Source organism: Ictidomys tridecemlineatus, chromosome 10, assembly GCF_052094955.1.
Source record: "Ictidomys tridecemlineatus isolate mIctTri1 chromosome 10, mIctTri1.hap1, whole genome shotgun sequence".
Lineage (NCBI taxonomy): Eukaryota > Metazoa > Chordata > Mammalia > Rodentia > Sciuridae > Ictidomys > Ictidomys tridecemlineatus.
In genome coordinates this window covers 115264736-115404607 of record NC_135486.1, presented here as the reverse complement: position 1 = coordinate 115404607, position 139872 = coordinate 115264736, and the positions used below count along the sequence as shown (strand labels likewise).

Sequence of the window (139872 nt, the reverse complement as noted above, 5' to 3'; positions counted from 1 at the left end):
AAAATAACTGTTGCTGGGAGATCCAACATGGCGGTGGGCGCGGAGAGATCAAGTCTCTGACCTCTTCAGCTGTGCGGGCATAGGGAGCAGTAAACAGTCTAAATGTTGTTTGCTCAGGATCACTAGGCAATGCTGAGCTGACGTGGATCTGGGGCGAGCAGTCTGGACCTCTCAGAACACACACTGAGCTCGGATGGGCTGAATTCAAGCTCCCGTTCGCCTGCTTCCCGCAGACAAACAGCTGTGACTCAGCACTAATCCATCCCACTGAAACAACTGGTCGGCCCTTCTGATCCTACGGAGGTAAATGCCAACCGAGCCTTCATAGGCAGTGGCCACAGGATTGAAACGGGGCTTGGGAGAGACAGGACCCACCCGTTGCATTGGTCACCCAGCAAAGGGAAACGAACTTTTGCCATTTGCAAGAGATACCACCATGGCAGAGAACTGACGTCACCAGACTGTGGCAGAGGAGATACCTTCATTGAAACCAGCAGCTACAGGTGTGTAACCCCCTAGCCTTACCTCTCCACACATTGGGGAAACCTTAAGGGCCCCTCCCAGCTCTCCCGTAAGAGCCCCCCCACAGCTCTCCCGTGAGCACGATAGCCAGACCGAGGGAATCAGGAGTGGCTCGGGACCATGGCACGGCACGGAACTCCCGGCTACCACTCCCACCAGTGCTGAAAACTGAGGTCTCTTGAAACAGCTACCGGAGGCGTGGCTACCGGAGGGCAAGTAAAATTTGCTGAGGATTCTCAGCCCCAAACTCTACAAACTTAGGGTCTGAGGAATGGCAAACAGGGAGAGTGTGCCCAGGCATTCATGAAAACAGGGCTCCTGGGAGCAGTTGACCTGGCGTGTAGCCAGTATTGTGGTGAGCGTCACCTGTGAGAGGGGCCTGGCTAGAGGAAAAGTGGGGAAGTGACTAGACACAAGAGGAGGCCCTAGGCACTTAGGATTGGAGACTCGCCCAGTCTGGGAGGAGGAGCTGCTGCACAGTGATTGGTTCCCGTGTATTGACAGGAGAAGCTTGGCCTGGTGGGCACAGCACCACCTACTGGAAGAGAAGTTAATCAAACTCTAAGACTGCATTTATTAGTTTTTTTTTTTTTAATTTGGGTTTTTTTTTCATTTTCATTTTTCTTTCTTGTTGTTTTTTAAAATTTTTTTAAATTTTTTTTCTTCTAATTTTAATTTTTATTTTTTAAATTATTATTTTAAAAAAATTTTTTTCTTTTTTTATTTCCTATTTTTTTCTTCTTTTGTCTTTTCATTTCTTTTCAATTTTTTTATTCCCCCTTCCTTGAATTCTACCTGCTTACTCTCATTCTCTTTAGTGACTTCTTCTCTTCCCTTCTAATACCTTTCCTCCCAAGCATCACATAAATTTATAGGAGTAAACAGTAACTCAGCAGTCAAACAGAACAAGAAGTAACATGAGCAGAATGAAAAAGCAAGGAAGAAAGGGAGTACAAACAATGCAGGACAGCCTAAATATTCAGGAGGACCTAGAGTCATCAGAAAAATGGTCATATAAAGAACTCAAGGAACACCTTAGACAGATAGAATGGAACCTTAAAGAGGATATGAGACAGCAAATTCAAACAGTGAAAGAACACATTGAAAACGAATTACATAAACAGATAAAAGAAGAAGTTAAGCATCTTTCTCAGGAGATAGAGATTATAAAAAAATCAAACAATAATTCTAGAAATGAAGGAAACTATAAACCAAATTAAAAACTCAGATGAGAGTATCACTAACAGAGTGGAGCAAGTAGAAGCCAGAACATCAGATAATGAAGACAAAATATATCATCTTGAAAAGAGTCTGGCCAACTCAGAAAGGCAGGTAAAAAATCACAAGAAAAACATCCAAGAGATATGGGATAACATAAAAAAAACAAACTTAAGAGTCATCGGGATAGAGGAAGGTATAGAGATTCAAACCAAGGGAATGAGTAACCTGCTGAATGAAATAATTACAGAAAACTTTCCAGAAATAAAAAAGAAAACGGATATACAAATTGTAGATGCATACAGGACACCGAGCATACAAAATCACAGTAGACCAACGCCAAGACACATTGTTATGAAGATATCCAATATACAGAACAAAGAGAAAATATTAAAAGCTACAAGAGAAAGGAGGCAGATTACATTCAGGGGTAAACCAATAAGGTTAACAACGGATTTTTCATCACAGACGCTGAAAGCAAGAAGGTCCTGGAACAATATATTTCAAACACTGAAAGACAATGGATGCCAACCAAGAATTCTGTATCCAGCAAAATTAAGCTTCAGGTATGACAACGAAATAAAAATCTTTCATGATAAACAAAAGTTAAAAGAATTTACAGCCAGAAAACCAGCATTGCAAAGCATCTTGAGAAAAACACTACACGAGGAAGAAATGAAAAACAATAACCAAAACCATCAGTGGGAAGTGCCTCGGTAAAGACAGAGGGCAGGGGGAAAGATAATCATGGAGAAACAAACTAAATTTTAAAAAAAAGGATAAATAATCAAATATGGCTGGAAGTACAAACCATATATCAATAGTAACTCTAAATGTTAATGGCTTAAACTCTCCAATAAAGCGACATAGGCTGGTATCATGGATTAAAAAACCAAATCCAACAATATGCTGCCTCCAGGAGACACATCTGATTGGAAAAGACATACTGAAGTTGAAAGGATGGGAAAAAATATACCATGCACACGTAAGCAAGCAGGGGTGGCCATCCTCATATCGAATAAAATCGACTTCAAGACTAAGTTAATCAAAAGGGATAAGGAAGAATATTATATACTGTTAAAAGGAACCATTCACCAACAAGACATAATAATTATCAATATTTATGCACCAAATAATGGTGCTGCAACATTTATAAAACAAATTCTCCTCAAGTTCAAGAATAAAATAGACCACAACACAAAAATTATGGGCGACTTCAACACACCTCTCTCACCATTGGACAGATCCTCCAAACAAAAGTTGAATAAAGAAACTATAGAACTCAATACCACAATCAATAACCTAGACTTAACTGACATATATAGAATATATCAACCATCATCAAGTGGATATACTTTTTTCTCAGCAGCACATGGATACTTCTCAAAAACAGACCATATATTATGCCATAGGGCAACCCTCAGTAAATATAAAGGGGTGGAGATAATACCATGCATTTTATCTGATCATAATGGAATGAAACTGGAAATCAATGATAAAAGAAGGAAGGGAAAATCCTACATCACATGGAAAATGAACAATATGTTACTGAATGATCAATAGGTTACAGAAGACATAAAGGAGGAAATAAAAAAATTCTTAGAGATAAATGAAAATACAGACACAACATATCAGAATCTATGGGACACAATGAACTTGAGGTTCAAGTTTTAAGAGGGAAATTCATCGCCTGGAGGTCATTCCTCAAAAAAAGAAAAAACCAAAAAATAAATGAGCTCACACTTCATCTCAAAGCCCTAGAAAAGGAAGAGCAAATCAATAGCAAATGTAGCAGAAGGCAAGAAATAATTAAAATCAGAGCGGAAATCAATGAAATTGAAACAAAAAAAAACTATTGAAAAAGTTAACAAAACTAAAAGTTGGTTCTTCAAAAAAATAAATAAGATCGACAGACCTTTAGCCATGCTAACGAAGAGAAGAAGAGAGAGAACTCAAATTACTAACATACGGGATGAAAAAGGCAATATCACAACAGATGCTACAGAAATACAGAAGACAATTAGAAATTATTTTGAAAACCTATATTCCAATAAAATAGAAGATAGTGAAGACATCGATAAATTTCTTAAGTCATTTGATTTGCCCAGACTGAGTCAGGAGGATACACGCAATTTGAACAGACCAATATCAATGGATGAAATTCAAGAAGAAATCAAAAGACTACCAACCAAGAAAAGCCCAAGACTGGATGGGTATACAGCGGAGTTTTACAAAACCTTTAAAGAAGAATTAATACCAATACTTTTCAAGTTATTTCAGGAAATAGAAAAAGAGGGAGCTCTTCCAAATTCATTCTATGAGGCTAACATCACCCTGATTCCGAAACCAGACAAAGACATCTCAAAGAAAGAAAACTACAGACTAAGATTTCTAATGAACCTAGATGCAAAAATCCTCAATAAAATTTTGGCAAATCAAATACAAAAACACATCAAAAAAATTGTGCACCATGATCAAGTAGGATTCATCCCTGGGATGCAAGGATGGTTCAATATATGGAAATCAATAAATGTTATTCACCACATCAATAGACTTAAAGATAAGAACCATATGATCATCTCGATAGACACAGAAAAAGCATTCGCCAAAGTAGAGCATCCCTTTATGTTAAAAACATTAGAAAAACATGGGATAACAGGAACTTACCTCGACATTGTAAAAGCTATCTATGCTAAGCCTCAGGCTAGCATCATTCTGAATGGAGAAAAATTGAAGGCATTCCCTCTAAAATCTGGAACAAGACAGGGATGTCCTCTATCATCACTTCTATTCAATATAGTTCTCGAAACACTGGCCAGAGCAATTAGACAGACAAAAGAAATTAAAGGCATAAAAATAGGAAAAGAAGAACTTAAATTATCGCTATTTGCAGATGACATGATTCTATACCTAGAAGACCCAAAAGGATCTACAAAGAAACTACTAGAACTAATAAATGAATTCATCAAAGTGGCAGGATATAAAATCAACACGCATAAATCAAAGGCATTTCTGTATATCAGCGACAAAACTTCTGAAACGGAAATGAGGAAAAACACCCCATTCACAATATCCTCAAAAAAATAAAATACTTGGGAATCAACCTAACAACAGAGGTGAAAGATTTATACAATGAAAACTACAGAACCCTAAAGAGAGAAGTAGAAGAAGATCTTAGAAGATGGAAAAATATACCCTGTTCATGGATAGGCAGAACTAACATTATCAAAATGGCCATATTACCAAAAGTTCTCTATAGGTTTAATGCAATGCCAATCAAAATCCCAACGGCATTTCTTGTAGAAATAGATAAAGCAATCATGAAATTCATATGGAAAAATAAAAGATCCAGAATAGCAAAAGCAATTCTAAGCAGGAAGTGTGAATCAGGTGGTATAGCAATACCAGATTTCAAACTATATTACAGAGCAATAGTGACAAAAACAGCATGGTACTGGTACCAAAACAGGTGGGTGGACCAATGGTACAGAATAGAGGACACAGAGACTAATCCACAAAGTTACAACTATCTTATATTTGGTAAAGGGGCTAAAAGCATGTAATGGAGGAAGGATAGCATCTTCAACAAATGGTGTTGGGAAAACTGGAAATCCATATGCAACAAAATGAAACTGAATCCCTTTCTCTCGCCATGCACAAAAGTTAACTCAAAATGGATCAAGGAGCTTGATATCAAATCAGAGACTCTGCGTATGGTAGAAGAAAAAGTTGGCTCCGATCTACATATTGTGGGGTTGGGCTCCAAATTCCTTAATAGGACACCCATAGCACAAGAGTTAATAAGAATCAACAAATGGGACTTACTTAAACTAAAAAGTTTTTTCTCAGCAAGAGAAACAATAAGAGAGGTAAATAGGGAGCCTACATCATGGGAACAAATTTTTACTCCTCACACTTCAGATAGAGCCCTAATATCAAGAGTATACAAAGAACTCAAAAAATTAGACAATAAGATAACAAATAACCCAATCAACAAATGGGCCAAGGACTTGAACAGACACTTCTCAGAGGAGGATATACAATCAATTAACAAGTACATGAAAAAATGCTCATCATCTCTAGCAATCAGAGAAATGCAAATCAAAACCACCCTAAGATACCATCTCACTCCAGTAAGATTGGCAGCCACTATGAAGTCAAACAACAACAAGTGCTGGTGAGGATGTGGAAAAAAGGGTACACTTGTACATTGCTGGTGGGACTGCAAATTGGTGCGGCCAATTTGGAAAGCAGTATGGAGATTCCTGGGAAAGCTGGGAATGGAACCACCATTTGACCCAGCTATTGCCCTTCTCAGACTATTCCCTGAAGACCTTAAAAGAGTGTACTACAGGGATACTGCCACATTGATGTTCATAGCAGCACAATTCACAATAGCTAGACTGTGGAACCAACCCAGATGCCCTTCAATAGATGAATGGATAAAAAAAAAATGTGGCATTTATACACCATGGAGTATTACATAGCACTAAAAAATGACAAAATCATGGAATTTGCAGGGAAATGGATGGCACTAGAGCAGATTATGCTTAGTGAAGCTAGCCAATCCCTAAAAAACAAATACCAAATGTCTTCTTTGATATAATTAGAGCAACTATGAACAGAGCAGGGAGGAAGAGCAGGAAGAAAAGATTAACATTAAACAGAGACATGAGATGGGAGGGAAAGGGAGAGAAAAGGGAAATTGCATGGAAATAAAGGGAGACCCTCATTGTTATACAAAATTACATATAAGAGGTTGTGAGGGGAATCAGAAAATAAACAAGGAGAGAAATGAATTACAGTAGATGGGGTAGAGAGAGAAGATGAGAGGGAAGGGGAGGGGGGATAATAGAGGATAGGAAAGGTATCAGAATACAACAATTACTAATAGGGCATTATGTAAAATTTTGGATGTGTAACCGACGTGATTCTGCAATCTGCATTTGGGGTAAAAATTGGGAGTTCATAACCCACTTGAATCTAATGTATGAAATATGATATGTCAAGAGCTTTGTAATGTTGTGAACAACCAATTAAAAAAAAAAAGACAGGATCTCACCAAGTTGCCCAGGCTGGCCTTGAACTTGCCATCCTCCCACCTTAGCCTCCCAAGTCACTGGAATTATAGGTGTGCTGCACTATATCTGGGAAGAATCTGACTTTTATGATAATGAATAACCACTTGCATGTTTTCCTTTCAAAGAAAAAGGAACAGGACAACTTTATTCTAATGCCATAATAAAAGATGGGTTACTTTTCACCATCTATTTTGTTGCTAATAGACAGGAGTTTCATACCTGTTCTTCCAACAGTTCCTGTCATAGGATATGGATTTCTTGTAACCTATTCCAACACTCTTTGGTCCAACGGCACACTGCTGTCCAACGCTCACCAAGTTTCTAGGGGAGAAAGAAAACCAGCCTCAGTCAACACAGCCTGAAGAGAGAGCAATCATAATCCTTAGAAAGTTTAATTTCTTTTTTTAATTTTTTTATTTGTTTTAATTAGTTATGCGTGACAGTAGAATGTATTTATGCACTTTGATATACATATATGAGGTATAATATGTCATTTTTCTGATTGTACATATTGTAGAATCACATTGGTCATGCAGTTTATATATATATATATATATATATATATATTAATAATGTCTGTGTCATTCTACTATCCTTCCTATTCCCACATCCTCTCCCCTCCCCTCCCTTCACTCCCCTCTATCTAATCTAAGGTAACTCTATTCTTCCCTACTGCACCTCCCCCCTTATTGTGAATTAGCATCCACATATTAGAGAAAACATTTAGCTTTTGGTTTTGTGGGATTGGCGTATGTTGCTTAGCATGATATTCTCCAACTCCATCTGTTTATCTGCAAATGCCATAATTTTATTATTCTTTAAAGTTGAGTAATATTCCATTATACAACAAAAATTGTGCATATTAATTGAGGACCACATATTTTGAGGACCACATATTATACAATGTATGCACTGTATAATGTTTAAGCCTATCTATCTCATCCATGCATGTTTTATGAGGTACAATGGTATCTGCAATAAACAATCTTACTAATAAATTAATAAATAAATCATAAAATAAAATAACTGTTGCTTTTAAACCACAGATGTACAAACCTTAATTTCTCCCAGACTAGTTGCTCTAGAGAATAAAACTTAACAGACACAATGTAATTAATATTTTAAGAAATTTTTGTCATTTTAACATATAGATCAAATTTTGGTTTATATCAATACATTAATATTTGTTCTTACAGAACGACCTTGAACAGCTTTTTTTTTAATATTTATTTTTTAGTTTTAGGTGGATACAATATTTTATTTTGTTTTAATGTGGTGCTGAGGATCTAACCCAGTGCCTTATGCAAGCCAGACGAGCGTGCAACTAATTGAGCCATATCCCCAGCCCTGAACAGCTTTAACTGTTTATGTTATCTATATAAAACCAATTTAGTTATACATAAACCTTTTAATATTTATCCTTTATTTATAGATCTTTATATTATTTAATTATATCCTCTTATTGTTTACTTAGATATATTACAATTGCAAGCAGAAGGGAAGTGAGTCAAAATGACCCTAGTTGAGTACAAGTTAGAGAATGGTTACTAATGTCTGGAAAATCAATCTCTGATAAGATACATCGACCAAGAAAAATGGAAACCAAAGAGAACAATTTTACATTGTATAAGAATTACTATTTTATGTTGCCAAGTATGTTATGCTAGGTAACTATTATTGGGTACAGAGGCAGGGCTTTCTTATGGGAGGAGAATATCTTACATGATCTGGAGTCTCAGGGTAAAATGGAATCTGGTCATTGCCCATATAGCCTGGCCCATAACACAAGGAGAAGGGGAAGGTCACTGAGAATACCAGGCTCCGGGGAGGAAGCAGGATTTATGAAGAGTGAGGAAATCAGAGATCTGAGGGTTGGGTCCAGGCTGGCTCATAACTCAGGGAGTGGGTAGATATGGGGAGACAGTTGGCAGTGGACGGAATAAGAAGGCTAAGGGAAGGAGGCAGTTGAACTAACCTTTGCAACATGAGATGCTTCTTTTGAATAAAGATGGGGATGACTTGGATGCCAGTCTTATGAGAGACAGACAACATGATGCAGGTAGGGAGAAGCCCTGGGTCCTACCTGGCAGAGGGAACTGAGCTTTGGTGAATGGAAATCTCCTTCCAGTGAGAAAATGAGAGAAGTAGAAACCTCCGACAGATTCCTCTTTCTCTCCCCCGAGGTGTTCTATTTCAAGATGTCCTGGACTGACAACATCATCTTTTGGGCTCCAGGACCCCAGCCTGTCTCTAAATATGTCTCCAACTCTGTGGAATCACCCTCCCTCTTGGACTGTCTCCCCCAGGATCTCTCCAACCTGACCCACCTTCTATACTGGCCTCTGACTCCAGGAGATGGGGGGACTTTTTGGCCTCCACCAGCCCCAAGACCTCCATCTACCACCTGAGGGGTCCTGTTCAGGACACCTATGCCCTGGGAGGCTACCTGGAGGTTGTCCTTGTGGCCAGGGACCACCAAGGCAGGCCCAAGACCCATGGTGGAGATCTGTTTAAGGCACAATTACTGGGTCCAGAATTGAGAGCAGGGGTCCTCAGGGATGTCCAGGATCTGGAGAAGGGCACATGCCTATTGTCCTTCCCTCTGCTCTGGACTGGGAGGGCCCAGGTGCAAGTGCGGCTGATCCACTCCAGTGAGGCTGTTGGGGTTCTATGCAGAATCTGGGAAGAGAAGAGGGCCACCGTTAATTTTAAAGGGTATTTCCAGGGCAGTTCTGGTGCTAAAGAGACTGTGATTTGCAATGTTGACCCTCACTCAACTGGAGCCACAGGGCATACCTGCCAGTACAGGGATGTGGTTTCTGGTGAGCTCTGGTTCTGTGCTCAACCCCCTACTCTGCCCTGCAACCCTTTGGTGCTCACTCAAGTGGGAGTTACCTGAAGGTGACCACACCACGTGATGAGGCCCTGCTGGTAGGGTAAGAAACCCAGAATCTGGGATATGGATTCCAACTCTAAGCCTCATCTTTCCTTCCAAAGCTCACTCCTGTGATCCAGTGGCCCTCCACCACTTCCACCACTTGCACCCCTCAGCAATTATTTCTACTCAATTCCAATATGAGCTCCTTGGGCAACTACCAAGTGACAGACATTGCTAGACAGACATATAGTACATGGTCAGGCTATATCTTCAGAGAGGATTTTGATTGATCTTAGATTTGAAGTTCTATGAGGACTTCTCTAGATAAGAGGCAAAGTATTCAAGACAAAGCAAACATCTCAGGGCAAAAGTAGTTGAAGTGCTTCATTTATTTATCTGGGCTCCTGCTTTCACTTTTTATTTTTTTACCTGACAGTTCATTACTGCTTTGTTAGATCTTCAGGTATTTAGTAGATTTTTAAATTACTTTCAGCAAAATGTGTTGTGAATACTTAGGTCTGCCACTCTATTTCATGAGTTTGGGTGGCATCTTTAACATTGGATTCTTCACCTTCTTATAGTTTCTTTCCTTTTTTGTAGTTTCATGATTCAGAACACTTAACACCATCTATTTCAGTCTTCCTTTTATGGAGTAAAAATGATCAGGGATATAAATTTCCCTCTGAGTATGGCTTTAACTGTATTCTCCAAATTTTTACATGGAGGCTTCATTTTTATTTTGTTTTACATATTTTATAATTTCTACAGTTGCCACCTCTTAAATTCATGAATTATTTACAAATTACTTTTAAAGTTTTGTCTAATTTGTAAATGATTCACTTTTAAAGTTTTTACATAGCACACACCTGTAATCCCAGCGACTCCTGCTTTTTCTTTGGATGTCACACTTCACTGAAAGTAATTTACATTCTGTATTTTTCCAGAAAGAAATTCTGAATCTATTTGATTTAACTTGTTAAGTTTTAAATTCTCAACTTTTCTATCTTTACTAATGTTTTGTGTCTGCTTAATTGTTTCAGACATAAATCTATTATATTGTTTTTATAGACTTATAAATTATGATTTTCTCTCCCTCTCTCTTTTTTTGTGGTGCTGGGGATTGAACTCAGGTCCTCATGCATGGTAGGCAAGTGCTCTACCACTGAGCTATAATCCAGCCCAACGATATTTCTTTGTAACCCAGGAGTTTTCACTTCACACGTTTCCAGGTGATGCTGTTCTGGACATTCATCTCTGGGCTTGTTTTATGCTATTGGAAAATTATTCATTTTACTTTCATGCTCTTTCCCTTAAATCCTAATTTTTGTGATATGAATACTTCTATGACAGCTTTGGTTTCTTTGATATTTTTATGGTATACCTATCTTCATCTCTATGTTTCAAAATTTCAGAGTGAAATAGTCTTAGTCATGTCTCTCAATGTGATTTTCAGCATTTGCTTAGGCATAAATAGATCATGGAAGAGTCTAGATCCATGAACAAAACTAACTTTATCAGAACACAATAGGCTTTCAATTCAACAGAGAAATACTAACTGGTTAATAATTAGAAAATAATATGATTATATGTGAACCTCACACTATATGGAAATATAAATGGAGAAAAAAAAGACCTAATTGTGAAAAGCAGAAAACACCTGCTTTGATTTGGGATGAGGAAAATACTATCATAGAGTCACAAAGAAAAATATAGGCAAATTGCGCTACATATAAATCAAAACTTCTCCCTTACAAAAAGTATCATAATTTAAGTCAAGCTAAAATCTGGAAGGTGATATCTATAACACATTGAACTGACATAATAATATTAGTACTAGGAGTAAGTAAAGAAATATTACAAAACAATAAGAAATAGTATATAGCCCAATACAGCAATGAGGGAAATATGTAAGAAATCAAAGAAGAAAAAATCTAAATAGTGAATAAAAATGAGGGAAATTTAAGATGAAACCAAGATATAATATGTTTTTTGGGGGAAAATTTTAATTTTTTAATTTTGAGTCAGGGTCTCACTAAGTTGCTCAGGGTCTTACTAAATTTCTGAGGCTGGCTTTAAACTAGCAATCTTCCTGCCCCAGTCTCCCAAATTGCTGGGATTATAGGCATGCACCACCACACTTGGCTCCTGAACATAATATTTCTAATTTTTGTGTGGACAAATCCTTTTAATCTGAAAAAAAAAAGAGTGATGAGGATGGGTAGTGGTAGAAAATCTCATATCCATTGGTAGGGGTGTTAATACCATTACTTAACACTATTACTAAATCTTGAAAACATAATGAGTAATGATAGATATATTATATCTAAAGTTTTAAAACTTGCAAACAATTTCAATTAGTATTTTGGGTTCATAAACATGTATCAACTGTATCAAATGTGGATGAGAATATAAATGCTGAATTCATGATAGTGACTTGATCTTTTTGAGGAACAGTATGAAAGAGGGCAGGAGCATGGGGGTGTGCTTGAGGAACCTGTAATGATCAATCTATTAATTTTCAGCTACTGATTGTGAATAACTATAGACCTGCGAGAAGTTGCAAAAAGAATAAATTGAGTCATCTGAGCCTCTGGCCCAATTTCCCCCAAGGACAACATTTAATATATGAAGTACAAAATCAAAACAGAAAATCAGCATTGGTACAATTCTGTTAACCAGACCAAAAAATCAGTTTCTGTTTTCTGGTGCCTATAGTGTGTGTGTGTGTGTGTGTGTGTGTGTGTGTGTGTGTGTGTGTGTGTGTGAATTTGTTCTCCACAAATTCACCATACGTATAGATTGGTGTAACCACCATTATAATCTAGACACAGAAATGTTCTGCCACCAAAAGGAAACCCCTCTGCTCTCCCTTCTAGGCTCTCCCACTTCCCAGTGCCTGTTCTTATCACCTGGTAACTCTTTTCTGTTCTCTATCTCTACAGTTTTGTCATTTGTAGATGGTTCTATAAATGGAGTCAGACAGTAATGCAGTCATTTGAGATTTTTTTTTCCACAAAGCACAATGTTCTCTAGATCCATCTGTGCTGTTGCATCTATTGATAATTCACTCCTTTTTCTTGCCACTGATATTCCAGTGTGTACATTTGTTTAGCCTTCAATGGGCACTGAAGGACATTGGGGTGTTTCCAGATTTTAACTATCATGAATATGGATATTCATTTACAGGTTCTTTTGTAAAATTTAAAAAAAGTTTTTTTTCATATCTGTGGAACAAAATGCATGAGTGCAATTTCTTGGTTGTATAATTGGTAGATGTTTAATTTTACAAGAAACTGCCAAACTATTTGCCAGAGTGGCTATACCATTTTATATTCCCCCCCTGCACCATGTACAGGAGACCCAGTCTCTCTGTGTCCTCTCCTGCATTTAGCATTTACTATTTAAACATTTTAGCTATTGATCCATTTCTTTTTAAAGAAAAATTGGATTCATGTCTGGCAAAATATTAATATCTAACAGGTCTGGATGCTGAATACACAATAAAAAAATTAATGATGCATAGAAGAGGGGAAATAAGCCTGGCAGAGTTATAGCTACAGAAGGAGGTAATAATGGACTGCATGTGATGGTGCATACCTGTAATATCATTATCTTGGGAGGCTGAGGCAGGAGGATCCAAAGTTCAAAGCCATCCTCAGCAACTTAGCGAAGCACTGAACAACTCAGCAAGACTCTGTCTCAAAACGAAAAAAATAAAAAATAAAAAGGGCTGGGAATGTAGCTCAGTGGTTAAGCACCCCTGGGTTCAGTTCTTGGTACCCAAAAGAAAACAACAACAAAAAATAATGGAAGACCGGAAAGGTTTTAACTTTTTGTTTAAACAATTTAAAAAAAATCAAATTTAGTGAAGTTTCATTTACATGCAATGAAATAACCATGTTTCTAATGTGCAAGTCAATGTATTTTTTGATTGCCAAGACAGTCAAGCTAGAGAACATTTTCCCCTGAAGTTCTCTTGCACCCTTCACTGTCAATTTCTTTCCTCTACTAACCTCCAGTCCCAGGCAATCAAACAGCCTTCTGACAGTAAATATAGGTTTTGTCTTTTGTAGAATTACATAAAAACAGAATCACACAGTATACAGTCTCTTGTATCTGCCTTTGGGTCAGTGAATTGTTTCTGAAACTCATCTCTTCTGTTGTATATCAGTAGCTTTTCCTTTCTATTGCTGAAAGGCTTGTGTCTTATGGAGGTAGCACTATTTGTTCACCTGTCAATCAACATCTGAGTCATTTCCAGTTTGAGCCATTATAAAAAGACTGCTGTGAACATTGAGGTATGAGAGTTTTGTAGACAAACATTTTCATACTAGGTAAACAACTATGGATCCAGCTTTTAAATTTATAAACATTATTTTTTTAGAATAGTTTTAGATTCACAGAGAAACTGAGAAGATAACATGGAGTTCTGGTATTTCATTTCCTGCATAGTATCTCTTCTGATTCACATCTTACACGAATGTGGTACATCTGTTTCAATTCATGAACCTGTGGTGAGGCATTATTAACATTACAGTCCATTAGATTTTTAACTAATGTCTTTTATTTCTTATTGGAGATCCCATTCAAGTTCCCACATTACATTCAGGCTTATCTTGGTTTGTAACAGTCTTTCTGACTTTGTCTTTGATGACCTTGAGTTATCAATTATCTTATGGGATTCCCCTCTATGGAAATATATCTGATGTCTCTTGCTTATGATCAGACTAGGATTGTGTATCTTGGGGAGGAAGATTGTGGAAGTAGATTACATTTCCATCACATCACATCAGAAGTACACACTATAAATGTGATTTTTGCCCATTGCTGTTAACCTTGTTTGCCTGGCCAAGGGGATTTTTGTTAGGTTTTTGGGCTGTAAAGCTACCCACCCCACCCCACCTCCTTCTTTTTTACTGTAACTTTGGAAATCAGTAGGCATAACCCAATTCAAAGAGGTATGTCTCCAGTGTCTGAGTGTTCATGTAACAACAACAAAAAATTCCTCTGCTCCCTGTCCTTCCAGAACTTAGTGCCAGGAAGTGATTTTCCTCTCTGGCATTCTGTGTATTTCCATTTATAGGAATAGAGAATTCTGTGATCTGACTTGGTTGTCTTTCCTCACCTCGACTATTAGTAAGCCAAGAGTCCAATGAGTAGATGAAATGCAGAAAGTCCCTCCCCTGGACTCCCGAAAAGATTTTTCTCTTCCTTCCATCATTTTTTCTCTTTATTGTAATTGCCCCAAGTTATAAATGTGCTAATTATATTGGAATGTTCTAATTCCTCTTTGGAATTAGAGGGGAAATGACAAGTCAATCATCAAATCCCTGTAGCAACTCCAGATTTCACCAGGTAGCCCTTCCACAAAGCTCTCTCTCCCTGTTACTCCAGCAAGGTGACTGACAAGCTGCTGCCTCAGGCTGTTGCTCCAATTCTGATCAGACCAGCAACCACAGAAAACATCAGTCGGGGTGAGTGGGGCTGAATCATGCTGGGAGTGAAGGGTGATGATGGACCTATATGGGTTTTGTTCCTTGACCGAGAGGCTAGCCTCTCCCTTCCAGGGTGGTAGAGTACAGGGGTTAGCAGCACGGACTGTGACACCAGGCTTCTTGCATTCACATGCTATCCCTGCCAGTCACTGTTTTTCTGATTTCAAACCACTTCATTGAGGTGTGGATTGACATACTAAATGCTGTGTACAACCCAATGCGTTTAGCCATAAACACACCCCATGAAACCATCACCACAATCTGTGCCATGAACATACTCAACTTCTAGCAGTTATACGTTAAGATTGTGATGGGACTGATGAAGAGAAGATCAAGAGTAAATTAGACTTTAAAATCTTACTTTGTAACCGAGGACTTCAATTTTTGTTCTGCAGTTTTAGGAATATACAGAACACTGAGGATGTGTTTTCCTTCTATTGTTCTATATAGATTAGTATAATGGGGCAGGGAACTTCTCCTGAAAGAATGTTATTTTTTATTTAATTTATTTTTTAGAAGTAGTTGAACACAATATCTTTATTTTATTTATTTTTGTGTGGTGCTAAGGATTGAACCCAGGGCTTCACATGTGCTAGGTGAGTGTTCTACCACTGAGCCACAACCCCAGCCCCAAGAATGTTATGTTTTGTAGAAGAAAATGAGTGCCATTTCATGCCCTGTATATCTAGAGATGTTCTATAAGTAAAGGAAAATATATGCTTCAATACTCTACTGTAATTATGATATATTTTCTAAATTTTATTTATTTATTTATTTAGTACTGGGGATTGAACTCAGGGGCACTTAACCACTGAGCCACTTCCCCAGCCCTATTCTATATTTTATTTAGAGACAAGGTCTCACTGAGTTACACAGCGACTTGCTGTTGCTGAGTCTGGCTTTGAACTTGTGGTCTTCCTCTCTCAGGATCTTCCTCCTGAGCCGATGGGATTACAGGCATGTGCTACCAAGCCACGCATATTTTAATTAAATATTCTATACATGTTTTAAGAATATATTCATTACCTCCAAAAATTTCCTCCTGCCACTTGTGTTTATTATTACTGTTATGGTGTATATAACACTTGGCATAAGATTTTTCCCTCCCAGCAAATCTTCACTCTGCAATACAGTATTGTTCACTACAGACTCGGGGCTGTAGAGTAGATCTCTTGGACTTATTCATCCTGTAAAACTGAAACTCTGTCTCTTTTCCCTATCATCTTCCTGCTTTCTCTTCACCTATGCCCATGGCAACCATCTTTCTGCAGTCTGCCTCTTGAGTCCCATTAGTTAGATCCCTTGTGTCATTGAAGCCAGTGGTCTTTGACCTTCTTTGGTGCATTTCACTTAGTATGATGTCTCTGGAGATCAACTACTTTTTCACAAATGGCAGGGTTTCCTTCCTTTTCTTTTTGGTTTCTCATTTACCTAGCTATATCAAGGAATAATTGACAAATGAAATGCATGTTTTTAAAGCATACAATGTGATGATGTGGTATAGGTACACGTTATGAAACAACCACTCACATTTGAGTTAGTTGGCCCATCCATTGTCTCACATAGTTTACTTGGTTGTTTTATTTTTAGTATTTTTTTAGTGTGATAAGGACAACATAACACTTAATCTCTTAGCAAATATCAAGTGTATAATACGGTTAATTATGGATTATTGCCACCATGCTATACATTAGACCCCCCAGAACCTATTAATCTTATAAATGCAAGTTTGTATATTTTGGCCAAAATCTTCCATTTTCCCCTCTCCCCAAGTCCCTGGCAACCTTCATTCTACTCTATTTTTAAAACTTATTTTTAGGTTCCACATAGGTGAGATCATATGGTATTTGTCTTTCTCTGGCTTCTTTCTTTTTTGTGTGTGTCTGGGAGATACTGGGAATTCAGCCAAGGGGCATTTTCATTGAGCTATTATTTTTTTTCCAATTTCAAAAAAGGGTCTTGATAAATTTCTCAGGGCCTTGCTAAATTGATGAAGCTGGCCTCAAACTTGTAAGCCACCTATCTCATCTTCCCAAGTTGCTGGGTTTACAGATGTGCACCACCAGGCCCAACTGTCTGGCTTATCTCCCTTAGTATAATGCCTTTCAAGTTCATCCATGTTGTCCTAAACAGCAGAATGTCCTTTCTTAAGAATGGATAATATTACTCTGTGTGTATGTTCTGTTTTCTTTACCCATTGATCCATTACTAGACACTCAGTTATTTTCATATCTTGGATATTGTGAATAATGCTCAAATGAATGTGAAAGTATGGATAATCTTTTTGAGATCCTGATTTCACTTCCTTTTAGTATATACCTAGGAGTGGTATTGTTGCATCACATAGGAGTTCTGTTCATTATTTTTTGAACTGCCAATCATTATTCTTGATCAAAGACAAATTGCTTAACATTTCATGTCCCAGTGTTCCTACTCTCACCAAATATAAGAATGGTATGTCATAGGTTTTTTGTCAAAAAGTAATGAAAAAATACATGTAAAGCACACAGAAGAGTACCTGACATCTTCTAGATGTTAATGTTTGTTCTTTTTGTTTTTTATTCTGTTCTGCTTTTCTCCTTTGTGGTGAGCCGTTCCTGCGGACTGTGGTCGCCATTACATGATGGCGCTGGCTCCGCTGTGGTCTGTGAAGGACAACTCCTTATCAGAGAGAGTTGGCGTATTGTCAACTCCTTATCAGAGAAAGTTGGCGTGTCGTTCTCTAGCACCCTGTGAGAAGGGTCCACGTGGCAGCTTCGCATTGGGGTTCGCGGTGCTTTATTAAGGCTGGGAGGGGCATCTAATTATTATTCCGGGGATTAGAAGAATTATTAGAAGAATATCAAGGGCCTGAATAAACTGCTGAAAGAAGATTCCTGAGTCGCGTCTTCCTTGTGGGCAAGGGGGTCGTGACAAGTGGTGCCGAGACCCGGGAGAAAAAAGAAAAACCCAGGAACCAGAACTTTCAGCAGTCAGGGAAGCGCGCCGGTAAGTCCCAGGTAAGGTGGGACCCGCTGTTAAAAAGCAGAGGCTCCTCTATACATAAAGAGGGAGCGTTAAAAGGTACCTGCTCCTCTGTAAATAAAGAGAGGGTGTTACATCTCATAGCAATTGCACTCTGTATTTTCGTTTTGTTTTCTGTGTATTTTTGTTTTGTTTTTGTGTACTTTCACTTTCGATTTCTGTGTTTTCTTGTGTTGCGTCATGGGTGCCATGACTTCAAGTCCACTTCTTCTGGCCCTAGATGGCCTTTTACATTCCAAGGGACTGGAGGTGAAACGCAGTACCTTAGAGAAATTTTTACAGAGGGTAGATACAGCTGCACCGTGGTTTGCATTTTCAGGCAGCCTCACTACACCCAGCTGGGATAAATTAGGCAAAGACCTTGATTTTGCTCGTGAGCAAGGCATGCTAGAGGGCGGGGTGATACCCCTCTGGAAGATGGTCCATAGTTGCCTTACAGATGGCAGATGCCAAGAAGCGCTTGTTAAAGGGCAGGAAGTTTTAGAACAATTGCATGAAGAAAAATCAGAAACAACAGAGAGTGAAGTGTCTCAGGAAGAGGGGAGTGTGCGGGGCATGGAGAACGGGAGGAGACTGTATCCAGATCTCAGTGTGCTGCGCACGCCCCCATGCGAAAGTGGGTCAGAGGTAGAAGATAATGAAGAGGAGGAGCTGGAGACGCTGTCTCGGCAGCTAGGGAGTTTAGCTAAAGGAAACAGATAAGCAAGGGCTCAAGAAAGGACAGCCTCCCGATCCGCCTCCGTATGGCGGGGGTGTTTCGGGACAAAGTTTCCACGCCCACACATGGAGGGCTGTTAACGCTGAGAAGGGTCTTGCTTATCCAGTTTTTCAGGATGATAATAGGGGAAGATTTCATGAGCTTTTGGATTTCAAAATTGTAAAGACCCTGGCAGAGTCTGTGCGCACTTATGGGGTTGATGCCGCTTTTACACTAACTCAGGTAGAGAATCTGTCTAGATACTGCATGACTCCCTCTGATTGGGCTAGCCTCGTTCGGGCTTGCGTCTCCCCAGGCAAATATTTGGACTGGAGAGCATTTGTGCTAGAGGGCGCAGCAGAGCAGGCCGCCCAAAATCATGCAGCAGGACACCCCCATTGGGACAAAAAAAATGCTTTTGGGACAAGGGAGATTTGCTACTGTTTCTTTTCTATTCCTTTGCATCCTAAAGACTCACAGCGTTTTGCCTTCACCCTTCCCTCGTGTAATCACGAGGAACCAGATCAAAGGTTTGAGTGGGTTGTTTTACCACAGGGAATGTCTAACAGTCCCACGATTTGTCAGATGTATGTAGGGAAGGCACTCGCACCTCTCAGACAAAAATATCCTTCCATCAAGATTATTCATTATATGGATGATGTATTATTGGCAGCCAAATTAGAGCAGTCAGTTAATGAGGCCTATAAAGACCTGGTGAAGTTGTTAGCTCAATATGGATTACATATTGCACCTGAAAAGGTTCAAACAGGGGATTCTATTCAGTATTTGGGAGCGACGATTGGATATGACATATTAAAACCACAAAAAGTTACTATAAGAACTCAAGATCTCCAAACTCTAAATGATTTTCAAAAACTGTTGGGAGATATTAATTGGATAAGAGGTTATTTACATATTCCTAATATCGTGCTCCAGCCTTTGTATGCTATTCTTAAGGGTGATCCAGATCTTACTTCCCCTCGTACCCTCACTAAAGAGGCCAGAGCAGCCCTTATAAAAGTAGAAGAAGCTATACAACATGCTACTCTATGCAGGCTCCAGAGTGATAAACCTTTCCAGTTATGTGTGCTTGCCACTATGCGGCAGCCTACTGGAGTACTGTGGCAAGATGGGCCTTTACTATGGATCCACCCACATGTATCCCCAGGAAAATCTTTAGAATACTATCCTGATGCTGTTGCAGCGTTAGCACTTAGAGGGATTCAACAGAGCATTCAATTTTTCGGACAAGCACCTTCTTCTCTTATCATACCCTATTCTAAAGTTCAAATTAATGTTTTGTGTGCTACTCTAGACAACTGGGCCATTCTATGTTGCTCGTTTCAAGGGGATATTGATAATCATTACCCTTCTCATCCATTACTCCATTTTGTTAAAGAACATCCCATCATTTTCCCTAAAGTAACTTCACCCGCTCCAATTCCGGGGGCTGTTAACATTTTTACTGATGGCTCCAAGTCTGGAATGGGAGCTTATGTGATTAATGACTCTCCCCCTGTCCAGCATCAATTTGCTCCTGGAAATCCACAATGGGTAGAACTACAAATTGTCATTGAAGTTTTTAAACAGTGTTCTTTTCCTTTCAATCTCATTTCGGACTCCATTTATGTGGTGCAGGCGCTCAAAATTCTGGAGGCTATAGGAGCTATTAGTGACACCCATAATGTATCTGCTTACTTTAATCAGCTTCAACGGCTTATTCGTGGCCGTACTGCCCCTTTCTATCCAATGCACATTCGGGCTCACACCTCTCTTCCTGGCCCGTTATCACAGGGTAATGCCTGTGCTGACTCGGCAACTAGAAGCCAGTTGGTATGCTTGGCCTCCTCCTTAGAAGAAGCTAAATTGTTTCATCACAACTTTCATGTCAATGCTATGACACTGCGCAGACATTTTTCCATCTCAAGAGCGGATGCTCGTCAGATAGTATTACAATGTCCCTATTGTGTCACATTTCTTCATCCTCCTACTTATGGTGTAAACCCACGAGGATTGAAGCCATTGGTTGTCTGGCAAATGGACGTAACTCACGTGCCTGACTTTGGTAACCTCAAATATGTACATGTTTCTATTGACACATACTCTGGAATTATTCATGCTTCTGCTTTATCGGGAGAAAAGGCACGTAATGTCATTACTCATTGCTTAGAGGCATGGGCAACATGGGGTGCACCTGCATCCCTTAAGACTGATAATGGACCTGCTTATACTGGCAGACAGTTTACATCTTTTTGTTCTACTATGGGAGTACAACTTGCTCATGGGTTGCCTTACAATCCTCAAGGGCAAGGCATTGTTGAACGTGCCCACCGCACCTTAAAAGAAACCTTAGAAAAACAAAAAGGGGGAATAGGAGTTGACCACACTCCTAAAGAACGCCTGTCCTTAGCTCTTTTTACCATTAATTTTTTGAATTTGGATATTCATGGCCGCTCTGCGGCCGATACACATGTGTCCCCTCAGCCCTCTGTGACTGGCTATGTTAAGTGAAAAGATGTTCTTACGGGCCAATGGAACGGCCCTGACCCCGTGCTGACATGGGCACGAGGATCTGTATGTGTTTTTCCCCAGGATCGCACGGAGCCGCTGTGGATCCCTGAACGCCTGACAAGAAGAGTCTCGAGATCTACTAACCAGCAGCAGGAGGTGCCACAACAGTCCCATGATGAGGAGCTTCATTCTGATGAGTGCTCTGGCTCTGATGCTGGTGCCAACGGTACAGATGACACCAATGCAGTGGTGGGCAGTGGCACGGGCATGGCCAATGCCAATGCCAGTTCATAGTAATTCTAGTGTCCTCCCCACTCTTTTTTCTACCTCATGTGAGATGTCTGCTCCTTGTACCTCTCCTAGAGGGGACATGGAAAATATTTTTAATCAGTCTCAAGTTAATCTCACAGGAGTTTTTTGTTTCAGCCTTGGGAACACTAATTGTATTAGCCTTAAGACCAAAAATTTGACTAACTGGGAGGACCCATTGCGGTCCAGTCGAGTCTCAGGGAGTATTCTCAGTGCTGTATTGAGCCAAGTAGTTTCAGGGAAGCAATCAGGCTCAGGGACCCCCGCAACTAGCTCTGTTTTAAACATAACTACTTTAGCTATTATCTCCGAGGTACTAATCCCAATGCCTCCTTCTTCTAATAGTACTTGCAATGCCACTCATTTCAAGGCCTCTCCTTACTGTACCCCTAATTTTGGTTTTCCCCCAACATTTACGCCTTGTCAGGATCATTCTTGGGAGAAACATCAAGTTGCTAAAGGTTTCTCCTTTTCCCCCCCTCTTAAGAGATATGTTTATAACTTTAACAACAATGCCAACTCCTCTACAGGAACAGGTTGGTCCTGGTTTCAATGGCTCATTTCCAATGAGAAGGGGGCTTCAGCCGATATTTCTACATTGGCTCAATTAGTAGGAGCCAAAAGTTGGCTGGCTAATGTTTCTGGCACTACTAAGGAGAGTGAACGAGGTAATAGGCTTACATCTGTTTCGTTCAACTCTCTGTTACATTATGCCACATTGCCTCCTGCAATGGTCTGTATCCAATCCCCATTCTTGTTCCTTTTAGCTAATAACACCTCATCGGGATTGCTGGATTGTTCTAATATTACCTGTTTCTTATCTGAGTGTTGGAATGGTTCTTGGACTGTAGCAGTGATTATGAAAATTCCAACTTTTGTCCCAATCCCAGTCACTGCGGATCCAGATAACTTTCCTATTGTAGAGCTACTTAGAGTCCACAGAGATTTTGAAATCACAACAGCTATAGTGACAGCCGTGGCGGCATCTGCTGCTGCAGCAGTTACGGCCGGAGTAGCCATGGCCAGTCAAGTACAAACTGCTGCCACCATTAATCAAGTTGTTCAACAAACGTCCACTATACTTGAATCACAAAATGCGATTAATCAACATATTTTGTCAGGGATTTTAGCTGCCAACCAAAAAATAGATTTTCTTCAAGCTCAGGTAGAGGAATTGGCTGACCTCGTACTTTTGGGCTGCATTGACCAACGTGCACATTTATGTATAACCTCTGTCAGATTTAATGATTCCAGGAATGCTTCCCACATCATTGGTGGATATCTGGCCGGGAATTGGTCCATGGAAGCGGAAGACATGATCCAGTCTCACCTAACCCAGATAACTGTCTTGAATAGTACCCGTGTCAATCCCGTGACTCTGGGTCAATTCACCAATTGGATATCTTCTGCCTTTTCCTTTTTTAAGGAGTGGGTGGGAGTAGGCATTTTTGGTGCACTGTGTTGTTTTGGTATGTTCCTCTGTTTGTGGTTTCTCTGTCGCCTTAAAGCTCGTAGTGCTCAAGATAAGGCCATGATCATACAAGCTCTTGCAGCTTTAGAAACTGGTAACTCGCCACAGGTCTGGCTTGCGCATCTTAAGCAATAAACTTTTGACATGGTCATTGCACCCCAAGTTATTATAACATTGCACTGGGATTGACATGTCTTTCCTCGTTATTCTTCTAGTGTTGGAAAGCCCTTGCACTCTGCTGGTCTTACTACCATTGCACGCAGATGGGTTTCTACACTAGTGCCTTTGACATGGTCGTTGCACCCCAAGTTATTCTAACATTGCACTGGGTACGACATGTCCTTCTTTTGTCTTTCTTCTAGTGCTGGAAAGCCCTTGCACTCTGCAGGTCTTGTTGCCATTGCACGCAGAAGGGTTTCCACACTGGTCTTTATCTATCACTTTAAAGTCCGTGCCTTTCTTTCAGGGTGCTGCCAACTTGTTTGTAGTTGTACTTCTAGACAGCCACAGTTCAACCTCAGCTATTCCCTCTTACTCACCATCGTCACGATACAGGATGTGAGACAAGGCACTGCACTTGAGTGATCCATTGAAAAGAGGGACCTCAAGGGGAGCATGTCCTATTGCATGCGGGTTTGACGTGTCTCCGCCCCGCCCCACGAAAAAAGGCGTCGGCTGATATGGTGTCAGATCTGGGGAAGGCGCCCCCTAGGGCTGGACCATACTATGCAGCCACTTCTGCACAGTGGGATAGGACCTCTACTCTCGCCTGTATTGTCTTAGTGAAACAAAAAGGGGGAGCTGTGGTGAGCCGTTCCTGCGGACTGTGGTCGCCATTACATGATGGCGCTGGCTCCGCTGTGGTCTGTGAAGGACAACTCCTTATCAGAGAGAGTTGGCGTATTGTCAACTCCTTATCAGAGAAAGTTGGCGTGTCGTTCTCTAGCACCCTGTGAGAAGGGTCCACGTGGCAGCTTCGCATTGGGGTTCGCGGTGCTTTATTAAGGCTGGGAGGGGCATCTAATTATTATTCCGGGGATTAGAAGAATTATTAGAAGAATATCAAGGGCCTGAATAAACTGCTGAAAGAAGATTCCTGAGTCGCGTCTTCCTTGCGGGCAAGGGGGTCGTGACACTCCTTCCTATAGTGCTATCCCCACAGACCAAGTGCCTCCCTGGCCTTCTAGCCCCAAAGCCCTCTGGCTTCTACCGCCAAGATGTATGGCATTCCCTGTCCTGCTCTGGCCAGTCCTTCCCCACTGTTGACAGCAACCTGGGCTGTCTGGCTGGCTACATTGTGCACGTGATGGGGGACTACACATTTTGGCAGTGGTGGGAATATCTACATGACACGGTGCCCTATGAGTGACACATGGGGACTCATGAAGAAACAGGTGACCAGAGAGGGATTTGAAGGAAATTGCAGTGCTTGGTGGAGAGGTGGGCAGGATGCTGGGTGCTCCTGAAAGGCGAATGAATGAGGAGGGCAGAGTTATCACTGGGCTGCCTTCCTGGTTTAGGTACCATGGAGCTCCAATGAGAGCATCAACCTTTCAAATAACAGGGTGTAGTGATTCCAAGAGTCCTCATTTAATTTCTAAGTAAAATCCCCAGTGAGTCTCTCAAAGATTATTGAAGTGAGAAAAACACAAAGTTCACAAATTTGCTGGGAGGGGTAATGGGGTTTGAACTCAGGGGCACTCAACCACTGAGCCACATTGCCAGTCATATTTTCTATTTTATTGAGAGACAGGGTCTCACTGAATTCCTTAGCACCTTGCTTTTGCTGAGGCTGGCTTTGAACTTGAAAACCTCTTTCCTTAGCCCCACAAACCATTGGGATTACAGGCATGGACCCCATCCAGCCCGGCCACAAAGTTCAAAATTTTATCTCACTCACCACCCTATACCTCAATTTTTTTTCTTACTGTTCTTAGATTAGTTGCTGGTCTTGAGCAGTCACTTGTCACTTGGTAGAGATAGTGGTTCCCTTAGCACCTAAGGAGGCAGTCACTTCTGCTGAATGTGTGTAGCTTTCTTGTCCCCTCCAAAATTAGAGCAACCCAATCCCAAACCTTTCATTTTTCTAAATAGTCAAGATTAATGGAAAACAACATCACAGAACTTGTGAGTACATTCCTCTATTTTTCAAAAACAAAAGCAAATACTCAGCATCTTTAGCAGTGATTTTGAGTGAAATTCTGTTCCAAGCAACCAGTACCTACTTTAGATATAGTATAAATCTGAGATTCTCAGTGACCAAGGTTCTATTCCCAGCATATCTCTCTCTCTCTCTCTCTCTCTCTCTCTCTCTCTCTCTCTCTCTCTCTCTCTCTCTCTCTCACACACACACACACACACACACACACACACACGGTTTGATCTACAGTCCTTCAGATGTCTGAGAAATAGGAAGGTTTAATAGAAAAGCTTGCCAGAATGCCTGTGGTACTGGGACCACTGTTCAGTAGCTGTAATCCTTATAAATTGATATCAAAATTGTCATCAGGCTAATTGTAGCACTTGTTTAACATGGTTTTGAGGGAAGTCCACTTAATATTATAGCCAATCTCAGAAAGGAAGCTCAGGCACTTTCTTGGTATCCTGCAAAATTTAGAAATTAGCCACATTGTCACTGTAGTCACCAAGTCCAATTTGAGGTTCCCTTTTATTTTAAACAGTCAATTGGTCTGGGCACAGTGGCACACACCTGTGATTCCAGGTACTAGGGAGGCTGAAGCAAGGCTGAAGGATAACAAGTTCAAGGCCAGGCTGGGCAACCTAGCAAGATCCTGTCTCAAAATAATTTAAAATTGAGAAAGGGCAAGGGATATAGCTCAGGGGTAGAGTACTTGCCCACAATGTAGGAGGCCCTGGGTGCAGTCCCCAGCACGACAGAAAACACAACAAAATAGCTAATTGAGGTCTATCTGACAAACCATGAGTGGCATATATTTAAATTTTGACAAACATTTACACTCATGGAACAACCTTCATAAATGAGATAATTAGCATATTCATCATGCAGAAAAGTGTCCTCAATGTAAGGGTCCGGCGAAGCGTCGGAGGAAGAGACCACCAAGAGACTGACTCATGCAATTGCAGAAGGGGATTTACTGGGGATCCATTCTAGCACGCTGGGGCTCCGTGCTCACTCAAGAAGGGAGAGCAGCCCGGAGCCCAGAGCAGAGGTTAAGCAGTGCTTAAGTACACTTTTGGGAGAGGGCGGGGGCTTTGCATACATCAGAACAAATCAGCATGAGGCACGGGAAAATCAAACAACAATTCTTAAACTTGATTAATACATTCATTGGTGGGAACAGGTCAGGCGGGGGTGATTGGTCACTCCTAAGTGGGGTACACATTCAAACTGATTGGTTTGGGCCCTGTATGCCCACGTGACAAGCTGCATAGGGTCCTAGGCTATTAATCAACTAAATAGCCAGTAGGACGTTGTCTTAACTGCCTCAGGAATTTCAGGTTCTGGGTGTAGCAGAGGAACTTAACAATACCTGGTCCTTCACTTTTTAACTCAGGCCTTGCAGCTTAGAAACTTTACAATGCCTGGTCTTTTACATTTTAACTCAGGCTTTGCAGCTTAGGAACTTTACCCTTTCACTCAACTGATAATACACTGGAAATCTGTCCTAGGGGTACACCTGTAATTCCAGAGATTAGGGGATTGAGGCAGGAGGATCACAAAGTCCTAAGCAAATAAGTGAGACTCTATCTCTAAATATAACATTAAAAAAAGGCTGGAATTGGACTGGGGTTGTGGCTCAGTGGCAGATAGCTTGCCTCGTACATGTGAGGCACTGGGTTTGATCCTCAGCACCACATAAAAATAGATAAACAAAATAAAGATATTGTGACCATGTATAACTAAGATTTGTGTGGAGATGCTAGATTCCCTTTATCCATATTGCATTCAAGGCAACAACGCAAATTTTGAAAATGTTGATTGGGCACCTGAAATAGAAGCTCGCTAAGGATCAGATCTTAGACAAAAACAGAAGAGGTGGCAAGAAACGAATCCCCAAAGGAAGGTCAGAGAGTGCAGACGTGTGTTGGGGTCCCAAGGACAGGCTGTGGCCTCTGCCCTGCAGACACCCTAAGCTCCCGCTGCGACTGCCCTGGAGGGACCCAGGCTGGGAAGGACCGGGAGCCTCTCCCTGCTGCTGGATGACCCCCTGGCAGCCTCGACCTGTCAGAGTCCTGACCCGCGGGCTGCCCTGCTCCAGATACCGTCCCAAAGGACTTGGAGCCTTTGGGCGGCTTGGCCAGGTCGTGGAGGCCTGGAGGGCTAGGAGGACAAAACTACATTTGTTCAGTAGGTTAGAGAACATAGAGAAGACTTTGACCTTGAGAAGAAGATCCTATGCCAGACTGGTTATGTGTAAAAGATATTTTTTCCTATTATAACCATTATTTTGCGTGTGCCTTTTATTCCTCGTTCTGCATATACAGTTGACAAAGCTAAGTACTTTTTTGAAATATCTAGCCCTAGATGTTCTAAGGTGCTTGATATATGTTAAAAGTAGAAGTGGTGAAATATAATGCATTTTATAAATATCTTTGTTAAAATTCTTAATAAATGTTTTGGGGGGCAATAGCCAAACCCCTGTTGAGTATTACTACATGTGCAATTTTATTTACAGTGATGTGTGCATAGTGGTCACATTCTTTTGTGGAATATCTAATCCTTCTATATATTTAGAAGTGCTTAATATGTTTAAAAGTAAAAGTAGTAGATAAAACTTGTTGTAGATAGCTTTTAATATATATATAGTTGTAGATGGACACACTACCTTTATTTTATTTATTTATCTGTATGTGATGCTAAGGATCAAGCCCAGGGCCTCACACTTGCTAGACAAGCACTCTTCCACTGAGCTACAATCCCAGCCTGGTAAGTAGCTTTTATTTATTTATTTTTTTTTAAAGAGAGAGTGAGAGAGGAGAGAGAAAGATAGAGAGAGAATTTTTAATATTTATTTTTTAGTTTTCAGTGGACACAACGTCTTTGTTGGTATGTGGTGCTGAGGATCGAACCCGGGCCGCACGCATGCCAGGCGAGTGCGCTACCGCTTGAGCCACATCCCCAGCCCCGGTAAATAAGCTTTTAAAAACTGGTAGGAAATACTGTGTTTGGAATTCTTAAACCACCTCTGAATGGTATCTTGTCAGTACTTATTCACTGGGTTGAGGGAGGTGGGAGGGAAGAAGTTACAAAAGGTGTTTTGTTAGCTTGTGCTTGAAAATCCTAGCTTACCATTGCCCTATAACATGCATTTCATTTAACTTTGCTGTACTGAATACATTGTGTATGTACTGGACAAAGGAGTCCTAGTTTCATAATATCTAGTCTCTGGCTATGCAGAGGTTGCCAATGTGTGACAAAAGTAGAGTTAGTAAGCTAACACATTTTGTATACTTTGTGTTAAAATTCATAGAAAGGGAGTCTTCTGAAAAGAACTTTAGGAAGTGAAATTGTAACATTACATCTGAGTGACAATTGTGCCTCTGTCACTTGTGACATAGGAGAGAAGAAATGAAAGAAAGAAAGATTCTAGGCCAGCATGATCTTATTCAGATGCTTTCAGATATAAATATTGCTACCTGTGTATCATTTATTCAATAACACTACTATGTACATTGTGGATAAATTTAAGTCCTCATTTGAAACACTTGGTTTTTCTAGATGTTTAGAAGTGCACAAAGTATGTTAAAAGTAGAGATAGTAAATAAAACATATTGTAGATTAAAAGAAAAAGAAAATTGGATTCTAGGGATAGAATTTGGGGAATTCTTTTATTTACAAAGTGCAAGGAAAATAAGAAGCCAATAATTAGAGGTGAGGATTAACCTGAAAGGTAGAAACAAGGGGACAGTGTATTGTTACAGAAGGAAAAAGGGAAGAACATTTCTGGAAGAGGTTGGCCAGCAGAGGGAAGTCAAATGCCATAGAGAAAGGGCTGGGGATGGAGCTCCGTGTTTCAGGGCTTCTCTTGCTTGTGCAAGGCCCTGGTTTGATCCCAAAAAAAAGAAAAGAAAAGTAAACTGGAAAGGAGTTTGGATGGACAGTGTTGGTACTGATAGGGAGAGCTTTTGGAGTTGAGGAACAGAATGCTTGTGTCTGAAAAGGCAAGCAGGCCAGAGCTAGAAGTTTTATTTGTAAAACAATATGGTGCACAGTCATATGTTACGTTATGGAAACTTCTTTCTCATCCTCCCAACAGCCCTGAAACCCATGGATCTGCATTCCGCACTGATTCATAGGAGAGTACTTACCCCAAGATTGGCCACATGCATTAACCACTGGTGACATACAGCTCTCTGTGCAATGCACAAATAAATACACATTACATGAACGAGATCATATTTCACATGCTCTGTTTTCAGTTCCCTTTTCGGAAATTTTTATTGATTTAATTGTACATTATGCAGTTTTGTAAGGAATAATACAGAGATCCCTTATATCCTGTACTTAGTTTCTACCAGTGTAACCATCTTGTCAAACTAGGTTACAATATCAGAATTGGGATATTTATATTGATATAATCCCATATTCTTATTTAGATTTTCTCAGTATTATTATCCTCAATTTTTGTGTGTGTCTTTGTGTGTGTGTGTGTGTGTTGTTTTATTTTTATTTTTGCAGAGCTGGGGATTGACCTCAGGGCCTCGTGCATGCTGGGCAAGAGCTTTACCACTGAGGCTATATCCCTAGGTCCTGTTGCGTTGATTTGTATGTATTTACTTTTATGCCATGTTATCACATATACTGGTTTCTGGTTAATTCTTTAACATTTGTTTTGTAGCCTTACAAAGGAAAGATGACAAAGCCCAAGGTTCATCCACAATAGCAAGTCAGATAGGAGAGTCACCAAAAAACTGAGGTCTCAAAGGACTTCATCCTCAGACTGAGGTGATCCAATAAGAAATCCCCAGGACCAAAGAGCTCAAAGAAAAAGACCATTGCAAAATTTGCTAAGTGGAAGGGTAGGTGAAGTATCCTCTAAGAACTGATAGCCATACACTGTCTTCACTCTGGTTTCCAGCCTGACATGACACTATATGGGTGGCTCAAAAATTCTCTAGGGCTGGGGATATAGCTCAGATGGTAGAGTGCTTGCCTTATATGCACAACGTCCTGAGTTCAATCCCCAGCTACACACACACACACTCTCACACACACAAATTCTCTAGGTCCAGATTGATGTAAGTGGGCCTAGCCTCATATACCTCCATGTCATCTGAAAACATCAACTGTGATTTCTGGAGAAACCAACATTTTTCTCAGATCACAGATAATTTTCTGCAGAAAACATAATAAGGAAAAAGAGCTGTAGTCATTCAGAAATCATGAAACACACATAACAAGAGTGAGAAACAGCAGAAAAAAGTCAGAAGAATCCAAATACAAAACCCCAGATATTATATCAACTGAAAAAGCATATGAAATTAGTATCAGTAAACATACTGACTTAATCAAAAAGATTTTTTTACCAACATAAATAAAAAAGAAAAATATTTTAATAGAACTCTTAAAATGAAAACTAGAATACTTATAATTAAAAATTAAGTGCATATTTAAAGCCAGGCTGGACAGAGGCAGAGAAAGAATTAGTGAATTATCTCCTCCCAGTTCTACACTGTGGTTCATCCAGATATCTGCTATCACCTTGTGGTGACACTTCCCTATGCAAATTACTTGATGCAAACCACTTGTTTGACCCCATACCTCCCATTTCCTACAGTGACTACCTCCCAGTCACAGTGTCACACCCCACCCCCCAAATTTGTGCCTTCTTGCTCCTAAGCCACTAGTTAGAATTCTCCACGAGAAACTCTCCTGGGTAAAGTCCTGGACCACAAAGAAGGCTTCAGTCCACAGGTCCCTTGCTTTCTGTCTCTTACCTGCTGGGTGCGCCTGCTCATCCTTGATGGCTCCCCCCTCCCGCCCCCGTTTCCCAATGGCCTGTGAGGTGTGCTTGCCTCTTGTCTCCAGGATCTGGGACCTGATATAGCACCTCTTTTGTTGAGTTGCCTCCTGTGTCTCACCTGACTGACACATCCAAATCTAACCTCTTCACCAGTCTGGGTTCTCTTGGAGAGTGACTGTCTTGGCAGGAATAGATTGGACTCAGGTCAGACAAGAGCCTCATGGACATCTGTCAGGATAAAGAAGTTTTCTGTGGGAGAGGCACCTGCTCACATGTTGAACACTTGGGTATTAGGCCATCGGCTAGGATGAAGTATCCATTGACAGGAACACCATAAAGGCTCACTACTGCCAAATGCCCCAGAGCTCCATCAGGGCCAGGTTAGAGTCTATAGCAACTGTCCAGGGAGGGACCTCAAGACAAACATGAAGGACTGAGCTTAGCACCTCACTTAACCTTCATTACCATAAAGATGCTATCTATAGTCATGTTGGGGGTGACATAGGAATATGGGGGGCACCAGTCAGTTCATAAGAAAAAATAAAGTGAAAACATTTCAGACAAACAGGAGCTAATAGAGGCTTTACCAGTGGGTCTTCGCTACAGAAGAATTCTGAAGAAAGGACTTCTGTGGGAAGGGGAGTGGTTCTTCCAGGGAGAACTCAGGGTCAGTAATCTTAAATTTGGTGGTTGAAATTCATAATACTACTTTTAAAGAACCATATAAAAGAATCATAAAATTTCTAAGGCTAGGGAAAATAAGTTAAATTCTACTAAGTTAAATAAGTTAAATTCATTCTACAGTCTACTCTGCAACCCACCCCAAAGCCCTGTTCTCATACCCTCAACATTCAGTTTTCTTTTCAACATTTCATTTTTTGAGCCATTTGAGAGAAAATTACATATATCATTTCTCTTCTCCCCTAAGTACTTCAGAGCGACTCTCCCCAAAACAAGCATATTTTCTTCAATAGCCAGAGTACAGTGATCAAATTCAGGAAACTTAATATGGATAATATCATATCTAGTCTATATTAAATTTAGTAAGTTATCCCAATAATGTTCCCCATAGATATTATTTTTCCTGGATCAGGATCCAAACACAGACAGCATTTAGTTTAGTTTTTTTTCTTTATGTCATATGATAATAAGATGTTCTTTCTTTTTTTTAATCATACTTTTAAGTTTAAAATTTTTTTATTTGTTCTTTTTAGTTATACATGACAGTAGAATGTATTTTGATACATTATTCAATGGTCTACAATAAATTATAATCATCGTTCCTTCAAATATGTCCAACAAGAAACTCTAAAAAATAAATATTAAAAATCAATCTCTCTCTCTCTCTCTCTCTCTCTCTCTCTCTCTCTCTCTCTCTCTCTCTCTCTCTTTAAAAAGAGATTATGGAAAAAATTGTCTCCTCAATATTATCCTCTGGCTTTTACTTCTCAATTTACTACCATTTCCTTCAATCAAACCCATTCTCACCAAGAAAACTAAAAGAACTATCTGGTCTCTCAATGGTTGTGGTCACAGAGTTTTGATGCAGCATCAAAATCTCTTCTGCTGTTGAAGAGGACAGCAGTAGAGGTGCTGGGTGCCTCATCAGGCACGTTCTCAGTGTGGTTTAAGGGTTTAGTTCCTGAAACCTTAGCATTTTTCTAATCTCCCAACACTTACATGGGCTGTCAAGAATCCTTTTATTAATAGTCCATTTCCACAATCAGCCAGGATTGGCCTCTGTTTCTTGAAACAAGAAGCCTGGTTAATCAGGGTATGGGATTATGCTGCCAGGGTTAGTGATGATTATAGTTTCCTATGGAAAGTGTGATAATAGAGGTGAAATATGCAAGTACACAGGAAAGTCATCCTTCCAGGTCCAGAGAAGAATTCCACAAAGAAGAATCACCTGAGCTGAGATCTGAAAGAGGATTTTGGATCAGTCAGGCACAGAGCATCAGGAGAACATTCTAGGTTGGGGAACAGAGATGCCCTGGGATGACATAAATCACATGGAAATTTGTTTGTTTAGTTTTTAGTTGAAGATTAAGTGAGACAAAAGGAGACAGCAGAAATAAGCAAGAGTTCCTAGAATTTTATCTATCATGTTCTGGGTTGTGACTCGCATTTGCTAAAAATGACTCTGGGTACAGCTGAAGATTCATTTCTTCCAAAGAGTCTCCACCTGGAGCTCAGGCTTTATTTTCTCAAACTATTTGTACATTTGGAAAGTACATTTTCTGAAAGATGACTTAAGGAAGCTGTAGATTTTTCCAGTATGTCCAGACTAGTTTCCTGGTCTAGGAGCAGGGCTACAGCAATATATGCCCCAGGGAAAGGCAGGTGCCTGTCACCACTTGGGGGTGGCTTCTGGTGAGAGCTTACTTTGTGCTCAGCTCCCAGACTTGCTTGACTACTCAGAGGAACAGCTCACTGACCACAGCCCATCATGGAATCTACTGACCAGGAAAGATATGAAAAGGCCAGACTTCCATCTTGTAGACCACTGAGCATGACTCCCTCCCTCACTCTTTGTACCCATAACCTTATTCAACCAAACTCCATTCCCCTCAGAGACCCTGTTATCTTTTTTATTTTAAATTTATTTATTCTAATTTGTTGTACGTGATAGCAGAATGCATTTCAACGCATAGTACACATATAGAACAAGATTTTTCATGTCTCTGGTTGTACACAAAGTAGAGACACACCATTCGTGTGGATATATATGTACTTAGGGTAATGATGTCCATCTCTTTCCACCATCTTTCCTATTCCCATGCCCCCTCCCGTTTCCTCTCTCCCCTTTGCCCTATCCAAAGTTCCTTCATTCCTCCCATGCTCCCCCTGCCCCCATTATGTATCAGCATCCACATATCAGAGAAAACATTAGCCTTTGGTTTTTTGGGATTGATTTACTTCACTTAGCATCGTATTCTACAACTCCATCCATTTACTTGTAAATGCCATGATTTTATTCTCTTTTAATGCTGAGTAATAATCCATTGTGTATATGTACCAGAGTTTCTTTATCCATTCATCTGTTGAAGTGCAACTAGTTGGTTCCACAATTTAGCCATTGTGAATTGTGATGCTATAAACATTGATGTGGCTGGGTCCCTGTAGTATGCTGTTTTGAGGTCCTTTGGGTATAAACAGAGGAGTGGGATAACTGGGTCAAATTATGGTTCCATTCCAAGTTTTCCAAGGAATCTCCATATTGCTTTCCATATTGGTTGCACCAACTTGCAGTTTCACCAGCAATGTGTGAATGTGCCTTTTTCCCCACATCCTTGCCAACATTTATTTTGTTTGTGTTCTTAATAGCTGTCATTCTGACTAGAGTGAGATGAAATCTTAGAGTAGTTTTGATTTGCATTTCTCAAATTGCTAGAGATGTTGAACATTTTTTTCACATATTTGTTGATTGATTATATATCACCTTCTGAGAACTGAAAAGCTTCTTCTCAGCAAAAGAAACAATCAATGAGGTGAAGAGAGAGACTACAGAATGGGAGCAAATTTTTACCATATGCACATCAGATAGAGCACTGATCTCTAGGATATATAAAGCACTCAAAAAACTTAACTCCAAAATAACAAATAATCAAATCAATAAATGGGCCAAGGAACTGAACAGACACTTCTCAGAGACCCTGTTATCTTGAGTGTCCTTAAAACAACTGCACTGGCTGGGTGCAATGGTGCATGCCTGTAATCCCAGCAGCTCAGGAGGCAGAGGCAAGAGGATTGTGAGTTCAAAACCAGCTTCAGCAATTTATCAAGGCTCTATGCAACTCAGTGAAACCCTGTCTCTAATAAAATACAAAATAGGTCTGGGGATGTGGCTCAGTAGTTGAGTGCCCCTGAGTTCAATCCCAGGTACCCCCCTCAAAAAAGAAAACTGTAATAGCTGGGCATAGTGGTACACACCTGTAATCCCAGCAGTCGGGAGGCTGAGGCAGGAGGATTGTGAGTTTAAAGCCAGCCTCAGCAACTCAATGAGGTCCTAGAGACCCTGACTTTAAATAAAATTTAAAAATAGGACTGGGAATGTGGCTCAGTGATTAAGTGTGCCTGGGTTCAGTCCCTTATACCATCCCCCCCCAAAAAAACCAAAAGGACTCCCTTCCTGTGTCTTCTACAGCACAGTAACCTGGGAGTTTCTCTTCAGACAAATTTATATCTTACTTTACAGGGAAAAATTTAAAAATCTATATCCTCCAGAGTTAGCCTTGCTATTGCAAACCTTAAGACTAAATGTAGGGGCTAGGGTTGTGGCTCAATGGTAGAATGGTTGCCTGGCACATGTGAAGTACTGGGTTCAACATCAGCACCCCATAAAAATAAAAACAAATAAAATGAAGGCATTGTGTCCATCTACAAGTTAAAAAAAAAAGACTAAACGTATGTTCATAGCAGCGCAATTCACAATAGCTAGACTGTGGAACCAACCCAGATGCCCTTCAATAGATGAATGGATAAAAAAATGTGGCATTTATACACAATGGAGTATTACACAGCACTAAAAAATGACAAAATCATGGAATTTGCAGGGAAATGGATGGCATTAGAGCAGATTATGCTAAGTGAAGCTAGCCAATCCCTAAAAAACAAATGCCAAATGTCTTCTTTGATATAATGAGAGCAACTAAGAACAGAGCAGGGAGGAAGAGCAGGAGTAAAAGATTAACATTAAACAGAGACATGAGGTGGGAGGGAAAGGGAGAGAAAAGGGAAATTGCATGGAAATGGAAGGAGACCCTCATTGTTATACAAAATTACATATAAGAGGTTGTGAGGGGAATGGGGAAAAAAACAAGGAGAGAAATGAATTACAGTAGATGGGGTAGAGAGAGAAGATGGGAGGGGAGGGGAGGGGGGATAGTAGAGGATAGGAAAGGTAGCAGAATACAACAGTTACTAATATGGCATTATGTAAAAATGTGGATGTGTAACCAATGTGATTCTGCAATCTATATTTGGGGTAAAAATGGGAGTTTATAACCCACTTGAATCTAATGTATGAAATATGATATGTCAAGAGCTTTGTAATGTTTTGAACAACCAATAAAAAAAGACTAAATGTATTTGCTCACATCAAACAATTCTTTTTTGTTTTGTACTGGGAATTGAACTCTGATCTTCAACATGTGCTAGGCCAGTGCTCTATCATATTACATTCCCAGCATAACATGGAGCAACTTTTAAGCTATTAGTTTAATTACTGGCAAATTGACATGTGCTATGCTGGTAATTAAGCAATCATTTCTCAGTCCCCAACCTCCAATCTAACTTTTTCTTTTCTTTTTTTTTTTTTTTTTTGGTGGTACTGGTGATTAAACCCAGGGCCTTGCACCTGCCAGGCAAGTGCTCTACCACTGAGCCACATCCTCCACACTCTTTACTTTTTATTTTGAGACAGGGTCTCACTAAATTGCTTAGGCTAACCTTGAACTTGGAACCTTACTGCTCACCTGCTGTAATAGCGGAGAGTATATGTACTCACCATTACTATGCCTAGTCTAACCTATCTTTCTATTCTAGGCTTTGTGAGTTTGTGGCTGGGATTCTGCAAACGTTTCTGCCCCACCTCCTAGTGGCTGTTGGGATATTTGCTCCCATCCTTCCCACAGTAGCTTGGAGGGTTAGAGGGAAGGGAGGTCTTGCTCTTGCCTGCTTCCTAGGGGATTCCTCCCTGGGTCCTGTCCTGTTAGTGTCAGCAACCTTCTATCTTGTATGCAAGGAATTGAACCCAGGATCTCATGCATACTGATCTGCTAACCTATCTCCTGAAACTTTCATCATTTAACAATTCTCATATTAAAATTCTGCTGTTAAAATCTGTTGTGTTTTCTGTCCCCTTATTGGACACTTACTTATTAATACACCTCTCTCTCTCTCTCTCTTTGCTTTCTGAGATTTCCTTTTTGTCAATGAATCTTTTTTATCCTGTCTAATCCAATTATTTGTATGTTCTGGAAGTAGGATAGAAATATTTTCCTAAGTAAACTCTGGATTTCAAAGTTTCCCCACCTCCCCAGCTGAGCTTCTTTTCTCCTCTTACTGTGGATGATACTTAGAAGACCGTGAAAGTTCAGACTCTGAGAAAGGCACTGTCTTCAAATAAGAACACAGCAAACCATCCCCTGCACAGTACCTCATATGCTTCTGTTTGGTTCCTCTCTGGAAAGGAGGCAGACAGGACCCTCTCCCAGGTCATTGCTTGATTCTTCAGGCATTCAGGAGAGAAGACTTCCTGGTGAGTGGGAGAAGGCTATTATTCTTTGAATGAAGGTCTGGGCCACAGTGTTCTATAGCGATTAGAAGCTCCTCTTGCCTCTAGCCTTGTTCCTGTCAGTTTATTCTGCTAAGGGGCAGGGTTCTGCCTTTCCTCCTGTGGCTGCCCTTTCTCCACATTCGACTTCATTCTGAGTACCTGACTGGTGACATCAGCCACAGGTTGGCAGATGCCATGCTTTGGCAGTAATGGAGGCATCAGCAGGACATCGCCCTGTGAGTTGCTGTGAAAGAGCAAATGAGAAGTTGGGGGCCTAACAGAGGAAGAGGAGAAGGAACATGAGTGGAGAGGTATCCCTGCAGTGGGATAAGGCGGTTTAGGCCTCAGAAAGGAAATGGGAGCAGGGGAGGTTGCCTTGTGGGTAGATTCTGGTTTAGTAAATAGGATGCCAAGTACCTGTCCAGCAGCCAGTCTAGATTAAAATTGCAATCAGGGCAAATTGCTGTCCTTAATGTTCTGTGGGTTACAGAAAAGGAAACAAGCCATGGGGCCTGATTTGAAGGAAGTGACATGTCTCAGACTTACCAAATAGGACCCATGGGGGTATGAGACCGAGTCTAGAGGGATCAGGTAGACTGGAGACTCAAGCAACCACAGAGACTAGAATTGCAGAGGGCATAAGAGGACACGGTAGTAACAACTTTAAATACTGTTGAGAACTTGAGGATGAATTGAGGAAAAGAGGATTAATGGCTGGGAGGAGGGGAGTGGATCCTTAGCTTCTGTAGAGGAAGATGAATATCTCTAGGAGAGGATACAAGGTGGCCACCCTCAGTAGCTAGTAACCATTGTCCAAAAAGACAGAGCCAAGGATGGTGGCTAAAGAATCTAAGAATGTGATGCTATACCAAGAGTCCCACGGCTGATGTCATGATCCTGTGGCCTTCCCTGTATTTTGCTTTTTAATGGTACTGGGGATAGAAAATTAAGAGGGCGGGGCTGGGGTTGTTGCTCAGCGGTGGAGCACTTGTCTCGAACATGAGAGGCCCTGGGTTCAATCCTAGGCATCACATAAATAAATAAGAGATATTGTGTTCAATTACAACTAAAAAATAAATATTTTTTTAAAAAAAGAAAATTAAAAGGGCACCCCAACAGCCCTTTCAATTTTGAGACAAGGAAACTTGGGATCTTCCTGCCTCAGCCTCTGGAGTAGCTGGGATTACAGATATGCACCAAAATATCCAGCTCAGCTTCTCTGCATTATCTATGGCCAATGTATTGGACCAGAAGGGAGAGGGCAATGTCATCAGGAAGTGACAGTAAGTCCAGTCAGTATGGTTCCCATTTTACTTTTTGCCACCATTGACCGTTGCCTGATGCCTGGCAATCAACATGGTGATTTTTAATACGGTGCTGGCTGAGAAAACATGCACATTGATTCCCAATCCCAAACCAAAAAGAAGTGAGAATCTATGTATGACTGTCACTTGTTGCCCCAACACTTCTTTGAGATGTCTTTTTTGTCACCCTTTCAGGGTTTGAATTATGATGTCAAGTTGGCTGTGCCCTGGACATCATTTACTTTTATGCCTATTAGTTTTCTCAGTCTGTTCTAGCTGAAAGTCTCTGCCTAGGTTCTAGGGCTGTGTTGGGGGAGAATATGGAACCTGCAATCTAGTCCAGGAGTGAAAAGGATTAACTGGGTGGATAGGATATCTAGAATTTCTAAGGGATGATGGTCTGAATTCCTGGTCTGGATTCCTGGGTTTTCCCTTAGCCCCATGAAGCAAGTGGTGATGAGGACACCGTTTCCTATTAAAAGAGGGGATGGAGGGCTAATGAAACTATAGAGAGTAGGTGGCAGCCCTATTATAAAGCCAGAGATCAGTCTGTCCCCCTTTCCTGGCACTGTCCCAAGCTAAGTTTATTTGACTCCGGTTTGATAAGGTACTGAATAAACATGATGTGGTAACAACACTGGAAGCAGATGCCTAACTGAACAGGCTGATAATGTAAAAGAGCAGAGTTGGGAACTTTTCAGTTTTGGGGACATCTTTCCAACATGGCAGGTACAGGGAAGGAGGGGTGGAATTTCTAGTCCTTGAAGGAGATAAAGAAGGCGTGTGGGTGGGTGGAATTGAGGGTGAGTGGTAAGATTGTTGTCTTTTAAGAAAAGAGATGAAATGGGAGTATATCTAGAATTTGGTAATAAAAGTTGGGGCCCTGATTCTCTTTCATCAACTTTCCTCTGCAGGATAAACCACCCTCACAGGGAAGCCAAGAAAGTCAGTTCAGGTGTCTGCTATTTGTACTACTACTGAATCATCACTGTTGTTATTGATTGACATTTTTATGGGGCCTCATGGTTTTGCGTTTGGTCTTGAGGGGGTCTCCTAATCTTAACTGCATTTGCATATCATATGTTTGCTCCATGCCCATACAGACACTGTTGGAGGCAATACTATGGAAAATTGACATGAGATTGATGACATCGTTCAATTGCTGTACTGCCTCCTGGCCCTCCTTGCTCTAGAATCAAGAACATACATAATGCAGGAGATCAAAAGGAATCTTGGGTTATCCTCAGATAGATGGTCCTCCAGCAACAGTGTGATTGTCACTAGGCCAGGTGGCATTAACTCTTAGCCTCTAAGAGGATTTGTGGTAATCAGTGGAAGGCCTGATTCTAGTTTCACAGGCCACTAGACTCCTAGTGGCTCCATGTCTCTCTGGCCCCAGACAACCTGGCTCTGGCTCCAGCTCCTGTCTCAAGTTTCTAGTCTCCTGCTTAATCATGTCACCAGCCACCATAGCAATATTGTCATATAGCAGTGTAGCTATGCCTGTCTCTGCCTCCCTTGATCCTGACCCCAGCCCTTGAAAACTGCCATTCTACTTCTGCTTCTGTGGTTGGGCTATTTTAGATGTCTCATATATAAATAGACTCATGTAGTGTTTGTCCTTGTATATTTTTCTTATTTCATTGAGCATAATCTCAGGATTCATGGATGCTGTTATACAGGGCAGAATCTCCATTGTTTTATGGCCAATATCCATTGTATGCTTTTATCACATTTTCTTTATACTTATCACTTGACAGACATTTATCTTATTTCCATATCTTGGCTATTCTGAATCATGCTGCAATGAAGGCATATCTCTTCAAGATCCTAATTTTAATTCTTTTAGAAAATACCACGCAACCAGCACTGGCTTTACGAAAGAAGGTTCGGTTCGATTCATGAGTAATTGCTAGGGAGTTTTAAATTAAAGAGACAAGACTCTTATTACCTTTAATACCAGCTCCGGGACGGCTTCTCCTAACTCCCGCCTCCGGCCACCTAATGCGGTAGCGAGGTTTACAGAGGAGACTAGCAAGAGAGAGAGAACACACCAGGGAGAGGGCTTTTATTGGGGAACAAAAAATTCCAGGGAAAATCCCATCCAATGAAGGTTAGGGGGGGCAGCATCCCAAGGTCAGGGGGGACGATTGGGTCTTTGGGGCAGTGGTCAGACACGCCTCTGCATGGACAAGCCCTCGGACCTGGGAAAGGGTGGGGGGAGCGCTCTAACACAGCTGTGTCTCACCCAGCGAGGGAGGTAACTCAAATCACGTGTGAGGATGGCCTCCCACAACATCCTGAACTAGGATATTTGCATGATATGGTAATCACATTTTCAGGAACCTCCTTCTGCACTGTTTGTACCATTTTACATTCATATCAATAGTGTAGTAAAGATTCCATTTTTCCATATCTGCACCAACACTTTTTTTCTGGTCATCACAACAGATGTTGAAACAATAGCTCATTATGGTTTTGTGACAATTATTGATGTTGGGCATATTTTCACATACCTGTTAGTCATTTATGTGTCTTCTTTGGAGAAATGTCTATTTATATCTTTTGCCCATTTTTTAATTGGATTGTGTGTGTGTGTGTGTTTTCTGTCTATTGAATTATTGGGAGTCCCTTGTGGATTTTGAATCTCATTTGATGTATGGTTTGCAAATATTTTCTTCCAACTCACAGGTTGTCTTTTTGTTCTGTTGATAGTTTCCTTTGCTGTGAGGAAGATTTTAAGTTGAATGTGGTTCTGCTTTTTTAAGTTTTGTTGCTTCTGTTTTTGGTTTTGTATCCAAGAAAACATTGCCTAGACCAATGACATGAAGTTAGGTGTTCAACACTTTCAGGTCTTATATTTAAATCTTTAACATATTTTTAGGGGTGTGTATGTGTGTGATGTAAAAATGAGGATCTATTTTCATTCTTTTATATGGATATCCAGCTTTAGTAATTACATTTGTAAAAATTGGGTACTGATTTTTGTATGTTGACTTTGTGTCCTTCAACTTTACTGAATTTATTTCTTTTTTTTTTTTAAAGAGAGAGTGAGAGGAGAGGAGGGAGAGAGAGAGAGAGAGAGAGAGAGAGAGAGAGAGAATTTCCAACATTTTTTTTTTTTTATTTCTTAGTTCTCGGCGGACACAACATCTTTGTTGGTATGTGGTGCTGGGGATCGAACCCGGGCTGCACGCATGCCAGGCGATCGAGCTACCGCTTGAGCCACATCCCCAGCCTGAATTTATTTCTTAATGCTAAGGGAGTTTTGGTGTAATCTTTGGGGATTTTCTAATGGAAGATCATGCCATCTGAAAAAAGGACAATGTTACTTTTTTTTCCAACCTGGATGTCTTTTTTTGGTACTGGGGATTGAACTCAGGAGCACTTGACCACTGAGCCACATCCCCAGTCTTATTGTGTATTTTATTTAGAGACAGGGTCTCAGTAAATTGCTTAGCTTCTCACCGTTGCTGAGGCTGGCTTTGAACTCGTAATCCTCCTGTCTCAGCCTCCCAAGCCGCTGGGATTACAGGCTTGCACCACACGGCCTGTCTGGATGTCTTTTATTTAGTGTTTTTCTTGATTAACTAGCACTTCCAGGATTGTGTTGAATAGACGTGGTGAGAGTGAGCATCCTGGTTTCTAATCTTACAGAAATAACCTTCAGTTGCTTCCCACCTTCTCCCTTTCTGTGGAAGAAATGGAAACCAGGGCTTCATAATGCTAATGCTAAGCAAACTCTACTATGGAGCCACATCTCCACCCAGGTTTCAGATTTCTACTGTGGGTTTTCCATATATGGCTTTTATTATGTTGAAGTTATATCTATTCCTGGTTAGTTGAGTTGTGTTTTTGTTTGGTTTGGTGTGGTACCAGGAATTGAACCCAGGGGGGGTATAATCACTGAGCAACATTCCCAGGCCTTCTTATGTTTTATTTTGAGGCAGGGTCTTGCTAAATTGCTGAGGGTCTTGCTAAGTTGCTGAGGGTCTTGCTTTCGATCCTCCTGCCTCAGGCTCCAGAGTCACTGGGATTACAGGTGGGTATCCACAACACCTGGCAGGTTGAGCTTTTTAAATCCTGAAAAGGTGTTGAAATTTGTTAGCAGTCTTCTCTGCATCTACTGAGATGACCATGTGGTTTTGATTCTTCATTCTGTTAATGTGGTATGTCACACTAGTTCATTAGCATAGGTTGACCCATCTTTACATCTCAGGAATATCTTGCTTGGTCATGGTGTTTGAATCTTTAAAGTTCCTGAATGCAGTTTGCTAGTGTTTTGATGAGGGCTTTTACTTCTGTATTCATCAGGATATCAGCCTATAGTTTTTGTGTGATATCTTTTCCTAGTTTTCATATCCAGATAGAGCTGGCTCCATTAGTGTGGAAGGATTCCCTCTTCTTCAACTTTCTTGAAGAGTTTGGAAGGACAGGCATTATAGGTGTGTGGTAGAATTCACCAGTGAAGTCATATGATCCTAAGCTTTTCTGTGTTGGGAGGCTTTTGATAACTTCTTCAGTCAACAATGATGAGAATTTTTGTTGCTCCACAATCTCAGCATTTAGTATTGTCAGATCTTCTCCTTCCTTTTTTTATTTTTATTTTTTAAATTTAACCACTCCATTCTGGGCACAGTGGCACATGCATGTAATCCCAGCTACCTGGGAGGCTGAGGCAGGAAGATCACAAATTTGAGGCCAGCCTCAGCAATTTAGCAGGGCCCTGTCTCAAAATAAAAAATAAAAAGGGCTTGGGATGTGGCTCCATGTTAAAGCAAACCTGGGTTCAATCCCCAGTACCAGAAAATTTAAAAAATAAAATAAAATTTAACCCCTCCCTCAGGTGTGTAAGGTTATCTTCCTATTACTTTCACTTGCAATTCTCTAATGACATCTGATATTGAGCAACTTTTAATAGTCTTATTTGCCAGCTATATATAAACCAGTCTAACATCATAGAGCTTTTCTGTTACTCTGTCTTCTAGAAGTGTTATAGCTTTGCATTTTAAATCAAGGTCGATGATCTACTTTTGAGTTAATTATTGAGAAAGGTGTAGAGTATTTGTCTAGCTGTTCAGTTGTTTCAGGACTACTGAAATGATTGTCTCTTCTCCATTAAATTGACTTTATTTCTTTGTCAAAATCAGTTGATTCTATTTCTGTGAGTCTTTTCCTAGCTGTCTTTTCTGCTGCACCATTCTCTGTTTTGTTTAATTGGTTTATTGTCTATTCTGTCACTGAAACCACACTGTCTTTATTGTTGTAGCTCACAGTAAGCCTCGAAGTCAAGCAGTGGTGTTGGTTCTTTGACTTTGCTTTTTATTTACAATACTGAAATGACTTTTCTGAGCCTTTTTGCCTTTTTATAAAATGTTAGAATCAGTTTGTTGAAATGGGTACAGTGGCACACATCTGTAATCCCAGCGGTTTGGGAAGCTGAGGTGGGAAGATCACAAATTCAAAGCCAGCCTTAGCAACTTAGCAAGGCCCTAAGGACTTGGCAAGACCCTGTCTCAAAATAAAAAAAATAAAAAGGGCTGAGGATGAAGAAGAATCCGTTTGCTGACATCCACAAAATAACTTGCCTGGATTTCACTGGGATTCCACCAAATCTATAGATCAAGTTGGAAACAATTGATATCTTAACAATGTTGAGTGATGCTACCTATGAACACGGAATATCTCCATTTATTTAGGTCTTTTGTATGTGTTCCTAAGTCCCTTCGTGGTTGATGGTCACTCAGCTACCTTGTCAAGGGGGGTAGAGACACGGAATCAACACACAGACTCCGGGAGCTGGTGAGAGAACTGGCTGGAGACCCACCTCAGGGTGTCATCCAGTAGCTCAGTTTATTTTTGGAATGCGCACAACTGTTATAGAGTTCGAGTGGGGTGTGCCTGTCAATCATACATAAGGAAGACAATGTCCATAAGCCAATCATCTTCTGCCTAATGTAACCGCACTATGAGGAAACTCTAAATATTCCGGTCGTGGTGGAAAGCAATCTTGAAGGGTCTTTGGGGTTTCATGCCCTTAAGCCCCTGACTTTCAGTTTCCTGGCCTGGTAGTTTGGCAATGCTAACCACAAGTGCTGAGTATGTGGTTTCACCCCACCCTGCAGGCCCTCCTGTCAGGCCTGAAGAAACGTGGATATTTCAAGCACTTTTGAGCTGCAACTGAAAGTCATTTTTATTTTTTTCATCAGAGATTTGGCATTTGCTTCATATGAACTCTGTGCCTATATTGTTAGATTTACACCTAAGGCCATGCATGGTGGCTTATACCTGTAATCCCAGAGACTCAGAGATTGAGACAGGAAGATCCCAAGTTTGAGGTCAGTCTCAGCAACTTAGCAAGACCCAGTCTTAAAATAAAAAATGAAAATGGCTGGGGCTGTAGCTCAGTGGGTAGAGTGTCCCTGGGTTCTCTCCCCAGTACCAAACAAACAAAGACTCAACCTAAATATTCCTCCCTTTATTGGTGCTAATGTAAATACTACTGTTTTGAGTTTTAAAGTCCAATTATTGATTTCTGTTACATAGAAAACCAGTTCACTTACAGCCAAATCTGTTGTTAGTACACTGTTGTCCTGTGACTGTGGTGTTGAAGTGTGGGAGTGGGAAAAAAGTCTGAAATGTGATGATTTTTTTTAAGTGGGCTTGAGTCCCTGGGCTTAACACTTTTAGAGTATTTATCAGCTTTTTTCCTACATGTCACCCAAAGATTACAGAGGCCTCAAAATGTCTAATCATCCTTCCTCCAGTTAGATAAAGCTCTGCTAAAGTAGACTTTTACAGACAGGAATTTTTTATTGAGCAAAGAATGCTATTTTTTTATTGATTTTTATTTTATGTATGTATATGTGGTGCTGAGAATAGAACCCAGGGCCTCACATGTGCCAGGTGTCTGTTCTACCATTGAGCCACCAGCCCAGCCCAAATGCTCTTTTTTTTAAATGATTATTTTTTCTCGCTTCCTGCCCAAAGCAGAAGGGTTTTCTCTCTGGTATAAGAACTTGGTAGCATTTCTGAAAATGAAACTCTAAAAAGTTTAGGAGCTCCCTGGAGACTGGGCCCTGGAGTTTGAACCAGCCCTTGCTCACCCTTCAGTAATTTGACAATTGCCATTTGACACAGATTCCATCTGAAATTAAAGGAATCCTGTGAAATAAAGGGCAAGTTCCCCCTTGATAACGAAAGTCCCCCCCCCCTTTTTTTTAACTTCTGGACTTCCGCATGATAAGAATAAAAACTACCCTCTCCCCATTGCCAGATGTCACTGACATGTTCTTCAGGTATCACGCTAAGTCTGTGTGTATATATTCCCTGCCTTTTGTCCCTGCTGTGCTGCCTCTTCTCTTATAAAAGATTCCTGGACCTTGAGTTTTCTGAAGATGAAAAATTTGAAACCAACCAACCAACAAAAAGTCTTCTTCCTTCAAATCTGGCTTTAAATAAAACCTATTTTCTGGCCAATGTGATTGCACCTCCGTGGAGCAGGATGGAACTTCCCTCTTCCCTGACCCAGTAACTAAGTGTTTGGCTGGCTCTGGCTCTAGCAACTTCTGTACCAGGTAAGTTGTTGATATTAAAAGTTCTGTTCTTGGGCTGGGGTGGTGGCTTAGTGTTGGAGCACTTGATTAGCATGAGTGAAGCACTGGTCCGATCCTCAGCACCACAAAAAATTAATTAATTAATTAATTAATTAATTAATTAATTAATTAAAGATATTGTAGGGGGGAAAAAAGTTCTGTTCTTATCCCAAAGCCAATCTAATAATGAGGACAAGGTTTTGAGAAGAAAAGGATAAAGAAGTTCTTTTGCTCTGCTAGCAAAGGAGAAACTCTGGGTACTCCTGTCCCAGAGGCTGTGCTTCTGTAAGGGGAACAGAGGGCTTTTAAAGAGGTGATTCAAAGGCTACACTCCAGCTGGACCCTGTAAGGAGCCCTAATTCACGTGTAGCTTTGAAAGACAGCCATGTCTCAGATCCTCTAGTGCTGGTCCTGAAGCCTAGACTCCTTCATTCCTGTGGTGTGTGGGCTGAAGGATCAAAAACTTGGCCTAGGGCAGGAAGAAGGTCAATATTTCTTCTACTATGATTGGGAAGGGGGAGAAGGAGAAGAGAAAGGAAGTGAACCAACCAACCAAATGAAACCAGTTTTAAAATAAGATTTAGTGGCTGAGCAGTGAGGGTTATCTTCAAAGCATGAAATGGTCCCCTGTTCTATTTCTTCACTGTCAATTTCTATCTTCCATTACAATGGAAAAATGGACAATGTCATCTCCAAGTTGCTTGCTGCTGAAACTGGGCAATGAAGGGAGCCCTGGAATGGAACATTTATATCTCCTATTGTCATTTTTTCTTTTGGACTTTTTTTTTGTACTGAGGATTGAATCCAGGGGTGCTTAACCACTGAGCCTCATCCCAGACCTTTTAAGATATTTTATTAGAGACAGGGTCTCGCTGAATTGTGTCCTGAATTGTGTCACTTGGTGAGAACAAACACATTAATGCACAGCTTCTGTGGGACTTTTACTGGAAGGGATAGAGATGTGACTCCAACCTTGGTGGGGACCTGGAAGAAGCACACTCACATAAAGCAATTAATATTTGACTGATTGTCCCGCATGCTACATTAATCTAGTTTCTTTTGCTATAGCCACATTTTGTCCCTCTCCTTTCCCAGGTTACCAGAAAGGATCTCTACTATACAGTTTCTTCCTGGGCTCAATTTAAGCATGCTTCTGGGACTGCCCTTATTGAAGTGAGCAGTTGGCAACACCCTAACCCATTGCAGGTGAGTTTCTTAGCATAGTTTAACCACTGTCTTTTTTTTTTTTTTTTTTTGAGTACCAGATTTGAACTCTGGGGCATTCAACCACTAAGTCCAATCCCAGTTCTATTTTGTGTTTTATTTAGAGATAGGGGTCTTATTGAGTTGCTTAATGCCTCATCCTTGTGGAAGCTGGCTTTGAACTCACAATCCTCCTGTCCTAGCCTCCTGAGCTTCTGGGATAACAGGCATGTGCCACCACGCCTGGCAACCACTGTGTTTTTTAAGGTGTGATTTATCTTTTCTGTTTTCCCTCTAGATTGGGATCCCAGGCTGTGCATACCTTCTGTTGCCCATCCAATCAACCAGCTCACTTGCTGGGTCACTTCTTTCCTTTGGACAGTCTGAGAGTGCTTGTCAGGACAATTAGCTCAGCTTTCTGTGCTGATGTTCCAGGTGGCAAAGCCTCAGCTCCTAATACCTGCTGTTCTGTGAGCACAGCACGCCCAGCTACCTGCAGCTCCATTTCCCATGAAGCTACTCCCATCCATGAAGAGGTCGGCAGTTCAGCTCTGTGATGGGCTCATCAGACAAGTCTAAACCCGATAGAGTAGACACTCTCTTAAGATTTCAGGCAGTTAGGTTATAGGGTCTCATTATCATCTAATGGAAACAGTGCTGCTGGATTTGAGGTGGACACCATTTTAAGGTTGACCTTGGGGTTTCCTGGTATCTCCTCTCCTCCCAGCAGTCAGCCAGTAGCCACTTCCCTGTTCAAGTAGGACCAAGACTTGGTGAGAGGAAAAAAAAAGAATTAATGGGTTGTCCTCAAGGGTATTTCTCAACCTCTTGTAGTAAATCACAAGTGACAGTTACTGCCCAAAGGTGGGGTGGGCTGGGGACATCCTTTTGCTGCATAGTCAAGCTGTTTTGACAAATAGTCCACTGGTCATGGCCCATCTCCCAACGTCTGCCCAGTGATGGGTATTCCCTGGCCAAATGAGGTGTCCTGTCAGATCTTAAAAGGGGAGACCATTCCGGTCCCCAGGTCATGGTATAGCAGTCTCAACACCCACTGCCATGTCCTTTTTGGCTAGCCAATCCCTTTGTCCCATGACTAAAAGGGGCTGGGAGGCAGAATGGAAGCCAAGTCCTCTTTGCCTATTTCTCTACACCCCAGAAAGCTTTCCTGGGGTTTCCCCGTAGGGTAGGGAGTGTGACCCACAGTGGAGTGAGCTGCGGCTGCTTGGGGCCAGGCTGAGAGGCAGGGCCAGGCCTGCCCACATGGGGCTGAAAGGGTTTATGTCTTTCTAAACTTCTGGTGTCCTGCTCTCCTTGCAAATAAGAGGCAGGGCCTTTTTTGGACCTCAGCTTAGTTTCTGACTGTTCAGACTCTTTCTCATACAGCTGCACAGCACTCTGCACAGATAGCACTTCTCCCATTTACCTAACTTGGACAGACCAGCTCCAATGGCAAGATTGGATATGGATTCAGAATACCACTCAATGACCAGATTTTGTCACAGTCAAACATCATCTTTTACTTAGGTTCATACCTGTGTGTGTCTCTTTTAGCTAAGACCTTTTTCAAGAGACTCTCAATCAGTAGGATCAACACAGCATTGCCCTCATCTTAAAGGGCCTATAAGAGATGCAAACAAGGGGCTGAGGTTGTGGCTCAGAGGTAGAGGGCTCGCTTAGCACGTGCAAAGCATTGGGTTTGATCCTCAGCACCACATAAAAATAAAAACAAATAAAAATAAAGGTATGGTGTCCAACTACAACTAAAAAATATTTTTAAAAAAGAGATGCAAACAAAAACACAGAAAGGGATGAGCAGAAAGGAGCCCCCAAACCGTGGCTGACAGACAGAAGCCTTTAAAACAGTCAGCAGATAGGGAAAAAAGGACTGTTTCCCTACTCCTACCTAACCATGACCCCTACACAAATGGTGACACTGATGTCCCCACAAAGAGGGACCAGATGTGTGGCATCAAGGGTCTCTGCAGGCCCACTGGGGAAGCTTACCAGATGGCCAAGGTGTTGCAACTTTACTGCATTCTTTTCCCTTTTTCTCAAAGTAGACCAATTGGTGGGGCAACCCATAAGGAGGGGGGTTCCACAAAGCAAAAGGAGCCTCAGCAGCTACTGGGACAGTCCCTCAGTCCCTCTTACTTATAGGAAGAGCTCCTTGAGTCAACACAAGGCAAACTCACCATCTCTCCTAAGTCTCCAGTGGTTGGCTCTCAACAAGCTCACCAGACACCCTGAATCTTCAGCATGGGTACAGAAGACCAGAGTGGTGACAGTGGTGTGTGTGTGTGTGGGGGGGGGGGTTATTGGGTCCTATATGAGTCACCAAATGTGATATCAAAATCTCAGTCCTTGTCCCTGATATTAATCTAATAATGAGGACAAGATTTTGAGAAAAAGGAAAAAGAAGTCTTATTGCTCTATTAGCGAAGGACAAAACAGGGTACTCCTGTCCCAGAGGCTTGTTTCTGTCAGGGAGAACAGGGAGCTTTGAAAGAGGTAGTTCAATACCAGGCACAGTGGTGCAGGCCTGTAATCCCAGCCGCTCAGGAGGCTGAGGCAGGAGGATCGTGAGTTCAAAGTCAGCCTCAGCAAAAGCGAGGTGCTAAGCAGCTCATTGAGACCCTATTTCTAAATAAAATATAAAATAGAGCTGGAGATGTGGCTCAGTGGTCAAGTGCCCCTGAGTTCAATCCTCGGTACCCCAAAACCAAAGGTGGCTCAAAGGCTATACTCCAGCTGTGCCTTGTCAGGAGTCATATATTCACCCGTACTCTAGAGAGCCAGCCATGTCTCAGATCCTCTTGTGCCTGTCCTGAAGCCTGGACTCCTTACCTCTTTGTTCCTGTGGTGTGAGGGCTGGAGGATTTTGACCTCAGATGGGAAGAAGGTTAATATTGCTTCCACAATTGTTAGGGATGGGGAAAAGGAGAGGAGAAATTTAAAGGAGAAATTGTCCATGAGCCATAGTGGCAGAACAGAGAGAGTTATGTTTGAAGCATGAGGGGGACCTCTGTTACACTGTGATTCTCTATAGTTGCCTGTCTGTTCAGTTTTAGGGGGATGGCAGTGGCCCTTTGCCCCCAATTCTCTGCTGAATCTAGGAAGACCTGTTGATTTGCAATTTATCCAGCCTTTTCTTGTTGATGGGCACGATGATTTTCACTGTCAGAGCTGAAACCAAAAGTCTCCTCTCATGGACTTCCAACACCACTGATTTGATACCACTCAAAATTATTCACTGATTATTTTAGTAATTTTGCATCTGTGTGAGAGAGGTCGGTCTGTAATCTTCCTTTCTTGTAATATACTTGGTAGGATTTTGAATCAAGATGAGATTTTCAAATGAGTTGTGAATGTTCCTTCTTTTTGTTTGCTGGAGAAGAATTTCAGAACTCCATGTAAATTGTTTGTTAAGTGTTTGGGAAGGTTTGCTAGGGAAGCAATCTGTGCCTAGTATTGTCTTTGGCAGAATGTTTTAAATTATGGATTCTGTTTAGTTGAAAACAATACTGCATTATTTGGATTTATCTTTCTTCTTGTGTTCATTTTAAAAATATGTTTTAGTTGTCAAGGGACCTTTATTTTATTTACTTATATGTGGTACTGCGAATGGAACCCACTGCCTCACACATGCTAGTCAAACGCTCTACCCCTAAGGTACAACCCCAGCCCTCGTGTTCATTTTGATAAGAGGTTTTTTGAGGATTTGTTCATTTTATCTAAGTTTCCAAATTAATTGAAATAAGGTGACTTATAATATCATCCTGTGATGTTTTAGTATCTGTAGGCACACACCTATTGTCCTTCTTCCTGCTCTGGGCTGGGAAGGCCTAGGTGCAAGTGCAGCTGATCCACTCCAGTGAGGCCGTTGGGGTTCTACACAGATTCTGGACAGAACATCGGGCAGCCCTTGCTGCCTGATGTTGGGTGGAAGAACAGAAGTGTTATACTTTGAGCCAACTCTACTTCTTGTTGAAAGAGAACCTGCCTACTTGGGGAAGGCTGGTGATGTTAAAGGCCAGAGTTTGAAACACAGCAATTCTCAGGGGTTCAGAAAACTTGCAGGATCAATTTTCAGGCTCTCTAAGAGATGTGGTAGGAGCTGGATGTTCTTCAGCCCATCCAAATGTGGTTCATGCTGCTGAGTATAGCTTTGAATTATTTAGTCATGTAACCAGACTTTTCAGAAACAGCCATTATTGGTATATAACTTCTCTGTGGATAATTTCTTATTTGTTCTTGAATTTTAAAAATTCTCCATCTAGGGTCTTGATCACATTACAGATGTCTAATAAAGAACTCCAGGTTTCCACAGGCCCATACCTCAGACATTTCAGGTGGCACAAGATTTTGGTTGTGGTGCTAGCCATTGTGTTTTGGGTGAGTATTCCTTGTTCCACTTACCTCTATACAGAACTTGAGCTGGTTATTTTCATCTGGGAGAAGGAGGCTGAGAGAAACTCTCCATTTTCCCACTTTTAATCCAGAAGCAGAAGTGTCATGACAGGACACTTAGAAGGTGTCTTAGAAAGAGAATGAGAAAACTGTGTCAGGTAGGGATAGAAGATAAGGGAGCCCAAAACCAGCCCAAAAGAGTATGCTTGAAGAAAGAGCTAAGTATGTAGCTCAGTGGCAAAGCTCTCCTAGGTTCCATTCCCAGTATCAAAATAATAATAATAATAATAATAATAATAAGAAGAAGAAGAAGAAGAAGAAGAATCTTGTCAATGTTTAGATAAGTTAACATCAATGTTGTAACTACTAGTTCTGATGAAACTCAAAATCTTTTTGTTTTTCTCCTTATTTATTTATAATTTTATTGTGATAAAATATAAGTGATAGAAAATGTATCATCTTAATCATTTAAGTGTACATTTCAGTGGTATTAAATACATCCAAACTGTTGTGTGACCATTAGCACCTTCTATCCCGATAACTCTTTCCATCCTACAAAACTACAATAACTTTCATCCCTCCTTCCTTTAGGCTCTAGGAACCATGGTTTTCTTCTACGGTTTTCTAGGAAAGAATTTTTCTGCTAATTATTTTCATCTTTGTACATTCTGCATGCATTCCCCCTCCAAGGGAGGCTACAGGATGGGAAGGAGGGGTTCCTCTTGGTTTTGGAATACAGAGAGAATGACTTATAAGGGAAAGGGAGAGCTGGAAAGTGGGGTCTGCGGGAGTGTATGCAGATGGGCAAAAACTAATGAGGACCAGGAGGAGTTGTTTATTCTCTGTGAGATTTACCAAAACCCACTGACACATGGTTTTTAACAGGAGCTAGTGTCTGTGGTTTTGTGTGGTGGCAGTTGTGTTAGATTCTAAACTTTGGCTCAGAAGCAGTGTAAGGTTGCCCTGCCTGACACCTACCACACACTGGAGACAGGTGAATTGAAATCTCCCTCCCAGGAGGAAAATAAGGAAAACCCACCACTGATAAGTGCCTCTTTCTCTACCCACAGGTCCTGTACTTCAGGATTTTCTGGTCTGGCAACAGTGACCCTTGGCCTCCAAAGTCCCCTTCTGCAGACAAAGATCCCACTTCTCTCCCCCTGGAGCTCCCCAACTTGATCCACCTTCTATACTGGCCTCTGACCCCAGGAGATGGGGGGGACCTTTTGGCCTCCACCAGCCACAAGACCTCCACCTACCACCTGAGGGGTCCTGCTCAGGACACCTATGCCCTGGGAAGCTACCTGGAGGTTGTCCTTGTGGCCAGGGACCACCGGGGCAGGCCCAAGACCCATGGTGGGGATCTGTTTCAGGCACGATTGCTGAGTCCAGAATTGAGAGCAGGGGTCCCCGGGGATGTCCAGGATCTGGAGAATGGCACATACCTATTGTCCTTCCCTCTGCTCTGGGCTGGGAGGGCCCAGGTGCAAGTGCGGCTGATCCACTCCAGTGAGGCCATTGGGGTTCTGCGCAGAATCTGGACAGAACACTGGGCCACAATTGATTTCATAGGCTATTTCCGGGGACCCAGGGGAGATGAAGAAAGTGTATCTTGCAATGTGAATCCCTTGTTGATCAGGGAGGAAAAATCCTTCTGTTACTACAAGGATGAAGATTCAGGTGAACTCTGGTATTGTGACCAGCCCCCTACCCTGGCCTGCAGCATGCTGGTGGGACATTCAGTTGGACATTACTGGAATGTGACCACATCTCATGAAGAGGCCCTGCTGGCTTGGTAAGAAAACCCAGAATCTGTACTGTTGTTTCTTGGCTTTTCCTTTAAACCCCAGCAGGTTTAAATTTTACAAATTAGAGGGCCACACATGTCACAAAGACACAAAAGCAGGCCTTTATAAAGCACAAAGTCACCTCTATTCCATAGGATCATTGCTCAGGACCCAGCCAAGACTCTCATTCCAAACCCTGGCACTCATGAACAGTGCTTCTCAGGTCCACTGAACTTGCTCCTCCTTTCTTTCTCTGTGCCCTAAAATTGGGAAGTCTGATGTTTGGTGAGATATGACACCACAGATGTACAAACATCACTTTATTGTGTGGCAATTATTTGAGTGACAGAGTTTTTAGGTATGAAAAAAGACAAGTTAATTAGGTTGTCAGATCTTTCCTGTCAGATTCTTGAATATTCATTTCCCAGGTATAGGAAAGAAGAAAGGAAGGAAGGAACCCCATATCATTAAGGGTCCCTGCCCAACCCTTAATCTTGGTCCCTGTAATTATTCTGCCTTGGCTCTTATTCTTATCATTCATCTCTTCACATCTATGAAACCCATTTCCTGAGCACTTACTATACTATACACCAGGACTCACGCTAAGTACTGACACACAGTAGATCATAGTCAGCATCCCTGCTCTCTCCACATTTTCAGTGAGGCATGTGACTTTTTAAAATATTTTTTTATTTGTAGTTGGACACAATACCTTTGTTTTATTTATTTTTTTATGTGGTGATGAGGATCGAACCCAGAGCCTTGCACATGCAAGGTGTGTGCTCTACCGCTGAGCCACAACCCCAGCCAGAGGCATGTAAATTTTTATAACATGAAGTGTGATGAGAGCTTCACTGTCATGTGACCTGAGTGGTTTGAGGACACAGAAAGGGCATTCCACATAGGCCAGGACAGGTGACAATTTAGCAGCAACTTGAAGGAGACTCATGGACATGGAGAAAAAGGCAAGAGTCCCAGTCCTTTCTGTTCTTCTGCAAGAAGAGGTGTTGATTTCAAAAGCAGCTGCACATAGATGGCCAGGGAGTAGGGGGTTGAGGGGTGACCCTGCCAACTGAAAAGGGAACAACACTGCAGCCTGGAAGCCAAGCAAGATGAAGGCTGAGAAATATCCACAGTGTCTGGGCAGCTGCACACACACACACACACACACACACACACACACACACACACACTGACAGAGAACATACTGGCTCATAATGAGCCCTCCCTGTCCTTTAGAACTGAGATCCCTGGAATGAGGGAAGCATTTTCTAAGATGGGAGAGCAGGGGGCTGGTCTCCAGAAAAGAGGGCTACTGAAAGCAAATGACAAGGAGGCAAAAAAAAAAGGTCCCCAGAAGATGTCTGGGTGCAGGCAGAGCAAAGATAGAGGTCCATCTGCCTCTGAGGGCATTGCCTAGATGAGGGGTCTAGATGAGCATAAAAGTTTTATACTTTTAACAGTATAAAAGTTAACCCTGGCAGCTATGAGTATTGGAAAGAGCCAAATGACCAAAGCACCCAGAAGAATTGAGCTGAAGACACTCCTCACCCCCAGATGCCCATCTTGAGACTCTGAGCAGCTCTTAGTGGAATTCTTGGTAGCATTCAGTCCCCAGCCTAAGAAGTTAGCACAGGAAATCCTGGTCTTTCCTGACCAGTTTTATGCCTACTTAGAAAAGGAGACCCACGTGTCCTTTTTGCATTAGTTGATAGGAAATAAATCTATAATTCAATGCCAGAGACACCATAGCATGTTGTGTGGAGGTAAAGCCCAGCATTTCTGGAGCAAGATTGCTTGGGTTTGAATATCAGATGCTCCACTGACTATCGTGTGCCAATTACTATTTATGTCATCTCCTATTACTAAAAGGTTACTTAACCTCTCCTCATTTCAATTTCTTCCCTTGTTTTTGAAAAGGTATAATAGTAGTAACAACATGGTAGAGTTGTAATCAGGAAAAAACAAGTTAGTGCATGTAAAGTGCCTAGAACTGGGACACCACAGGGAGGGATGCCTTAGCTTCTGTTGCTATTGAATCCCTCCCTACACAGTACCAGATGCTGTCCAAGGTGCTGGAGGTTTTGAGGCTAGCCAAGAACAGATGACTTTCTGTAGCAGTTTAACAGTACGCTGACAGAAAACAGGCATTAAATAGATCATCGAATGGGTAGGAGGCATGAATTTGCAATTTCAAGTTCAGGTGTTTTCTTTACCTCAACTTTAGTCAATTCTGAAGATCTCTGCAGCTAGGCAGATAGGAAGTCCACCATGCGGCCAGCGCAATGGTTTCATTAATGAGGTTCTTGGCATAAAAGTTAGCTAGTGAGATCGAAATAAAACACACAGACTCAGTTACCTTTTTCTATGACCAGGATCGAGACAGCTCCCCTCTCTGGCTTCCACCTTGAACCACCTGTAGGGCAGCGAGGATTACTCAGGGCTAGCAGGAGAGAGAGAGAGCAAGCACACCAGGGAGTAGCCTTCTATTGGGGAACAAGAAATTCAGGGGAGAATTCCATCCAATGAAGGTTGAGGGGGGCCGCACTCCAAGGTCAGGGTCAATGATTGGGCCCCCGGGGTCAGTGGTCAGTCACACCCCCACACAGACGGGTTCTCTCATCAGGAGAGGGCCGGGAAAGCTCCGACACAGCCAGAATGCCTCAGACCCAAACCGGGAGTCACCCAGTCACGTGTGAGAATGGCTCCCCACAAGGAAGGGTTCCCCTTGCCTATGGCCCTGCAGAGCAACCCATCTTGACTATCAGGAATCCTTCCTGAGTCCTCTTTGAACATATGTCACCCTAAAGTAATACTCTCCAAGTCTGTGTGGCCTTGGGTGGCTCTAGGTAAACAGGTACCTCCCAGCTGGGTTCAGAGTCCCTGGGATCAAATTGTATCTTCCCCTGGAGCTCTATGGGGGCACTGGGGTCTTGAATTCACACGTAAGGCCATCCTTGTGCAACTTTTGAAATTGCAGGTCTATATTCTTGCCCCTTCCCCAGAAAGCAAATCCTCTCCCTTTCCTAGGACCCAATCATGGCAATTGTCCATTCCTTCATGCAGCAATTGCATATAAAATGCATAGCCCTGCTTAGGCAGTGGAAATAGAGTAGTGAACAAAAACCCTGCCACCCCCCCCCTTTCTTTCTTTCTTTTTTTTTTTTTTTTTTTTTTTTTTGGTACTGGGCATCAGATTCCTGAGTCTTGTGCGTGCTATGCAAGCACTCTGCCACTGAGCTACACCCCAGCCCAAGACCCTGCTCTCTTACACTTCCCTCTGAAAGAAGGAAGGCATGATAAACAATAAACATAAGAATAAGCAAATTATATAAAAGGAGATAGGAAATATAAGAACTTAAAATACAGAGGAGGAAAGATTAGGAGTGAATGTGGCAGGGAGACTAAGGGAGGATATTTCTCAGTAATCGGGCAGGAAATGAGCTGTATTTTGAACTCAAGTTGTAGTAGTTGGAGTGTTTAAAGTAGTTTATTTCTGGATCTATCCTGGAGGCAGAGACCACCTGATTTCCTGAGAGACAGAATGTGGAATGTACCATAAAAAGGAACTCACAAGAGGAGCACAGTGATACATACATGTAATTCCAGCTACTCATGAAGCTGAGGCAGGAGAATTGCAAGTTTAAGCCCAACCTGGGCAGCAACTTAGCAAGACCCTGTTATTTTTTTTTCTTTTCATTTTTGATGGTACTAGGGATTGAACCTAGGGTTGTGCTACCATTAAGCTACCTCCTCATCCTTTTTATTTTTTTATTTCGAGACAGGGTCTTGCTAAATTGCCCGAGCTGGATTCAAACTTGTGATCCTCCTATTTCAGCCTCCTGACTTACTAGGATTACAGATGTGCATTACTGTGCCTGGCTCAAAATAAAAAATTTTAAGAGGGTTGGTGATATGGCTTAATGAGGTAGAAAGGTGGGAGAAGAATCCAACTGGGGTGGGCGAAGTGAGACCAAGAGGAGAATTATGTATTATGTATTATGTCTTATACAAGGGTTCAAGTGCTGAATGTGGCAGCACCTGACTGTAATCTCAGTGACTTGGAAGGTTGAAGCAGGATGATCTCAAGTTCAAGGCCAGCCTGAGCAATTTATCAAGATCCTATCTCAAAATTTTAAAAGATAAAATAAAGATTGCTACAAATGTAATTCAGTGGTAAAAGCACCCCTGCATTTAATCCTCAGAGAAAGAAAGAAAAGAAAGGCTTCAAGCATCTTCTGGTATAAAATGTGTATGGGGGGGGGTTTTCCTGATGCTTTGATATTATGTGACCTTGCAGACCTGGGAGGGACTGCCTTTCCAAGGGTTAGCTAACTCCTAGAGATAGAAAATGACCTGCCTTTGAGCATTCCTTTGATAAGCAAACCAACAATCCTGAGTCCACCCCACGGTTTATCAGGCTCCCGCAGCCCTGGACACCATCTTCCTGCCTTCAATCGCCCCATGGCCAGGTATCTGACAAATAAAGACCACCTCTTATAGCCCAGAGTCCACTGAAATTATTCAAACTAGCCTATTTTAAATCCTCATCTTGTCTTGTCCATTCTTTCCAGAGAAGATTGCAGTAAAGGCTATTACCCATGTTTTTTCTGCTCCTTTTGCCTCCTGACTGTCCTTGGCATTTACCCTTGTAGCCCTGTGTGGCATGCCATGCTCCCTTCTCACTGGGAACTGTGAGTTACAAACTCTTTTCAATGGAAAATATATCCTGATCTGTTGGCTTTACCATACCTAGATGAAATCCAAATCCTGGGTACATTTTAAAACAATTCTATTTTCTGCACTGACAAAATCCCTCAGGCAGGGAAATTCGAAGAATCTGGGTCCTCGAACACTAGTTTCCAACTCCTCCCAAACACTCACTGTCTTCCAGGATTCTGGACACGGGAACAGGAGCCCTTAGAACTTCCTTCCCTTTGCAAACCCCTATTTTAGCTAAGCTAGGGATTCCTTCCTCTCACATGCTTCTATTAAGGGATTTTGTCTTCATAATTGGTTTCTCTTCAGGAATCTGACAGACAAGGTCCTCCCTCAGGGTATTGGTCCAGTCCATGTGGCCAGGAATACCAGCAGGAGTCTGGGTGAGTGGCTTTGGGGCTTGCAGATAGGACAGCTCTCATTCCATGCCTGTGGTGTTAGCTTCTTCTATACCCACTGATTGACTGTCCTAATTACAGTTCTGTCCCCTGCACTACCATGTTACCCTGGGATCTCTACTCCAAAGCCCTCTGGCTTCTACCACCAAGATGTGTGGCACTCCCTGGCCTGCTCCAACCGACCCTTCCCCACTGTCAGCAGCATCCTGGGCTGTCTGGCTGGCCACATCATCCACATGATGGGGGACTCCACGCTTCGGCAGTGGTGGGAATATCTGCGTGACACAGTGCCCTGTGAGTAGGGGAGTGGTGAGAGACACCTGAGAGAATAAGAGGAGGTCCAGGGCTGCCAGAGTCAGACATCCATCATCAACAGGGCCCAAAGGCCTAGATTTCAGGAGAGTGATATGAAAGAACAGGACACGTGGGTTTAGGGCAGAGGAAGAGATGGAAAAGAGGGTGCTCAAATTATGTATAGTTTCAACCATGAAGTAGATGATTAGGGTGCTCATAATTAAGATGTATAGATGACCATGGCTAGAACTAAGGATCTGCTGGGGGATACTGGAGGGATAGAGTTGGAATTTAAAGGGGGAAAATACCTGGAGATATCAATATTGGGGGTTTAATCAAGAGGAGTTTGGGAGATATCAGATGTTTTTAAGAGGAGTTTTCAGTTTGTTGGACAGAAAGGGTTGGGCAAAGAAAAAAAAAAGCCTAGTTTATAAGACAATAGTAGAGGGCTTGCCTAGCATGCCTGGGGCACTGGGTTTGATCCCTACCACCACATTAAAAAAAAAGAAGACCAACACTAAACAAATAGACAATAGCAGAGGCAACAAAGGTGAGGAGAGATTAAATTGTTAAAGAAATAGAATGTCAGCAGTAAGGAGGAATGCAGAAGAAACTGGCCATGCCTGTTGACTGAGGGGTTCTAGAATGAACACATGACTGATGACTCTGGATAAGTACTGGATGGATTCAGAACAGAATCACTGGGGTGCCTGGATGGGGAGCAAGGGCATAAGAGTGGCACAAGGTGGTGTACCTATTTCATGCCCCTTCATATGGGTACGAGAGGTAGGAACATGTGGATAAGGTGTTTGAAGATGTCGGATTGGAATTGAAATGAGATTTTATACCTGTAGATAGAGTTTTGATATTTATTCCTTTGGGAATAAAAGTTAAAAGAGGGGGAATGTACAGGAAGATGAGTCCCATCTGAGTTTCTTTCCTTTAAACACCAGAATTTAGAGCAAATTCCACAATATAATAAGTTAAGGACTAGGCCTTATTAGTAAGAGGGGTAACATGAGAGTAAAGATGAGCAAGAAAAGAAAGAACACTGGGCTGGGTGTGGTGGTGCTCACCTGTAATCCCAGTGGCTAGGGAGGCTAAGGCAGGAGGATCATGAGTTCAAAACCAGTCTCCCCTACTTAACAAGGTCCTGATCAAATTAGTGAGGCCCTGAGCAACTTGGTGAAACCCTGTCTCAAAATAGAACATAAAAAGACCTAGAGAGGGGCTGGGGTTGTGGCTCAGTGGTAGAGCGCTTGCCTAGCACATGTGAGGCATTGGGTTCAATCCTCAGCACCACATAAAAAAATAAATAAATAAAAATAAAGTTATTTTTTAAAAAAAGAAAACTTAAAAGTAAAAAAGAGGGGTTCTGGGGATGTGGCTCAGTAGTTAAGCACCCCTGGGTTCAATTTCTGGTACAAAAAAAAAAGAACACAGGCACCCAACCCTCTCCCCACCTGTCCTCCCATCATCACACAAAGAGAGATTCATGGATTTTCATGGAGGGAAAACATTCTTCCTCTACCCCCGTCATTCCCCCATTTTACCCTCAAGTGTGAATGAAGACATTCTTTTTTTTTGTACTGGGGATTGAACCCAGGGACGCTTAACCACTGAGTCAATCACCAGCCCTTTCTTAATATTTTATTTAAAGACAGGGTCTTGCGAAGTTGCTTAGGGCCTCATTAAGTTGCTGAGGCTGGCTTTGAACTCACAATCCTCCTATCTCAGCCTCCTGAGCTGTTGGGATTACAAGTGTACTCTGCTGTGACACAGCTTTATGGGGGGCTTCTCTGTATAAAAGAGTCTAGAGGTGAGTTTCTGTCTGTTTATAGGAGTGGTCTAAAAATACCAGCCACCTCATCTAGAAACCTTGAGGCCTGTGGGATATTGTCTGCTTCCTTCTCAAGAGACTGAAGCCTCTAGTCTCCCAGGAGGGTTATCCTGGATGTAGATTCTTCCTCTGGGAGGAAGGGGATCCCTAGTCCCAGCTAATTAAAAATTGGGTCAATGTCAGATGACCTTGTAGGGTCACTGTGGGACAATTTACTCTTGGCAGAGTAGATATAATTAGTTCCCCAAGAGAAAAAAAATTATGAATGGAAGCTCAGGAGAGAGGTTGGCAAAACCAGAGCCTTGGCTGGCTGACATGGTGCCTTTCTGTGAGTCAGAAAAAAGCACTTCTTGGGACCTACACAGCCCTGTAGCACATGGCAGGACAAACATGCAGGGACTTTATGCAAAGAAAGGGTCTCTTGGTGCAGTTGTCATATAGCATATGAGTAGACAGATAGGATCTCAGCCACTGGGCTCCTAGGCTTCCCACCATGGTTCAAGGACACACACTGGACAACGCGGAGTCTCTACCTTGAGCAAATCTTTATCCAGTGGTAAATGAAGGAACCCAACGGGCAAATCCAAGTTGGAGAGCTCAGTCAGGAGACTGCAAAGCGTGACAAAATACCACTGAGAAAGGAGAGAGCTTCTGCAGGAAAATCAATGAAACAGAATGCTATAGGAAGTTGGAGAGGCTGAGGACTGAGAATAAGCTTTCAGATGTGGGAAACTGGCAATATCATAAACCACAGAAAACAAAACCAGCCAGTCCTAGAATACCTGGGTGCTAAGAGATGTTAAATTTTTTTTTGTGTGTGTGTGTGTGTGTGGTGCTGGGGATTGAACCCAGGGGCTTGTGCATGTAAGGCAAGCACTCTACCAATTGAACTAGATCCCCAGCACAAATCCTTTGTATTTTTTTTAAGTAAGGAAGCCCTATATTAACCTCTGATCTCTACTCTTTCATCCTCCCAACAGCCCTGAAACCAGTGGATCTACATTCCATATATCAGGTGGGGCCCCTAATGGCCGTGGAGACCACTCGGGGCATAGTGCTGCACTGGCGAGCCCACAGCTGGCCCCTGCGCTCCCAACGCACACCAGTGGCCTCCCTGCACTCCGTGGTCAGAGAGCTGGGGGGCCTGGCCGGGGGCCCCCACACCGTGGTGGTGCTGGGCCTAGGAGCCCACTTCACCACCTTTCCTCCATCCATCTTTGCAAGACGACTGGCAGGGATTCGAGCAGCTGTGATGGCCCTGCTGGAGCGGGAACCCAGAACCCTTGTGGTCATCAAACTGGCCAACACTGGCTATAAGTCTGTGTATGGCAGTGACTGGTTCACACTGCACATGAACCGGCTCCTGCGATCTGCCTTTGCTGGTCTCCGTGTGGCCTTTGTGGATGCTTGGGAAATGACCTCCAGCCTGGCCCTGCCCGACAAGATCCACCCAGAGAAGCTCATTGTGAGCAATGAAGTGAACTTGCTCCTCTCCTTCATCTGTCCCACCTGAGAGCTACTGAGAGCTACTGTTGGCCTAGGTTGACAAAGGGCCTGGGCCACAGTTATGAAGAAAAACACAGCCATAATAAAGCTTTTGGAATAAGGGCAGATGCCATCAACTTCTTTCATAGCAAAACGTGATATCTTCCTAACTGATTCAGCCGATTCTATTCTTGCCCCACAACAACCTCTTCTCCACTCAGAATAAGAGTGATTTTTTATTAAATTCTTGTTTATTTGGTACCAGGAATTGAGCCCAGGGGCACCTTACCATTGAGCTACATACCTAGCCATTTTTGGTTATTTATTTTTCTTTTCTGGCAGGCTCTCACTAAGTAATTTAGGGTCTCATTAAGTTGCTGAGGCTGGCCTTGATCTTGCCATCCTCTAGCCTTGGCTTCCTGAGATGCTGGAATTACAAGTGTGTGCCACTGCACCTGGCAAGTGATTTTATATATATATATATATATATATATATATATATATATATAATTTTTTAAATGAGACATTAAAACAATAGCCTGCTCAAAAGCCAAGGATCTCCATTTTACTTAGTATACTAAGCCCTTTACAATGATCACCAAGGCCCTGCAAGATTGCTGTACCTAACTCTGCATTATCCATCCCTGGCCTTCACAGTCTGACCCCAGGGACTTAATGACGCTCAAGCAGGTTAAACTGTCCTGCCTCAGGGGCTTATACCTGCTGTTCCTGTGCTTGGAATTGCCTTCCCCCAGATCTTCATATGGGCAGCTTTTTTGTCATTCAATTCTCTTATCAAAATCTCATAGAGGTTTTTTCCTGACCACCAAAACTTAAGTAGCACCCTCTCTTCTCTCTGCTATTCCTTCCTCATTTTTTCCATATCACTAACTACAACCTATAATTATTTGGTTGCTACTACTATTGTGGTTGTCTCCTCAATAAAATGTGGTTTCCATGAAGGACAGAGGGTGTCTAGGTTGCTCACTGTTGTATCCTGTGATTTACAGCAGTGTTTAATGATGCAATGTTCAATAAACATCCCTTGAATGAATGGATCAGTTAATGAGTTAAAGTCAGGTGACTAAGGCGAGCTTCTCTATGTCCTGCACTTTTTCTCAGCAATCTGTACCCCAGGAGAAACAGGCAATTGGTCAAAGTGATCCCTTGTTGTATGGTTATCATTATTAATGTTTCTTTTTACATTCAGGGACCTTCTACTTTTATTTTGGAGGACCCTCACAAGAACATTCTTGCATTTTCCCGAGGCCTGCCGAGGATTCACACATGTAGTTTGGTTGCAGAGATAGGCAGAGAGTTATATCCACAGTGATATTCCAGTGTCCTGAATGGATAATCTGTCTCCTGGAAGACTGGAAGTGACTGGCCTTGCCTGCTCCGATTCTGGCTGATCAGGTCTCTGGGTCTCATCCATGAAGTGTAGACTCGTCCTCTCCGCCCTCTGGTTCCTGGCTGCTGTTTCCACAACTCTTTCTTTCTGGTTGAGAGGCTTCCCTGACCACTCGAAAGGGGGCTCCGTGACCAGGCACCACCACGTCGGCGGTGCCCAGGACCCTCTTCCGACTCCGCTCCTGGGCCACTGGGTCTTCACTCAGCGCCTGCCACGAGTCCTCATCCCCGTCACGCTCAAACACATCTCCAGCCACCACAACGGTGCCCAGGGCCGTGCCCTTCACCACTACGCTCACGTCCCGCTGGCCCCCGTGGCCCGGCGTGGCCCACACCTCGAGCCCAGGTCCTAGGCGCAGGGGCCGCCCCTCAGTCAGTCCGTGGGGCAGGTAGCGGCCCCCTGGCAGGCAGAAGTCGTGCGAGACCAGCAGAGCAGCCCCCGGAAACAGCCCCAGATTTCCGATATGATCCGAGTGCCCGTGGGTCCCCACCACCAAAGTCACGTCTCCGGGGTCCACTCCCTGCCCCGCCAGGACGCCCAGCAGCGCCTCCCGAGCCCAGGGGCCCCCAGTATCCACGAGGATGGGGCCACGGGCCGCCTCCTCCAGGGCGGTCTCCGCGCTGCCGGCCGCGGGCGGGGACTCTTGGTGACTAGAGCCCCGGCCCCAGGCCTGAGGCAGCACGAGGGTCACGGAGCCGTCCGCTCGCACGGTATCGCCCACCTCCTCTGGCTCCGCGTAGCCTCGCAGCAGAACCACCACGGAGTAGAGGTCGCCAGGCACCAGCAGAGGAGGCGCCCCGCGCAGCGGCTCGGTCCGCACTAGGTTGCTCATGGCAGGGGAACCACGGGCTGGCGAGAAATGAAATGTGGCTGTGGGCGAACGCCTCCAGGTTCTCAGCTCTGCCACCAGCCAAGCGGCACCTTGGCTCTTTTACACCCCTCCCTCTTTTTTTTTTTCTTATTATTCCCCCGTGAACAGATTGCAGAGTCACGTTGATTATGCAGCCACGTTTACACCTACTGCCAAACAAGTGTCTGTTGTATTCTGCTGCCTGCCCTTCCTATCCCCCCTCCCCTCTCCCCCTCTTAAGGTGGCATCGCCCTCCACTCCCGGCCGACCGTGGTACTGCTCGGCCTTCTTTCTACGCGACCCCGCCCCAATAGTCTCCAGGTAAGTCCTCAACTGTCACCTTTCAGAGGACATCGTTTTATCCTTCCCTCTAACCCTACCCTTTCTCTACCTTGAACCTAATCGTAGCGCCTAGCACAGAACTTCCTAAACGAAGCACAGAAATCGGAAAAACGCGAGGTATTTTGTCCTCTGCGGGCGTCCGTAGCTCAACTATGGTGGCCGAATCGGCACCACACACGTAACTTTTAGTTCCAGTGCTTCCCGCAACCTGCAGAGGCTGCTTGGATTTCAGTCTCCCTACAGTTCTCTATCTTGCGACCCCTGCCAGCTTCCTTGGGCTGCAGAATTACCAAGCGCCATTAGCTGCTAATGGCGAGGCCAATGGCCCCATTGTCTGTACGCTGCCTCATTGACAAGCTACAATGTGTGCAGAGTCGTTTGAAACTGGGCCCAGACGATAGTAAAAAAAAATAATAATAAAATAAGTAAGTTTAATTGCGATATAGAAAATTTGGCACCCGTGAAGTTACGGAATAGATCAAGTAATTACCCCCACCTAACTTATCATTGCCTCACTGCCACTTACTGTCATAGTCTAGTTCACTGCTTGCTAGTATGTAGCCTCCTGGGTGAGGTCATAGAGAATGTTCTAGCCTCTTTCTTATAAGGGTCCAAAAACAGATCTCTTGAGGGGCATAGTGACTTTCTCAAGGCCCGTAACTCCATGCCATCGCTGACTGTCTTTAAAGAGGAAAGCTCAATGCTGTCACCACACACACCTGCCATTTAAGTGGTTGGATGGCAGGCAGAAGGCTCATATGTGTTGGAAGGACTTCCTCCTACTGCTCCCCCATTTTCCCCATGGTCATGTCATCCTGCATTCCCAAGATCCTCCCTGAGGTCATTTGGGAAAAAGCCTTGGGGTGGGATCACTCATACACACACACACACACCCTTCAAGCTGTGGGGTAGGGAAAGCTGAGACTTAAGAGGGTTCTTCTCCATGACCCCTCCTGGGGGCTCAAAGGCAAGGGTCAGAGATCCTCTGGGTCACGCTTGGGGTAGCCTGAAGTCTTGATTCTCTCCTCCTCCTTCTTCCCCTCCTCTTCCTCCTCCTCTTCTTCTTCCTCCTCCTCCTTTTCTTCTGCATTCTCTTGTCCATCTGTGATCTTCTCTTTTCCAGTCCAAGTTTCCTGAAGACATGCTAGGTGGGATTAAGAGAAAATAATTTAAATATTGGTTCTGGTAATAAGGAGGTTGTTGCCTGGCAGGCGAGGAGCCCAACCCCTACATTTACCTGTTTCAGCAGCTGGGAGCACATGACCTTCACAGAGAAACTGCTGTAGGGGCTGCTCCTGATGGTGGAAGTACCAGTCTCCTACAACATCTTCAAACTCTTCCAGCATCGTCTCACACTGGTCAAGTGGAATGGCGGAAAGAACATCTGCTCTGCTGGGCTTTGGACACTTTCCTCTCGGCTCTCCACTCCCTATTCCCTACTCCACTGATTGGCCTCTCCACTGAGAGACAGGTAGCCAGGAGGTTAATCTTGGCTTACATCTATATATGATATATTTCATTCAACCAATATTTAACTAGCACCTATTCTGCTAAGTGGGTTGGTAAGCTGTGAGATGGGTAAGGTGATCATACCTACCACATCAGGTTGTGAGAGTAAATGAGGCAGCAGCTAGAAAGTATGTGGTCCAGAATCTGGAACATAGTAGGTGCTCAATAAGCAGTGGCGGATAGTAATAGTCTCCAATATTATTTGATATTCTATTGGACCCACTTTAATTGATGGCAAAGTCCTCATTCTGCCCCCTTCTTCCTGCTGAGAGCTGGACATCCCCTACAATCAAATCCTGGGACCAAGCTCTCCTCTCACCTCCCTGGACTGTGTGGTAATTTGTCTTACCTGCTTCTTTAAGAATGTAACCTCCACGCTGGGCTCATCCCACAGTTCCAATGGGATCCCCAGATCCACCTTCACTCCCTTCTGCACTAGGCCTTTCAATGTTGCCATGGTCTGACTCTGACCCTGAAAGATGGAGATTTGGGATCAGAGCAACCATCCCACCTTTTCCTTCCCTTTTTCACCATAATAGCTTTGTCAACACAAGAGGCTCAGGGATGAGTTCCATGAGGAGGGTGAGAGAGCCTGAACAAGAGGGGACTCTAGAGGTGGAGGGAAACGGGCAGATAATTCTTGAGGATCTCAGGGGACACAGGTCTTTGTTTCTGAGAATTAGAGTCTTTCCCTAATTAAGAATCTCACCTTGGCATATCTCAGTGATCCCTTGCGCTCAGCATGAACACTGTAATCCAGGATCCGCTCACATAAATTCTCCAAGGCCTCTTCCAGCCTTGTCTCTCTGTGGGGAGAAGGGAAACAAAGACTCCCTGGATGCTGCAGGGGCTTCCAGAGCTCTTTGGTGGACTGGAAGGTGAAGGAGCACCAAGAAGGACTCACGAAATGCTGTAAGGCACATGTCTCCTCCTCTTGCCTGTGTCCAGGACCTGCCCCAGCTCCAAGACCTCTCGAGATCGGCCAGTGCGACTCAGTTCCTCCTGTAGCTCCATGCTTAGTAGCTTACACACTGGTAGTGAGGAGAGATGTCCAAGGGGATACAAAAGAAGAGTGAACATGCCAGCAGTTCATTCTGCAGATGACCAAAGGCAGCAGAGGACGAAGTACAGACTCTGGAGCCAGACTGACTGGGTTGGAATTCTGACTCAGCTTCTCCATATCTGTGTGACAATCTTGCTGTGTCTCAGTTTCTTCACCTCTATAATGGGGATAATACTATGTCCATGACAGGAGTGTGGTGAGAACTAAATAAATAAACCTATGCAAAATCTCTGGAATAGCTCTGGCTCACAGTGTTTACTGTTACTCTGCAGTTATTTATTGTGTTCCTTCTGTATCCACCCTCATGACAGATCAATAAGATTCATGATCTTTGTCTCTGAGACACTGTCAATGTAGCTGGAGATGGATAAATGGATGATGACAATATGGCACGATGAACCCTACGCCAGGGTTAAGACCAAGAGATTTAATCTCACTAGGAAATGCAAAATCCATTCAAAGGTTACTTAATGACTTCCTACAAATCTTTGATTCTCATAAGGGTGAGCAACATGTCTATTCCACTACTAGCATATACTTGGCTCATGATAGTTCCAAAGAAAAAAAGGGGGCCCAGCTGGGCATGGTTGTGCATGCCTGTGATCTTGATGTCTCAGGAGGCTAAGGCAGAAGTATCACAAGTGTGAGGCCAGCCTCAGCAGCCTCAGCAAGGCCCTACGCAACTTAGCAAGACACTTTCTTGAAAAAAAAAAAAGAGAGAGAGAGAGGGAGAGATGGGGGCATAGTTCAGTGGTAGAGGGCCCTAAGTTCAATACCCAGAACTAAAACAAAACAAAACACAAAAACCATACATAGATGACAAGTAACCTAAACAGGCAAAAATAACAACATTTCTTTAAATGTACCCAGCACTCTGCTAGAATCTGAGATACATAGGTACTCCCCCTTTCCTCCAAGGGTTTATGACTGCAGGAGGTGACAACTGAGGAAGAAGGCTTCCAAAGGAGGTGATATTTAAACTGAACCTTGAAGAATGAATAGGAACTTATCAAATACAGAAAGAGGGCCATTTTGGGCAATGAAAAACAGCAAAGTCCCAGAGGTGTTAGAGGATGTGCAATACTCTGATCATGAGAAGTTCAATGTCTGAAGTGGAAATACTATCCAAATATATTGTTACATTGTGTGAATGTGTGAATATGTAACTACAAATCCCACCATAATGTATAATTGTAATGCATCAATAAAAATGGGGGACTGGGGCGGGAGGAAATTCAGTGTCTGAAGCATGGGCACTTTAGGGATGAGGATGAGGTATAGGAACTATGAAAGTCACATCATATAACAATTACATGCTCTGCCAAAAAAATGCTGCCTGGATGCTGATCATAGTAGAAGGCCTGCAGGGTTGTTAAAGCAAAAACTTCCAAGATTAAGTCTGTGCTTAGAAAGACAGGTGTCAGGAGAAAGAAGAGTGGGGACATAAGTAAAAACAGGCAAAAGATTAGAACCAAGTCATGAGGGACACTGATGTGGAAATGCAGAGACTGTGTGTGTGAGGTGAAGAGAAAAAGAATGGGGGTGGGGTGGGGGACAAGCCAACAAGGCAACAAACCAGGGAAGCAGGGCACTCAATGACAAGGCTCTGAAGTGTCCCTCTCATTAATGCAGCCAGGGAAGATGCTGCTTGATGCAAAATCTATACAGTACACACTGGCTGCAAAGCTTCCCATTGACTGGGAACTTAGAGTTGTTTGGCCTCCCCACATTTTGTTATGAGCTTTAAAGGCTGAGTTACTCATCCTCAAACCTTCTGGGGGAGGATGGGACCTGTAATTTGGAAGCGTCTCTGCCGCAGGGACAGAGGAAGTTCACAAAGTATAAGAATCACACCCCGCCCCTGAAGGCTCTCCAGATTTAGGTCTGGTGGGTGACATGGGGGGAACACACGCACATTGAAGATGATCGGTTGAGTGGGCGGTCCTAGGCAGACAATCCCTGAACTACAATTTCCACAACTCACTGGGGCCCACGCCTGCAAGAAAAAGTGGTTTCTCTCTGGGAGTTTAATGGAAAATGTAGTGCCACAATTTCGCGTTGGACGTAGGCGTTCCCTCCCTGGATCCTATTCCAACTCCGCCAAATTCCAACAGAACCTCACTGGGGGTTCAAGGAGGTCGAGTACGTGTGCCCCGGCCTAAACGGAGGAGGAGGGACAGGGAGATGCTAATAGAGGCTACTCCCAAGATACCTTCGCATTTGCTGGGCAAGCGTTCTGTGTCATCGTCCACTTCTTTCGGCGTCCCAGCCCAAGCACCAGTCACTGTCAAAAAGAAAAGCAATATTCCTAACCGCACAGGTCCCATGACAATGCGCGGTGCACAACCACCTTTTGCCTTCAAACCAACTTCGGGAAGGCGGCGGACCCTTTAAATTCAGAGGCGGTAAGCAGTAGCCTTAAACCCCGCCTCCCTGCCTGGCATCATCAGCGCATGCGTAGGTCCAACCCGTAAAGGGGTGGGGCCTCAGGGCGCTGGGTTTCCCCGCCTGTTTTGTGGCGCCTCCTGAAGGTCCTGGCTGCCGGGTAGTGAAAAAATAAATTCAAATAACAGAGTAGGAGAGTGTGCTTCTCGCATATACACGTAGTAACAATTTTTAAATGTCATTTCAGTTGAGAGCTTGAATGGTTTGTTATGGCTTGGGGAAGTGATGATGACTTTCGGTTTCTGCCAGGACCTAGTGCTGGGAGGGGGCGGGGCCAAGATGGCGCCGAGCGCCGGGTGAGCGGCGCTTTGGCAGCGGTGAGAGGCTTTTACTGCCCTCGGCATTTGGTTGGCGGGGGCGGGTCTGAGGGGTATCCGGGAGGAGACCCCATGAAAGGCCCGTGTGGGGACTAGGAAGAGGACGATTGGTGGTGTGTCGGTGCTCTCGTGGATACTCCGTGTGTGTATGCATTGGAGGAATGTTGGGGGAGATGGGTGGTTTCTCTGAGCCTCATTTCGTGCTGCCTGGTTCTCTGCTGGGGAAAAGACTGCACAAATATAGCTCAAGTTAATCCTCCTCTGAGAAGCCCTCCTGCCGTCTCCCTGATCTGAGACGCTCCCGAGATTACAGCGTGTTTGATGAGCCCTTACTGACAGTGGGTACCGTAGGGTTTTGAAGGATTAGTAGGAGTTCACTAGGGAATTGGGACACGACCGCTTCTTGTATACCCTGCATCAGGCATAATGTGTGGAATAATTTTGTTCCCTGTAGATAAGACTTGTAAAAGTCGGAGAGGAGACCTGGGATAATTTGAAAAAAAACACATTCTCCCTCAGCCTTCATCCTCCTGTCCCCTCAGTTCTGAACACAGTTTGAAGTTACTCTTCCTAATGCCCAGATCCAATGGTGCCTTTTGAACACAGTGTAAACTCCAACCTTCAGCCTATGTCTTTTTATTGGTCTCAATAATTGTGATAGTATTTATTGAGCATCTGTATCTCTAAGGCCTTACAATTCATTCATTTATTCAAAAGGTATTTATTATTTACAGTGTCCCAGGCACCTGTCTGGGAACCAGGGATACACCAGTGAACATCACAAAGATTCCTGTCCACAAGGGGATGATGGGATAGAGACGATAAACATTGTATCCTCTAACGATACAATGTATTAGGGGTTGTTAAATCTTATAGAAAAGAAAATGTAAAGCAGAATGAAGGCAGAATGCCGAATTAAAATAGCAATGGTAAGGGCAGACAGGCAAACAGCATCTGAAAAGAACAGAAAAAGCTGAATGGCAAGGTCACGGAGGCTGATGTGACTGGATAAAAATAGAAAAAGGAAGGAGAGGGGATCAGACAGGTAATAGGAAGAAGACAAATCATGAGGGGCCTTATAGGCCAATGTAAGAATGTTATGAGTAGTGGGGAACCATTCCAGCAGAGAATTGACAACCTGATTTATATTTTAACAGAATCACTTTGACTCTTATAAGGAATAGATGTAGGGAAACTTAAGGTGGATGGCAGAAGACCTCATTCAGAGGATATTGGAGCTCTGCAGGAGATAGTCTTGAGCCACACAGTGGGAGTTGAGAAATCAGATTGGATTATCCAGCAGATTTGATATGAGGGCATAGGTAAAGAATGAGTTGCTGAATGGGTGGCAGATGGAGGATGAGGAATGCTAAGGCTTGATCAGGTGGCAAAGGAGATCAGGAATTCACTTTTAGCAAGGATTTTGAATCATATTTCTTTTGATCTCTTCTATCTGCCCCATTCCCCTGCCAGAGTATCCATCTCTCCACCCTGGGGCTATATCCTTCTGGTGAGGTCAGGAGGTGCTCCAGCATGGCTGAGGAGAAGAAGTTGAAGCTCAGTAATACCGTGCTGCCCTCAGAGTCAATGAAGGTTGTGGCTGAATCAATGGGCATTGCCCAGATTCAGGAGGAGACCTGCCAGCTACTAACGGATGAGGTCAGCTACCGTATCAAGGAGATTGCACAGGTAAGTTAGTCCATCTGCCCAGCTCTGCATTGTGTTACCTTGACATGGCTTCCTTTTTTCCTCAGGGTCTTGGATTGACATCTGTTTTTCTATCCCTCAGGATGCCTTGAAGTTCATGCACATGGGGAAGCGGCAGAAGCTCACCACCAGTGATATTGACTATGCGCTGAAGCTAAAGAACGTTGAGGTGCGTGTGAGAGACAGGAAGGGGGCTGAGGACTGGGATGGGTGGTGAGACACTATCTCCTTGGATACTGCATTTGTCTTCAGCCTGGCCTCTCCTGGACTGTTCTTACACCAATGTCCCCCTCTCTCTCTCTCTCTCAAAACAGCCACTCTATGGTTTCCATGCTCAGGAATTCATTCCTTTCCGTTTTGCCTCTGGTGGGGGTCGGGAGCTTTACTTCTATGAGGAGAAAGAGGTTGATCTGAGTGACATCATCAATACCCCTCTGCCTCGAGTGCCCCTGGATGTCTGCCTGAAAGGTTGGGGAAAGGGAGAGCGGGGTGGCAGGGAGGAGGGAGAGAAGGAGAAGATGTATGGTGTGAGGAACCTCACAAGTGAAGAAACCCTCAGTGTGAGAGCCCTGCGGAATAGCAGGAAGGAAAACACACCTGCCATGGAGTGACTTCCCAGTTTCCATGTCCAGCAATTCAACTTGACACCTTCTTTCCTCGCAGCTCATTGGCTGAGCATTGAAGGCTGCCAGCCAGCTATACCAGAGAATCCACCCCCAGGTAACCTCCACACCCAGAGCCCACCCCTTTCTCTCTGCTGCCTCCTTTCAAACCACTCCACCATGATTCCTGCTGTGATTGCTTTCCCATCAGCTCCCAAAGAGCAGCAAAAGGCTGAGGCCACAGAACCCCTGAAGTCAGCAAAGCCAGGCCAGGAGGAAGATGGACCCCTGAAGGGCAAAGGCCAAGGGGCTGCCCCAGCTGATGGCAAAGGTCAGTATTCTAGGTCAAGCGTCTCCTGGCTCTTATCCCAAAGCCACATGTGAAGTGGATGAAGTTAGGGCCAGAAAGTCCCAGGAAGGATCAAGAAGCCTAGAGGAAGCCAGGTATCCTGGGGTAGTATGTAGAGGGTACTGAGTCCTCTTTTTTCCCCCAAACCTGTTTTCCCAATTCACACAGGGAAAGAGAAGAAGGCACCTCCCTTGCTAGAGGGGGCCCCTTTGCGCTTGAAGCCCCGCAGCATCCATGAGCTGTCTGTGGAGCAGCAGCTGTACTATAAGGAGATCACTGAAGCCTGCGTGGGGTCGTGTGAGGCTAAGAGAGCGGTGAGGGCCCCACCCACCTGCCCTCAACCTAAGACTCCTCTTGGAGCCCTTGCAGATTCCTCTCCAAGAGATCTGCCGCCACCCCATTTGCTTCCCTCCTCCCACAGGAAGCTCTGCAGAGCATTGCCACGGACCCAGGGCTCTATCAGATGCTGCCACGGTTCAGTACCTTCATCTCTGAGGGGGTGAGAGGACTGGGAAGGCCAGGCCAAGGATGAGGCTTGGGGGGCAGGGATAGCAGGGGAAGCTCACCTGAGGGGTCTGTCTGCCCCACATCCCTCTGTCTCATAGGTCCGTGTGAATGTGGTTCAGAATAACCTTGCCCTGCTCATCTACCTAATGCGCATGGTGAAGGCGCTGATGGACAACCCTACACTCTATCTAGAAAAATATGTGAGTTGTCCCTTTGCCCATCCTCCTCTTCCTGGGGTTAGGGGACTCTTGTTACCACCCATGGAAACCACTTGTCAGAACCAGCTGACCTGCCACTTCTTCCTTTAGGTGCATGAGCTTATTCCAGCTGTGATGACCTGCATCGTGAGCAGACAGCTGTGCCTGCGACCTGATGTGGACAATCACTGGGCACTACGGGACTTTGCTGCCCGCCTGGTGGCCCAGATATGCAAGCATTTCAGCACAACTACTAACAACATTCAATCCCGGATCACCAAGACCTTCACCAAGGTAAGCCTAAAGAACATGACAACTATTTCATATCACCACCCCAGGGTTGTCACCAGTACAATGAGAGCTTCAACTAAACCAATGTGGCAGTTTTGGCAGGGAGAAATAACACCTGGGACAAGGGGCAGGGGGACAGGAACTCGTGGGGGTTTGGTCTGAGGAACTTGAACCTCATGTGCAACATCTTAAATGATTTGTAAGGAAAGTGTTTATGGAAGACCTGAATCCTTAGCAGTCTTTTCATACTCCTTCATCTAGGTTTATTTTCCTTCTCTACAGAGCTGGGTGGATGAGAAGACTCCCTGGACAACTCGTTATGGCTCCATTGCAGGCCTGGCAGAGCTGGGACACGATGTTAGCCCCTCACCCCAGGGGAAGGGAAGCAGTCTTGAGGTCTTAGAGGGCACCACCCCTCTATACCTGAGAGACTTCTGGTGACCCTGTGGCTCTGGCTTCTCCCTTTCCTTTTTGACAGGTGATTAAGACTCTGATTCTGCCACGGCTGCAGCAGGAAGGGGAGCGAATCCGCAGTGTCTTGGATGGCCCTGTGCTGAGCAACATTGACCGCATCGGAGCTGACCACGTGCAGAGCCTTCTTCTGGTGAACAGACTGCCCTCCCTGACTTCTTCCCACTAATCGCCCTTTCCCCCAGAGATGGTGGCTTAGCAAGGAAGCATCTAGTACATTTACTTAATCCCATCTTTGCCATTATATTTGTTAACAGAACACTCTTCAGACTCAAATGCTGTTTTGGAGACAGAAAGTTGCAGATAGGCTAAGTTAAGATTTAGGGGCTCTTAACATATCCTGTGGCTTTTCCAAGCTTCTTTCTATATCACTGTAGGGCCCATCTACAAGGCAAATGCACACCTATCAGTCAAGTACCCCTTAGATGTCATATATACGAAGCAAACATAGCAAGTCCTTCATTCATACTAGTTGGTGCTGTTTCCTTATGAGGGAGAACCACAGTATTCCTTACAGATGGAATTCCTTGGTTTTGCCTCCAATAGGGGCACCCTGAAATGTATGGGTAATTCCCACCCCTTCCCCCTTGCTCTTCTGAGATTACTAGCCTTCCCTCTTTTGCCTTCTCTTTGCAGAAACACTGTGCCCCTGTACTGGCTAAGCTGCACCCCCCACCTGACAATCAGGATGCCTATCGGGCAGAATTTGGGTCCCTTGGGCCCCTTCTCTGCTCCCATGTGGTCAAGGCCCGGGCTCAAGCTGCTCTGCAGGCACAGCAGGTCAACAGGACCACACTGACCATCACACAGGTCAGTTGCTAAGGGGAGGAGGGTGAGAAGAAATTAAGAAGGATCTGGGGATGGGATTCACAGACACATACACATGCAGGTCAAGTCAACAAAAGTCTTGGGGAGTCTGGGCCCCCTAGTGAAGGATGCCCTAACCCATGAGAACTAGAGAAAGATCAGGAGCAACACAACTCTTCCTTAGGCCATTCTTTTACTTGGGTGTTGATATTTTCTTCTTGCCTCTCCGTCTTGCAGCCCCGGCCCACGCTGACCCTCTCACAGGCCCCTCAGCCTGGCCCTCGGACCCCAGGCTTACTGAAGGTCCCTGGCTCCATTGCACTGCCCGTCCAGACACTGGTGTCTGCTCGAGCTGCTGCCCCACCTCAGCCTTCTCCTCCTCCAACCAAGTTTATCGTAATGTCTTCTTCCTCCAGTGCCTCATCCACCCAGCAGGTATGTGGAGACTGGGACAGGGATATGTCCCTTCAGAGCCCCTTGGGGAGGCCCCAGAGTAGAGCTTAGTCCCTTCTGTGACCATGGAAGGACTACTTGCCAGGGTCTTGAAGGCCTCAAGCTGGCAGTAGTCTAGAGTTTCTTGAGGCTCATGCCCTATCCCCTTTAGGCCTTTGGGGAAGTGGGAAGGTGCAAGGTGATTGGCACTACCTTCTTTTCCCCCCAGGTCCTGTCCCTCAGCACCTCAGCCCCTGGCTCAGGCTCCACCACTACCTCTCCAGTCACCACCACAGTCCCCAGTGTGCAGCCCATTGTCAAACTGGTCTCCACTGCCACCACTGCCCCACCCAGTACCACCCCCACTGGCCCTGGCAGTGTCCAGAAGTACATTGTCGTCTCGCTACCCCCAGCAGGGGAGGGTAAGGGAGGCCCTCAATCCCATCCCTCTCCAGTTCCTCCCTCATCATCTTCCCCCTCACCACTTGGGGGCAGTGGCCTCTGTGGAGGGAAACAGGAGGCTGGGGACAGCCCCCCTCCAGCTCCAGGGACTCCAAAGGCTAATGGCTCTCAACCCCCTGGATCAGGCTCCCCTCAGCCTGTTCCCTGACGATGTCATCCATCTGTTGATTGCCTCCTCCACGGATTCCTACACATGCACACACGCACGCTGGCTGGAAGAAGTAGTAGGCTGCTTCTCCCACATGACTTTCTTTTTAGATACTGTACAGTCAGTTCCTCAGAATAAAAGTTTGATTTGTAAGTCCTGAGCCTTCTTCTGCCAGATACCATGGAAGGGTGAATCCATTGAGGCCTCCTGGCCTCAAGACTCTTCCTGCTCAAATTTAGGGCCATAGGCCAAGATGCCAAGAAAGAAAATATCGTCCTCTTCTTGACCGCTTGTTGCCTTTGCCGCCTGTGTCTGTACTTGGGGAGCCTCAGATCCGAATGACATAGGCATCACTGTGGCTTAGGTGGCGTACCCACTTGTGGGGGTTGGCATTGCTGCAAGGCCTGAAGGACAGCCTGAGGAAGCGAACCTGGAGGCCAGAGCACGTATGCCGGGGGAGTTCAAAGGAGAGGCTTGCAGGGCCCAGCCCCAGCGGAGGAGCTGAGGTGGAGGGCCCGTGGCTGGGAGGCCCTGGCAGGCCTGGAACATCCATCTGTGAGGGAAAAGGGCAGGGAAGCCATGAGACCAGGCAGCTGTCTGTGCTGGTGGAAAAAGAGTACAAGAGGGTCAATTGCAGATACCTGGAAAAGGCCTGAGAGTTGAGAGCCTCCCTGTACCCGGGGCAGGTCCCAGCGAAGGGCTCCTTCCCCCAGCTCTGCCTTCTGCTCTGGACTGCTCAGCTCCTGAGACAGGCTGCAGTATGGAGGTAGAAGGTGATGGGTTCAGCCATGCCCTCCTTAGCACGGTGCCACTCTCCACCGCAGGAAAGTTCCCTAGGGAGCAGACACTAACCTGACCACCCCTCGTGGCAGAGGAAGGTGCAGTCGGACATTAAGAGCTTGGCTGCAAAGAAGAAAAATGTTGGATCAGCCCCAGGAAGGCAGAGTGCCTTGTCCCTGTTCCTTGAATGTCACAATGGGAGTTCATCCCTATCCTGGCCCCTTCCCATATACTATAGCCTCTACACTGGATTCTTAGCCTGATGGATACACCTGAAGGAAACAGCAGACTCTTGGCCTTATCTCATGTTGAGAGAGCTGAACCAACCCTAATCGGCCCTACTCTTACCTCTTTGGGGGCAGATCACACCGTAACTTCAGGTAAACCTGGAGCCTGGATGAAAGAGGGAAATACTATCACATACCCCATATCCTATTGGCACATCACTATTGCTTATGCAGGGCTTCATGTAAGGTTGTACCCCAAGAAGGAGAACCAAGATCCAGCCCAGTATCACTAGTCAAGCCTTTTTCCAATTTGTGTGCTGTCATCTCTGCCACCACCCATCCACAGTAAGTTTTGGAAACATATATGTCTTGGCTTGGCTTCCAGAGTAGTTGTAGAACACAGGAAATGGTCTCACCGGCCTGAGCCTCGGTCCCACTGCACAGAGGGAAAGAGCCGAAAGGGAAGCGGGGAGGGGAGGTCATCGGAGAGTTGGTACCTCATCACAGTCAGCTGAGACCAGAGAGGAATGAGGTCAGCATGGTCTTAGGCTGGCACTCCTTCCCTCCCCTTTGTTCGAGGAGCACAATAGGTCACCATGATCCTCACCTCACCCTGGGGTGGCTGCAAGCGAAGGATCCGATGAGACTCAAACTCATCCAAATTTACTGAGCTGTGAAATGAAACCTCATCAACTCGAATTCCTGGCCCGTACCCTGGAAAAAGAAAAAAAACCCTTCTTCTGACCCATGCTTAGAGAGAGAAGAGGAGGTAGGAGAGAAGGAGCTCCTTCTCAAACTTACCTCCATGAAATCTTTGGCAGTGACCTACCTCCTCTAAAAAAACACCCCTATTCTCCTCACCTCTGAGTTCTGACTTCCCCACACAAAATTCTTCTGTCAAGCCAATGCGCATCTCTGTTGAAGGAAACATCAGGAAAGATCAAACACTGCCAAACATGCCATCAAGAAGCCCATGTGAAACCCAACCCTGGGCCCTCACCAGAGCCGCTGGGAAGGAAGCTCTTCAACCGGATCTCTCCCTGCACATCCACCTTCAACAGTGAGCCCTGAGAGTGGCGGGGAGGTTAACAACCAGAGTCCTGACCTCCCAAACCTGTTTCCCAAGTACCATTTGTTCTCCACTCCAGGATTGGGAGCCCAAACTTACATTAGATGCTATCAGTACAGACAATCTCTCAACCACATCTAAAAAAACTTCATTCTTCTGGCTCTGAGGAAGAAAGGGGGTTTAGATGGTACAGGCTAAAGGCCTGTTTCCAAAATAATAGATAGAAAGAAAAGGTAGGCCATGGGGTAGGACTTGTAGGTGAAGAAATAATATCCATGTCTAGGGAAATGGAAAAATATAGCAGGATCTTGGGATTCTGGTGCCACAGGGGAGGAAAAATAAAGTATGACCGTATCTATCCGTCTTTACCTTACCTGATCAGAGCGACTGGACAACACAGGGCGACTGGCTGCACTGCTAGGGGCCACTTTGCTCTGTTGTGTCTCAGCCCCAAACTGTAAAACACCCAAAGCAACTAATCTTCAGCTTTGGTGTTCCCAGCCAATCCCCCTCCTTCCTGATCCTCCTCTTTCCCAGCTACTGACCAAGCCAACACTGCTGAGGTCAAACAGACTGAAGGGCTTGCTGACCACGGCTTCTGTCTGGATGAAGTTCCTCAGCATCTCTGTGGACGTTGTCTGAACATAACCATAGTCCTAGTGGTGAAAGAGGACAGACAGGAGATTTTGGGCTAGTAAGTAGAGGGAGGGAGTGAAAATTAAAAAAAGAGAGTGGGTTTAGCTTCCTAACCACAGGATCCCACAGTAAAAAAGAGAAACACCTTCAGGGAAATGGGGGATAAAAGGAAAGTCCTTGGGCCTTACCAGCACTTCATCCAGGATTTCATAGACAAGAGCCACATTGCGAGAGATGGTCCCCTCGCTGAGGGAGCCACAGTAGTCCCCCAAGAGAGTGGCTAACCTGAGGAATCAGGGCAGACTGTTCATAAATAAATCTTCCTCCTGCAGGCCCCCACCCCCAGGTGCCTGGCCTAGCCCTTCTCACCGGGACAGCAGCTCTAGGAGGCTGAAGGGAGAAATGTTTTCAGAAGTGGTGGCCACCAAATAGAGGCTGCTGTGTCTGATGTGAATGAAATGTCGGTCATCGTGGTGCTGAAGCAGAGGCGGGAGGGGAAAAAAGAGGGTTGTAGTGAAGGAGGACCCACGAGATCGGAGCTCGAACCCAGATGTCCCTTCCAGTCACAGTAACAGTGTGCCTTCAGGGGGTCCCTGAACCCTCCCTAAGGCCTGCTTCCTAATAGATACGGGGTTAATGACAGGTGCTACCCCAGCCTGGTCAAAGACTGAGACACGCAAACACCGCTGCGCCTGGTATGTTGTTGGCGCTTAATAAACTTTCGTGAGTTATATTTGGAGGAAAGTAACCCCCGAGCGGAAGCCTCCAGGGAAACAGCCCCTGAAAGCGAGGGAGGCAGTGCCCACCCGGTTCCCCAGGCCCCGGCCCAAGCGCCGCCAGTGGTTACCATGACAACCGGGGACTCGTCTCCAGGCAGTCCCGTCAGCTTCCGGTAGAAGAGCTCAGCCACATCTCGGCCACCACTGTCCCCGCGGACTGGCCGGGTAGAAGGATAGTTAAGGAGTGGGCCACAGACTGGCTCTGGGCTAGACTTCCACCCAGCCGTTCCATCCCGCCCAGCGGGTCAAGGATACAGTCTTTGTAGATGAGAGGGTCCCCCTTGGAAGACAGGATGAAGAACTGGGAAATCATGGCCGTTCGGAAAAGAAAACCAGAAGACGAAGAAAGTTGGGCCTGCCCCGCCCTGCTGCCCCGGAACAAAAGAACGCGCACGGGCTGGCCCTTTAAGAATGACTTCCCTCCTCCCTCATCAGCTCGGGCCGCGGGAAACCCGGCGCCAGTCCCTCCCGGCTGGGCGAGTCCCCACACCGCCCACCACCTCCCCGTCACTCAGAACAGGGTCGCATGGTGATTGGCTGAGGTGGTGGCCTGCGACGGACAGGAGTACTGGAGGACCCTACTCTTCGATTGGCCCGCCCGCGGCGGCGCCGGTCACGTGGGGAGAGACGTTTCGCGCCAATTTCGGTTGGTCGGCCACACTCCGCCTCACCGCCGTTCTTTGCTCTCAGGAGTGAAACTCCTGAACCTGCCAACTGCTGCTGCACGGCCCCTAGCAGCAATGGCACTTAAGGACTACGCGCTCGAAAAAGGTAGTGTGCTGCAACTCTGGGAAGGGATCCTGCGTGGGGCGACTCGGCAAACACCTGTTGGCGTGAGCTGGAATCTTTGGGGACCAGGGCCTTCGGACCTTGGGACGCGCGAGGCCGGAGACAGAACCAGGTGGCAGCGGGATTGAGGCAAACAGTGTCGGGGAGGCGCGTGGGAAGCATCAGGATCGAAAAAGAGCGGGTAGTACCGCCCAAGACGGGTGCTGGGGTCGTGGGGGGGGGGGCGAGAGCAGGATGGGAGGCAGCAGAGGGGAGGGACTCTCGCGCCAGAAGAGACCCGGGCCGCTGGGAACCGTATCAAAGGGTCCTCGGCTCAGGGACGGGGACCCAGAGCCCGCCTCCCTTGGCGCCTTGGGGCATTCGCGAGTTCCCGCGTCCTTCGGAGACGCGCCGAAGTCCCGGGGGCGGGCAGGCAGGGGCCGCTGCGACCTGCGATTGGCTGTTTTCTGCCGCCCTCCAAAGCGGAAGTGGAGGCGGGCGGAAGTTGCGCGTTGCAGTTGGAGGGAGTGTAGTGTGTAAACAGTGTTCTTCCGCGCGGTGGCCTCGGCGCGAGCGGCTGCGGGTGGGGGCGTGCCTGGACTCGGGGATTTAGCGCGAGACCGCGAGAGGCGGTAGTGGGGTGGGACTGAGTGGCCCTCGGCGTGCTGGCCAATCGCCGGACGGGCTCCGGCTTCGAGCGGAGGAATCCCGAGCGGTGAAGCGGCTGGAATTCAGGCCCATGTGCTTCTTTGTTTACTAAGAGCGGAAGCAGTGGCGGGAGCGGGGGTGGGGTGGAGGGCCACTCTGCTGGCGGAGGTACAGGCGAGAGCTGAGGTCTAGGGAAGCCGAGGGTAAAGGGTAGTCTTGTGAGTGGAAGGAGAGCTGAGAACTTTGATACCCGAGGGTGTTGTGAAGGTGTGGGAGGCCATTCGAGAAGAATGCTGTAGTTCTTAACTGCTCGGGGCCCTATATTCTTCCCCAGGTAAAAGCATACATGTGAAAAGGAGTCGTGCTCTCTTTGGGAAGAACTGTATAGGCTTACTTAAATATTCACGTAATTAATTAGTTCGTGGGTCCTGTTAAATATGAAAGTGGGTTTCTTAGGTTTCTGGTAGGAATTTGGGGTGAAAGATTGCTCCTCTTAATTTCACGTTTACGTTGTAGAAAAGGTTAAGAAGTTCCTACAAGAGTTTTACCAGGATGAGGAATTTGGGAAGAAGCAGTTCAAGTATGGGAACCAGTTGGTAAGTTAAAAATTAGGAGAAGGGAGTGGGGAATGGGGTTGAGCTTAAGATGCTTAGTGGTTTTGTGGCTTGTTTTAGCAAGTGTGTAAGTGACCTATTCAGTCTAGCACCTGATATTTGATAACTGAATATCATACTACACTGATAATGACTAGGAAGTTTTCAGGAGTTGGGAGATTGTTATTTGGGGGCTGAGAAGTGACTATTGCTGTTGTGCTGCTTTCTAGCTTGTGGAGGCCCAGAGACTGCGCTGAGCCCACTGCAATGGTTTTTGCATAAGAACAAGATAAACTTGGCCCTGAGGTGTTGCTATCCCTTTCCCACACCAGGTTCAACTGGCTCATCGGGAACAAGTGGCAATGTATGTGGACCTGGATGACGTAGCTGAGGATGACCCTGAGCTTGTGGACTCAATTTGTGAGAATGCCAAGCGCTATGCGAGGCTATTTGCCGATGCTGTACAAGAGCTGCTACCCCAGTACAAGGAAAGGGAGGTGAGTGCCTAGAGGAACAGCAGACCAAGGAATTGAAGCCTCTGGTGAGAGGATCCTGATGGTTTTGAAGTGTTAGAAAGGAGAAGTATTTGCTCTGCCTGGGGCCCTCTGTGTTCTCTCCCCATCCTGCTGCTCATATTTGCTGTCCTCCTTCTCTCCTAGGTGGTAAATAAAGATGTCTTGGATGTTTACATTGAGCACAGACTGATGATGGAGCAGCGGAGCCGGGATCCTGGGGCTATCCGAAACCCCCAGAACCAATACCCTCCTGAGCTCATGCGTAGATTGTGAGTGTTTCTGTGGGAAAGGTCAGGGACTTGTTCCTTAGGGCCTTGCTGATGGTGATTTTTCCTTCCTTAGTGAGCTGTATTTTCAAGGTCCAAGCAGCAGTAAACCTCGTGTGATCCGAGAAGTACGGGCCGACTCTGTGGGGAAATTGGTAACTGTTCGTGGAATTGTCACTCGTGTTTCTGAAGTCAAACCCAGGATGGTGGTCGCCACTTACACTTGTGATCAATGTGGGGCAGAGACCTATCAGCCGGTATGTCTGCAACATGGATTAGGAAAGCATTTAACATTTCTTGTTTTTCTGAATGGTTGTTTTTTTTTTTTTTTTGGTTGGTATTGATCTGTTGTTCTCTGGTTATTGTTGAAAGATGCTAATGTATTATTTATTTATTTATTTGTTTATTTTTAGTATATAGTTTTCTTCTTGTTTTCCTTTCTTGGTGGTTGTGATTATTGACCAAGAGTAGCTTTAAGGGGCTGGGGATGTGGCTCAAGCGGTAGTGCGCTCGCCTGGCATGCGTGCGGCCCAGGTTCGATCCTCAGCACCACATACCAACAAAGATGTTGTGTCTGCCGAAAACTAAAAAATAAATATTAAAAATTGTCTCTTTCTCTTTTTTTTTTTTTTAAAAAAAAGTAGCTTTAAGGAGTACTTGATACTTCTAGAATGCTTTCTGTAGGGAAGAAATGATTCAAGTGATGATGATAAGTGGCTCTTCTGATTTCCATTGGTGCTTTCTTACGTCTTAGATCCAGTCCCCAACTTTCATGCCTTTGATCATGTGCCCAAGCCAGGAGTGCCAGACCAACCGCTCAGGAGGGCGGCTGTATCTGCAGACCCGTGGCTCCAAATTTATCAAATTCCAGGAGATGAAGATGCAAGAACATGTGAGTTTGGGGTATGTGGCTCAAGATAGGTGGAACACAGGGTCCACTTGCATCCTACAGTCAACTCCTGAAAGGCAGGAAGAAAGAGATAAGACAGAGAGATCACCTAGAGCAGGAGGGAGGTTTACCTGGAATTTTCTGATTGAGTTGGAAAGGTAAAGGATTCTTCTCTTTTGTAGTGTAGTTAAAGGTGGGCAGGCTGAGAAAAGCCTTAGAGTGCCTAGGGAAAGTCAGGTCACTGTGATTTCCTTTGTAAATTTGTTTCCCCTTTTGTTTCATGTGCTCTTCCACTTCTAGAGTGACCAAGTGCCTGTGGGAAACATCCCTCGTGGCATCACAGTGCTAGTGGAAGGAGAAAATACAAGGATTGCCCAGCCTGGAGATCACGTCAGTGTCACTGGTATTTTCTTACCAGTCTTGCGCTCCGGGTTCCGACAGGTGGTACAGGTGAGAAGAAAAGTTTCAAATGAAGAGAAAACAGTCCTTTTCCTCTTCACCCATTTTTTAATCCCCTCCCCCACCCCCCAGAGGGTTTTGTCAAGAAATTTAGGGAATTGGGTGGGGGCAAGTTAAACAGATTTCATTCACATCCTAGCATTTCCCTGTCTAAGGGTTTACTCTCAGAAACTTACTTGGAAGCCCATCGAATTGTGAAGATGAATAAGAGTGAGGATGATGAGGCTGGGGCCGGAGAGCTGAGCAGGGAGGAGCTAAAGCAGATTGCAGGTAAGGGGTCAGGGAAAGGAGTGGGGATTTGAGTGTCTTTCTAGCCCCAGAATATATTCTAATTTCCTTGCAGAGGAGGATTTCTATGAAAAGTTGGCTGCTTCAATTGCCCCAGAGATATATGGGCACGAGGATGTGAAGAAAGCACTGTTGTTGCTTCTTGTTGGTGGCGTTGACCAGTCTCCTCGAGGCATGAAAATCAGGGGTAAGCAGCAGCTTAGGTGGATAAAATTATATGGGAGGGAAAAAAGGGTGGTAAGGTTCATTGTCTCTTAACATCACAAAGTAAGAGTTGGTGTCTTGGCCTTATGGGTACAGGGAAGCTTAGAAGGAATAACAGGAAAGGAGGCAGACCTGAGAAGTGTCTTTGTTGGACAGCATGCTTAGGAGAATGGTCATTTGACTTCTTTCTTTTCTTCCAGGTAACATCAACATCTGCCTGATGGGGGATCCTGGTGTGGCCAAGTCTCAGCTCTTATCTTACATTGATCGTCTGGCACCCCGCAGTGAGTAGGGATAGAGTGCAATCCCATTCAAAAGGTGGAGTTTGGCTGGGAGAACAGGTCTCGGGTGAAGGTTGATGGAAAAGGGATGTAACCCCACAGCATTGCACAGCTCTTTAGCCACCTCCAAAAGGCCTCAGCTGGGGGAGCAATTCCAGTGCAGGCCTTGCCTCACTGGCCCATCCCCTGTCCTTGCCCTATACTTGCTCCCTTCCTTGTCTTTCCTCTAAAACATGTTTGCTGCTTTTTTTCCAGGCCAGTACACAACAGGCCGGGGCTCCTCTGGAGTGGGGCTAACAGCAGCTGTTCTGAGAGACAGTGTGAGCGGAGAATTCACCTTGGAGGGTGGAGCCCTTGTGCTGGCTGACCAGGGCGTGTGCTGCATTGACGAATTTGACAAGATGGCTGAGGCTGATCGCACAGCCATCCATGAGGTCATGGAGCAGCAGACCATCTCCATTGCCAAGGCGGGCATTCTTACTACACTCAATGCCCGCTGCTCTATCCTGGCTGCCGCCAACCCTGCCTATGGGCGCTATAATCCCCGCCGAAGCCTGGAGCAGAACATACAGCTTCCTGCTGCACTGCTATCCCGATTTGACCTCCTCTGGCTGATCCAGGACCGGCCTGACAGAGACAATGACCTCCGGTGAATGAAGTTTCACACCCAGAGAGACCCCTCTTTTTAAGTCTAGAGGGAGTGAGGGAGGTGAAATCAGAAAATCCCCCAACTTCTGGTTGTAGTAACTCCAGAGCCTTCCCCTCTTATAGCAAGGCTGGTCTGTAGTTCTTAGTGTGAGGCCTAAGATGCTGATGAGGGTTTCCTGGAAAGTCTGACCTTGCCTTTGAGGGAGAAGCAGAAGGAATCAAGTGAAGGATTTTTGAAGTCAGGACTTTGACATATACCCCTAAAACGCATTACTCCTTGCCTCCATTCTTCCCAGGTTGGCCCAGCACATCACCTATGTGCACCAGCACAGCCGGCAGCCCCCTTCCCAGTTCGAACCTTTGGACATGAAGCTTATGAGGTAGGAGGGCTAGGTAGGGGTGGGTGTTCCTCAGCAAGTCCCTAGTACATGACTGTGTCTTGGGCCACATGTTCCCTGAAAAGCTTTTAGTCTTGGGTAATCTAATAATAATAAGAACAGTGAGTCTTAGGTCCCTGTTTTCCTCCTCCAGCCTGACTTCATGAGAATAGTGTATGCATCTTCAGTTCCTGCCTTACTTTACCACCTCTGCTGGATCCTACTCCCCAGACACTGTATAACTCTTTTCTAGAGCCACCCCCACCTATCCTCAGGTTTTTATTCCTTTTGACCTATAAACAAAGATTATTTTTGTTCCTTTTAGCTATATCATAAAACTCTCAGGGGACTGGATTTTTGTTTTAGATATTCATTGGATCCTTTCTTATGACAGGTGGATTTGTCTTATTTTTTTAAAAGGCCTTTTTTTCCTGAAAAGTCGGAAATAACTTGAAATGCACTGGCAGCTCTACTTTGGGAGAAATTTTTCAGTGATACTCAAGCCAAGCAAATAATCATCCATTGATTTATTTTTTTCTGTTTAATAAAGTCCTTTAGAAGAATTTTTTTAAATGGGGGACCCTTGTCCAGATAGAACACATGCCCCCTCTACTCCATTTCCATTTCCTTTTTCTGCTTCCCCATGAACCTTTTCTCCCACAGACGGTACATAGCTATGTGCAGAGAGAAGCAGCCCACAGTGCCCGAGTCTCTGGCTGACTATATCACAGCAGCATATGTGGAGATGAGGCGAGAAGCTTGGGCCAGTAAGGATGCCACCTATACATCTGCTCGGACTCTGCTGGCTATTCTCCGACTTTCTACTGCTCTGGTGAGTGCCCAGTCCCTATCATACTGGATGGCAGTCAGTTTTTGATCCCTACTTGGCAGTTTGCCTTAACAATCCTCTTGCTGCCTCCTCCCTCCCACCGGCCCTGCTGGGGCTAAAGTGCTGACAGTGCAGATAGTGGTCCTCTCCGTGCTACCGCACTGTGGGTACTTGCTGCTCCAGTAGGGCATGCACAGCGCCCATGGAGGGAAAGGCCTTCTCTTCTTGCTTCAGCCTCACTGATGGATGGGTGGGTTCAGTTCATTCCCTGTGTCCTACATCCTGTGCTATAAAACCTTCATTTCTATCCTCACATCTTGGACCTTGGTCCTGGGGGCTCCAAAGTGCTGTTCGTGCAGGTAGTGTGATTACCTGACCTACTGCTGAGCTAGCACTTCCCGAGCCCCCAGGACACACCCCTCTGCCAATCGCCTCCTTGGCTGAGCTCCCAAGGCTCCATCTGTCATGGTGGGGAGCCCAGTGGAGTTCAGAAGGGTCTGGTCTCCCTCACAGGACAGCTGAACACCGGGACTGGCCAGTGTTGAGAGGCGGAGACTTGGGCAATTGCTGGACGTTGCCCTGGGCATTGCACTTGTCTCGGTCTGACAGTGCCGGCCCAACACTGCGGATGTGGAGGGCAGGCAGGGGTCCCCATCCTTGTTCTATTAAGTAGGCAATGCATGGCTTGCCCTGCCTTAAAGATGGAACAAGGAGGCTGTCCCTAATTTCGTTCCATTCCCCTCCTCCTGTCCCCATCTCTCTCTCTCCTGCCCTCCCCTTAGGCACGCCTGAGAATGGTGGACACAGTGGAGAAGGAAGATGTGAATGAAGCCATACGGCTAATGGAGATGTCAAAGGACTCACTTCTAGGCGACAAGGGGCAAACAACTAGGTGAGTGGCTTCATGAAGGATAGAATTGGGTTACTGTGGCTTTCTTGAGCAGGTCACTTTATCTTTGTGGTTTCTGTATCCACAAGTGCACAAAATTGGCCTCGGAATTCACTGGCCACCATGTCTGTTGCTGTCCAGCATTCTGGTTTGTACTCTAATTCTTCACACCCACATTTCCTTCAGGACCCAGAGGCCAGCAGATGTGATATTTGCCACTATCCGTGAATTGGTCTCAGGGGGCCGAAGTGTCCGGTTTTCCGAGGCAGAGCAGCGCTGCATATCACGTGGTTTCACACCTGCCCAATTCCAGGCGGCTCTGGATGAGTATGAGGAGTTGAATGTCTGGCAGGTCAATACCTCCCGGACAAAGATCACCTTTGTTTAACTGCTATCTGCCTGAGACATTGGGCCCCACCCAGGATTATGCTGACCTGCTTGCTCTTCTGAAAATGTAATGACGCCCTGGAAGGGAAGGAGACCCCTTCTTCCCATTGATGCACTTGTTTTATTCCTTTTGCTAATAAAGTGTTGTCACCTTTTAGTTTAGGCCTAATTTCAGTTAAAACACAACATTGTGGGGTTTTGAAATTTATATCCCATTCACATTTGTGCTTGTTCTGTTCTATTCATCTGATAAATCATGTAAGGTACCTGTTCTATCTGCCAGGCACGAGAATCCAGCAAGAGTGTCTTCACTACCATATGGAGATTCTTTGAGCTGGGTCTCCATTCCTCTCCCCCTACTTAGTCTCTCAATACTTAACTGGTTCTTGTTGTGTGCCAGTCTGACTTTGAGAATATAGTAGCATGATGGGAAACAGGACTTACTGATCCAGTTCTTTTTTTGATTTCTTGAAATGTTCCTACCATTCATCCTTAGTCCTCAACTCTACCTAAAACTATTTAAGGGTAACATTTACAAACTTAACACTTGGCACAAGTAATTACATAATGTTGATTCCAGTCTTTGGACCCCTTCCTGAATCTCATCTTCTCAATGTGGATACTAACTAGTCCCTCTGCCTCATGGGTTGAGGCACCATGTGGATGAAACACAAATTGAAAAAGCACTGCTTGCTGGTAATTCATCATTCACAGAAGATTCAAGCTTTTGAGTTGTCCATAATAAATATTTTTAATGGCCTTCCCTCCCTTTTTGTGAAAAGTACTTTCAGTAAAACTTAGCTTGGGAAAGGAGTCACTTGTCATGTTTATAGGGTTGGCCTATATAAGTTGATGTCCTAGGAGACCACTCAGGTGGAAGGCAGCCTTAATATAAATCTAGTCCACCTAACAGAACTAAGGAGAATCTTAAGTAGCAGTGAACTCACTCACTGAAGGGAGTCAAGAAGAGCTGATAATAAAATGCATTGCCTCTAAGCAGAACCTCCTTTGAGACCCAAAGTAGAAACCAGTGTGGTGCCTAACAAGAGGACAAAGCCACTGGAAGGGGTACTTAGGGGCTGCTCCTTTTATTAAAGACAGCAGTTTCTGAAGGGAGTGTAGTGCCCAGCCCCTTTGGGGCAGTTGTCTGACCCCTGTGTATGATCTCTTCAAGTACCCTCAGAAGAAGAGCCCCCTCATTCGCCTGCCGATGCCTTGTCGGTCATAGAGAACGTTGAACTTGTTCACAAACTGGTTCATGGTGTTGCAAGTTTTGGTGATTGTGCCGAGGTAAGCCATGAGTCCCACATCGTTGCATTGCTGGGAGGGAATAAAAGAACCAGTTCCCCAGGGGGTCCCTCACATGTGCCTGCAAAAAGGTATAAGCCCCACCTCCCCACCTGGGATTTTACACTCACATCATAAAAGTCTGTCTTGAACTTGTCTGTGCTGAGCACTGGGAGGCAGTGACAGAGAGCATAGGCCTCCCGCAGGATCTCATGGTTGAAGGGGACCTCTCCTAAGGGCACAAAGAGGCTTCACTGATATGGACGCTGTCAATTTCTCAGGAGGGAAAGAAAGGATGAGTGCCAGGAAGGCACCTGCCCTACCTGCTTCAGAGGCCTTGACATACTCCAAGATGAGCTTGACGCGGCTGTGCAGCATCTTGATAGCACTATGCTGTGCTATCAGGTGTTCAGCCACTACAGGGGGACAGATGAAGAGTTAGAAGGCATATGGTCACACCTTGCATCCCTGCTTCAAAGAAATCACCTCCCTTACCAGTGGAGTTCTCCCCACTGCCTGTTGCTGTCATTCGGGCAACATGGTCTACACCAATGCGTTCAGCTTCCTCTGTGGCCAAAGTATAGGTCAGCTCAGCAAACAGCATTGTGGCCTACAGGGCAGAACATCCCACAGAGAGTCAAAAGCAGGAAATAGGACAAAAGCAGGATTTGAAGGTTGAAGGGTCAGGTATTACCTCTCCATTGATTATATCAATGACAGACTCAAAAACGCTGACGGGAAGCTGTAAATGACAAATGAAGAACAGCTATTAGCTCCTGAATCTCACTATGTGCCAAAAGTTGAACTGGATTCTTTCACACATTTTCTTACCAAATTTCCCCAATAACTTCGTGAGATAGGGATAATCCCAATCTGACATGAAAATGCCTCTCAGAGCTTAAGTGACTAGCCCAAAGTCACAGCTTATAGGTGACAGCATGGAGATTCAACTCTGACATTCTCCAATAGAGAAGAGATGTCACAGTAAAACATAACATGGGATGAGGATACAAAATAAGAACAATAGACAAGAATGACAAGCAAGCCTGGGGTCAATAATACTCACATCTGTGTGCTTGGTCATAGGGTTCAACTTAAGAAAGAGGGGGCTCTCAATTATCTCGCACACCTAGAAGAGAGTCATGCACAGGGAAGTCAACACCTCATCTTTCTTCTTCCCCTCATCCTCTATTCTCTGCCCAAGCATGCACATGTGAGTGTGTATACCTGCTTATGGACGTGGATGTCGGAGGGGTCAGGCGGCCCCCCTGTGGTATACCAACCCAGAAACTCCAGCTCCTTGAATACCTGTTTAACTGGAGAGGAAGGGGCCAGAGCACACAGTATTCCCTTAAACCATCCTTCCTTAGTTTGAGCTCCTGATTTATTTCCACAATTTCTCCCTCCCTCCTCAATTCGTGGCTAGGTTTAGAACAATTATTCTTTTCTACCCAGGCTTCTTTCATTTTTCACTTTTCTTGTGGGGGATACCTGAATGTGTTCTTTTTCTGAGAGCTACTCTCCCTTAATCTTCCCTCCTGTTCTAAATCTTCTCTCCTGTTTATTCCTTCCCAGCCCTCTTGATATTGTCCACCTTAAGCTTTTCTTTTTTAAACTCCCACCCTCTTCCCCACTTCTGTTCCCCTCTCACACTGCTCCTCCTTGGTGTAATAATATTCCTTGTCAATGATAATCTTCTCTTCCACGGTGTGGGACAGCAGCTCAAAGGAGTTCATCACTTCAATATTTCGGCCCTCCTGCTTCCCGATCAGAGCCCCAATCACTAGGGAGAGAACAACATGTAGGAGATGAGGGTAAGGAATCTTAATATTTTCCCTAATCACCTGAGGGTCTGAGGTCCAGTGTGAACCAAATATTGGAGAAACAGTGATTTAGGGGTGGGGGGGATTCGCTTCAGTAAAAGAAGGGGGGAAGGAGTGAAGGAGGAGACCAAGGAGCTGGATTGGGTGTTATGCAGAACACTCACCCTGCACAGGTCGCCCCTCCTGGGAGCGCATGCGGATCCAGTGGTCTGAGATGTTGAGAATGACAAGGGGATGAAGAGCGACTGAAACACTCCCAGTCACTCCGGAGGCCATCACACTGGGGACTACTAAAGGCGGAGGAAAAGGAGAAAGGGTGAGAGTCCGCGCCCCACGTTCTTCCCTGGAGATGGGAGTGGGGAACGGCAGAGCCCGGGCCGTACATCCTTCCCGCAAGTTACCCGGGGAGAGACGTCGCTTCTCCCAGGAGTCGAGGACGGCCTTAACGCACCCCGGAAAGGTATCTCCAGAAGCCGCCCGCACCGCCCGTTACCTGCTGCATCCACCTCCATCCCGCTGCTTCCTCCGGTCCCGTTCGCCGCCGCCATTTTCCCCGCGCCCGCCAGCGTCGGCCCCGCCCCCTTCCTTCCCGGCTTCCGTCGGCGAGCCGCGCATGCCCAGTGTCCGCGTGGCGCGCGGGGCCAGTCCCTGCCCGCGCCAGCCGCGAGCGGCTTCTAGGTCCCGGAGTTCGACTGGTTTTCGAGCCGATTTTCGGTGACGCCGCTCTGCCTCTCGTCTGCGCCCCCAACCTGATCTTCCTCATGAGTAAAATTGGGGTAAGGATGCCCCGTTCTGAAGGCTGTTGTAGAACGAAATCCGGATTTCGGACCACACTCTGCAAGGCCCTGCGTGATCTGGCCCCTGCTTGTCAGCCCTGCCGGGCCTCAACTTTTCCAAGTTTTGGTTCTCATGCTTCAGCCGCACTGGCCCTTCTGTGTTTTCCACACGCCTCACTTTCTCACGCTTTAAAAGACTAATTCCTTACATTTTGTTTATCTCTTTATCCCCTGTGACTCAACATGGTGCCTAACACATTAGCACCTAAATAATTTTTTGAGTGAATACCCCAGCAAGTTACATATGCTGTCCCTTCTGCTGCCTCTCTAGTTTACTGATCTGGCTCTTTTAGTATATCTCCGTACCTTCATCTGAAATTTAAGCCCCTAGAAGGCAGGTAGAGACTTGTATCTGGTAAAGCCTAGTGTGGTACCAGGAGATACTTTCTGATGATGAAGATGACTTACAAGGGAGTTAGGCAATTTCCCCACTTAGGAGTCTGAATGAAGGACCAACTACCTTCAAAGGAAGCCACCAGAAAAAATCCCTAGGGAGAGGGATCTTCTAGGCAAGGAGAAGTTAAAAGAGAGTTAATCTCATTCTCCTCTCCAGTGAAAAACTTAGGAGATCTAGACCAACTGAGTTTTCATAGAAAAGTAAATATGCCTAACTTCTCTTTAGAAAAAATAAGGTCAGGAAAAATGTAGGCAGCTTCTAAGGAGCATTGAATTTGAAGGCTACAATAGAAAGATAAGAAACAGTTTAATGTTAACCTTTGATAGTTTGCATTGCTATCTCACATAAAAGTGCTCCTTTGCCTTTTTGTTATTCCAAATGCTTTTGCAACATTGGTCAAATAATTATGTAACTCCTAAGCAGTGATCATTGTGAAACTTATGAAATTGAATCAGTTGATTATACATGCTTCAGAAGTAAACTTACTCAACACTTCTTAAAAATACATGTATTAAGGGGCTGGGGATGTGGCTCAAGCAGTAGCGCGCTCGCTTGACATGCTTGCGGCCCGGGTTTGATTCTCAGCACCACATACAAAGATGTTGTGTCTGCCGATAACTAAAAAATAAATATTAAAATTCTCTCTTTTAAAAAAAAAATACATGTATTAAAAAAAGAAAGACTACAGCTGGGCATGGTAGCACTCACTTGAAATTCCAGTGACTTGGGAGGCTGAGACAAGAGGATCTTGACTTCAAAGCCAGCCTCAGCAAAAGCAAGGTGCTAAGGAATTCAGTGAGACCCTGTCTCTAAATAAAATATAAAATAGGGCTGGGGATGTGGCTCAGTGGTAGAGTGCCCTTGAATTCCATCTCTGTGGTGCTAAGGGCACGTGCACACATACACATACCCCCCACCACCACGAAGCACCCCTGGATTCATTCCCCAGTACCAAACCAAATCAAACTAACCAACCAACCAAACAACAAAAAACCACTCAAGTTAGCTCTTCATTCTCTTTTTAGCTTCCAACAAAATTACACATAGTGCATCAGTCTGTTGTTTTAACTTTTCCTTCCATTGGGTGGAGGTAACTAGGCTGGTGGGGAATAGATCAGAGGGTCTGAGAAGAAAAGGTAAGAATGCAGTGAGACCTGCAGGAGAGAGTCCAACCTGGGTCACCACTTGGTTTTGTCTGTGGTGTTGTCAAGCAATTGTTCCTCTTGAGGTGTGTTAGTGGTTATCCATCCATTCATCCAACATTCATTTAACAAATATTTACGAGTGTCTACTACGCGGCAGGCACAGTTCCAGGTGCTGGGGAGATAACATTGAACAAAACAAAGTTTTGACCTCATGGAGCTTATACTCTGATTGTAGAAAGCAGACAGTAACAATACATGAAGATACTAAGAGGGATTGGCAAGTGCTGTTTAACATGAAAGGGTAGAGATCTGAATGGAGTGAAGGAGAAAGGCATGAGGATATCTGGTGAAGAGTATTCCAAGCAGAGAGGACAAGGATGAAGGTCTTGAAGCAGATATATTCCAGGAATAACAATAAAGTGGCAGGAAGAAATGAATTAAAGGGAGAGTAATAAGCCATGAAGTCAAAGTAGCAACAGCACTGGAAGCCACATAGGCCATGAGAAGGTCTTTGGCTTTCAGTCTGAGTGAAATGCAAATAGAGTGACATGATTTTGACTCATACTTTGAAAGGCATAAACTAAGAAACTAAGAAGTAAAGAATCATTCAGGTTGATGTATGGAAATTGGCAGTTGGGGAGCAGAAGATGAAGCATGGGATGCTGGAGCTATTTTTGTAATCCAAATGAAATATGAATGCAGCTTGGACCAGGGCAGTAGGGGTGGAGGTGGGAGATGACTCAGGCCCGGAGCTACCTACCTGCCTTTGAGCACATTGAAACACATTGCTTCAGCAGCTGAGGTTGGGTTTTAGTGCCCACTTGCTTCCTTCACTTAGCTGCCCTCACAGAGCTTCCAGTGCTGTTGCTACTTTGACTGCATGACCCTCTCCGCAGCTCAGGGAATCCTGATTGAATTCAGGATACACTTGGAAGGTAGAGGCAACAGGATTTGCTGACTCAGGGATGCTTGGGTATCAGGAGAAACACATGAAATTATATCAGTGAATCCAAAACAAGGTATTTGTGTTCCTATTGGGTAGGGGGTGGGAGGTTGAGGGAATTTGATGGTGACATACTTCATCCACATTTGTTTTTCATTGCACGTGGGCTGGGGGGTGGCAAACCCACAGAGTCAAGACTGTAGATTGACTCAGAGCATTGTGATGGTGTTTACCAGGTTGAGGAGTTGGATCCCAACAAAGAGATTATGAAGTGATTCTACTCCCCACATTTCCCAGGATCTGTTATGAGTTAAATGTTCATGTCCAGCTCCATTCATAGCCCCCAGTATGATGGTACTTAGAGGTGGGGCCTTCAAAAGGTTGTTAGGTCGTGATGAGATTAGTGGCCTTGTAAGAAAAGACAAGAAAGAGCTCTCTTCTCTTTCTCTGCTGTTTGAAAACTGCAAGCCAAGAAGCACCCCTCACTATCAAATCAGCCAGTATCTTGACCTTGAACTTCCAGCCTCCAAATGGACACACTACCTTTATTTTATTTCTTTATTTTTATGTGGTGTCAGGAATCAAATGCTCAGCAAGTGCTCTACCACTGAGCCACAACCCTGGCCCTAGTCTGTGGTATTTTGTTATAGCTACCTGAGCAAAGTTTAGGGGAGTAGTAGGAACTGTAGTTCCCTAAGGGACTGGAGTAGTTGCTTTCCTTCCATGGCCTGAAACTTAGTGCCTCAAATCCCAACAGCCTTGTCTCCTGTTGTTCCCTATTTGCATCTGAACCTTTTATCCAGACTGGTCGGGTAAGAGTGAGATAAGGGAATATATCTACAAAGACCTGTTACACCCCCACTTTTATGCAGCTGCTGCTGCATAGCAAATCACCATACATAAATTATTTAATATAACACCAGTGTACCCTCTTGTAGTTCTAGATGTCAGAAATCTGAAATAGGTGTCCCTGGCCTGAAACTAGGGTGTCTGCAGGGCCATGCCCTTACTAAAAGAAAACCTATTCCCTGGCCTTTTCCAGCTTCTAGTGCTGTATTCCTTGGTTTACGGCCCCTTCTTCCATCTTTTTTCTTTTTAACATTTATTTATTTGTAGATGAGCACAGAGTATCTTTATTTTTATGTGGTATTGAAGATCGAACCCAGTGCCTCACACATGCGAGGCAAGCACTTTACCGCTGAGCTGCAGCCCCAGCCCTCTTCTTCCATCTTTAAAGCATTAAGTAAGTTGGCATCTGCAATTAGGGTTGAAGGTTAGCTTCATCACCTTCTTCTATAGTAAAATAGCTCTTGGCATTTTCTCTGTCCCTCTGCTCCCCATCATCATATCACCTTCTTCTATAATGAAATCACTCTTGGACTCCTTCTTATAAGGACACTTGTGATTACATTGGATTCACTGGGATAATCCAGGATCATCTCCCCATCTCAAGATTCTTAACTTAATCACATTTGTAAAATCCCTTTTGCTATAATAGACCGATACTCAGGGGTTTGGGGGATTAGGATGTGGATATCCTTTTTTTCTTATTTGTGTGTATTTATTTAGTTTTTAGGATGTGGATATCCATTGTTCAACTGACCTTGGCATGTTTTGGGGGAGCCAGAGAGCAGAGTCCTCAATCAAGTGGTTGTTATCTTTGTGCTCCATGACCATGTCAATTCAATAAGAGAATCCTGATAGCTGGACGAAAATTTAAGTTTGAATCTCCTAGGCCAGACTTTTGGCTGGGTTGCACCAAAAGGTCTGCTACTCATGCAGGCCTGAAGTAGCCATTGAGAGAAAAAAGAATTGTGCCAAGAAGTGTCAGGCAAATATTCTAATTTTTCCCTGGGTGTGTTTATGCATGCCTGTGATTCTCACAACTCTGGAAGGCTGAGGCAGGAGAATCACAAATTCAAGGTCAGCCTCAGCAACTTAGATCCTGTATCAAAATAAAAAATAAAAAGGCCTGAGGGGCTGGGGATATGGCTCAAGGGGTGAGGATGTGGCTCAAGCGGTAGTGTGCTCACCTGGCATGTGCACGGCGCTGGATTCAATCCTCAGCACCACATAAAAATAAAATAAAGATGTTGTGTCCACCGAAAACTGAAAAATAAATATTAAAAAATTCTCTCTCTCTCTCTCTCAAAAAAAAGAAAAAGAAAGGCCTGGGGATGTATCTCAGTGGTAAAATGTTCTTGGATTCAATACCCAGTACCAAAAAAATAAAAAATTCAAAATTTCAAAATAAGTCTGTAAAGCACCCACCCCTTTCATAATGCTCATTACCCAAGAGATGGACAAGAAGAAAAGAACTTTTTGGAAGAAGGTCATGTTCAGTGACTAGACTGTTTACCTGACCTCCAAGAGGAGGTAATGAGGCAGAACTGATGTTGAATGAGGCTCCTCCAGTGCTTGACAATCAGATATCACAATAATGGGTAGTGTGGAGTATCCACTGAACACCCTGATTACAGACCCAATGTTGAGTGGCCTTTGCAACAAAAGGCACAATGATGGTAGACTGCAGAGGGCCTGGAAACCCTAAAATATGAAACGGTGTAGTTTCTAGGACCAGAGGGCCAGAGGATGTGGCCTGAGTCTATGGGTTGGACTGGATCAGGCACACAGTAAACTGAAAAAGTGTGGACAGAGGCCAGGGGCAGTGGTGCACACCTATAATCCCAGCAAGTTGGGAGGCTAAGGCAGGAGGATCACAAGTTCAAGGCCAGCCTCAGAAACAGTGAGACCTGGTAGCAAAATAAAAAAATAAACAGAACTGGGGATGTAGCTCAGTGGTAAAATGCCCCTGGGTTCAATCCCCAGTAACAAATAAAAGTGTGGACAGAAGTGAGGCCCTGTGTTAGTGTTTTGCTGCTATTAACAAAATATCTAACAAAAAACAACTTGAAGGAGTAAAAATTTATTTTGGCTCATGGTGTCAGAGGTTTCAGTCCATAGTCAGCTGGTTCCTTTATTTCTGGGCCTATGGTGAGACCAAACATCGTAGTAGAAAGAAGTCAAGGAGCAAAGCTAGTCACCTGGTGGTGACCAGAAAGCAGACAAAGGGATAAAGGAGTTAAGGGTATGCTCCCAAGAATCCACTCCTTTCAACAAGTCCCACCTGCAGTTTCCACTATATCCCAATAGTCTACTCAGTTATGAATCCCTCAATGGATTAATCTGATGAAGTCAGAGCCTTCGTGATCCAATCATTCCTCTAAATTCTTACCTCTGAACATTGCTGCACCTGGGGATCAATCCTTCATCACATGAGTCTTCAGGGGACATTTCAAATCCAAACCTAAACAGGCACCAAGAGTAGCTTCTATAATAGGTGTCAAAGGTCCCATGCTATCTGTTGACCCAGAGCAGGAAGGGGCTTCTGAATGGTGTATGTTTGGCCAGCATCTTGGTGCCAACCATTCTGATCAGAGAACAGGTCCCTACCTTCAATAATCACATGAATTTACCCAACTGTCAGTTAGCAGGTAAGATTTGCTTCCTTAGCTTATGGCCCCAAAGAATGTGTCTTTCATTTTCTGTGTACTTTTCTAAGTGGTAAACCAAGCAACAAGGCCATTCACAACAGCTCAATTCAGTAAAATGTGGGAAGGCTCATCCAGGGCCATGTTCACCAGACTAGGAAAGGGACAGCTTTGAGCTCTTTGCCTATAGAGCAGAGCAGTGGTGTCCACTTTCAGTTTACATGCTGTTCCTGGGGTTACACAGCCACAGCAGCCCAATGAACCCTATCAGGTAAAACTTAGCTAAGCAATTAGTGAACGAGGCCCAGGCATTTAGGGGAATCTCTGAGACTGGTAGTACCCATTGATCCACATCTCTGACTTAGTGGGTTTCTCCCAATGCCATAACTGTCAGTTTTTCATATAAAACTCAGATGCTGTTGCTTAGGACCAGGGGATGACTGCTCTCTTAAGTACACAATTTCTATTTGGCTTGCAATGTCTTTTAGACTCTTCCCGTTTTTAAAAATCATCTGGTTCTACTTGTCTCCGTACAAATGAGAATTTCAGTCTGAAGAGTGCCAAGCCTTGGATAACAGAGTAATTGGTTTTTCAAAAGGGGTGTATGTGGTGGCCATTTTCAGAAGGTGGCACTGTGATGGTGAAAATGACCTGAGCACCTGGGCTGCAATCATTTGAAAGTAAAGCTGGGATTTCCTTCTCTGGATTCCTTACTGTTCTTGCCAGACCACTTGGGAGGGGAAAATGGAAGTGGCTTGAGGAGTGATCCTCAAGTCCCACTATCACCCCTGAATGGGAGAGTTTTCTCTAACACTTGGGTCTGAGTGCAAGCTCTTGTCCCACTGCTTCCTACTATAAAACATGGAGCCCTACTGTTGAATCTGGGTAGCTTTCCCCTACAGGAACCAGAGAATTCTAACACAGGCATGTCAAGAACTGGAGCATATGATAGCTATCAGGAAACTCTGCTAATCTTACTCCTTCGCCCCATCACCCTGGGCTGAAAGATCAGGGGGGAAGCCAGCCAGCCTGCCTGCTGGGCATGTGGAGACTGCAGAGGGGCTATAGGAGTTATGCTTTTTGATCTGTTAGTGAATGACCTACACAGAAGTAACTTTTTAAAAGCAGTCCACTTTAATTTTTTTAGGGGGAATGCTGGGTGTTGTGTTGCTGCCCCCATTGTCATATCATCCCTGAAAGCTTGCCTGGTTTTAGCATAAGGGTAGGTCTTCCAGGGCAGCAGGGCTTATTTATTCTATTTATATTTTGCTCCCTGATGAAGGCCCCAGCTTCTCTACTAGCCCCCTATCTCATAATCAAACAAACTTGTGGTACCATTTGGGCAACCTTTCACACTGCTCAGCCTCTAAACCATGACCCCACTTGTATTATCAAGTACAATGGTAGGAGATCCTGACTGTCTCCCCACCCTTCACTTGAGCGAAAGGCTTTTGCTGTTGGATCCCAGAGAAACTTCTTTTATCTCTAATCCTGACCCATGTTTTACTTCCTGTTCCGGAGAACCGTGTCTACTGGTATCCAATTCTTGTTGCCAAAGCTATTGAGTTTGGGATTTGGCTTACATGCTTTAATAAGTTAGCCTGTTAATGATTCATGGTTATTGGCAGAAAACACAAAAATCCTGATTCAGAGAAAAAGGACTTTATAGAACAACAAGCAACATAAGCACCAGCAAATTTGTTTGGTTCCCTTTGCTTCCCATGGGAGATGTATGGGCCCAGATGGAGCCCTACACATGCAGTAGGTTGCTTTGCTGCTGAGATGGGGAAATGAACAGCTTTTACAGCAAGCAGTAGCAAGCCTGCTCTTTGTCCAAGGGAAGATGTGAGTCTTTTTTGTAAGGAAAGAACTAAATGAAGGAAATAAAGAGAGAGGAGAGGTGGCTCAGCAGTTACACTGGTTTATTCAGGAACAAATCTGTGGAGGGGAGCACAGTGGAGACAGAGACCCCTCTTCTGCTTACAGCCTCAGAAAGTTATAGAAGTATGAGGGAGTAGGGGAATTTTTGAGGTTAGCCCATTGCTAGAAGGTTGTCAGAGAAGGATTCTTGTGGAGTCACATCCATTCTTTGAGGTGATCACTGTTCTATATTGAATCAGGTGTTTTTAGGATTCTAGTCCCAGATAATGATTTCCTTTCTTTTCATGATGATGGGATATTATCTGGGGTTTAAGGTCAAGCTGAGTCAGAGTGACTATGAGGTGACTCTTGTTCTAAGATGGAGGCTATGCTTGAGAATGGCATACCTGTGTCAAGTTCTCCCTAACATTCCTGCCTTTTTCTTTTTGATAAGAAAGAGGTGATGTCTCTTTGAACTATTTCCCTATTCCTTTTGATGGATAGCTCAGAGGTTCTGATCCCTCAGGGCAAAGCCCTACTGTAAGATTTGGGGATAAAGAGTCTATTTTTTGTCAAGTGAGAAAGCCACTTTGAAAGGGGTGAAGTAACCATGAGAGTGTTTTGCAGGGTATCAGTTTTAAAGGTGTATTATAGAAAATGAGGACCTGGAGGTTGATGCTTTCACAACTGTCTCCACACATACTTTGGAAAGATGTGCCGATCCACCATTGCACACTTCTACCCTCCTGTCTGAAGACTGCTGCCTTCCCACATGAGGGCCAAGCAAGACTACCAGTGTCCATTCTTCCACTGAATTTTGGTGAGGCTTACTTTTTTAACTTTATTTTTAAAAATTTATTTTATTTAAAACCCATACAGAAGTTTAAATATCTTCTTCTCCACCTTGGTGGACTACCTTCAGCATCCCTTAGCTCCTGGCACGGCAGTTCAGGAGTAATCAGTAGCACGACTTCTAAAAACTTGCTGGGAGTTATCAGGCCAGGGCCTGGGACAAACACCGTGAGTGAACTACAACTGGACTGAGCCCCAGAGCAATAGAATTGATCGCATGGAAGGTTCTGGGAGCTCACGACCTGTCCCCACGACTGTCCTTGGCAGAATTTTTTACAAATCAAGCCACCCCAGTTCGAGGAACTTCACTCTACTTCCATCTTTCTTTCCTTGACACTGCCTACTCTAACCTGTTCTTCTTGCTCTAGAGGAATAAGCAGAATAATAAGGACTTGAAAAAAAACAAGGGATGCCTAGATCTGAGGGGGTATCTGATCTTTTGCTCAGATTCTCACTAGGGTACTGCCCCCAAGACCCTGGTGTACATGCCTGCGCCCTGAGGCCCAGGGCCTCTGTCGGCCTCTTTTTCCTCGACGCGGCCAGCAGGCGGCGCAGCCGGCCGCCTGCGTGGGGGCGACAGGCCTCCGAATGCCGTGTTAGCGCTCGGGCCTTCGCCCCTAGCCGTCGGTCTTCTGCCGAGTCAGCAAACCATCGAGAGTTGAGGCCCTCCCATTTTCCTAGAGAGAACAAGTGGGCGTTGGGGGCCGGAGGCGTGGGGGTGGCTGATGAAAAGAATGACCCGGAAGCGAAACGCGAAGAAACTTCCGTTCTTTGTTCTGTCCCCGGTGTGTGGGTCTGTGACAGGGTCCAACCGGGCCTGGTCCGTGTCCGCCCCTCCCCCACCTCCTGTCCCTGTCTCTAGGGTAAGTCCGTCTGTCCCTGAGGCTCGCGGTGAGGCGGAGGCTGTGGTCGCCAGGGAAGGGGGTGACGTCCGTGCGGCTTGCCGCCTGCGGGGATCCCCAGGCCCGCCGGAGCAGGGTGCGGGGAGGCACCCCTCCCTCCCCTACAGCTGGTCCCCGGGGACCCCAACACACGCGCACACGCACACATACACACACAGACACGCACACACACACAAACACCACGGACCTTGCGTGGCGCAGGGAGGAAAGGGGCTCCAGTTCTGATTTTGTGGCTTAAAAAGCTCCCAGGTCTTGTGTTTAAAAGTTCCAGTGTAGCCGTAGAGGCGTCCCTCTCTAAGACAGCGGATGACAGCGACCTCAACTTGCTGCTTCTCCCAGACGCTGTTGTTTGATGGTAATAGTTTTCGGCGATTGGGCAGGAGAGGAAGTTGACTTAGCTGACTTCATGGATCAGAGAGTGAACAATTAGAACTCAGGCTGGGAGCCGGGTGCAGATTCAGATTCTGGGCACTGTCCCGCTGGGAGCCGCCCATAAGTGGTGTCTTTTATGGGAGTGATCCAGTAGGCTCTGGTTCCCGTTTTCAATCATATTGATCCCTAATTTGATCTTCTTTGGAAGTGGGATGGAACACAGTGGTGTTTATGCTCTGAAGGGCATGTGTAAACTCCACAAGAGGACAGCAGGATGATGAACTTGAAATTCATGGAATAGTTAGAGGAAGTTAAGGTATTTTCCCTCCAGAGGAGACGTTTGTGGAGAGTGGACATTGTTTGGTTTCAAGTGTTTGTTGAATAGCTGTTGAAGTTCCATTAGGGCACTAGATCTGGGGGGAGGTGAGGGTCCCCTGGAATGGGTTTTAGCATCCCTGAAGTACTCTCATAGCTATGCTATGCTGTGCACAGGTGGAGCAGACTCACTGTTGAAGTAGCTGTGTGTCCAGCAAGTTAGCTGACAGAATGATGGGAACTTCTTAACCTGGGAGAAGGTTCACCTGGAGAACCTTCAGCTGCATTTCAGATTTTTCCAGGTGCAACAGAATTATCAGTTTTTTTTTTAATATTAATCAGTATTTATTATTGTTATGTCCTCTTTTTAATCTAAATATTTGTTTTAGAAATAAAGTTTACATGAATATTCCTTTTTCCCTTTAATCATGTAGCATTGGCATCAACTAAAATCAGAATTCCCAGGAACTTGAATAGAGACTGCTAGATTCTCAGTCATTGTGACTTAGAATTCTAGGGAATAACTTCAAAGAAGGAAAGGACCAGACAGGTAAAGTTTTTCATAACCCATTCTCACTGCCAAGTGATCTTTCTTAGCCCCCAGGAGCAGCGCCAGGGAAAGGGATGGGCAAGGGAAGGGCCCTGTCTGGGCTCAAAGCTTTGGGGGCACAATGGAGAGTTTCTTTCTGTGAGAAACGTTGTTTACTGATACAGACACAGGGAACTTGTTTTCAACAATATGCCTTTGAGTTCCAGCTTTGTTTAACACAGTTGTAAAGAGAGAGTATTGCCTTTTTCTCTGGATTCAGAGCTTTGACTTGCCTTTCTAAGGGAAGCTTGTTGTTTTGTTTTGTTTTTGAAGATGGGGTCATGCTGTGTTGCCCTGGATGGTCTTGAGCTCATGGGTTCAAGCTAACCTTCCATCTCATTTTCTGAATGTCTGAAACTACCACTGTTTCCAGCTTCTGAAGAGTTTGTTCTAAGAGTTGACTTGTTGTGGATGTCTGCTTACAGTCTTGGAAACTGTAAAGGTGGTTGATAGGAAAAAAAGATGCCTGACTCTGAAACAGCCAGGAGGGTGATGGTGGCAAGAGACTGACTCACCTTGATTGCCAGTGGGCCTGCCTCATGCCCGATTCAGTGTTTTCCACTGTGAAATGCCATTGGCATTGGGCATACTGTATCCTTGCTATCCCCAAACTAGACTTGTGTGCTTTCTCGTGACTCTTGGACAAGGCTCTTCACGCTGTTATGCCTTAGGTAAATAAAGCAGCTTATAATGACGAAGCAGATACTTTTTTGCATTTCTGATTTTTTTTTTTTAACTCCTTGCTATAGTGCCTTGCAGTATAGCTGGCTTTCAACAAATATGTGAGCAAATGACTAAATAGATAAAAGGTAGTGGATAAAACCTTGAGTAATTTTTTTTTGTTTTGTTTTTGTGTTTGTATGCTCTGGTGGCTGCTGAATATTCTGGATGTACTGATCATGTCGCAGCCATTGACTGAAGTAGAAACTCCTACTTGAGGTTCAAACCTTACTAGAGAAACAGAGAATAGACTTTTTGATGATATCAACTGAGGAGTGAAGACATTTGTGGGGGATAAAAGCAGAATAATGAAGAACCTTATGTTTTTTTAAAAAAAAAATTTGGTCCCTGCTGGAGAGACTTATATTCTGATCCAAAGAAATGTCTTATTAGAAGAGGAAGATAAAACAAAGCTTCTGCCTTCTCAGTGAGAGGAAGCACAGAAACTGGGATTATTATTTTCATCCTTGTGAATGTATATACTCACTTTTTGTTTTTATAAATATCACTGAGAAGCCAGGTGTGGTGGTGCACATCTGTAATCGCATAAACTCAAGAGATTGAGACAGGAGGATCTTAAGTTCGAGCCCAGTCTCAGAGAGTTGTCAGGAGAGTTGGGATAAGCCCTTTTTGTGATCTTTGTGTAATTTCATTTTAGGGAGTGGGTGTCGCCAGTATCAAAAGACCAGTCCCAGTTGCTGGGATGCTTACTATTGTGGATATTAACTGAGATGCTTATTCCCCTCTTTGTGTATTCAAGAGATGTTTTTAAAATTATCTTTGAACTTTTACTTCTGCAGTGCTTCCTCATTCTCATTCAACATCTGCTTTCTGCTGAGTCTTCAGATAGGAGACCAGAAACTAGAGCATCTAGCCCTACCCATGGAAACTCAAGCCAATCATGTATCTCAGGAACCTCAGGCCCTGCTTGAGAGTGGTAAGGAATAGGGATTCACTTATTTCTATTTCATCATTCAGAAATTATTTATAGAAATCTCTCATTCACCAGATACTAGAATAACTGCTAGAATCAGATGTGATAAGACATACTTCTTGCTATTCGGTAACTTACCATCTAATGGGGGGAGTTTAACAGAAATTTATTAATTTAATTAATAATTAATTTAATCTTTAATTAATACACAGCTTGATAGATGTTATAAGTGAGGCATTTTGAAGGATTGTAGGCACCTCGTGCAGGATTAAGAAAACTCACAATCCCTTAATTCCATTTTTCAGGCATCTGTAACAGACAACTTCATGGTCATAATTTGGGCTCTTCAGGAGCAAATTCTTAGAATAGACTCTGGGGAATCATTTTGTAGGTCATGGGCAAAAGAATAAAGTGGATATTCACTAAAACATATCTTGCTTTTATAGACTATCTCTGACTTTTGAACTAGTTTCAGCCTGAATGGGAATTGTTTTCATGCTTATCAGGAAAAAGCATTTAGGACCCTTTTTGTCAGGACTAGTATATCTAGTGGTTTAGAGTGTCTAAGAGACAAATATGAAAAGTTATGTGATCAAGCACAGGAACAGGAAATATTTATAGTATATAGATTTTATCTGGGAATAAAGAAAAAGTAGATGAGCTTTATTTTCAGTCAGGGCTGGGGAGAAGCTGCTCGTTTTCCTCTGCCTGAGAACTTCATGTGGGAGTTTGTGCTTAGAGATGTGGAAGAATGATAGAAAAGACATAAGAGTGTAGCCTGTTCCTGACTCAGCTTGGGAGAGTGGACAACAACACAGGAAAGATGAAACTAGGCATTTTCATTAAGAAGAGTGACCAGATGTCAGAGACAGACTGACTCACTTCTGGGCCCTTTTATTATCTTTCAGCTCTTCCTTCTTCGAAAGTTCCTGCCTTTTCTGACAAGGACAGCCTGGGGGATGAGATGTTGGCAGCTGCACTCCTAAAGGCCAAGTCCCAGGTGAGCTCTGGTTCCCTTCACCCATTTTCTTCCCAATTTGTGGGCAGCTTTTGTGCAGTGACATCCCATTCAGTGTCCTAAATCTGGATTCTGACCATTAGGACTATGGTCCTTCCTACTGAGCCATGGTCCTTCACCTTCTGTCATAGACTCTTACCTCTCATTCTCTATTCAGACCTCCTTTTCCCACTTCCCAAAGAGGCATTAGTCAGCCCCATCCTGACTTGTGTTCTTGGTGCTGCTGGTCCCAGCTCTCACCCTAAAATTGTATGCATTGCTGTGTTGTTTCAGGAGTTGGTGACATTTGAAGATGTAGCTGTGTACTTTATCCGGAAGGAGTGGAAGCGTTTGGAACCTGCTCAGAGGGATCTCTATAGGGAAGTGATGCTAGAGAATTATGGGAATGTGTTCTCACTGGGTAAGGAGCTGCATGCTCTCAACAGAGCTCCCGGCTGTCTGGTTGCTTCCTTGTTTGCTAGAAACAGTCCAGTGACTGAAAACAAGTAGTGATTGACTCAGCCTCAAAAAATTCTAATAATAATTATTATTATACAATAATTTACAGTTTTCATGTATATTCTCTCATTTAATTCTCATAGTAATGCTGTAATTGAGGTTGCTAGTATTATCCTCTTTTTTTTTTTTTTCCTTGTACTGGGGATGGAACTCAGGGCCTTGCACATGCTAGGCAAACACTCTACCACTGAGGTACATCCCAGCCCTATTGTCCTCATTTTATAGGTGAGGAAAGTAATATCAGAGATCTCAAGTGCCTTGTGCATTGTCATAGAGCTGGTAAGTGGTAAAAATTGATCCCCAAGGATCTTTTAACTCCAAATCTGAACTTTTTCCATATGTTCTCTGAACATACAATCCAGAGATTTTTCTGAAAAATAAGTATGTTGGGATCCTTGTGTCCAAGTGAAAATTCTAGGACTCTCCTTTCCTTCCCTGTTGAATTGCCCTAGGGACCTCTTGCTTTGTTTAGGTTCTCATGCACCTGCTGCTTTTGTAGAAATATAAACTTGTAAGTAGAAATTACCTTCAGGATTAATTCTTCCGGGCTGGGGATACAGCTCAGTTAGTAGAGTGCTTGCCTTGCATGTATGAGACCCTAGGTTCAATCCCCAGTACCACCAGCACCACCACAACAAAAGATTAATTCCTCATCTCTTGCCCCACTTTTAGTGACACTATTTTCCTGAGCAGAGCCAGGGGTCTTCCTTACTCCCAACTGAGACCTGCCTGTATAATTCCTTTCTGTTCATAGGAAACTGAGATCTCGAATTGCACTCTGGGACAGCTTAGTATGAGCAGGATAAACTTCCTTGTCCCAAGACTCTCTCCATGAGTAGGATTCCCATTTGTGAATCCTGATACCATCTCTTGGCTGGAATGAGTGGAAGAGTTCAGGGTCCTGAGTTGGAAAGGAACTGAGAACAGAGAAGTCCAAAGAGATACCTGTTCAGGCCAGGAGAAACAGCTGTGTCTATTTCTGACCCTCAGTGCCCTGTCTGCTTTAAAAAATATATAAACTAAAAATGCTAACTATCTGAACCCTTTACAGTTATTCTCTGTGCCTGAAGTTTGGAAACTCCAACAGAAGTAGTGAAAACAGAGGTCACATATGGTTTACATAGCCTCCCACACCCGCACAGCTTTCTAGGCCTGGAGCCTAGAGGTAGACTAAGCTGTCTTGCCTATTTCTGTGGGTGTTGCTTATGTGACGTGACTACAGATGGGATTGTTCTGCTCACATGGGGCCATTGAAGTCCTCAGTATCTTCACCCTTCTGCTCCTTTCCACTCTCCCACATGTTTCTTAGCACTCTCATCAACTTTCTCATCAAGTATCTATGTTAGTTTTTCATATTTGCTTTCCTCTCATTTTTTCTTTTTTCTTTTTTTAATATTTTATTTATTTATTTTTACGTGGTGCTGAGGATCGAACCCAGCGCCTTGCAAGTGCTCTACCACTGAGCCACAACCGCAGCCCCCTTCTTTTCTTTTTTTTCTTTTTCCCGCAGTACTGAGCAGTAAGTAAGGGGAAGGATCTCAGAGCCTTGCACATGCTAGGCAAGTGCTGTGCTACTGAGCTACATCCCCGGTCCTTTTTGGTTTGAAACAGGATATTGCTAAGTTGCCAGGCTGGCCTCAAACTTATGATCTTCTTTCCTGTCTCAGTTTCCCAAGTAGCTCGAATTATAGTCGGGGCCACCATGTCCTGTATCCCCATCATTTTTGTTTCAGTGGTACAGGGAATTGAACCCAGGGATGTTCTACCATTGAGCTACATTTCCAGCCCTTTTTACTTCTTATTTGAGACAGGGTCTCACTGAGTTGCTTAGTCTGGCCTCAAATTTGAGATCCTCCTACCTCAGCTTTCCAAGTCCCTGGGATTATAGGCATGAACCCTGACTCTCCTGTTTTTGTTTTTTGTTTTTTCTTTTTCAATTTTGTTAGTGGGATTGAGCCCAGGAATTGAACCCAGGTGTGCTTTATCGCTGAGCAACATCCCTAGCCCTTTTTAAATTTTTTTTTTTTTTTTTTTGCCTCAGCATCTCACTAAGTTGCTTAGGGCCTCACTAGATTACCGAGGTGGACCTTGAATTTGTGATACTCCTGCCTCAGCCTTCTAAGTCACTGGGCATGCCCAGCTTCTCTGTCATTTTTTAAATTGTCTTTGCAGTAACCATCTATCTCCTGAATTATATATATAGACTTTGACTTCTCCTTGGAGATTTCATTAAGCAATATGGCTTTCCTGTTAATAATTTTGGTTCCCAACTCTCCACTGAATCCATAAATCTCTTTACATCCTCAGCTTTCTGTGTACTTTTAACTCTTTTCTCCTTGATTTTGCTTTTTGCCTTACTCTTTCCCTGTTTCCTTAGCCTGTTTATCTTGTTGTACCTTAGCTACACTTAAGTAGGCCTCTTTTAGGTATGTACTTTTAGCATTATAAATACAAGTCACACAATTATCTTGTCCTCTGTATTTTATTCTTTTTTGCACAAGGAACAAGTGACATTTGCTTTTTTTTTTTTTTAATTGTGCTAGATGGTGAATCCAGAACTAAAAATGATCAAGAAATTTCTGAAGATACAGGATCACATGGGGTGCTGTTGAGACGATTCCAGAAGGATATTTCTCAGGGTCTTAAGTTTGAAGAAACCTATGAACAAGAAGTTAGTCTAAAGAGGCAACTAGGGAACTCCTCTGGAGAAAGATTGAATAGGAAAATACAAGATTTTGGTCATGTGACAGTTAAGGAAAAGCTTACCACTGTGGGAGAGAGAAAGGAGAAACATAATGAGTTTAGGAATAGCTACACTGTGAATTCCAACCTTATTTCCCATCAGAGACTTCTTATGGGAGACAGACCCCATAAGTGTGATGAATGTAACAAGAGCTTTAATCGAACTTCAGACCTTATTCAACATCAGAGAATCCACACTGGGGAAAAGCCCTATGAATGTACTGAATGTGGGAAGGCTTTCAGCCAGAGTTCTCATCTTATTCAGCACCAGAGAATCCACACTGGGGAGAAGCCTTATGAATGTAATGATTGTGGAAAGACCTTCAGTTGTAGCTCTGCTCTCATTCTCCATCGGAGGATCCACACCGGGGAGAAACCTTATGAATGTAATGAGTGTGGAAAAACTTTTAGCTGGAGCTCCACCCTGACTCACCATCAGAGAATCCACACTGGTGAAAAGCCCTATGCCTGTAATGAATGTGGGAAGGCCTTTAGTAGGAGCTCTACCCTTATTCATCATCAGAGAATCCACACTGGAGAAAAACCTTATGAATGTAATGAGTGTGGGAAGGCCTTCAGCCAGAGCTCACACCTCTATCAGCATCAGAGAATTCACACTGGAGAGAAGCCCTACGAATGTATGGAATGCGGAGGAAAGTTTACTTACAGTTCAGGCCTTATTCAGCATCAAAGAATCCACACAGGGGAGAATCCCTATGAATGTAGTGAGTGTGGGAAAGCCTTCAGGTATAGCTCTGCCCTTGTTCGTCACCAGAGGATTCACACTGGAGAGAAGCCTTTGAATGTAACGGGTATGAGCAAAAGTTCCCTCAGAGTTACTGCTGAATTAAGTATCAGAGAGTCTACATGAAAGAGAGCCACATACTATTTTCCTCACTTCCCCTGAGTTGAAAGAGCTCTTGCCTTACTGCATAAGTGTGAACAAGTTAGGATGTGTCCCTTCCACCTCAGACCTTTCACTTTAGAAAAGGGACAGATTGGGTGATCAGCAACCTACTAGATTTCTCAGCAGTGACACCAGCCTTGAAAATCTGTAAGGCAAGCAGTGGATAAAGTGCAGGGAACAGAAGGAAGCCTGGAGTCCAGTCAAACTTATTTGGGTGGGAGATTGCACTAACCCTTCTTCTTACACCAGAGGAGCCTTTCTTTCCAAGGTGGGGAGTGGAAGCTTAGTAGGAACAAAATTCCAAGGATTCCACTAGTTGGAATCATGTACAGTGAGCACAGAAGGCAGCAGAAAGAATGTTCTGGGTCCTACTATTTGCTGGGAAGGGAAATAGAGGCTGTATTTCAAAGCCACTCTTCCCAATTCAGCTTTAAGATTTGTGTTGTTTCGTGATTTCATAACTTGGAGAAACTAGGTGTTGAGGGGTTGCTATTTTATTGAGGAGGGGGAAAAGACCCCAGAGAGAATTTCTGTGATGACTGTATCCTGTAGGGCTCTTGGCACAGCAAGACCACAAATCCAAGAGCAACATCCCCAGCCCTTTTTAAAAATTTTTTATTTTGCCTCAGCATCTCACTAAGTTGCTTAGTGAGATGGGCAGACCCCTCATGGTCCTCTTGGTTGTAGTGGGACTGAATGGGAAAGCCATGTAAGCAGTGAATAACCTGAGGGAACAGATAAGAAGCATACAGCATTGGCCTCTGATTCCTGTCCCCTCTCCCTCTTCCTACTCCTGTGAGGACAAGTAATTTAATCCCACCCTCTAGTTATTAAGGATGCTTTTGAGGAGCTCACTCTGCCAATCTATTCTGTCTTCTGTCATCTCTAATATCTGGCCTCAGCAATCTGAACTCTCCTGACTCCACGTTGACTTCAGCCGCGGAGGATTAATGCAAATAAAGAGAAAGCCCAGAGGAGGCAGGCTGTGGCTTGAGCCTGGTGGAGGGCTCCTGTTGGGTTAGGATGGTGCTCCCTGAATTTTCCTGGGCCAAGGGATGATCTTCCATTGTGTTTCCCTGATCCTGCTCATCCTGTAGCATTAATGAAGTGCACTATTAAACAGAATAGTTTTTTCAGAAGGAGATTTAGTGGGTTTGTTTTTTTTTTTTTTTTTTTGTACAGGGACCGTATTCATTCAACTAAAACAGGACACGGTGACTATAAGTGGAATTTGAACATTAAACTTGATACGGACAGCAATTTCTCTTTAAATTGCAAACATGAGATTTCCCTTTCTCTCAGGCTCATTCTTCTAAGACTGTCTCAGAATCACTCCCACCCTCATATCCCATTTAGAATTTTATGAGTTACAGATATTCTGTGTGGCACAATACTTTTTTTTTTTTTTTGTACCAGGGACACTTAACCACTGAAACACATCCCCACCCCTTTTTATTTTTTGAGACAAGTTCTCACTAAGTTGCTTAGGGCCTTGTTAAATTGCTGAGGCTGGCCTCAAACTTGTGATCCTCCTGCCTCAGCCTCCTGACTTACTGGGATTACGTGGGTGTGCTACCATGCCTGGCTGTGGTACAATATATAAGACCAGCAACCAAAAATAGAAGAAGAGAGTACTTGGTTGTTGGGTAGTCATGTGCAAATTTAGATTTCTTGTTTTGCCTATTTGCCCTATGAAGGGTAGGTTGAAAATCTGAAGAAATTCAGAAAATGTATGGAGCTCTGGCCTATTTGGAACGTTTTGGATTATATATTGTGATTGATCATCTGTTTTTAATTTCACAAAACTAATGAAACTGATCATTTTGATTTTAAAATTTATTTTTTATTAGAGATTAATGGTTACACATAGCAGCTGGGTTCATCCTGACAAACTCGTACATGCCTGGAAATCAATTTCAGTTAGATTCCCTTTTTCTTACCCAGTCGTTTTGACTTTTAATATTTGCCACATATTTGCAGATTCACTTTATTATTCAAAGTGTGGGCTTGAATTACCGATATTGGAATTATAGATTTTTGAGCTCGAAGTCAGATCTATATGATTCTGGGAATAGAGTTAAAATTTACACTGAGAAGGAAGAAATAGTCATGGAATAGTTAAAATTTTTATTGCTGGGTAGAAGTTAAAGCTGAGCTAAATCTTAGAAGACAGAGTGAGGAGGAATTCATTTTGTGCGTCTCTGGAAAAGACCTCTTAGCAGGTAAGATAGCTGGGTGATGGGTAGTCACTAAATATGAAGGCTTAGCTCCTCTGCTCAGATGTGGAAACAGACTGAAATCGCCCCAAAAGGATCTTATGACAATTCTTCAGAAGGTCCTAGTAGGGCCTATTGCTGATCATGGTGGTTATGTGAAAAGTCAAGATTTTTAAAATAATTTTGAAACTACATTTTACTTTATTTTCCTACATATCATCCCTATTTTCCATGATTTTTTTCTATAATCGTTAGAATCTATTTATTCCCCAGGCTTCAACTATCACCTCTATGTAAATGAGTCATTAGACTGCATGTGTGGTACTGATCTCACAAGTTCAGTGTTGGGTCTCCAGCATAGCATTCACACTGGACTTGTTCATTTCAAATTAGATACGCCTTTCCCACTTAGTATTCCCCTCAAAATATCTGTAAGCTCTTGAGTCAAAACCTGTAGTTTTCTTCATACTCTGTAACCTCCCACATCTAAGTAGCGTTGAGTCTTGAGGCAGGTTAGGTAAGCTTGGAGTGAGTGGAAAGAGATTATTTTCAGGGAAGTTTTCTGGGTTGAGGAAAAACACCATCAGCTTTCCAGGTGATGGTAACAGAAGCTAACACTTGGCCTTTCTCTGTGCTAGCCTTACTTGGCCCCTTTCCAAGTGTTTTTCATATATTCAGTCATTGGATCCTCACAACAATCTGTGTGAAGCAGGTGGGGTTGGTATTATTTCCAATTTATAGACAAAAGCAGTTACCCAGTGAGATAAGATGGTGAGTTTAGAGAATAGATCTCCCCTGGGCTGCTCTGCTTGGTGGGTGTCTGGGCCACATGGCCCAAATGATGGCTGTGAGGTGGGGAAACATGGGAAGGTTGGCACTATGCCAGTCTTATTGTTGGAAACCTTTCAGTGGCTTCTCCCTTATAGAAGAATAAAATGATAGAATAAATTTATAAAATAAAAATTCTAGCTCAGCCTTAGAGTCCAGGCTGTCCTTGAGCCGATCTCTACACATCAGAGTAACCTTATGTCTTCTTGTTGCTCCTCTTGACATATGAAACAGCAAAATAACAAAGCCTCAGAAACATCCAACACTCATGCCCATGAGTTTGCCCACAGGCGTTCTTATGTTTAGCTCTTCACATGGAATCAATAAAAACCAGAGTCAAAGAAACCATTTTTCGGGGGGCAGGGGTTGCTAGGGATTTAGCTCAGGGGTGCTGAGCTACATCCCTAACCCATTTATTTGTTTATTTTGATTTATTTTTTAAATTTATAGACAGATTCTCACCAAGTTGATTATGGCCTCCATAAGTTGCTGAGGCTGGCCTTTCTCTGTTACAGCTGCTGGGATGGGAGGCTCTCTGTTGCACAGGGCAAAAGCATACCTACCACTCCAGTGTTCATCCTTCTAATTACTGGAAATTAAGTTGGGCTGAATTCTACCTCTTTTTAAATTCCTCTGGTAGCTTCTGATGTTTTCTTCTCAACCTACACAATGTAGTCATTTGTAAAAATAAAAGGGGCTGGGTTGTGGCTCAGTGGTAGAGGGCTTGCCTAGCATGTGTGTGGCACTGCTTTCAACTCTCAGCACTGCATATAAATAAATGAATAAAATAAAGGTCCATCAACAACTGAAGACATTTTTAAAAAATAAGAGGGACAGACAAGATTTGCAAGGACATATTCAGTCATAGCAAAAATAATTTCATTATTGATAGTTCCTCCCATTCCAAATCATTCATGTTATTTGAAATATAGCCCAAAGGATTTTGACAAAGGATATGTTGCCAACTAAGAGAAAAGTCCAGTTTAATCTGAACATTTCAGGTAACAGAAGTATGAACCATGGAGTGGTGGAGAAGAGCATCTTAATGAACTGTTCCTTTTTAGTAAAAGATTGTTTTTTAAATCTCCCCAGAGATTTTTATTTATACATTGTTTTCTAGAGTTTAATAATTTTCTTCCACTTGAAAAATAAAGCCCAGTTAGCTGCTTTGTGTTTGTGTGTGTGTGGTACTGGGGATTGAACCCAGGGATTCTTTACCACTGAACCATATCCCCTAGTCCTTTTTATTTTGACACAGGGTCTTGCTCAATTGCCTGAGCTGACCTTGAACTTGTGGTCCTCCTGCCTCAGCTTCTTGTGTCGATAGGATTACTGGTGTGCGCCACCATACCCTGCTAGTTGCATTACTTTAAATGTAGTCATGAAGAGAAAGGTTCTGAGATGAATAAAAAAAAATTACATAAGTATTTTCATATGCAAAGATAAATATGGTCACCAGAGTAGTTTTACAGAAATAACACAGGTTTCTTCTGAGCTTCCTCCACAAGTGGTTTTTCTTTTGTACTCCCTCTTGGGTTGCTGACATCACCAACTTCCCATTCAGCCTTAGCTAGAAACACAGGAATTCCAGAGGCATTGTTTCTTTCCATCTCCTCACCCTGCCGCTGACAATCAATATCTAACCCATCCTTTGTTCCCCATTCCTGTGACTCCCTTGTTGCCATAGGCCATCCTTGACTCTGTCCAGGATTTTAACACCAGCCTTAAGTCTATCTGCTTCCTTCATTCTCCCTCAGTCCATTCTTCATTCCCATGCATGAGTTCTCTTTCTAAAATGCAAATTGGAAGCCACCATCTCAGAATTTTCCTTGGTCCCTCTCATCCTAGGTCAAAGTTCAGATTCTTCATCATGCCACAGGAAGTCCTAGCCCAGCCCCCTTCCCTGTTCTAACCTCTTGACATTGCTCTCACCCACTCCTTCCTACCACCGTCCCCTGGCAGTTTTGCAAAACTACAGTCACAGGGACATAAATATGGTGCAGTGCCTCTGTCCCACTGCACCTGCTATTCCTTCTTCCTGAATGCCCTCCATTCCTGTCCTGACAAACTGTCTTTGAGAACCTTATTATAAGCTTTGCCTGTGCTGTGGGGCCTTTCTGGTCCACTGCGCATACCACCTTCCACCCTGACCAAGTTAATCATTTCCTTGGAGCTGTCTCGGCATCTAGTACATTCATTATTGTGGTTGGCCCCCCAACCCCGTCATTTATTCCTTGTTAAAACATTGGACTCCCTCACTGTGGTGGTTTTTTCCCCTACGTTTTCACACTTTTCTACCACAAATATATATTACTTTCATAATAGAAAAAATAGCAGTAGATTGTGTTCTTAGGCCCTGGGTTTGATTTCAAGCATGTGCATGTGTGCATGTGCACACACACAAAGTAAGAGTAATAAGTAGCATCCATTGAGCATTTATGATGTGTCAAGCATTCTTCCAAGTGTGTCACAAGTTAACTAATTTTTATATAAATTCTGTAGTACCTTTACTGCCTTCCCTTTCCCTCTTCAGGAAGATACAAAATATCTTTGCATATGTAATTTTTTATTCATCTCTTCATGACTACATTTAAAGTAATGCAACTAGCAGGGTATGGTGGCACATACCAGTAATCCTAGAGACACAGGAAGGCTGGAAAGAGAAAGGAGTTCACCAGATACACAAAAAATGGTGCAGTGAGATTCAGATACAGTTGGTGCCTAAAGTGCAGGCTACATCTCTTTTATCCCCAGACTGCCAGAGGGATACCCAACCCTCCTCAAACACCCCTTTTCTCTCACCCATGCTTGAAGCTCTTCAACAGCAGTTCAATAAGAAAGCACTTGCACTGTACAGGAACACAATGATGAATGAACCATACATAGTTCCTGTGTTGAAGGGCACCAGTCCAGCAGGACATAAGGCCTATATTGATAACACAAGGTAGAACGAGACGCCAAGAGAGGAACAGTAATGGTAAGAAGAGCTGATCCTTAATAACTGCTTACCCAAGTGCCAGCCATTGTTGTAGCTTGTCTTCACAACAATCCGGTGTGGTTTTAGTCCTATGAATAACCCTGTTTACAGATGGGAAAACTGAGACACAGTGGTTGAACCACTTGCCCATCGCTCCAGAGCCAGGAAGCCATGGCAGGGGCCAAGTCCAGTCTGTCTACAGAGCTTGGGCCTTCATCACACCACTGTACTGTCTCTCTGTAAATACCATGGGGGTTTCAGAAGAAAGCAAGCTTATGTGCTGCTTGGGGAGGAGCAAGGCACATAGAAGTCCCAAGACTTCTCAAGGAATGGCACAGATGCTCAGCTGGGTACCCAGACAGGCAGAATGTGTGCCTGACAAAAGAGAGGTATAGAAATAACTATTCCGTGTTGCTCAGGTAAATAAACACCTATTAAAGCATCCTATGCTTCAGGCTTTGTGTCAGGGAAAGGCAGATGATAGTTAGCAGTAGGCATGGGAAAGAGGGACAGATTTTGGAGGGCAGTGAATGCCTGTGTGGGTCCCCTGGACAGAAGGGACTGGAGTGAAAGCTTTTGATCCATGAATAGCTAATAGAGATAGACACAATGCAGACATCTCTCTGAGAACACCGTATGTTAAGATGGGTCTGGCCCTCCAGCACCATGAGTGAAACTCACAGAGAAGATGGTTTGGAGGTTTTTTTAGAGAGGCTGGGCTTCGGGCCAGTGTCCCAGACACATCTGGAGAGAGATGGTGGGAACTCAAGGGAAGGACTCCCCACACTCTGCCTGTAGCATGGTAACCCTACCATGATATGCTCTCCCAACTGGACTGGCCTCCCCTTCCCATGATGGGCCCCCTCAGAGCCAGATCCTGTGTCTTGGGTGCTTTGCAGAGATCAAGTATACTCTAGGAAAACAGGATGCTGTGACCCCTAGTGACCTCAAAGCTCAGTGCTATAGACTGACCAGGATCACAGGACCTCCTATACTGACCAGGAGCACAACTGGGCATTTTAGGAGTGGAGCCTAGAATGTTCCAACTAGTTTAATGTCTTCTTTTTTCTTTTCTTTTTATCTTTATTTATTTATTATTGGGTACCAAGGATTGAACTCAGGGGCTCTTGAGCACTGAACCACATCCCCATCCTTATTTTGTATTTTATTTAGAGACAGGGTCTTACTGAGTTGCTTAGTGCCTTGCCATTGCTGAGGCTGGCTTTGAACTTGTGATCCTTCTGTCTCAACCTCTCAAGCCTCTGGCATTATAGGTATGTGCCGCCGTACCTGGCCTCTATTTTGACTTTGATGCACAATCAAGTTTAGGAACCACCAATGTAAGTCCTCTTTGGGTCCACTGGCAATACAAAAGATGTCAAGAGCTTTGTAATGTTTTGAACAACCAATAATAAAAAAAAAGAAAATGGTAAGCTAGAAATTAACCTTAAGACCTTCAGATAAGAAAGAACACACACACACAAATAAAGGAATTGAATACTAAAAAAAAAATAAATTAATTAAAAAAAAAATAAAAGGAAAACCCAACAATCTCTTCACCTTGTTTCCTTTATCCACTTTTTCCTATATAAAGCTTGGATATCTGCTGAGCCATTCAGTCCTCTTTCGAACATTCCTTGACCCTCTGTACACCAGGAACCCACCAGTGACCCAAGGCTCTCTCTCTAAACTATCACCTCATCTCTAGACAAAATGGCTTAAGGGCTTGGCACTGGGGCTGGTGGGGGGGGACAGCTGCAGCAAAGACAGGTCAGTGTAGGACAGCAGGGAGTTCTAGGGCCTCTAGCCATGGGGATAAACTTACCAGAGCAGCAGGAATTTCTCCCTGGGATGAATGACCTGTCAGAAGAGAGGATATGAAAGGGTAAAGAGAGAAACAGCTATTTTGTGGTCGATAACATCAAGTGCACTAGTCCCATTTGACTGGAACAGATGTGTATCTGGGGTGAGGGAGGTCATGTGTGGGAGAGGATTCCCACAGGAGATGAGGTGGGAGTGCTTGGTAAGGGTCAGTCCATGTTAAGGACCTGGCCTCTTTCCTTTCTATAGCAGGCAGTCCAAGGAAGTTGATAAACAAGAAAGTTCAATGAAAAACAGGAGACTGCCTGGTTTTAGTTGGATCCCAAGATAAAAGGTACCTGACAACAAAGCTGCTGGGATCTGAGGCTGTTAATGAAGCAGAGCTCCCGGATTTCCTCATGCTGAGAATAACAAACTTCCTCATGCTGAGGGCAGATGCCAAGGAAATTAAGACTGGCATGTTCTCCAGCTGCACATAGCCTAGCTAAATCTCCACGTGTATATCACTCAGCTTCTGTTTCTATAAATTGTAACCCCTTCTGTGGATCCAGGCAGGGAAGTAATCCAACTGCTTTTCCCCAGTTTGATCAAACTGCATAAAATTCCTTTTGTCTATATCTTACCCTGGAGGGTGGCTGAAACTGGACAGTTGGGATCTAAGCAGTCTCCCTGGCTGGGCTGCCGATTACAGAATGGTGTCTCTGGTGGGATTATAATGCCATTCATGGCTACTGGCCCTGGAGGAGGGGAACAGGTAGGGAATGTCCCTGCAGCTGTGAAATTAATATTGTTCCAGCTCTCTCCTTTCCCTTTGCTGCTTATTTATTTATTTTTGTCCTTAGAGTGTTGGGAATTGAACACAGGGCCTTGCACACGCCAGGCAAGCACTCTGCCACCTTTGCTGCTTTTTTTTTTTTGATAAAATGGAAAAATGAATTTTAGAAATCTGTGGGCCCAAAGTCTGGTTGTTCCCTAGTCTCACTGGCAGTGTGCATAGACCCTTGTCCTCCTTTTCTGTTTTCTGGGGTTATTTCATAAATTTGGGATTTCTTTTAAACTAATGTGGGGTTCTTGAACTATTTGGTAGTCCAGAAATTCTGGCCTTGTCCTTGGCAGGTTTGGTTTGTCTGGTGTTTGTTTGGAAAAGACCCCAAGATAAGTAGAGATCTGGGGTGTTTGTGAGATCTCTGTTATGAAAATGGAAAGTGCTAATTCTATCTTGGAGCTCCTTAGAGAAGTTTTGATCACCACATGGCCCATATATCTGAAAGTGCATTTTTTTTGTTTGTTTGTTTATTTTTATTTTTAATTTTTATTTGTTTTAATTAGATACACATGACAGTACAATGATCTTAACATATCATACATTTGAATCAGATGGGGTATAATTTCTCATTTTTCTGAGTGTATAGGTTGCAGAATCACATTGGTCATGCAGTCACATATATACATACAGCAATAATAATGTCTATTTTATTCTGCTGTCCTTCCTTTCCCCCAAGTACATTGTTTTAATGTAACTGTTTCATAAGTTTGTTAACTTGATAACTGACTTAATAGGCTAAATTCAGATGGCTTCAGCAATGGATTTATCTACTAAAGTAATTTCATTTCAGAGGAGTATACCTCATTTCTGGGTAAACAGACTCTTGAGAAGTTGTATATAAGGTTCTGGTCACTCTCACACCCTAAGCTACCCCATTTACCATTTGGTATTTGGGGCCTTTCCAAGCCTATTAGAAGTAATGTACAGCCCACTGTTGATACAATGGGAATTAATTCCTAAAAGCAGCACATTTTATTAACCCAAAGTATTTTCCAAGCCAGGCATGCTTGTAATCCCAGCAGCTCAGGAGGCTGAGACAAGAGGATCTCAAGTTCAAGGCCATTCTCAGCAAAAATGAAGCACTAAGAAACTCAGTGAGACCCTGTCTCCAATAAAATACAAAATAGGACTGGGGATGTGGTTCAGTGATTGAGTGCCCCTGAATTCAGTCCCAGGTACCAAACAAAACAAAACATTTCCCAAGCATGAACTTGCTTCAGTTATTAGATGAACTCTCTCTCTTTCCCCCCACCTATATATGGTATTATACATTATGTATACGTATATATACATGTATATTATATATATACATATGTGTGTATATATTTTTTGTATATATATATATATATATATATATATATATATATATATATAGTATATGTACACCTATACAAAATATATTTGTAATAGCTTTATTGAGCTTGAAGTATATGGAAAATAAGTCCAAGGACATTTCCCCCAAGCTTTTGTCATTTAAAATCCCAGGCCTCAGCCAGAGCAAGTGATACAAAAGGAACTTCACCTGACTGGCACCTGACCCCACTCTAATGAGTCACCTGATGCCAATCCAATAAGCCTCATAAAATTTCCTATTCACATACCTGTCCCACCCTAATGGGTCACTGGACCCCAATATAATGAACCCCAGGAATTGCCCTCCTGTCCCAACCTAAAGGAAGCCTATAAAACCCAGGCCTTTGCTGCAGCCTGTTGCCATTTTCTGCCCCCAAAATGAGCCCTGCCTGAATTCCACCAATTGTCTCCCCTGCCAAATACTGAATAAAAAAAAAAGCCTACTGACCTGAGGTTTGCTTCCCCCTTCCCACCTTCCTCACGTGTCTATCATTTGTCCTAACACTCTATGAGAATTTTAAATGTGGAACTTAATGAATCAAAAAACACAACAAAAGTTACATCTTATAATGAATGAGAATTCATACTGGAGAGAAACCCTTTGTGTGTTATGAATGGGGGTGAGATTTTGGTCAGAATTTAGTTTCTGACACAACAAAAACAGGAGAGGAGCCATTTAAATGTAGTCACTGTGGAAAGATATGTAGCAGATTTCTCAATTAGACATCAGAAAATTCATACCACAGAAAGGCACATAAACTTTGAGTGTGGGAAAACATTCAGTTATAAGTCACACTTTACTTATCATGAGATAAGATACCATGGAAGCAGAGCCTATGTGTGCAATGGACATATGACAAAATCATTTTTCTTAGCACAGATTGTATAAAACTGCACACTGGAGAGGAAACTTGTAAGCTCTGAAATCAACTTCATGCTGGAGAATCTATATGTGATCACAGAAAGAAGATTGCATTACTAACCCATGTCAGGGAATCCCGAACACGGTAAGAAATGAAGTGATCGTGGAACTTATTGGCATCAGATCAATATTAACATCAGATCCACCATTTTAGGTTGGAGCCATTTTTATCTAGGGACTGCTAAGTTCCAATTTAGGAGCCATTTTATTCAGGGACTCCCAAGTTTCCATTCAGGAGCCATTTTGTCTAGGGACTCCCAGGCTTCTGGATGTGCCTGCTAAAAGGCCAACCCCACCCCAGCCCATGACACAACCCCTAAGCGTGTGTGTGAAATTCCTCTTGTGGGCTAAAAAGCTGCTCTGTTAGTGCCAACATGCTGCTGCTCACCTGAAAGGGACAGCTTTATCAGTTTGCTCCATGCTACTGACATAAATCTCTTACATGGGATTCTGGTGTGTGTTGTGGTCCTTGGACTTTGCATGGACTTTGCAGGTGTCCTTTCTGTTAGGTGCAGGACAGGCTGAGTAATCTGTCTTCAGGGCATGCCAAACAAAGTTAGCTGCAGGGTGACCTGGCCACTCAAACCCTCTGTCTGGTTCTCTGTTTGCTTCAAGCCCAAACGCCCAAGCCCCCACTCAAGGCTGAGTGCTTTACCCCCCTGCTCAAGGCTGAACACTGAGCCCCCACTCAAGGCTGAACACTTAACCCCCTTGTGTGCCAAGAAGGCAGCTTGCAGACCCAGAGACCCCATTAGATTTGGGCTATAAAAACTCCCTCCTGCCAGGCCTCTCTCTCTTGCTTTCTCTGTCTCTCTCTTGCGTGTGCTTTCTCTCTCTCTCTCTCTCTCTCTCTCTCTCTTTCTCTTTCTCTCTCTCTTTCTCTTTCTTTTCTCCTCTGTTACACTCCTGCAATAAAGATCTCTTGGTTGCTTTCAGTGTTGTGGTCACTTTTCTTTCATTGGTGCCGAAACCCGGGAAGAGGGTTAAAACCCACTTTTGGGTCCCTCTTCCTTTGGAAGTGCCACTCATCGGATGACCTGAACCCATTTTTCTCGACCGCCAGAACTCCATCCACCACCAGCCTTCGATTGGTGAGTTTCCCCTTCCTGGAGTCCTAAACCCAATGGTGGTGTCAGGAGGATTTGACTGTTGATTGTCCTGCAAACCTCTTTGCCCACCTGCGGGAAGAAAAACACCCCACCACAGCCTTCAAGGCCACGGTGGCCCTCAGAGACTCCTTCCTTGGGAAGATTAAACTCCTGGGTTCAAAATTATTCCCTTCCCTTCCCAGCTGGTAGTTTCCCAGCATAGGCTTTGTAGGTCTCCCTCGAAGGACTGTGTAGCCTCCAGGGACACATAACAGAGAACCGAACATCACACCTTCATGGTCTCAGTGGCTCTCCTAAAATCCTAGTCCTCTACCTCCAAGACTCAGCCACTAGAGATATGCTTACCCTTCCCTTCCTCTCTCTTCCCCATCTCCCTCTTTCCCCTCTTTCTGGCCCTGGGAGTATCTGGCCTCTCTAGGAGGGGTCCCAAAAAGCCTTGGCCAAGGTCTCCCACGGCTCCGGCTCTGTCCAGGACGAGAGCTTCGACTGTCAGGATTTGGTGACGACCAATCTCTGCAGCTCGAACCTGCCACTAAGGCACTCCTGATTTTTGGCTCTAGCGGGGATGCCCCTTTTGCCAATAAATCAGTTTCCTCCTTCTCTCTTATACTTTCTTTGCGTCTCCTTCCCTCTCCCTTATACTACATTTGCGTCTCCTTCCTTCTCCCCTATACTACGTTGGTGTCCTCTTCCCTCCTCCTTATACTATGTTTGCGACATGGGTAATGTGTCTTCTCTGCCGGTCGACTTTCCTCTACAATGCCTCTTGGATAACCTCAAAACCCTCTCCTTGACACCAGACATCAAATCCAAAAAATTGATCAAATATAGCACCCAGGCCTGGCCCACTTATCCCTTAGACAACCAAAACAGATGGCCCCCTTTTGGATCCCTGGATCCCTCCATTCTGAGGGATCTCTAAAATTACTGTGAGCATTCGAAAAAATGGGTAAAGATCACTTTCTTCTTGCTCTGATCCAATCCTGCTCTCTACACTTCTTGCAAACCTCTACAAATTCTTCCAGCTTGCAAACCAACTCCCCCAACCACCAATCCCCCAACTTCTCCTCCTCTGGACTCATCCACTACTTTAACCCTGCTGATGAACCTCCACCCTATTGCCTGGCTCAAATAGATCCTCCCCCTCAGCCTTCTGCCCCAGCCCCTCCACCATCTCCCCCGCCTCAATAACCTGCTTTCTCCCCTCCAATTACTAGATCAAAAACCCAAACCACTGCCCTTCCTCAGAGCGTTGCCCCCTTGCTGAGGTATCAGGTACTGTGGTTCCCCTCCACCCACTCACTCCTTTCTTCTACTGTCAGCACCCACACCGGGTCCCACCAGGTCCTTTTACCAGCTAACCCAAAGGTCAAACGAGCTGAGGAGAGCCCTCAAACCCCTATCCAAGATCTAATAAAAATAGCCTTTAAAATTGCTTTGTCATCACTGAAAACAGGTTACTAAGAATGAAAGTCCCTTACAGGCTTTTGGGGATATTCACTCCCGTCTTCCTCTCTGCTCTACTGTTCTGCTGCTCAAGTTTTCCTTGCTAGGAAAAATCCCAAACCCCTTTCCCACTATTCTTTTACATCTCCTTCCTCATTCTTAGATCCACTGGAGCTGCTCTCAGCCCCGCCTTCCTGTCTTCCCCCTCCCTACCCAGGCCCACAGAAAAGTCTTAACTGACCTTCTCCAGCAATATTCACCATGGCTGATTTTAGGACTTTCAGCAAAAGAATCTGTACAAAAGAGTTTAATGTAGATAAACTTCCTATTTTCGTGTTGCCCTGTTTTACTTGGCCACTGTCTGAAAAAATCAGCACTTCAGGTGCTGGACACCCCCTTACTAGTTTTTCACAAAATATGTAAACAAGGCCTCTAGCCTTGAGCTGGGCTTCATAGTGCTGAGTACATTTCTAAGATAAGGGAGTTACTAAGTGGGCTCCATGGTAACAGCTGGCAGGGGGAGGAAAGAAAAGGGAGAAGAAGCTCTCCTCTTCCCAGGTGTCCTTGAAGGGTTAACTTACCTAGAACAGAAAAAAAAACAACCAAAAAAAAAAAACCCCCCCCCAAAAAAAAACCAAACACAAACAAACTGCTTTTTGTGAACTTCTGCAGACTGTAAACTTCTGAGCCCCACCCTTTACATGCTAGGTGCAAAATTCTGAAACTACCTAAACTTGGGGATCAGGGGACTAATTGATTATGGCAGAAGCTGTGTCCTCTGAATCTGGCTGCAACTGTTTCCCTATCTTCACTGCTATCTTAGGTGCCTTGCCTTGTCTGTCCCTACAACGATATAATTCTATATACTTAAACATTGTGCATGTTTTCATGAAATGGTAAACAGATGTGATTAATTGTGTACTGCAAATAATAAAATATCTCTTGTTGAAATGGAATAACTTGCCTAAATTCATAAATTTACAAGGATTTGTTCAAAGTGTGAATAAAGAAGGAGTTAACAGATGGGAAAGAGAAATTAGAAGGTTCTAAGTATGGATTTAATAGAAGGAAAAGGTGTTTCTGGATAAGAGAATCTATATGATTAAGTAAATAAGAGGGTTTAAGCAAGTGATAAAGAAGGTCTGTGTACACTGACTATATAGGTTTAAGTAAGTGCTAAAGAAGGTCTATGTATACAACTATGATTAAACAACAACTGTTATTTTTCAATATTGTAATATGTTATTTCTTTAAAAGCTAAACTTGATTAATATAAAAACATCAATGTGATTATGGTACTATTACTCTTCTTTGTATATTAAATATGTTCATATTTTCCAGGTATATAAGTCACTAAGATAAGAAGCTTTAAAAAAAACTATATATCAAGCTGGTATTCTCCAAAATGTTGCATGGTAATTTTATGCTTATAAAGATAACTTATTGGAAATTTATTTATATCATTTAATTTTCTATAACTGGACCTGTTATCAATAAGATTAATATAAAGTTCTATAAACTGGGTACAATTTAAATGTAATATCATATTGTGTTAGCTAGTATTCATGTGACATCAAGCAACAATATATGTAAATTTTATAAAATGATATTTAAAAACAAAGATCAGCTTCAATACTAGAACACTTTACCTCAGATTTATAAAGAGCCCTGGCTTACCTGAGATAAGGCTGTGCCTCCCATATTACTACATGTCAGAATGACTCCAAAGTAGGCCAGACTTCAGCTAAAGCCCAGTACTCTTAATTTAAATGAAACTGACTTTGCTGGATGTTTAAGATAAAGACTTAAAGTTAAATTAAAAGGGCCAAGAAAACCAATATTTGGCTCTGGTCCCCTGAGTCAGTCTGAATCTAGGGAACAGGGAACTTCTCTAAAGAGCTTTGCAACTCTGGGCCACATAACCTCCTGATCAGGGAGATTAATGAGACCACTGGAGAATGAAAAGCCAATCAGTGTTTTTGCTGTGAATAGGAGGGTCATTGGAGACAGGAGACATCCTTGATGCTTCCAAGGGAAGCCACATGGTCAAGCAAGACCTGGACCCATCCTAGCGCAAATGGCACTAGCAGAACTAAGAAGCTGTTCTCAAGTTCCCCCACGAGTGACCCCTATAGGAACTCAGCTGACTCTTAACAATAGATAAAAACAAAGTCAATTTTGACCAGCTTGATCTTAAACACCTACCAAAAACAGTTAAGCCAAAACACAGTCATTCCTAGGAGTAATGAAAGACAAGAACAGCTAGAAAAGAGGAGACAGCAACTACGTCAACAGGCTCCATGAGGAATGTTTAGTCAAATATGGCCTTGGTTTCTCCCCCTCACAGGACCTCTATTAGTCTTCTTTATGTTTCTCCTAATAGGACCATGTCTATTAAATTGCCTACAGAAGTTCCTGCAAGATCAGATACACAAATTCACCAACCAGTCGGTCAATCAACTACTTCTTTAAAACTAGGCCCCTGATGCCCAAGACAGAGACCTACGACTCATGACCAACTCCTCTAGCTGCAGAGACTCTGCCCCCACCTAAAACCCTCTCTAACCCCTTTTCCAGATTTTACAACCTCTCTTTCACTTCCTATGAATGAGAACTACTCTCTAGCAGGTCCACTCTGCTTTTTCTGTCTGCTCTACAGTATCCCCACAAGAAAGCATCAAAACTAAACTCCCCACCAGCCAGATGAGGAACCACCAGCCAGACAAAGACTGATAGATCAACTCCACCCACATGCCTAGGCACAAAAAGCTTCGCTACCTACTTTCTTTGGTTGATACTTTTTTCAGGTTGGATAGATGCCTTCCCTACATCCAGGGAAATTACTGACACCATCGCCTCCATCCTCATTGAGGAGATTATTCCCTGGTTCAGACTTCCTGCCTCCATCCAGTCAGACAACAGTTGTTCAATTCACTTCACTTCTCAGGTTGTTCAAGTTTCCAAAGGCCTCAACATCACTTGGAGGCTCCACATCCCCCACCAACCCCAATCCTTGGGTAAGGTTGAGAGGCCTAATGGCATTCTCAAGGATCATCTCACTAAACTTGCTATTGAACTCAGGCTCTGCTGGCCCAATCTCCTGCCATTGGCCCTACTTGAATTCAGGCAGCCCCAAGGGCCCCCTCAGGCCTTAGCCCCTTTGAGCAATTCTATGGGTGCCCTTTCTGAACCACCCAAAACTTTCCGATCATTCCTCCTCCCCTTGTGTCCTACCTGTCCTATCTCACACTTCTATGCAAACTCCCAAGGGAACATGCAGACCAGTGCCTTCCTGCACCATTCATTGTCTCAATCCCAGCACAACCACAAACTGAATTGGACCCTCTTCAACTGGATGACTCAGTCTTACTTCAGGAACTGCATTCTCAATAGTTGGAACCTCGCTGGATGGAACCCCAAATAGTCATACTTACTACCCCAATGGTGACCAAGCTTTTGGGCTACTCCCCCTGGTACCATGTCTCCCACCTTAAAAAGGCACTTGTTCCAAATGTCCAGTCCTGGACTTCCACCACACCCACAAAACTCAAAATTTCTCACCAACTCTCATCTTCTTTTACTAATCATTATTCTCTCTCAAGTTTCTATCCCAACCACAGATGGTGCTTCTACATCCAAGTGACATGGCACCAGGATGACACCACCCACTCTCAGTTTATGGGTCAAGGCAATTGCTCTTCCACTGGCTGCAATCAGGCTATCACCCTTAACATCACTGGACTGAGCCAAGCCACCTCCAATACTTCCTAGAGTCCCTGCAACAGGACCAGTGGCTAATACCAAGAATCTCCTCCATCCAGGATTGGTTTGATGCCATCGACAACTTGTGGCTTCAAGGAACTTTTATGGACTTTACCCCTACCACAGTAGTTGTCTGTAGCCACTGAGTGTTATTTTTGACTGCCCTGGTGTTCTCAGACCTGTCCCCCGAACATTCCTCCACTTCCCCTTCTAGGCCCAACGCCACCCACCATTAAGCAGGAAGTAGCCAGAGGACTTTATGTCGTCACCCATGTCACTTAGAAAAACAAAAAGGGAGGAATGTTAGGTGCAGGACAGGCTGAGTAAGTTGTCTGCAGGACTTGCCAAACAAAGTTAGCTGCAGGATGACCTGGCCACTCAAACCCTCTGTCTGGTTCTTTATTACCTGTTTGCTTCAAGCCCAACCGCCCAAGCCCCCACTCAAGGCTGAACACTCAGCCCGCCTTCACCCCCCCTGCTCAAGGCTGAACACTCAGCCCGCCTCTCAAGTCCAAGCACTTAACCCCCTTGTGTGCCAACAAGGCAGCTTGCAGACCCAGAGACCCCATTAGATTTGGGCTATAAAAACTCCCTCCTGCCAGGCCTCTCTCTCTTGCTTTCTCTGTCTCTCTCTTGCGTGTGCTTTCTCTCTCTCTCTCTCTCTCTCTCTCTCTCTCTCTCTCTTTCTCTCTTTCTTTCTTTTCTCTTCTGTTGCACTGCTGCAATAAAGATCTCTTGGTTGCTCTGAGTGTTGTGGTCACTTTTCTTTCACTTTCAGAACTATTTCTGTCAGCATTTATATTTCTTATATATCAGGTTATCTTTACTGTATTGGTGTTAATATGTGGCCAGTGTGAAAAAATCCTGAGCAAGGCTTTACCAATCATCAGATAACCAGATGGTGTACTCAGGCAATAAATCTTATCAATAGTGTGAGTATGAAATATTCTTTGTTCACACTGTGATTACGAACGGTAAGAGGACTATGCCACAACGGGGACACCAAACTTGCCAGACATTGAAACACATATTGACACCTATGAAAAAATCACAGTTATACTATATATAACATTTGAATGGAAGTTTAAATGGGTTCAGTGTCTCTTTTTTTTTTTGCAATTTGGTGTATGTATACTGAGTATAATAAAGTTTGGGGAAACTTCAGAAACCAAAACACTTATTATTTTTAGATCAAATAATAAATGTTCCTAGTTTTAAAATATGAGAATCAAGTTAAACAATAATATTTCTTCTTAAATTATTCAAGGAACATTAATTTTGCATGGTTATATATCACATGGCCTGAACCAAAAAGCAGATTCCATCTTTTATTTTGATTCTATTTCAATGGGCAGGTGAGTGCTCCATGAAAATAGTTTGCTTTCTGCCAGGCTGGCACAGAATGGGAAGCACACACTATGAGAAGAGATTGGACCAGAGGAGCTAGATGGTTAAGTGCTGTGAGCAAGGATTGAATTCAACTTCTCTCTTTTCTTCATAACCCACTCAGTTTGTTTCTGTCAAGATTGTTCAAATATCACTTTCATTATTCTATTCTAGACAGGTGCTTATCCAATGCCACATCCACATCATTCAACATCCAGGCTTGTCGCCTTCTGCTTCCCAAGGTGGCTCCTGGACTCCAGCCAGAATGATTTCCTGTGTACTCCTTCCTTGTCTCCTGCCTGCTACCTTATTTATTCCTATCTGAGATGCTTGTGCATATAGCTCAGTGGTAGAACACCCCTGGGTTCTGTTGCAGGGGAAAGATGAGGCAAGATACCAAACAGGAAGAGGAAGCAGGTTTATTTAGCTATAGCCAGGTTCAGAGAGCAAAGCTTTCACTGTAATCAATCAATCCCCCTGAACTCTGAATTCAGGCAGTTTCAGAACTTAATACCCAGTGTGTAAGGGGAGGGGCTCAGAAGTTCACAGTCTGCAGAGGTTCACACAAAAACAGCTTTGCTTTCAATGTTCTGGACAAGTTAACCCTTCAAGGGCGACACCTGAGAAGGAGAGAGCTTCTTCTCCCCTTTCTTTCCTCCCCCTGCCAGCTGTTACCATGGAGCCCAATTGGTGACTTCTCTTATCTTAGAAATGTAGACATCTCTGTGAAGCCCAGCTCAAGGTCAGAGGCCTTGTTAAAGGATCTATTTTTTTTTTAATCACACTTTGCATTTGCAAACACTTCTACCAACTACTATACTGAATAAATGTTCATGAAAAACTGGTAAAGGGGTGTTTAGCACCTGGAGTGCTGATCTCTTCCAGGCCACTGCCAAGTAAAATAGAGCAACAGGAAAATATGAAGTTTAACTACATTGAACTCTTTTGTAGAGACTTTTTTGCTGGTAGTCCTAAAATAAATTATGGTGAAGATTTTTAAAGAAGCTTAGTTAAGATTTTCTGTGGAGAAGGGGACACTACCACTATAGTTCAATCCCCAGTACAAAAAAAAAAAAAAAAGAAAGAAAGAAAGAAAAAGAGTCTTTATTTAAGAATTGGTCCTAAAAGGGCATTAGTCAGGATCTGTAATTCACTAGAAAGTAACCATATTATCTGTGAAAGTTAATAGGCTCGACTGAGTTATCTAAAGAAGCATTTAAAACTGTTACTAAGTATAAGATCTACTCAATTACTATGTGTTTTTCTTTAATCCAGAAAGAAATATTGTAGTGCAAAGATGAGCAGGCTTGCAGAGTCTCATGTTGCACACCAAGAGGATGGACTTACCAGTTCGTTATTGGTGTTAAAACTAGCTTCTATTTCTGAATAAATGTGGATATGGTGGCACATACCTGTAATCCCAGTGGCTTGGGACACAGAGGCAGGAGGATCATGATTTTTCAAAGCCAGACACAGCAGCTTAGAAAAGCCCTAGGCAATTTAGTGAGACCCTGTCTCAAATTACAAAATAAAAAAGAGTTGAGGATGTGGCTTAGTGGTTGAGCACCTGTGGGTTCAATCCCCAGTACCAAAAACAACAACAACAAAACAGCAGCTTAATGTGTCATGCACAGCACTTAGTGACCTCCTGTACATTCTATAACCAAAAGAATCTGAACCAGGAAGGAGTTGCATCCTGATTTTCTCCAGGAGGAAATAGGCTCCAAATTCAAAAGAGTTGCCCAGAGACTTGAAGCAGTGAAATGGTGGAGCTAGAATCCCCTCAGAGGTCTGTCTGCCCCCAGTACACAGGCTGCTTGTCAGTTTTATTGAAGTTTTGTAAAGATTCTAGTCTTTTCTGTAAAATGTTTCTTTTCATGACAACAGAGATAAATGATATTTGCTTTTTCTCTGTGTTATCTTAGACCAAAAGTTCACAACCAAGTCCACAATGAGCTAAGTAGCCGGGTATGGTGGTGCATACCTATAATCCCGGTGTCTCAGGAGGCTAAAACAGGAGGATTGTGAGTTCAAAGCCAGCCTCAACAATAGTGAGGCGTTAAGCAACTCAGTGAGACCCTGACTCTAAATAAACTACAAAATAGGGCTGGGGATGTGGCTCAGTGGTTGAGGGCCCCATTCAATCCATGGTACTCCCCCACAAAAAGAATAAGCTAAGTATTCCAAGGTGGAATATTTGTGAACCAACAAATATTAATGGAAAGTTTGAAGAGTCCTATAAACCTCTGAGTTGTTCTGAAACAGCATCAAAATTCCATGAGAGAGGGAAAAAGTACTCACTTCCTCCTGGTTACATTCTAACAGAGCAAGTAGGTCCCTTCTTGCCTCTGCAAGAATTGTTTCTATTCTTCACACTTGAATAAATTCTACTGTTTTCACTCTTTAAAAAATCCCATATGGGGGGTTGGGATAGAGCTCAGTTGGTAAAGTGCTTGCCTCAAATGCATAAGGCCCTAGATTCAATCCTTAGCACCACACACACACACACACACGATATATATATATATATATATATATATATATATATATATCTCACACACACACGATATATATATATATATATATATATATATATATATGATTTATATATAAGTTAGGTCATTCAGTCATTGGAAATCATCAGGAAATCCCCAGAGTAAAGAAATTCAGAGCTGAGGTTGTGGCTCAGCAATAGAGCGCTTGCCTAGCACATGCGAGTCCCTGGGTTCAATCCTCAGTACCACATAAAAATAAATAAGTGAAGGTATTGTATCTAATAAATATTTTTTAAAAAGAAGGAAAGAAAAAAGAAATCCTGTGTATGTACTGATTGTGGAAAAGCCTGCCATCAGAAGTTAAGGACTGTCGAAAGTGGTGTTATTAATAATTACTCAGAGGCAAATTGTCTGTAAATGCAAGCATGTATTCAATCACATCAATTATCAAATATAAAGAATTAATGCAAAAAGTGTTGGGCACACTGGAGCACTCCAACTAGCATTCAATGCCCACTAATTAAACACTATAAGCAAATTATACAATCCTAGGGAAACTTCGAGCCCCAAGATACTTTCGATGCCACATGACTTTTCTTAGCCAAAGAAGAGACATTGTCCTTGTCTGGTGATTTTCTCCAGCCAATGGCTGGACATCAAGGAATGGTGGAGTCAGTCCAGGGACCGACAGCAAGTTAGCCAGTCTCACTGATGTCCTTGGAGCAAAACTCTTCAATATGGTAGGACCAGCAATTTAAATACAGTTCCAAGTTGGTGATGTATGTTGGTGATTGGTTACACTCAGTGAAAATCAATGTCCACTGGTTATGTCCAGTGAGGTGATGTAATTGAAGCTGGGCATGTTCTTTGTGCATGTCCAATTGGTGCTAAGCATGTCTATGGCTAGAACCCCTTACAGCTCTTTATCAATTGCAAGCAGACATGACTAAGCATGTCAATGGCTGCTGTTCCTTATGGCCAGCAACTTAGTGAGTCCCAGCGTGTTCCAGCATGTCTATGGCAGATGTTCCTTACAAGGAGCAAAACTAATACCATCTGACTTCAGATGAGCTCTCTATGTTAGTTCCATAAGGATATGGACCATCTCTTTTAAAAGAGTGTTTCAAAAGCAGTTGACCATCAAATAATCTGTTGTGATTTGTGGTAAAATAGCACATTGAAAGCAGATTGTGTAGTCAAGAGAAATAGGAAATACCTCAATTGTTCATGCTCATGAGGTCAAATTAAAATCATTCTCAATTCCACCAAGACTTCATCTCATTGTGAGTTCATCCTGCTTCTCATTGACTCTAATAAGTAAGTAAAAATTTGAAAACACTGAGTTCCCATTGCCTTTCAACCACAGTTAAGTAAAAGTCATCTTTAGGATATTTCAACCCTATTCCTAGTCAAATTTTTCTCTTTTGCTTTCCAACATAACTTTGTGGTGCTAGAGTGAGCTCTCATCCATGGAAGTCAAATAATGGTCGCTTTGCTTGAGCCCTCCAATGACTCTCAGCTCACCTAGGGTACAGGCCAAGATCTTAACTATGGCTGCCAATGCCTTACATGACAGGCCCCTTACCTAAGTCTGAGGAACAGAAGTAGTAGGAGATCTAAGTTCAGAGGTTCATGCCACAAAGTGGCTCAGTCCAGTGTGGGGGCTAGGAGGTTTGTAGGGAATCCTTATGTCAGGCCACCAGGGAGGGAGGGCCAGAACTCCCAGGTCTTAGGCTGAAAAGGTGCCCACAGGCAGAATTTTTTCTTGGAAGCTGCGGCTTTTTTCTTAAATCCTTGCAACTGATCAGTCCCACTCAGAGTACTGAGGACCATCTTACCTTAAAATCAACTGATTAAGAACTTGAGTCATATTGACAAAATACACATTGCAGCAACACCTAAAGTAGATAGATATGAGGGGATGACCAAGGATTGTGTGTGTTTCAATTGAAAAACTGATGTGACTCCATTTTTGAAAATAAATAACAGCAGCTTCTATCTCAAGGCCTGTCCTAAGGAAGGGGGCGTGACCCTAGTCCTTGGAAAAATCCACAGAGCCTTTCTAGGCAGATAACCACCCTGCTGAGTTTTTTAGTCTGCAAATAACAGGAGAGGTCTATGGCACCAGGTGTCCCTGACTCAGGCTAGGTGAGGACCCATAGCAACCCCCTAGCAACCACCAATCAGCATGAGACAGGGAAAATACCTGGGATGCTAGATGACCCCCCCCCCCCGCCCCAGTAGTTTATGGTGGTTGATAACATGTTGGGAAACCATGTAGTTCAGCACGTACACCCCTCATGGACTAAACCAATCAGTTCAAAGGAATCACCCTCTTGTACTAGCCAATCACCCCTACCCAACTTGTTCCTGCCAGTGAATATGCTAATCAATGTTAAGAGTTGTTTGATTTTCCCGTGGTATAAAATGATTTGCTGTGTGATGTTGTGACACATAGAGTATCCCCCCAAAACCTATAAAATCTCACTGAACAAAGGACTGGGACTCACTCCCTGGGACCGCTGTGTCAGGAATGGTTGTGAGTCCAAGCTCCAGTTTGCAATAAAGAATCTTGTGTGATTGCATGGATTTGGCTCCTGGAGGTCTATTGGGGTCCCATGAATCTGGCATTACACAATATCTGGCAAGTTTAGTGTCCCCTTTGTGGCATAGTCCTCATGTTGTAGGGACAAACGAGGCAAGGCACCGAAGATAGCAGGAAACAGTTTTAATTTGGCTGCAGCCAGGTTTAGAGGGCACAGCTTTTGCTGTAATCAATTAATTCCCTGAGCCCTGAGTTCAAGGAGTTTCAGAATTTTATACCCAGCATGTAAGGGGAGGGGCTCAGAAGTTCACAGTATGCAGAAGTTCACATAAAAGCAGCTTTTTCTTTCACTGTTCTGGGCAAGTTAACTCTTCAAGGACAACACCTGAAAAGGGGAGAGCTTCTTCTCCCCTTTCTATCTTCCCCCTGCCAGCTGTTACCATGGAGCCCAGTTGTAACTTATTTTAAAAATGTAGACATCTCTTTGAAGCCCCAGCTCAAGGCCAGAGGCCTTGTTTGCACATTTCTACAAAGTACTATACTGGATATGTTTGTGAAAAACTAGTAAGGGGGTGTTCAGCACCTGGAGTGCTGGTATCTTCTCGGCCAGTGGCCAAGTAAAACAGGGCAACATGAAAACAGGAAGTTTATCTACATTGGACTCTTTCGCAGAGACTCTTTGGCTGACAGTCCTAAAATCAGCCATGGTGAAGAGGGCTTTTCTGTGGAGAAAAGGGGTGCCACTTCATTCATACTGTTCACAATCACAGTGTGAACAATGAACATTTCATATTTATATTATTCATAACATTTATTGCCTGAGTACACCATCTGGTTATCTGATGATTGTTAAAAAAAATAAACCCTGGCTGAGAGTTTTCTCACACTGGCCACATGTTAATACCAATATAGTAAGGATAATCTGATATATAACAAAATGTGGATGCTGAAAATTGTTCCACAGTCACTTTATTTCTTTCCATATTGGGGATTCCCTGACATGGGCTGCAATGCAATCTAGCTTCTTCCTGTGATCACATATAGATTCTCCTTGATGAAGTTGAGACCAGAGCTTACAAATTTTCTCTCCAGTGAGGAGTCTTTGATGTTATTGTGGTGTGAACTGATTAATATAATTAATAAGTCATAGACATAGATTATAGATTACAGAAATAAAGTAAGATAATATAGATAAGCAACAGCAAGACATAAGTTCATAGGTAGGTTCATCAGGAGTAAGCCTAAGTAATAGTAATAAAATCACGTAACAGTAAGTCATAGGGTTTAAAGCACAGGAAAAAGATATGGAACAGTGAAAGGTGATAAGTCAGTATGCCAGTATAGTTATAGGTAAATATAGGCTGACAGGTTAATATAGATATAGACAAGGTTAAATCAATATGGTTGTGAACAATTGTATTAGCTTGATCACGTAGACATGGGCTTGTAGATTTCAGTAGTAAAATGATGAGTAAATGAGAAAACTGCAAGCATCAGATAAGTTATTAGTACTGCGATAGAGGGAATGAAGTCAATGTGGCTATGCAAACAAAAAAGTGTGGCCATAGGGACTCCATCTTACTGTTCTAGACTCCTTAGTTTTTCTGTTACTGTTTCTGTGAACTGCAGGACTCATTTCTGAGAAACAAAAATGAAAGCTGTCTTCTTTTTAAATTTTTTTTTTTTTTTACTTTGTACCCCACCAAATGTACCCAACTCGGGATATGGTGGTGGTTGTGGCTTTGAAATAGATTGTCACCCCAACTCAGCTGAAACTCAGGATACAGTTGTCTAACACTGAGATGGAGTTCAGCTAACTGCTTTTTTTAGCTTCTGTAACTTGCTTGCTTGCTAACTGGAAAATTCCAGTCCTGTTTAGGTCCCACTGGTCACTGTTTTAACTTCTGTGATTGGCTTGCTTACATGAGGCTAAACAAGCCACTGACTTGTGGTTTTTGTGCTTATATTCCCAAGACTCAGGCCAGGAAGCAGCTGTTCTCCCACAGAGCATCAGTCTCTACAGGTGGGTGACAGTCCCTGGCTAGGTAAATAAAGCTCTCTTTTGTTTGAACTCAGACTTAGAGTGTTTTCTGAGGCAGCTCCCCATGACAATGTTTTATACAAGCTGTGCTAAGAAAAATGGTTTTGTCAAATGCCCATTGCACTCATAGGGTCTCTTTCCATGGTGTCTTGTCTCATGATGAGTAAAACGTGACTTAAAATTTTTTATTTTATTTTATTTTTTGATTGAACTCAGTGCCCCAGGGATTGAACACAAGGGCACTCGACCACTGAGCCACACCCCCCAGTCCTATTCTGTAGTTTATTTAGAGACAGGGTATCATTGAGTTGCTTAGTGCCTTGCAGTTGCTGAAGCTGGCTTTTAACTTGAAATTCTCCTGTCTCAGCCTCCCAAGCCACTGGGATTACAGGCATGGGCCACCCATAAGTGTGATTTACAATTGAATGCTTTCCCACACTCGATGTTTATATGCCTTTTCTGTGGTATGAACTTTCTGATGTCTAATTGAGAAGTCTGCTACATAACTTTCCACAGTGACTACATTTAAATAGCTCCTTTCCTGTTTTTGTTGTGTCAGAAACTAAATTCTTACCAAAAGCTTGCCCACGTTCATAACACATAAAGGATTTCTCTTTAGTATGAATTCTCATCCATTATAAGATGTAATGTCTGTCAGCATAATTTTCTTTTTTTAAAATTTTTTTTAAAGAGAGAGAGAGAGAGAATTTTAATATTTATTTTTTAGTTTTCTGCGGACATAACATCTTTGTTTGTATGTGGTGCTGAGGATCGAACCCAGGCCGCACGCATGCCAGGTGAGCACGATACCGCTTGAGCCACATCCCCAGCCCTGTCAGCATAATTTTCTATATTTGTTACATTCATATGATTTCTTTTTTAAAAAAATATTTATTTTTTAGGTGTAGATGGACACAATGCCTTTATTTTATTTACTTATTTTTATGTGGTGCTGAGGATCGAACCCAGGGCCTCACCCGTCCTAGGCAAGTGCTCTACCACTGAGCCACAGCCCAGCCCCAATCATATGATTTCTTTTTGTTTTGTATTTTTTGATTCATCAAATTCCACATTTAAATTTCTCACAGAGTGTTAGGGTAAATGAGGGACACAGAACGAAGGCGGGAAGTGGCAGGGGAGCAAACTTCAGATCAGCAAGCTTTTCTTTATTTGGCATTTGTTGGCAGAGTCAACATCTTTGTATGTGGTGCTGAGCATCAAACCAGGGCCGCACGCATGCCAGGCGAGAGCGCTACCGCTTGAGCCACATTCCCAGCCCAATTCATTATTTTTTAATGAATTAATTAATTTGGTGCTGGGGATTGAAACATGGGCACTTAACCACTGAGCCATACCCCTGTCCCCTACTCCCTCTTTTAAATTTTTTTTTTTTTTTAATCTTAAAACATGGTCTCTCACTAAGTTGCTTAGGGACTCACTAGGTTGCTGAGGCCGGCTTTGAATTTGTGATCCTCCTGCCTCAGCCTCCCAGATTGCTGGGATTACAGGTATGTATCACCATGCAATGTGACTGATAGATTGTAAGGTGGAGTTTTGTTTTCTAAGAAACCACTAAACTGTTTTCCAAAGTGGCTACACCATTTTGTATTCCTGCCAGAAATAAATGAGATTTTTTAGTTGCTCCACATCCTCACCAGTTTGTAATATTGTCTGTGTTCTGGATTTTACTAATAAGTGTGTGGTGGTATAATATTGTTAAAACTCCAAAATTTCTGACATGATGTGGGATATCTTTGTGAATATGCTTATTTGCCTTCTTCATCTCTTCTTTAGTGAGGTATCTGTTAAGGTTTTTGACCCTTTTTAAAATCAAGCTATTTGTTTTCTTCTTGAGATTTTTCTTTGTGAATTTTTGGGTGACAAGTCTTTCTTTTCTTTTGGTGGTACTGGGGATTGAACCTAGGACCTGTGCATGCTGGGCAAGTACTCTACCACTGATTTACTCCTCCACTTGTGGATGACAGTGATTTATTAGATATTTCTTTTGAAAATACTTTCTGCCATTTGTGGCTTTTTAAAAAATTATTATTCTTAATAAAAAATTATTATAATCCTTTATTTTTAATTTCACAGAGCAAATATGTTTAATTTTAAAAATAAGAGACAGTGTCTTCCTATGTTTCCCAGGCTGGCCTTGCATTCATGATCTTTCTGCCTCAGCTTCCTGAATAGCTGAAATTACAGGTGCATGACACCACACCTAGTAATTTTAGTTTATCTGTTTTTCTTTCTTTCACAGATTGTGTCTAAAATGTCATTGCCGAACCTAGGGTCATTTAGATTTCTTCCTGTTATCTTCTAGTATTTTTATAGTTTAGTGTTTGTTTAGATTTGTGACCTAGTCTGAATTTCTGTCAAGGGTGTGAAGTCTTTTGTTTTTGTGAATGTCTAGTTGTTCTAGCACTATTTGTTGAAAAGACTACACATCAGCTCATTTTTATATTGTTTCCTAAGTAGTTTTTTTGATGTCTTCAAACACCACATACACATAACACACAAACACCTTGGGTCACATATTTCTAATATTATATCTTTTATTGGTGTGTGTGGGGGTACTGGGGATTGAACCCAGGGGTGCATTACTTCTGAGCTACATCCATAGTCCTTTATTTTTTATTTTAATTAATTAATTTTGGTACTGGGGATTGAACTCAGGGGCACTCAACCACTGAGCCACATCCCCAGCCCTGTTTTGTATTTTATTTAGAGACAGGATCTCACTGAGTTGCTCAGCACCTCACCATTGCTGAGGCTGGCTTTGAACTCTCTGTCCTCCTGCCTCAGTCTCCCAAGCCCCTGGGATTACAGGCATGCACCGCAGCACCTGGCAGTCCTTTTTATTTTTTGAGACAGGGGCTCACTAAGTTGCTGGTGCTGGCCTTAAACTTGTGATCCTCCTCTCTCCTGAGTTGCTGGAATTATAGGCATGTTATAATTGAATGCCCTTATTTTTAATATTTATTTCTTCACTTCTACTCAAGCCATCTGCTTCTGCCCCACCTTCTTTATTTAGGGCTGCCAGACCTTTTTTTTTTTTTTTAGTTGTAGATGGACATAATTCCTTTATTATATTTTTATATGGTGCTGAGGATCAAACCCAGTGCCTCACACATGCTACCACTGAGCCACAACCCCAGTCCCTAAAGGTTGCCAGGTTTAACAAGTTAAAAATATAGGACATCCAGTTATATTTAAATTTTAGAAAAACAAGTAATTTAATATCCCACTTCCCCTTCACCTTCTGGCTTAGCAAAAGCCTTCCTCCTCTCTTGCTTAAGTCTTTCCCCTTCTTCCTTTTTTCGGTGACCATACCAAGATTTCTCCTGGAGAGATGCTTCAGTAGATAACGTTTCTCTTCCTCAAAAATCATCTGTCCCCATCTTTCTGAATATATAACAATAACTGGGGTCAGACCTCAGCATAGTCCCATTGGGAAAACAGTGAGTGCTGCAAGAGAAAAATCTTTCTCATGGAAGCATTGCCGAACCTGGCTAAGATTACTGACAGGAACCAGAGGGACCCACGTGGGAATGGCTCCTGAGGTATTGGGCTGGGAGTGGAGGCCATGGTGTTGGGATGTGAAATATAAAGCCAGGATGGGGAGAGAATGGCTGCAACCCTGCTGACCTCAAAGATAGGGAGATTACCTAGGGAGCCCCAGTGCCATCAAGAGGGTCTTTAAATGTGGAAGAGGAAGGCAAAGTGTCAGATTAAATGTGCATATGGAAGAATGGCCAAAGAGATGCAACACTGCTGGCTTTGAAGGTGGAGAAAGGAACAATGAGACAAAGTGGGCTGCCACCTGGGTGGCCCCTAGAAGCTGGTAAAGGCAGGGAAACTGATTCTCTCCAGGACCTGCCAGGACCTCCCTAGGGGACCACACCCCTGTTACCAGCTTGATTGAGACTCATCTCAGAATCCTAATCTATAGATCTGCAAGGTAACAAAGTTATGTCATGTCGTTTCAGGCCATTAAATCTGTGGTAATCTTATTTTTTTTGTGGTGCTGGGTATTGGACAGGGTCCCATTTGCCAGGTGAATGTACCACTGAGCTACATCTGCAAGTTTGAAGGAATTTGTTAGAAAACAAATAACAGCCCTGATGTACTTTAGATGGTTCTTTCAGACTTGGCCATGAATGATAGTTTATGGTAAATGAGATAGATTTAGATTATAATTAGTTCTGAGTTCTGAGAAAAGGGTCAGCAGGCCCAGTGCATGTTAAAACTAACTTATTGCTTGAGACCTGAGAACCCCACGCTGGACTGTTATCCCAGAGGAACCAAAGAACTCCTGGTTCACTAGGATAACAGGATGCACCATGACAGGTGCCTGGTACTGAGTTCAGTGGTGGCTGTCCCCGAGGGTAGAATTAACAGCAGATTCTAACATGCAACTCAGTTCCCTAATGTTAGTGGGGATGACTGAATTATGGATTAGAAGAGGAGGTGGCATTTAACCATCAAAGGTAAAGTGGACCTCCTAATGGTGGGCTCAGCTGCTGCCTAAATGCTTTGTGGGCCTTCATCATGAATATACAGACAGGTTGGCATTCCATGTACAGTTTAAGGTGCTGGCAGGAC

General features: G+C 43.7%; 9 protein-coding genes across 25 annotated transcripts; 5 read left to right on the top strand and 4 right to left on the bottom strand.

Moving 5' to 3' along the window:
- Nucleotides 1–9019: 9019 nt before the first annotated feature.
- Nucleotides 9020–24575, top strand: LOC101964457 (NXPE family member 3). Its single transcript, XM_078024719.1, is given in 6 exon segments — nucleotides 9020–9176; nucleotides 9179–9694; nucleotides 9697–9757; nucleotides 15094–15173; nucleotides 22749–22765; nucleotides 24369–24575. Coding segments are annotated over 6 exon segments (1038 nt in total).
- A 21287-nt stretch (nucleotides 24576–45862) lies between these two features.
- Nucleotides 45863–67878, top strand: LOC101959718 (NXPE family member 3-like). Of its 2 annotated transcripts, XM_078023774.1 has the most exons (7): nucleotides 45865–46313; nucleotides 47427–47537; nucleotides 51815–51929; nucleotides 53015–53739; nucleotides 58760–58833; nucleotides 58930–59142; nucleotides 61963–67878. In XM_078023774.1, the coding sequence occupies exons 3-7, from the start codon at nucleotides 51834–51836 to the stop codon at nucleotides 62493–62495; spliced, it is 1641 nt and encodes a 546-aa protein (XP_077879900.1). In that variant the 5' UTR covers nucleotides 45865–46313; nucleotides 47427–47537; nucleotides 51815–51833; the 3' UTR covers nucleotides 62496–67878. The 2 variants fall into 2 exon arrangements, with proteins under 2 accessions (XP_077879901.1, XP_077879900.1); XM_078023775.1 differs by lacking the exon at nucleotides 58930–59142 and having other exon boundaries at nucleotides 45863–46313.
- Mblac1 (metallo-beta-lactamase domain containing 1) lies at nucleotides 63631–64952 on the bottom strand. Its single transcript, XM_005328443.5, has one exon. The coding sequence runs from the start codon at nucleotides 64708–64710 to the stop codon at nucleotides 63895–63897; it is 816 nt and encodes a 271-aa protein (XP_005328500.2). The 5' UTR covers nucleotides 64711–64952; the 3' UTR covers nucleotides 63631–63894.
- Cnpy4 (canopy FGF signaling regulator 4) lies at nucleotides 65482–70088 on the bottom strand. The gene is made up of 6 exons (XM_005328442.5): nucleotides 69855–70088; nucleotides 67484–67610; nucleotides 67289–67385; nucleotides 66929–67051; nucleotides 66308–66425; nucleotides 65482–66214 (listed from the first exon to the last, which is right to left on the bottom strand). Exons 1-6 carry the CDS (start codon nucleotides 69967–69969, stop codon nucleotides 66045–66047), a joined length of 750 nt encoding a protein of 249 aa, XP_005328499.2. The 5' UTR covers nucleotides 69970–70088; the 3' UTR covers nucleotides 65482–66044.
- Nucleotides 70089–70164: 76 nt separating this feature from the next.
- Taf6 (TATA-box binding protein associated factor 6) lies at nucleotides 70165–76530 on the top strand. 4 transcript variants are annotated; one of them, XM_078023772.1, is made up of 15 exons: nucleotides 70165–70187; nucleotides 71878–72093; nucleotides 72194–72280; nucleotides 72426–72579; nucleotides 72775–72831; nucleotides 72925–73044; nucleotides 73231–73376; nucleotides 73484–73561; nucleotides 73668–73769; nucleotides 73878–74060; nucleotides 74319–74414; nucleotides 74536–74661; nucleotides 75165–75338; nucleotides 75573–75770; nucleotides 75997–76530. In XM_078023772.1, exons 2-15 carry the CDS (start codon nucleotides 71938–71940, stop codon nucleotides 76375–76377), a joined length of 2058 nt encoding a protein of 685 aa, XP_077879898.1. In that variant the 5' UTR covers nucleotides 70165–70187; nucleotides 71878–71937; the 3' UTR covers nucleotides 76378–76530. The 4 variants fall into 4 exon arrangements, with proteins under 4 accessions (XP_077879898.1, XP_077879896.1, XP_005328494.2 ...); XM_078023770.1 differs by lacking the exon at nucleotides 70165–70187 and adding an exon at nucleotides 70258–70404; XM_005328437.4 differs by lacking the exon at nucleotides 70165–70187 and adding an exon at nucleotides 70259–70404 and having other exon boundaries at nucleotides 74340–74414.
- Nucleotides 75512–80377, bottom strand: Ap4m1 (adaptor related protein complex 4 subunit mu 1). Of its 3 annotated transcripts, XM_005328438.3 has the most exons (15): nucleotides 80124–80356; nucleotides 79937–80025; nucleotides 79459–79565; nucleotides 79278–79374; nucleotides 78999–79109; nucleotides 78828–78908; nucleotides 78553–78615; nucleotides 78385–78451; nucleotides 78246–78299; nucleotides 77992–78098; nucleotides 77801–77895; nucleotides 77506–77550; nucleotides 77230–77280; nucleotides 77019–77130; nucleotides 75512–76930 (listed from the first exon to the last, which is right to left on the bottom strand). In XM_005328438.3, the coding sequence occupies exons 1-15, from the start codon at nucleotides 80179–80181 to the stop codon at nucleotides 76706–76708; spliced, it is 1362 nt and encodes a 453-aa protein (XP_005328495.1). In that variant the 5' UTR covers nucleotides 80182–80356; the 3' UTR covers nucleotides 75512–76705. The 3 variants fall into 3 exon arrangements, with proteins under 3 accessions (XP_005328495.1, XP_077879911.1, XP_077879912.1); XM_078023785.1 differs by lacking the exon at nucleotides 77506–77550 and having other exon boundaries at nucleotides 80124–80377; XM_078023786.1 differs by lacking the exons at nucleotides 79278–79374; nucleotides 79459–79565 and having other exon boundaries at nucleotides 80124–80377.
- A 96-nt stretch (nucleotides 80378–80473) lies between these two features.
- Nucleotides 80474–88066, top strand: Mcm7 (minichromosome maintenance complex component 7). Of its 3 annotated transcripts, none has more exons than XM_005328441.3 (15): nucleotides 80474–80639; nucleotides 81801–81880; nucleotides 82210–82374; nucleotides 82537–82661; nucleotides 82735–82915; nucleotides 83413–83550; nucleotides 83848–83997; nucleotides 84162–84276; nucleotides 84350–84481; nucleotides 84699–84782; nucleotides 85035–85428; nucleotides 85724–85807; nucleotides 86468–86636; nucleotides 87416–87525; nucleotides 87709–88066. In XM_005328441.3, the coding sequence occupies exons 1-15, from the start codon at nucleotides 80609–80611 to the stop codon at nucleotides 87908–87910; spliced, it is 2160 nt and encodes a 719-aa protein (XP_005328498.1). In that variant the 5' UTR covers nucleotides 80474–80608; the 3' UTR covers nucleotides 87911–88066. The 3 variants fall into 3 exon arrangements, with proteins under 3 accessions (XP_005328498.1, XP_013215508.1, XP_077879899.1); XM_013360054.3 differs by lacking the exon at nucleotides 80474–80639 and adding an exon at nucleotides 81407–81618; XM_078023773.1 differs by lacking the exon at nucleotides 80474–80639 and adding an exon at nucleotides 81478–81502.
- A 568-nt stretch (nucleotides 88067–88634) lies between these two features.
- Cops6 (COP9 signalosome subunit 6) lies at nucleotides 88635–91639 on the bottom strand. Its single transcript, XM_005328435.4, has 10 exons — nucleotides 91513–91639; nucleotides 91184–91309; nucleotides 90848–90979; nucleotides 90424–90512; nucleotides 90263–90325; nucleotides 89891–89938; nucleotides 89692–89806; nucleotides 89520–89612; nucleotides 89328–89428; nucleotides 88635–89229 (listed from the first exon to the last, which is right to left on the bottom strand). The coding sequence occupies exons 1-10, from the start codon at nucleotides 91565–91567 to the stop codon at nucleotides 89089–89091; spliced, it is 963 nt and encodes a 320-aa protein (XP_005328492.1). The 5' UTR covers nucleotides 91568–91639; the 3' UTR covers nucleotides 88635–89088.
- Znf3 (zinc finger protein 3) lies at nucleotides 91632–127744 on the top strand. 9 transcript variants are annotated; one of them, XM_078023777.1, is made up of 9 exons: nucleotides 101271–101406; nucleotides 102310–102434; nucleotides 102567–102682; nucleotides 104242–104378; nucleotides 105284–105375; nucleotides 105667–105793; nucleotides 108435–109445; nucleotides 121420–121574; nucleotides 126641–127744. In XM_078023777.1, exons 4-9 carry the CDS (start codon nucleotides 104324–104326, stop codon nucleotides 126695–126697), a joined length of 1497 nt encoding a protein of 498 aa, XP_077879903.1. In that variant the 5' UTR covers nucleotides 101271–101406; nucleotides 102310–102434; nucleotides 102567–102682; nucleotides 104242–104323; the 3' UTR covers nucleotides 126698–127744. The 9 variants fall into 9 exon arrangements, 8 of the variants coding, with proteins under 8 accessions (XP_077879907.1, XP_077879902.1, XP_077879909.1 ...); XM_078023778.1 differs by lacking the exon at nucleotides 101271–101406 and adding an exon at nucleotides 101430–101800; XM_078023779.1 differs by lacking the exon at nucleotides 102310–102434 and having other exon boundaries at nucleotides 101278–101406.
- Nucleotides 127745–139872: the final 12128 nt, after the last annotated feature.

Bases quoted from the DNA above. Each gene is read 5' to 3' on its own strand.
- LOC101959718 (XM_078023774.1), top strand. From the start codon at position 51,834: ATGTCTAATAAAGAACTCCAGGTTTCCACAGGCCCATACCTCAGACAT. The intron at 51,930-53,014 runs GTGAGTATTCCT...CTCTACCCACAG, and splicing joins TGCTAGCCATTGTGTTTTGG to GTCCTGTACTTCAGGATTTT. The intron at 58,834-58,929 runs GTGAGTGGCTTT...TCCTAATTACAG, and splicing joins GAATACCAGCAGGAGTCTGG to TTCTGTCCCCTGCACTACCA.
- Cnpy4 (XM_005328442.5), bottom strand. From the start codon at position 69,969: ATGGGACCTGTGCGGTTAGGAATATTGCTTTTCTTTTTGACAGTGACT. The intron at 66,426-66,928 runs GTAAGACAAATT...CCACTTGACCAG, and splicing joins TTACATTCTTAAAGAAGCAG to TGTGAGACGATGCTGGAAGA. The intron at 66,215-66,307 runs GTAAATGTAGGG...AATCCCACCTAG, and splicing joins GCTCCCAGCTGCTGAAACAG to CATGTCTTCAGGAAACTTGG.
- Mcm7 (XM_005328441.3), top strand. From the start codon at position 80,609: ATGGCACTTAAGGACTACGCGCTCGAAAAAG. The intron at 83,998-84,161 runs GTGAGAAGAAAA...TCCCTGTCTAAG, and splicing joins GGTTCCGACAGGTGGTACAG to GGTTTACTCTCAGAAACTTA. The intron at 87,526-87,708 runs GTGAGTGGCTTC...CATTTCCTTCAG, and splicing joins GACAAGGGGCAAACAACTAG to GACCCAGAGGCCAGCAGATG.
- Ap4m1 (XM_005328438.3), bottom strand. From the start codon at position 80,181: ATGATTTCCCAGTTCTTCATCCTGTCTTCCAAGGGGGACCCTCTCATC. The intron at 80,026-80,123 runs GTATCCTTGACC...CTACCCGGCCAG, and splicing joins CCCTCTCATCTACAAAGACT to TCCGCGGGGACAGTGGTGGC. The intron at 76,931-77,018 runs GTATCTGCAATT...TTTCCCTCACAG, and splicing joins AACTCTCAGGCCTTTTCCAG to ATGGATGTTCCAGGCCTGCC.
- Znf3 (XM_078023781.1), top strand. From the start codon at position 104,324: ATGGAAACTCAAGCCAATCATGTATCTCAGGAACCTCAGGCCCTGCTT. The intron at 104,379-105,283 runs GTAAGGAATAGG...ATTATCTTTCAG, and splicing joins TCAGGCCCTGCTTGAGAGTG to CTCTTCCTTCTTCGAAAGTT. The intron at 109,446-121,419 runs GTATGAGCAAAA...GGTTGCTTTCAG, and splicing joins GAAGCCTTTGAATGTAACGG to TGTTGTGGTCACTTTTCTTT.
- Taf6 (XM_078023770.1), top strand. From the start codon at position 70,297: ATGGCTTGGGGAAGTGATGATGACTTTCGGTTTCTGCCAGGACCTAGT. The intron at 70,405-71,877 runs GTGAGAGGCTTT...TTCCCCTGCCAG, and splicing joins TGAGCGGCGCTTTGGCAGCG to AGTATCCATCTCTCCACCCT. The intron at 72,281-72,425 runs GTGCGTGTGAGA...CTCTCAAAACAG, and splicing joins TGAAGCTAAAGAACGTTGAG to CCACTCTATGGTTTCCATGC.
- Cops6 (XM_005328435.4), bottom strand. From the start codon at position 91,567: ATGGCGGCGGCGAACGGGACCGGAGGAAGCAGCGGGATGGAGGTGGAT. The intron at 89,613-89,691 runs GTAAGGGAGGTG...GTCCCCCTGTAG, and splicing joins CAGTGGGGAGAACTCCACTG to TGGCTGAACACCTGATAGCA. The intron at 89,230-89,327 runs GTGAGTGTAAAA...ATTCCCTCCCAG, and splicing joins TCAAGACAGACTTTTATGAT to CAATGCAACGATGTGGGACT.
- Mblac1 (XM_005328443.5), bottom strand. From the start codon at position 64,710: ATGAGCAACCTAGTGCGGACCGAGCCGCTGCGCGGGGCGCCTCCTCTG.